Raw genomic sequence first — 144,179 nt, 5'->3', positions numbered from 1 at the left:
TTTCATATCAGCAGTATATAGCAGTCTTGTGACTTCTATCAGTGTCCAGCAGAGCACTAGTTACAGTTGTAGGAGGAGTTTTCATTATCCTGTAGGAGGATGCAGGACCCCTGACCTCTGTCTGGACAGTGCTGATTGGCCCTGTGCTAACCACATGCACTCTCCCAAGAAAAAAAACCTCTCTAGCATTACACAACAAACTGAGCATATGCAGCTTGCACCCGAGCCTTTGTTCTGTCAGGAGATATTTAGGATACACTGAAAGAAGGGGTGGATCAGAGAAGACAGGATCAACATCCTTTTTACACAATGTGGAGGATTAACCCCTTAGGTTCCACAGTGAGTATAACAAGCATGCTTTACTGCATACACAGACTGATTTTACTGTTGTGGGTTTAGTAACACTTTAAGCTGGCCATGTATTGATCAAAATTCAGCCACCCGCTTGACAGAAGTCATTTATTAAAATGACTTCTGTCAAAGGGACATGTTGTAAATATTTCAGATGATCAGCAGATGAAGCCACTGATCACCTTATTCTGACAGTGGCTGGTGCTGCTGTTCAATACAATGTTCTGGAGGGGATACAAGGTGGAGGGAGGCATTTGTTAACTCCTTTTTTAGTTAAGCCCCCTGGCTGAATGAAAAAATTAACTGTGCAAGATCTTTGTTTCTGTTTGTGACCCAATGGGGATATTTTCCCTCATTTCCAATCCTTGTAACACCAAAACAAGAAATGGGAGGAGATGGGTACTAGTGTAATTAGGACAGGAAGACACTTGCAGAATAAAGTCATTGTCATTGTATTTTTGTTTGTATCCCATGATAAAAATAGGTAGAAGTGGTCAGGTAATGGACACCATGCTCAGATAAGGGTCTGGTATGGATTTTGGGGGGAACTCCATGCCATTTTTAAAAAAAATTTTGGTGTGGGAGTGGGGCTTCCCCTCAAAATCCATACCAGAGCCAAAGAGCTTGGTATGGATGGGAGGGGGGACCACACGCCGTTTTTTTAAAAATATTTTTTAACTGCTGGCAATTCTTTCTTTTACATTCAGTTGTCAGTGGGAATCCCGCTGACAGCTGAAACATGATGCATGCTTTTCACTACTAAAATAGCGCATGACTTGATAAAATAACTTATGCGGTATTTTAGTAGCGTTTTTTTAGTGAATTTACTATTTGTCAGTGTATTCTGGGCATTATGGAGGGTCTCCTGAGGTTATCTTTTAAAAACGCTTCTAAACGCAAACATGCATAAACACGGCTAAACGCGGTATGCAAACGTGGCTAAACTGATGTTTCTTAACCTACGTTTTCCAGCAGTCAGTTTCCATCATTCAGAAGAGTTTTCCAAACGCCCCATGTGCATGAACCCTTAGATGGAGTCGGACTTTAAAGTGGTATTGAAGCCAACACCAAAAATGTATTATATTGCAGCTTAACAATCATTAGATGTGGTGGCTGCATTAGTTTTCTTTTTTTAGGCTTTTTCCCCTGTTTTCACCTGGTAACCTGACCAGTAACACACCTTATTATGTATTAGTGAGACACCACTTTAGAGGAATGAGCCAGGACACAGCCAACAGCAGCACTGTCAGTCTGGGGGGGATGGCAGTGTTAAATGTATTGAAGCCAAACTTCAGTTCAAACTTTATATTCAGTTACAGTAGGATTGCACCGATATTGGTATTGGTGGTGATACCGAGTACTTGCGCAAATGCTCCTGATACCCAAAACCGATACCTTTGCGGTGCGATTTGAGTCCATACAAAATGAATAGGCTCAAATTGCACCGCAAAGAATTGTATGCGGATTTGAACAGAAATGCAATGCGATTCCTGTCCAAACTGCATGTGGTTTCCCCCACCATTGCTGTGTGATCCCAGTATAGAAAAACAGGGAAGCACCATCAAAATAGTGCAGAAAGGGGCAAACAAAGTTTATTAATGTTATAACAACTCACATGTTAAAAGTACATGCAAGTCCAAAATCACGTCAAATCCAAAACCACGGTAACTTGCATATCTATATATTGCACTCTATATTGACAGAAGTCCCAAAACTTCCTACATCTCCTTCAGCCCAGTGAGCACTGCAAGCAGCTGTGGTTTTTGATTTCATATGCAAGATACACTATATTGCCAAAAATATTGGGGTGCCTGCCTTTACATACTGTACACATGAACTTTAATGGCATCCCAGTCTTAGTCTGTAGGGTTCAATATTGAGTTGGCCCACCCTTTGCAGCTATAACAGCTTCAACTCTTCTGGGAAGGCTGCCCACAAGGTTTAGGATGTGTCTATGGGAATGTTTGACCATTCTTCCAGAAGCACATGTGTGAGGTCAGGCACTGATATCAGACAACAAGGCCTGTCTAGCAGTCTCCACTCTAATTTATCCCAAAGCTGTTCTATCGGGTTGAGGTTAGGAGCATGAAATTGTCCAAAATGTCTTGGTATGCTGATGCCTTAAGAGTTCCCATCACTGAAACTAAGCGGCCAAGCCCAACCCCTGTAAAACAAGCCACACCATAATCCCCCCTCCACCAAACTTTACACTTGGCACAACGCAGTCAGGCAAGTACTGTTCTCCTGGCAACCACGTCCATCAGATTGCCAGGCACAAAAGTGTGATTCTTCACTCCAGAGAACACGTCTCCACTGCTCTAGAGTCCAGTGGCAGCGTGCTTTACACCACTACATCCGATGCTTTGCATTACACTTGGTGACGTAAGGATGGATGCAGCTGCTCAGCCATGGAAACCCATTCCATGAAGCTCTCCACGCACTGTTGTTGTAGTAACCTGAAGGCCACACAAACTTTGGAGGTCTTTAGCTATTCACTCTGCAGACAGTTGGCAACTTCTGCACACTGTGAAGCATGTGCTGAACCCACTCTGTCATTTTACATGGCCTGCCACTTGGTGGCTGAGTTGCTGTTGTTCCCAGTTGCTTCCACTTTGTTATAATACCACTAACAGTTGACCGTGGAATATTTAGTAGCAAGGAAATTTCACAGATGGATTTATTGCACAGGTGGCAACCTATCACGATACCACGCTTGAATTCACTGAGCGCCTGAGAGCGACCCATTCTTTCACAAATGTTTGTAGAAGCAGTCTGCATGCCTAGGTGCTTGATTTTATACACCTGTGGCCATGGAGGTGATTGGAACACCTGAATCTAATGATTTGGAGGGGTGTCCCAATACTCAATACTGGCAATATAGTGTATAATATGTACGTTTACCATGTGAGTTGTTATCACATTATTAAACTCTTTGTTTGCCCATCGCTTCACTTCTTAGATGCTGGTGCTTCCCTTTCTTTCTATACTGGGATCACATAGGAGCGGTGGGGAAAATCGCATGCAATTGGACAGGAATCGCACTGCATTCCTGTTCAAATCGCATGCAATTATTTGCAGTGTGATTTGAGCCCATTCATTTTATATGGGCTCAAATTGTACCGCAAAGGTATCAGTACTCAGTATCAACAAATTTGGCAGGTTCCACCACCTGAGAATTTCCCTTGGGATCCTAAGATTACCTTTACTAGGCTATAATACCTTTCTTGCTTAGCTTTATGCCATGGAATGTGATTACTTGTCTTTGAGGGATTCTTTACTGGATTGTATGGAGAAAACATGACTGTTGTTTATTGGAAGCTCATCTATATACTGGAACACTGTGCTGTTGCTCCCAGTCTTCCTTGGCAATAACATCACTGCTATCTGTGTTTTCTCTAGTGTTGGCCATATGTGCCATGATGGTGTATCCTATATACTACACAATGTTACAATAAAAGCTTTAATTTATGTTTCTTATTGAGGTGTTCTGACATCTTCATGTCCAACTTGTTTTCTGCACAGCTCACTTATATTTCCAATCTTGGTTGTCTGCCAATCCCGCAGATTCACCATATTAAATTCTACAGTGCACTTGGAATAACATGCGATTCCCTGTGGTGAGAATGTATGTGCGTTGGACGATGGGGCGACGGATGAGAGACTGGGGGTGGCTCTGCTGGGGGTATCTTTGTCTGGTTTCATTTCCTGGATGTGGTTTTGTATACCTCACACATAGATGGCGATGAGACATCCTAGAAAAACCTAAAAGAAAGGAAATGAGGAAGGAAGAGCATGTGTCACCAGAATGATACATTTATTTTTAGAATTAGCAAAATGTCTTTTATCTCACAGAAAACCTTGTTTTCCTTGCGTCATATTGGGGCTAGAAAGGAGAAGGGAAATGTGCTGAAACAGCACACTTTCTTTTAAATAGAACCTACCACAAAGAAAAGAGGAATTGGATGTGTACACATCCAGAAGGATACAGTAAATATACATTTCACATTGCACATGACCTAATCTGATTGTAACACCTTCATTAGTTCTGCAAACAATGTCCTTTAACCACTTGCCTGCTGGGCACTTATACCTCTTTCCTACCCAGGCCAATTTTCGGCTTTCAGCGCTGTTGCACTTTGAATGACAATTGCATGGACATGCAACATTGTACCCATATGAAATTTTATCATTTTTCATACAAACAGAGCTTGCTTTTGGTGGTATGTACTTGCTGGTGTTTTATTTTTTTTTGTGCTATAAACAAAAAAGTAGCAAAAATTTTGAAAAAAAAAAGTTCTATTATCAAATTTTGCAAACAGGTAATTTTTCTCCTTCACTGATGGGCATTGATTAGGGAGCATTGAGCGGCACTGATGAGGTGGCACGGATAGGCAGCACTAATAGGCGGCACTGATAGGCGGCACTAATATGCAACAATGATGGCCACTGATGGGCAGCACTGATGGGTGGCACTGACTGATGGCATTGACTGGTGGCACTGCTGGGTGGCACTGATGGGTGGCACTGCTGGGCACTGTTTGGTGGCACTGCTGGGCACTGGTGGGTGGCACTACTAGGCACTGCTGGGCACTTGTGGGTGGCACTGCTGGGCACTTGTAGGTGGCACTGCTGGGCACTTGTGGACGCACTGCTGGGCACAGGTGGGTAGCACTGGTGGGTGCCACTGCTGGGCACTGATCATCAGGGCACTGATGATCAGTGCCAATCCATCCTCTGACAATTGCCAGTTATCGGCAGTACTTTTCTCACGCTGTGACAGCGTGAGGAAAGTGCAGCCAATAACCAGCAACTGCATCTACCGGTGATCTGCTGTGTCATTGGACAAGGTTGATCACATGGTAAAAGGCCGCTGTGATTGGCCTTTTACCACATCACGTGATCAGCTGTGTCTGTAGGACACAGCGATCATGGAGAGAGCCGGGTGCGCACCCCCAGGGGTTCGTGGGAGGGCGCGTTCTGGGAGGACGTCATATGACGCCCTCCCAGAACTGGCCAGCCACGGTGAAGCCGTAATTCGGCTAGCTGCTGTCGGCAAGTGGTTGAGCTGGCCATACACAGAGAGAAATGGCTCATCTGGACTGACCAAAATTTGAACTGTGGGTGGCCCTGTCAACACCCTTCTGTCCAACATCCTTCAGCCCTGGTTCACACTGATGTAGTGAGCAATTCGCAAGCTCATCTGTTAGCAGGACACCAGGCGGGAATATGAATTGGAACCGGAGAGTCTGTGTGGAACCCCCATCTGCTGGAAAAGCCGGACCTCTACAAGCTTCCAAACCATATTGATAGGGTGAGAGAGTTCCAATTATCCACTAACCAAGTGAAAACTGACAGTTTCATCACCCCAGCTATCTACTTCCACATAGTTGTGAACATTCCATATAGTTGCCTCAGGTTGCAGCCTAGATCTCCCAGCCACTCCTTTTGGGAAACATCTGCATCAAAGTCTCATCATACAAGCTGACCGCAGGACATAAAGTTACAGGTCAGAACACAGCAGTGCCAACTGAAGCAACAAGTTCCCTTTTCCAGCAGAGAGCAGGATTCCTACTACTGTTTCCCTCAGTCTTTGACATCCAGAGAGAGTTATCATTGCCAATAGACATGTATGCCAATTGTTACCTTTCACCACTTAAAGCCTGCCTTTTATCTAGCACCTTAAAAGAGACCCTACACTAATCCACTACCAGCAAAAAAGCAAAAGTGTTAAATCCTCCTTATCTTCCTCATTTTTGTGTTACCATTTTGAGGGACTATCATCTATACCTTAATTCAACTTCACTCCAACTGGGCCCCAACAAGAGTGCAGAAGACTGTTTATAGTGATCTTAAAGGGACATTGATCAAATGTAAATGAGAGCTCAGACAGTGCACCGCTGGACCGTGGGGGTGTGCGGTTTTCCATAGGATCAGTGAGTCATGTGAGTATGAGCTTAGTCTGCACCCCAAGAAGAATGAGCAGCTGATTCATACAATGGGGGCACAGCCACAGAATGCATGGTAAAAAAATAAAATAACAAGTTCTGCTTCAAAGCAGTAGCAACAAGTAATAGCAGTAACAGCAGTAACGTGTTTAGAGCCCCAGAGCAGTGTCCCTTTAAAGTAGGCCTGGTGGCCTGGTGGCCAATGCTCTTTGGAACACAAGCCGGTGTTCTCTTTGCTTAACCTGCAGCTGACTTCCTAGCACCAGAGGGGCTTAAACAGCACACAGCCTCTAAAATCCTTAGGGATATCTGTACTCACAAGGCCCAAGAGCAGCTGAATGCCTTCCTCCATGATACTAGACCAGATCTTCAGGAGACAGCCCCTCAGTCAGCATAGCAGAACTTGGGTTTCAGTATTCAGGCCCTCAGGTCACCCACCTGAGGGCGCATGGCATTAGCTGACTGGGAGGACAACATGCCCTCTCCCAGGCTGGACCAATCCTATCCAGGAAAGACCCAGAGCCCTATGTGCTCACTGAATATATACAGTTACCCAGCTTGCCTTAAAGCCTCCCCTCTGGGATAGGCTGAGGTTCTATCCATATTCATGCTGTGATCTGCATAACTCCACACCTATCCAGAAACTTCTAAACTTTCCAGGATACAGAGGAAACTAGACTGACTAGCAGCAGCTAAGCACACAGAGCAGACCTAACTAAATGATTACTGTGCTTGATTGGCCAGCAAACTCGTCTGACCTGAACCCCATAGAGAATATATGGGGCATTGCCAAGAGAAAGATGAGAGACATGAGACCAAACAATGCAGAAGAGCTGAAGGCCGCTATTGAAGCATCCTGGTCTTCCATAACACCTCAGCAGTGCCACAGGCTGATAGCTTCCATGCCACGCCGCATTGAGGCAGTAATTGCTGCAAAAGGGGCCCAAACCAAGTACTGAGTACATATGCATGCTTATACTTTTCAGAGGTCCGATATTGTTCTATGTACAATCCTTGTTTTATTGATTGCATGTAATATTCTAATTTTCTGAGATTGTGGATTTGGGGTTTTCATGAGCTGTAAGCCATAATCATCACAATTATGACAAATCACGGATTGAACTATCTTGCTTTGCATGTAATGAGTCTCTCTCATATATTAGTTTCACCTTTTAAGTTGCATTACTGAAATAAATTAACTTTTGCACGATATTCTAATTTTTTGAGTTTCACCTGTAAGTATAGCTAGTGTTTAACTAAACTTCCATTTTAAACAGCCAGCACTTTCTAGTTTAGATAGAGTTAGGAATCACACCTTGCAGAAGTGTGTTGACATGGCAGGGCAGCTTTAAATAAATGTACAAATGAATGCAGCAAAAACCTTCGTTTTTAGTATGAGACTTTGAAACTATTTATTGAAGTTTTTTGGGCTCACTAGCTGGAATGTGTACTGGAGACCTTTTGTATTGCTTTGCATATTGCCCTGTCCATTCATACATTTTCCAGTTTTAAATCAATATGGGCTTTGATTTATTCTTTCATTGTTCTTTCCAACTTACTGTCAGGGTCACATTTTTAAATATATGGCAACAAAACCACTGATTTTTCATCTGCCGATTTATTGAGTAATGGATTATAAGGGGTCATTTTTGCAAGAAACATTATATTATGAGTACTGTATGTGGTTAGGGCATTTAATGATAGTACTGTATTTAGTATATGAAACTTTTTTTTCACATGCATTCACAATTTTCTCTACATTTACCTGCAACCAAGCTATCCAGCCAACATGACAGTGAAAGGTATTAGGACAAACTCTTACTGTAGACTGTCAGGTAATCCATTCATTGGAGGAACAGATAAAAAGAAAAAAAAAAGATTATTAAAGTGTTACTAAACCCAGGCCCCTGCAGTCACTATATCTGGTCTCCCACAGTACACAAAACATGGAAATGCAATTATTTTAGTAAATATAAACTGCTAAATACCTTTTCTCATCAGCAGTTAGAGCAGTCTTGTGACTTCAGCAGAGCACTGGTTAAAGCTTGTAGGAGGAGTTTTCTTTCTGCTCTAGGAGGATGTGAAACCTCTGACCCTCTGTCTGGACAGTGCTGATTGGCCCTGTGCTGATCACATGCACCCTCCCAAGGTAAAAAAAAAAAAACCTCTCTAGCAATACACACCAAACTGAGCTTGTGCTTGTGACCACGTGTTCAGTCTGTATCAGGTGGTCATTTCGACAAGAGGAGGGGCAGAGAGGGAAGGATCAAACAGCCTTTTTACACAATGCAGAGGATTACCCCCTTAGGTTCCACAGTGAGTATAACAAGCATGCTGTACTGCATATACAGACTGATTTTACTGTTGTGGGTTTAGTAACACTTTCAAAGATAATTGTTGCAAACACCTCTGTCTACCAGACTGGTGTTTCCTTTTTTTACCTAGGTCACCTAACTAGATCACTGGTTAATGGTTAGTGTTTTTTTTTGTTTTGACTTACAATCAGAGTGTGTTTCAAATGTAAGTCATTTTCAATTCACCTTTAACAGATTATAGTTAGGAAGCTGTGTTGCAATCTGCTTTGCATTTCTTTGGTCCTACTGAGATCCTCCTGTGTTGCAGGTCAGTTGTAGCCCCTGCACCCAAGCATGTGTTTAAGTAGTCCTACTTTCAAACACAAAACACTGTTTGGAAACAAAGTCCTAAAGAAAACATGTATTGTGTAAAATACAAAAAAGTGCCTTTGATGTACTAACTTCCCGGGATTCCCTTCCCTTGGATTAGCAGTTACCTAACCCATTTCACTTTTTGTCTGGAGCTACTCTTTAATGCAGTTAAAGAAGCTTCCTGACAACTCCAACAAACAAATCTTAGAACTTAGAATTATGTCATTTTGCAGCTCCAGCTTCCCTCTGCAAGGGAGCTGTGACGGACGTGTGGGTGGAACAAAACACATGCAGAGAGCAGGAGCGATCAAGGTGTTCTTTTTTGAGAGATTGGGACAACAGAGAGTTTAGCAAGAATAGGTTCACAAGGGGCCACCCAGACACAGACAGGAAATCAGGGCAATCTAGAAAGACAAGGGTTAGGTCCAATGTCACAGGGCAGTGATCCCCACAAAATAGTGATCCCCAGAAAGCAGCGATAGGCAGCAATATGGCACAGCAAGGGTTAAGTCCAGCACGCAGGGCAATAATCTGGGCACAGCAAGGGTAAGCAGCAATATGGCAAAGCAAGGGTTAAATCCAGCACACAGGGCAGTACACCGAGCACAGCAGGGATAGGGTGGCAATATCGCACTGCAAGGGCTAAGTGCAGCACACAGGGCAGTAATCCGGGCACAGCAAGGATTAGGTCAAGCCGGGGCGGACTGACCATTTGGAAACTCGAGCACTGCCCGAGGGCCTGGGGTCAGTAGGGGGCCCCATGAGATGCTCCTGGTACCCTTTTCATAGGCTTTTTTGAGTTTGGGCAAGGACACAGGGGCCCCATGATCCCCTATTGCCTGGGGGCCCCATGAGTTGTCAGTCCGCCCCTGGGTCAGGCACACAGGGCAGTAATCCGGGCACAGCAAGGATCAGGTGCAGCACGCAGGGCAGTAATCCGGGCACAGCAAGGATCAGGTTCAGCACGCAGGTCAGTAATCCGGGCACAGCAAGGATCAGGTTCAGCACGCAGGGCAATAATCCGAGCACAGCAAGGATCAGGTTCAGCACGCAGGGCAATAATCCGGTCACAGCAAGGATTAGGTTCAGCACGCAGGGCAGTAATCCGGGCACAGCAAGGATTAGGTTCAGCACGCAGGGCAATAATCCGAGCACAGCAAGGATCAGGTTCAGCACGCAGGGCAATAATCCGGGCACAGCAAGGATTAGGTTCAGCACGTAGGGCAGTAATCCGGGCACAGCAAGGATCAGGTTCAGCACACAGGGCAGTAATCCGGGCACAGCAAGGATCAGGTTCAGCACGCAGGGCAATAATCCGGGCACAGCAAGGATTAGGTTCAGCACGCAGGGCAGTAATCCGGGCACAGCAAGGATTAGGTTCAGCACGCAGGGCAGTAATCCGGGCACAGCAAGGATTAGGTCCAGCACACAGGGCAGTAATCCGGGCACAGCAAGGATTAGGTCCAGCACACAGGGCAGTAATCCGGGCACAGCAAGGACTCCTTAAACCAGGGCCCTGCTCTAGAATACACATCTGGAGCTGGCACATGATGTTTTTGTCCAGGCTGCCCGATGCTTGGTGTCAGATTACCTTGGCAACCATCTCCACCCCTTCCACTCCACCTGTACACAGGAGTGGGGCTTTGGTTTCCAGTGGGTACTACAGCACAGGAATAGTGGGTTTGCTCTCTGTGCCTATCGAGACAGTCAGGGCATGCAGGAGACAGGTATGTAGCCTGCATGTGGTGAATCTACATGCAAGCACAGCGGAGTGGTAGACTGCCCGATGCCCACCCGGGAAACAGGATGGTGATGTGGTGTGCATGCAGAAGCCGGGGCACAGAATGGCAGCAAGCTGAGCCATGTGAGGATGGCGGGGAAACATGTACTGGGCGGCAGAGGAATAATTGGGGCATGAGCAAGGTGACCTAGACAGGAGTGCTCAATAGCTGCTCTTTTCTGAGCCGAGACATCACCCCTAGGCTCCCATGGGCCAGCCATTGTTGGTGTTGCCTCCTCTCCCCTGCAGCAGCCACTTACTGACACAGGGGAGCTGGAGCTGCAGGATCACCTGAGTGGATTAAATGTAAGTATGTACACAGATCTTTTTTACACAGGGTATGCCAGATAGGTAGGAGGAGAGGGGAGGAAACATTTTTAAGAATAGTTATAGTTAGGCTTTTCTTCCACTTTAAAGAACATCAGTTCAAAAACTGTAGCTGCTGAGTTTTAAAAATCAGACACATACCAGTGCCTGGAGTCCAGCGCTGTCTTTCTGCAGCCAGTTCTTCTTACTGCTGCGGGTCCTCAGCACTGCTATCTTGGATGCAGGAACCAGCTGTGGTTTCTTAAGGAACCATAACCAGCTACCTACTGTGCATGCATGAGCTTGTGAGAATGGTGCTGTGTCCACCTGGGACTGAGGATGTGGAACAAACCAGCGGAGAAAGAGCAGGTGCACAAGATAGCTGAAACAGAGGCTGGAGATTCTATTGCAGGTCCTCGGGTACAACTTTCTCTCCAGTAAGGAAAACAGTGAACAGCACAGTAGTAACATCACTAAATCTCACTCAAAATCTCACAAGACTAACAGTAATAGGCAAATATCCAGCTATCAGACCTTTGGCATAGGAAGTGCACTGCTTGTTTACAGAAGGAATTTAGGTAAAAAGGTAAAGTTTTCAGAGTATTGCTTAGGCATGATTAATAACAGAGGAAATCTACATTTTTTGAGTTCGAATCACCCTAATGAGGCACAGTGGCTCTGGCCATGGTGCAATAACTCATAGCAACTAATAAAAAAAATCATCTTGTACATGTAACGCCCTCCAGGTTAGTTGCAGTTTTTGTTAGGTAGAGGCTAAGTAGCAGCCTGGGGAGTGAGGTAGTGAGGTCACCTCAGGACAGGTTGGGAGGCTCTAACAGATCAGGGCATCTGGAGCCCTCCCACCTTTCTAAAGAGTTGAGAACTTTCTGGAAGAGGGGAGGAGTAGGCCCAGATCTGCATGTTTGAGGGACCTTGGCCAGTCCCTTGGCAGGAGGCTGGGCATGGTGACCAAGACAACCTTCAACTATCAGAGAGCCTGTGGAGCAGGGTCAGTGTCAGCTGGAAGATGGATTTAGGAAGGCTCGAGTGTGTAGCCTGGGAGGGGGCCCCAGGGAGAGGGCACACCTACAGGCTGTTTGCTGGACATGAGGATCTCTACTGTCTCAATGTCTCCTGAGGAGGACAGCCTTGTAGCAAGGGAGGAGCCAGCCCAGCAAAAGGCTTGAAGGCAGCCACCAACCCACTAAGCTAACAGGAGAAGACTGAGTGAGTACTCTCACACTCCCTGAGCCAGATAACGGGAGAGGGCAGTAAGGTGCAAGACCCAACTAGCTTCTCATCCGGGACTGTTTTAAATGGGCAGCTCTTGGGCCCCCTTGCCCATTGTAACGGAACCAGCCAAGACTGCTCTTGAGTACTTCTGTTAGACTCCCGCTTCCCTGTCCGAACACCGACAACAGACACCACAGCCGACCATACAAGACTAGACGACACCAGTCCTGAAGTAAACCAGGAGGTAGACTAGTTTATTTGAACACAGATACAAGATATATACGCTCAGGGGGCAATCCCCCCTCCCTGCATGACACAGGGTGGGGCTATCTACATTTAGTAACAAGAGACACACAGGTATTCAAACTTCACACCAGCAGACAGTCCCGTTAGGAGGGAGGACTGCTGGAGACCCCCCCCCCCACTAAGCTAATACACATAAACACATACATCCCATAATAGTTTGCTCCCAAGCAAGACACACAATAGAACAACCACATGACCTTAAACAATCAACAACCCCCCCACCCCAATATTAGGACAGACCACCCTGTACCACTAACAGGCACAGGGTGATTTACACATAAAAGGGATATGGGGAGCTGAGACAGGTGTCTTCCCATCTCTCCAAAGTGAACTGGGTTCCATGGGCCCCCCACCCAAAGTGACTCCTGTTACACCCAGGGATACCCTAAAGGCAGCTGGGTGAAGAGGAGGAATCATCCAGGGTCTGAGGCAGTACACTGAAGGTGCTTTAGCCCTTAAATAGAGACTGTTGCTATCCGCATTTTTGTACATAGCTGCTAAGGAGTTTGTCCTTGGTTTCTGCAGTTCCTCATATATCCCTAGACCCCATCAAAGATTAAACCCCTTAATAAAATCACAACAAGCTCAAGGACTGTTCTTTCCCTCCAGTGTGCAAAGTATGAAAAATGCACGTTGCCTGGCCTAGCAGAGCTGAGGAGGGACCCAAAATAAACTCAGCGAATCCTGCGGGGGTAGTGCTACACACAGTAAACTGTAATATGAAAGTTCTCCTGCTGCACATTGCACAGAAGTCAATGTACACCATTACAGAAGACCAAAAATGGAGGATAACATGAATCCAAAAGTACTTATTCTTATATTTATTCCCAGAGACATTAAATTATACTGCAGTCTGGTTTATTTCCCTTCACTATTTTCCTATGCTAACTAATGTATCTCTGCAGAACAACCCCTGTAATCTGTATGTTCTGTTTTCACCATCTCTAATTATAATGTCTCTCCCTTAAATACTTTTCTTATGTTTCTCTGCTTCAAAGCTTCAGAGACTTCTTAACCTCACTACCTTGGACTCTCCCATAGTTTTCAGTGCCAAGTGCTTCCCTCCCATATGGAAGCCTGTAGTGCATCATATCTATACAGTATCACCACTCCTATCAGCCACAGTATTAGCTTGGTGTTCTTAGGTATGTCTGTAGTCTTTCATGGACCTCTCAGACTTTGATTAATACACCAGGTCATTTCAGGTTAGGTTACCGTGATTCTTTATTTTCTGTTTCAGTTGAATTTCGCTGACCAGAGAATGAATAGAAGATAGTCACTATCATACCTTGAACCCTGTGGGGAAGGTGTCTGCCACTGACATTTCAGGTTCCAAGTCACAGCTGATTGCTCTGCAGCCATCTAGTGAAAATCTGTTCACAGTGAAACCTTGGGTAAAATGACTGTCAATGTCTGCCAATAGGGCTCAATGAATCTTCTGTGCAAGCCTCAATGATCTCCATTATACCTTGTGTGAACAAAATCAACTCAGCCAGGACATACAAACATAAAATCCATTACACGAGTTCCTAGGTTGTCCAACTGCATAAAACTTTTGTTTTTAAAATTATTCTAAAATCCTCAAATATGCTCAATGCCTAAAATCTACTAAGAACCAGCAAACACAAATGCTCCTGCGCTTGGGGATGGACTCGATGCAGGCTACAACCACATTAGGAATGTCCTGGAACATGCACACCTTGCTGCCCTCAAATAGACCGGGGGAATCCAAATATACTGAATGAGGAAAGAACAAACAGAGGGCGCACAGGCCTAGTGCATTACCATAAAAAATGTTTAATAAGAAATAAAGTAGGTGTTGTACTCACAAACGACAATAAAGTCAAGGCACATCATAAAAGAACAGCTGGGTCAACACCGCGCTGAGTAACCGTCCGCAATAGGGAGTGTAGACATCCAATAGACTGACGCGTTTCGAGGACTTGCCTCTTCCTCAGAGCCCTCTGAGGAAGGGGGAAATCCTCAAAATGCGTCAGCCTATTGGATGTCTATACTCCCTATTGCGGACTGTTACTCAGCGCGGTGTTGACCCAGCTGTTCTTTTATGATGTGCCTTGACTTTATTGTTGTTTGTGAGTACAACACCTAAAATCTACTAGTCTGATCAGTTCGAAAGATAGTGGAGCTGTTAGTGTAGTTGCATTGTGTAGTTAGCTTTTTCAAATGAAGCTTTAAGGCCCCTTGCACATGCAGCCATCCAGGAGCAGTGTGTCCCTCCCAGAGTTTGAGTGCACAGGGACAGGTGCAGTGCCAGTCCCACTGCAGGCAGCCTGTCAAAGTCTTTGGCAGGCTGCATCTGGATGGGTTTGAGCTGTCTGGCTGTCAGCTCCAACCCAAGCTAATTTCATGAGTTTATGTGGGGGTGCACTCGCACTGCAGGGATTAACTGCTCGTTTGTGTCTAGGGGGACTGGATACAGCAGTTTTATCTACTTAATCCTCTGCTCCTGCAGACCCTTCTGCACTGCTAAACTGGTCTCTGCAGCCTCTAATCCCATACGCTCTGGTGGTCTAACATCTTCTGGTGTCATCATGACTGATGCAGGACCCATACTAATATTGCTACTAATATTATCACTACTGTTATCATTTGGTGGACAACCTATTGCTCCTTAACTGGAGAAAAGGTTATTTGGAGGGATTGAAGCTCTTGACGATTGTCTAATTGTTTTTTATTGCCGAGGTCAGCACAGAGATACATAAAAATTTACCTTTGTCTTCAAAATACAGATGTTTATGAGTGGACAAAGTTCTCCTGGGAATAAACAAATATAAGTCTTGATGGCAGATTATGGAATCTGATACCACTCTTCATGCAAAAATCATTCCAGTTCTCGCAAGATGCCGGAGGCGGAAACAAACCTTGTTCTCCAAAATTGACCATAGTGGTTCTATGGTATTGAGATCCAGAGACTGCGGCGCCAAGGGAAGGTGCAAGGCTTTGTCTGCATGCTCGTGAACCCACCATTTAAAAACAGCAGCTGTGATAATCAGAGCATTATTGTCTTGGTAAATAGCGCTGTCCTTGGGAAACAATGTCTGCACCATGGGGTGCACATGTTCGGCCAAAATTCATACATAGTCATTGGCAGTGACCCTGTCTTTCAAGGTGATGATGGGGCCTACAGAATACCAAGATATGGCTGCCCAAATCGTACCACAGTACAGTATTCTATTGACCGATACTCCACAATTTATGGGTGTTGCACCACTCTCTCCTCTTCTGAGCATTAATATCGGTCACTGGTGGTTTGGCAAATGCAAATTGCGTGTGAATATTTTGCTTATGGAGTTTTTGTGGACATGGGCTTTGGAAGACTAGGATTGAGCTCTGCGGTCACTTTTGCAGCAGTTGATTTCTTATTCCGGCTCACAATCCTGTGCAATTTTTCTTTTGTCTCTTTCCGTCAGTTGACCATGTTGACTGAGCTTATGCTTATCAGATGACACTTTCCTGGAAACTGTATATGCGTCATAATCTTTGATACTGTACCTCGTGATACTGCAAATAAATAGGCAACTTCAGTCACAGAAGCACCAGCTAAGCTGGCACCAACAATTTGCCCTCTTTGAAGCTCCGTAAGCACTGACATGACTCCGTATTACTAGCAGCGCACTCAGTGAATGACGAAAGTGAGGCTTCCCACCTGTTAGCTAGGTGTCTCATCATAAAGCGGAAGCAAAAGAATGTTACATCACTTCCGCTTTCAATGTGAAACACGTAATTTTTTCACCTGCAAATCATGTAGTGTTTCATTTTTTTGTCCAACCCCTTTGTCTGTCAATGAAGGAGAAAAAAATATTTTTTAAATGGTTAGTATGTGTGTTACCAACCAACCACTCCTTTGGGTCTTTTAGTACCTTTAGTTTCTATTTTACTTAGTTCTTTACCACTGAAGATATGTAAATCAGCAGTGGAGCTACTGTATCTCCATTGTTTGACTAATGGTCCTAAGAATCTACCAGCCCATCCTCCTAACAGTCTTAGCTTCTTCCCAGTCCTCTATGTGACCAATAAAGACCCTGCTTTTCATGACGATGGTAGTTATGGTGCATTAATTCCATCCCTCTGTGACACCACTGATCTAATAAGTATAGCTCCCTCTAGTGTGCAAAGTTACATAAATTTAGTTTGGCTCACAAATTAACTGAAGTGAGCATGTCTGTGTGGTTCAAGCTCAGGTCAGGCTGGAGGGCTCTGCAGGTCAGGCCTCTGTCCCCTCCCTCTGGTTCTGGAACTTTCCAGAAACCTCTAGAAGCTAGTAGGCAGGGAGTAAAGAGGCAGGGATCTGAATATTCATGGGAGTTTGACCAATCCCTAGGCAGGAGGGCAGACATGGTGGTAAGATCTGCCCATAAATATTGAATAGCCTGGCCAGTGTGGGTTCATTGATGGTTGAGAGGATGGAGTGCTGAGTCAAGGTTCGTGAGGCCTGGAGAGGACCCCAGGGCTGGGGGTTCTGCCTCCAGGCCAGAGCTGAGGAAGGAAGGAGAGGAGCAGTTTCATCAGAGAGATCTTCACCACCATTCAGTCTCATCCAAGAGACACCCAGTATTGCAAGGGAAGGACTTGCACAGCAGGAAGCCATAACAGTAGTCTGACCGAGCAGCATGATTTCAAGGGAAAGTATGAGCATCTCTACTTTCACCACCCAAAGCCTATAGGGGAGAGGCAGCTAGGTGCAATAACCAGCTAGCCATCCGGGAGAGACAGTTTCTGCAAACCTTCGCCCCTACTTGGGATAAGCTCGTGGTAATGTGCCAGTGCTGGGATCGGTATTGGAAGTACTTTGCCAGTCTGTTGGAAGTAATTTCCCCTGGAAACACAGTCTGGAGTTTGGAGCTAAGAAGAGAGTGTAGCCACAGTGGTCCTCAAAGTTTTCTACACTTTTCACTCCCCCAAAGCCTACAAGGGAGATTGCAGCCGAGTGCAATATTCAGCTAGCTTTCAGAGGGTCAGCATACTGTTATCCTTCAGTCTTGCTTGGGGAATTCTCAGTTGAAGCCAGGTGCACTCTACTAAGGGGACTTAGAGCCCCTGCATACAGTTGGGACTTTGCTATTTTCTACTAAGGGGACAGTAGCAACTGCTCCAAAAAGCAGATGGGATATTCCCTACTGATCCATTAAGGACTGACATTATTCCAGAGGGAGTACAGTCTAGGGTCCATTTTTGCTGCAAATTGTACATCGAAGAGCTGTCCTCGAAATCATCGTTGAATTCACTTTGGGCATCTCAGAACCCCTGATCCCTATCCAAGTTATATTCCCCAAATAAAGCATACAAAAGCCCAATAACTTGTTTTCTGACTATGTGTGCCTGCTGAAAATGCATGTTGCCTGGCTGTGCAGATAAAGGGGAATCCAAATTCCAGCGACTCCTTAGGGGGGTAGAGCTACATAAGGAAGTAGTATACTTTTTATGTTGCCATCCTAACAAAGACATAAGTTAGGGAGGGCCTGATTCCACTCAATTAATATTCCATATATTTTCTATATATCAATTAATGAAATATGCTTCTTATATCCTAGTTAGCTTTTCTACATGTACACCATCCTCTCACTCTGTTCTATTGGTGTGACTAATTTTAAGGTTAAAACCACCAGTATTGTTGAGCATTTTAATTAAAGTGCACTTATCCTTTAAAGCAGAACTTTGCCCACAACGGTTTGATAACAATTAATGTTCTTTAGAAAAGGACATACATTCCACATTGACAATTATGCTACCAAAATTAGTGTGTGCCCTGAGCAGTAACTTCCTTACTGAGAACTCTCCCCCTGTCTTTGGTCTCATAAACTAAATGCCACTTTCTGTAAATAAAACATGTACATTTCAAGCCTTCATTGTATGTTTGGGCTCAGCTAGAGAGGAAGGCTGATAGAAGCTTTACAGTGCTGTTGATCATGGAGAAAGGAGAGAGAATCAGGGAGATAAGATAATATATAGTACTTGTAAGTTTAAGTTGTTTGTGTCTCCCAGGCAGCAGAGTTTGTCCTGTCACCTCTACTGCTAATCTGCTGCTTTTCTCTCCCCCTAATCTGTGTTTCCTGGCACAGTCTGTGTCATTCCTGTTGTTTTCTTCCCCCTTCAGCAACAATAAATCTTAAAGCTGTCAGCTGATCAGCCTCTAGTGGCTCTGATTTTAGGCATAGAGAGCAACTGAGCATGCAATATAACTGGATACTAACATTTATAGGTAAAGTTGATCCAGGGAATATCCGATTGCCTCTCAAGGGATCAGGAGGTGCGGGGGACCCAGCAGGTGCAAATTGGATCATGCTTTGCTGGGTTTTTTTGCCTTTCTCTGGATCAACTGTGGGTATAGGATTTTAACTTTTTTTTTCTATGGTTGAACTGGATGGACTTTTGTCTTTTTTGAGCCAGACTAACTATGTGACTAACTATGTAACTATATGTAACTATGTGCAGAGCAGGGTGAGACAGTCCATTACTGGATTTTAAATGGTATAGGCACTTATTTTTAATAATTTACATAGCTATACCTGTGAAAGAATCAGCCTGAACTGATCAATTTTTTGACAAAACTTTAGCCTTTAACTCACGTATTTGATCATGACTACCAATGGTCAATGGGTGAGATAAAGATGCAATTTATTACCAGTGTAGCTGGATATTCTATTGTCTTGGGAACCACATGTAGGGATATCCACAGTTAGCCTTTTTTGTGTATTCTGCCTTGGATAATAGATGCAGATTTGCATAATGGAAGACAAAAATCTGTTTTCATCTAACTAAATAAATGTGTCATCACCACATTACTGCATGTACTAAATTGCTAAATTACTGTTTCTGCATTTCATCAGTCTTCATGGATTTAATGCCTGGTGGTTTGTATTCCCTCCCTACATCAACAGTTCTCTCCTGTCTTTATTTTTCTGCATCTATGGTTCTCCCCTTTCCATATATCCTGACTCCTCACCCCCCCCCCCCCCCTTGCCATATTTTCCCCATCATCCTCTTTGTTTTGTGATGCTGGAGTCACGAGTTTGGATAGTTCTGTTTCCATTTTCTGTGGAATGTTGGCAGCTTTTCTGATCACAGGACACAGACCCCTGGCCAGGAAAAGAAGAAGAGGGGAGGGGGGGATCGCAAGCTGAGGAGGAAGGCTGATGGGAGAAAGAAAGACAGGAAGACATCAATGAGCAAATGCAGCAAGAAATATATTTGTAGAGCAGAGAAAACAATAACACAGCTGAACAAATGTTTTATGTCTGATAGCACGTGACAGACTTCGGGGATACATTATACTGGTGTCATTTTAGTTCTAATTGGATTCAGTTTTTCTGTTTCATGCTTTAACGGTTTCATTACTATAGGATGCATGACATATTTTTGTAATAAGTCCTTTATTTCTTTTTACATGAGCATAAGTAGATAACACAGTCAGAAAAAATAGAATATGCCTACAGAAAGACTTTAGCTTCAACTTTGGGACAATCAAGCGATGCTAAGCCCTGGTTCACATATATGCGACCATGCGGGCCACATTTTGCACGGTCACAAGAGCCCATTCATTTGAATGGACTCCCATGCCCCATGACATGCAGGGAAGAAGTCCCTGCACTACTTCTGAAAACGCAGCCCGCACGGGAACCTCGGTTCCTAGTACGGTTGAGTTCTCCAGTGCAGGTGGCATGCCATTGGAGCTAATGGCACCCGCCCGTGGGTCAGCATTCCTCTGTGCGGGTGCTACGGCTACACGGATTTTCGTGCGGATACGCAGCGACACCACCCGCACAGATGTGAACCTAGCCTAAGACAGATATAAAAAAAACCTAGCAGAGACAAAGACCAGGCAGGCTAAAGAATGTGAAATACATGGCAGGGTTACAGAAACATTGTGAATGTGCCGTAAAAAGCCATCCCATACATTCAGGATACCTTTTGAAAAAAACAAAGTGGCATAGGAGAACGACATTACCAAATAAATTTTACGATTTTAACACTGGTAATGCACCACATGGTCACTTATGGATGACGTTACATGGTGGAGGCAAACTGGACATGGAAAAAGAGGCTAAAAACACAGGAAGAAAGTATAGGAAGCATAGAGTTTGGAGGATGCAGTCCAAAGAAAAAAGGGGAAGTGAGGCTGCGTTCAGGGGCAAAATAGAGAAGGATGAGCCATTGAGGGGGGATACCAACACCAGACAAGGTTCAAATACATATTTCTTACGTATTTTATGTATGCTACTCAAGTGAACCAAGACTTCCGCAGGTAACAAATGAGCACGTTATTCTGGGGAGTAAGTAAAATCATACCAATAGAACCAGGTTTTGCTACACTGTTCTTCTTTCCCAGTGGTGCACACCACGAGTTCTTCCATAAGCCTAATTTCATTAACCAGAGGCTAATTGGTGGAGCTACAGTTTGTTTTCAGAGCAACTGGATACATGTCTTTGCGGCATGTGTTACAAATTTTAAATCAGCGTAGCATATTTCCATTTTTATATATCTAATATACAGTGAAGGAAATAAGTATTTGATCCCCTGCTGATTTTGAATGTTTGCCCACTCACAAAGAAATGATCAGTCTAAAAATTGAATGGTAGGTGTATTGTAACACTGAGAGACAGAATAGCAACAAAAAATTCAAAAGAAATGCATGTCTAACAAATTATGCACTGATTTGCATGTTCATGAGGGAAATAAGTATTTGATCCCCTTCACAAAACATGACTTAGTACTTGGTGGCAAATCCCTTGCTGGCAATGACAGAGGTCAGAGGGTTCCTGTAGTTGGCCACCAAGCTTGCACACATCTCAGGAAGGATTTTGGCCCACTCCTCTTGGCAGATCCTCTCCAATTCCTTAAGGTTTGGTGGCTGACGTTTGGCAACTCGAACTTTCAGCTTCCTCCACAGATTTTCAATTGGATTAAGGTCTGGAGACTGGCTAGGCCACTCCAGGTTCTCACCCATATTTGATGGTATATTGCCCCGTCCATCATCCCTTTGATGTGGTGCAGTTGTCCTGTCCCCTTAACAGAAAAACACCCCCAAAGCAGAATGTTTCCACCACCATGTTTGACAGTTGGGATGGTGTTCTTGGAGTCATAGACAGCATTCCTCCTCCTAGAAACATGGCGAGTTGAGTTGATGCCTAAGAGCTTAATTTTGGTCTCATCTGACCACAACAATTTCAACCAGTCCTCCTCTGCATCATTCAGATGTTCAGTGGCAAACTTCAGATGGGCCTGGACATGTGCTTACTTGAGCAGAGGGACCTTGCAGGCACTGCAGGATTTCAATCCTTGTCGGCTTAGTGTGTTACCTCCCTTTAAGAGACTGCTTCTAATCTCAGCTTGTTACCTGTATGAAACACACCTGGTAGCCAGAAATCCTGCTGAATGATAGGAGATCAAATACTTATTTACCTCATGAACATGCAAATCGGTGCATAATTTGTTAGACATGCATTTCTTATAAATTTGTTGTTGCTATTCTGTCTCTCAGTGTTACAATACACCTACCATTCCATTTTTAGACTGATCATTTCTTTGTGAGTGGGCAAACATTCAAAATCAGCAGGGAATCAAATACTTATTTTCTTCACTGTATATGGCCAGTGCTTCAGAAGTGAGAAGACATTTGAACCTTTGTTTTGATAGTATACTGAAAGGGACAATGTGGAAAAATTGTAATTTTCACATTATCCCCTTTGCATCTTATAGAAAAAGCTTCCTTTGTTTATTCTGAAACCCCCTACAGTTTACAGGCATGCCAAAAATGTTAGCCATTTTATGGTTATTATAAACTAAGCCTACACAAGAAAACATACACGTTATTTTGCATTTATTTTAGGAGGACTTCATAAACAGACCTAAGGGACACATGAATGATCCTAATAATTTAGAACACAATGTATAACCCAGTAGGCACAATTTTGTACACCAGAGGGGTTTTGTTTATACAGTGTGCTGACTGAGTATATAAGGCCCATGGACTAGTCTACCCTGGGATTTGATCTTGGAAGGTTGGCAAGCATTGTTGATTCTGCAATAATTATATGAGGGGGCAACAACAGCATCAGCAGAGGTGCTGCAAAATAAGCACTGTTCCACTTGTCCATTTCCCAAAATGTACCATTCTGCTTTTAGCTAAATTTTTTGTCAAACACTTGAGATATATAACAGTGATGACTAGGCATAATGGCTCCTTTCTTGGCCTGCCATAGTGTGCACATTTCTATTTCATATTTAGTGCACATAGACAGTCCATATCTGTGTCCATGCACAGGGGGTCCACCTCACAGGACATTCATTATTTAGTGTACATTGAAAGATCCCACATTACTACCTGTAGGATAGTGCTACATGACAAAACCTTACCTCTTTTAACCCTTGTCGTTTCAGAAATAAAACAAAAAGCAAACAGAAATGTATTGGATCTTTTGAGAAGCTGATGTTTGTATCCTAATGCAAGTGTTCTTATCCATACTGTATATGATTCAATTGACATTGTGTTATATATACAGTATCTCACAGAAGTGAGCACATCCCTCACATTTTTGCAAATATTTTATTATATCTTTTCATGTGACAACACTGAATAAATGACACTTTGCTACAATGTAAAGTAGTGAGTGTACAGTTTGTATAACAGTGTAAATTTGCTGTCCCTTCAAAATAACTCAACACACAGCCATTAATGTCTAAACGGCTGGCAACAAAAGTGAGTACATCCCTAAGTGAAAATGTCCAAATTGGGCCCAATTATCCATTTTTCCTCCCCAGTGTCATGTGACTCATTAGTGTTGCAAGGTCTCAGGTGTGAATGGGGAGCAGGTGTGTTAAATTTGGTGATCACTCTCTGTTTCTCATACTGGTTACTGGAAGTTCAACATGGCACCTCATGGCAAAGAACTCTCTGAGGATCTGAAAAAACAAATTGTTGCTCTACATAAAGATGGCCTAGGCTATAAGAAGATTGCAAAGACCCTGAAACTGAGCTGCAGCACGGTGGCCAAGACCATACAGTGGTTTAACAGGACAGGTTCCACTCAGAACAGGCCTCGCCATGGTTGACCAAAGGAGTTGAGTGCATGTGCTCAGCGTCATATCCAGAGGTTGTCTTTGGGAAATAGACATATGAGTGCTGCCAGTATTGTTGCAGAGGTTAAAGGGGTGGGGAGCCAGCCTGTCAGTGCTCAGACCACATACGCCACACACTGCATCAAATTTGTCTGTATGGCTGTTGTCCCAGAAGGAAGCTTCTTCTAAAGATGATGCACAAGAAAGCCCGCAAACAGTTTGTAAGGACATGGATTACTGGAACCATGTCCTGTGGTCTGAAGAGACCAAGATAAACTTATTTGGTTCAGATGGGGTCAAGCGTGTGTGGCGGCAACCAGGTGAGGAGCAGAAAGACAAGTGTGTCTTGCCTACAGTCAAGCATGGTGGTGGGAGTGTCATGGTCTGGGGCTACACGAGTGCTGCCGGCACTGTGGAGCTACAGTTCATTGAGGGAACCATGAATGCCAACATGTACTGTGACATACTGAAGCAGAGCATGATCCCCTCCCTTTGGAGACTGGGCCGCAGGGCAGTATTCCAACATGATAATGAACCCAAACACACCTCAAAGATGACCACTGCCTTACTAAAGAAGCTGAGGGTAAAGGTGATGGACTGGCTCAAGCATGTCTCCAGACCTAAACCCTATTGAGCATCTCTGGGGCATCCTCAAATGGAAGGTGGAGGAGCGCAAGGTCTCTAACATCCACGAGTTCCGTGATGTCATCATGAAGGAGTGGAAGAGGACTCTATTGGCAACCTGTGAAGCTCTGGTGAACTCCATGCCCAAGGGGGTTAAGGCAGTGCTGGAAAATAATGGTGGCCACACAAAATATTGACACTTTGGGCCCAATTTGGACATTTTCACTTAGGGGTGTACTCATTCTTGTTGCCAGCTGTTTAGACATTAATGGCTGTGTGTTGAGTTGTTTTGAGGGGACAGCAAATTTACACTGGTATACAAGCTGTACACTCACTACTTTACATTGTAGCAAAGTGTCATTTCTTCAGTGTTGTCACATGAAAAGATATGTAATAGAATATTTACAAAAATGTGAGGGGTGACTTCTGTGAGATACTGTATATCAAATGAGCTCATTGTGATTTTGTGGGCCAGGAAGGAAGTTTCTTCCAATAATACCACCTCATGACAGGACATTAAGTCCTGGACTGCTCTACCTCCCCGTACCATATACATTACTGTAGGAGTAACCTATTAGCTATTCCCTTGTGGAGATGCGTATAACTTTAGATCGATGTAACCATGTGATGCCTTAAACCAACTGAGACCACTATATTAAGATCAGTGGAACATGGATGGACATGGATATCTTGCAACCCTTTGCTTTCCATGGAACAAGACACTCAGTATAGTGTATATACTGTATACATATAAGTTGCCTTTGTTGTTTTTCACAAAAAGAATTTTGTATTGGACATCATGTGACTCTTTCAATTTGTGTATGTTGTGATTAATATTTTGGAAATAATTTTTATACGTATGTGTTGAATCCGTTACCTTGTGTGTTGCCCTAGAAAACCTGTAGTAATCACTTACCATAAAGTAACCATGCATCCAAATTTTCTGGGGCTATCCTTTAGGAAACATGTTGTTGTCCTCAGTTGTTTTTTCCGAGCAAAGATCCCAAAAAAGGAAATCAACAAATTACTGGACATGTTTACAATCTTTCTAATCCCTAATTCTAATAACTTCCAAATCCCTATTCTGAGCAAAGATCCCAAAAGGAAGACTTGCTAAACTACTGTAGATCACACACAATCTTCCAGAGACTTTCACTAAGGCCTGGGAAGGACAAGGGAGCTGCATCACTCTCTCACAGCATAGATGTTTGGTGCCACCAGTCCAGCACATGACTCTTGACAACCTCATATTTGCATGCAACACTGAGTGGGATTTCTGTTTACCATCCTTAGTATGTTATGTACATTGAAAGCATATTAAAATTTTGGTAACCTTATTTTCCCATGTATGGTCACTATTAGATACTACAGACTATCATTATTTTATCCCTGATGGCCAATTTGACCCTTCATACAGAAGCTGGATTACACATTTTGTTGATTTTCTTCATGATAAGAAGTTATGACAACTTCTGCAGCTAAAAGTTTTTTTTAATTTTTTTTTATAGTGTAGGAAATGGTTACAACCTTTTAATGTGGTCTTGTACATCCTCACATCCTTGCTACCGGGGCAGGATGTGAGATGGAATCTTTCCATCAGAGACAGAAATAGCAATAATAACTGATTTTGTAGCAGTTTAAAGAATTGTTGAAACCTCTGTCAGGTCTTTCCTGCCATCTTTGTTCCCAATGAGAGCACTTTCTCTCCATGGCTAGTGTGTTTGTCAAAGGTTTAATATATGGGCCCATATTAAGCAATTACTAGGTATTTAGCTACATTAATACCCAAGTACTGAATGTATCATGATGACCAGCAGAATGGATAATCTGTACCTTAAGCAGGTTTCCAGTGGGCTTTGGAGCCCAGCTTCTTTTGACCCACTTCCTGTGAGGACAGGGCATCAAACTGGGCCCTCGCCCTGGACTCACAGAAGAATGCTGCAAAAAGCTACACTGTATCATTACATGGCACCGGCCTCTGCAGTATTTTTTCTTGATCATGTCTACTCTTCTTTGGTCTGCGATTGTAAACAAGATGTCTAACAGAGCATTCAAAATTGTTTATTTTTTTTTTTTTTTAGTATGCATGAATGCTAATATACTTATGTCACTTGCTTATTTATATATGTGACATGTCTTCTTATAATTGGTTTTAAAGCCTGCCATGGAAGGTTTATGTCATGCAACTGTTTGCCATTGCAGAAATATATTTTTCTTGTCTCGCTGCCACATGTATGAGATCTATGAACTATTTTGCAATGATGTTTCAGTCTGGAAAAGCAATACAAACCTTAAAGCAAAAGCCATATCTGGTAAAGAAGGTAGTAAATAATTTATTTTACAGCTGGCTGTGAAACTGAATGCGTCTCCGACCAGTAGAAGTGGTCCCTCAGAGTCACTGTAGGAGACATTAGTGGTGTGAGGGAGAAACCAATGGAAGATGTGGAGGACCCAGGAGATCAGCATTCCCTAAAGTATGGCTTTTATGGATCCTTTTTAAATGCCTGCTTTAATGTTCTCTTTTTTTTCAAGGCGTAAGGCGATTTTGTAGCATGATTTGAATAATTGTGTTGTTGAAATATCCACACTTTGCTGTGCCAATGATCATGCCACTAAGCACAATCTGGTAGCTGTCTTTACCTAAATTGGATTAACACCTAACAGGTCAATGATCTTGAACCTTGTTGGACAACTGGAAGGGTACCCAAAATGTTGCCACTCTTTTGTATTTTGTTATTCCCAGACTGTTAAAGGCACATAAATAACAAATATATTGTTTTAGTTAATCTCTAGAAGAAAAATTTCTTTCTTCAACTATGACAGGTAAAAAGCAACAGTTTTCCATGTATTCAGAAATGTATCTGATTTATTGCTACTTAATGGAGCCCAATGTTTTAGTTCTGACCAGGGGCGGACAGACCATTTGGTCCGCCCCTGGTTCTGACTGTGTATTCTCTTCAAACCTCAAAAGTATCAACACTGATTCCCATGGTTTGTGGAACATTTCATTGGTTGAGGCACAAATCGCTTCCACAAAGTCTTGTAAAAACATTCTAAACTTGTGTATTTTTAGGGAGAGGCCACTGTTATCCCTTTGAGTTGACAATCTCAAGAAAGAAAAAACATTACTTAAATCTGATTCGCATGTGTGGATTCATATTCTCAAGCATATAAACATGTTAAAATGATGCTGTTTATTAATCACACTGTGCAGAATATGTATTTATGTGAATATGAAAATGCAAAGCCGAGATGCATTGACCAAAATCTTCATTAAATTAATTGCAATCTTTACATCTAAGATTTACTGTACATCTTGTAAAAAGATATATATTCTTACACATCTCATGAGTGATTTGTAACAGATTCCGAAACTCTTTCCTTAGCTATTTTGTTGCTAGAAATAACTGAATCACAACCAATGAAAAATTTTTGTTACAGCGACTTTTAGCTCAGTCACTGAAAGATTTGACACTCTAATCTGTAAAAATCTTACAAATAAACACTGAATACATGTCAGTAGTATCTCAGAGCACCATTGGTTAGCTAAAGAGACAGCTCAGCAATAATGTTTTGCCTTAAAGCTTGCTTTACCTCATTGAATCCTTAAATGCAGATGAGTCATTCCTTTGATTCAGTACAAAAGAATACCCTATATCCCAACATACTTTCACTCCTCTGATTCACTTGTGTAGGTAAATTCCAAATTGAGCTACTGAGCTCTGTAAACAAGCAGCAAAGAATGACAGGGGGCACTGTGGAATAGAATTGAGATCAGCACCTTCTGTCTGAATTGAATAAATTTTTTCATATTTATCTAAGAAAGAAAAACATATTTAAAGGCCAAATTGAATTTTCATATTAAAGGGTAACTCCAGTTTCATGGAAGAGAAAGTAAAAAATAACATAGCAAATACAGTTGCTACACAAACTGTAAAATTAAATTCAATATGGAAACCTGGAGAACTTCTGTACACCTTTGATGTACAGAACGTCTCAAAAAATGCCCTTTCCAGCTTGGTTGAAGACTTCAGCATTGATACATGTCTTGTTTTAGGCATTCTCTGCAACAGAAATGTCATTTGTGTTGAGAGACTCCTTAAAGGTTAATTACTTCCAAAGGGCTGCAGACACTGCATCTTTTCTTATCAGAACTCTCAGGGTACATTCACACCAGGTGCGGTGGAACTGCAACTATTCCAGTGCAGTCCCACCAAACCCTCAATGCCAGACAAGGCAAAATGCATTGTCTCCAGTGTGGCTGATTCACACCACTGTGTTGCGGTGGTGTGTGGGCACTGTGCACTGAAAAAAAGTACTACGTGCAGTAATTTTTCCAGTGTAGTACAGTCACCACATGCTGGTCAACAGAACTTTATGAAAAGTAACTGTGTGGCATATCAATAAAGATAAAAAAAAAAAAGTGAACAGTGTGATGCACCAGTATCGGCACACCAGTACTACCTGCAATGCAACACACACCAGCTACTGTAATGCAGCAGCTAGTGTGAATGGACACTCAAAGTACATCAGCTGATTAACCCCTAGAAGCTGAGCGTACGCAAATATGTGGCCTCTCGGCGTCTGGGCCTTGATGCCAAGCGGCCGCATATTTATGTACCATCTTAAAAAACATATGTGCTGAAAACGCGTGCCCTGCGCACTTCCAGCACATATGTCCGTGACTCACGGAAAGGTCCCGATCTCCCCTTGCGATTGGAACCTTTTCTGATCATGTGACCGCTGCGACAGCAAATCACGGTGGTCACATGACCCTAAAACACCCTTCTGAAACTCTTAAAGGGCCGGGAGGCGACGGCGCAAAGGGGTTAAAATGAATTAGTCACTCCCATTCAGAATCACTATGCATAGGTCATTGTCTTACAAAAAAAAATATTTATTTAGAGTAGAAACAGGTAGGAATCTGCAACAATGTTTGTTAAAATCCCCTCAATGCACATTGATCATCCAGAGGGGATTGTTTTTTTCATTGTTGAATTGTAGGTAAGTGGGTGCACTAGGACACCCTGGCTACCATTGTGCTATATGCTGGGTGTCCAGTGCGCTCCTGTGCCTTTAAGAAGGGTGGGCTCCCTCAGGTCCACTTGCCCTTGATCTATCCATTAAATGCATGTGCCTCTACTATGGGGGCTCTCAAAATTTGCAGAGTTAGGACCACAGAATATCGGGGTGCCGTGATGTAGCTCTGTGGCTTATGTATGTATTTGCAAATGTGTGCTAGCTAAACCCCTGTTTTTAATGCATACTGTTAGACAAGTTAATTCAGTTGTTGGCAAGCTGGCTGGCAAGTTGACCAGGAACTTTCCTCTCTCTCTTTTTTCTTTTGTCTGTTTTTTTCCCCCTACAAAAGTGGATCTACTTTTAGATCATCTATATACATTCCAGGTGCATCAAAACAAGCTGTTCAAATTTTTGTTTTCTTTCCAAAGCTGTCTAAGTAGAAAGGCCTAACTCCTTTCATCAATCAGCAAACTTATACTGAATGCATTGGAGAGCTCTAGTTCTGACTCAACAGGGGGCAACTGGACCTCTGCAGAGAGACCACTTTCACACAGAGAGAACGGATTTTTATCTACAGCATGATAGTAGGGGACAGGCATTTCCACTCAGACTGTGACTGCTTTATAATAAAAATTAGCAATAGGGCATTGAATACATAAGGGTTTAATTATAAGAAAGCATTGCATAGCTATTGTTACAATGTGACTCTTGTTACCAATGTAACAATTCAAGATAGTGCTAGAGAGAATTTGAAAATATGTTACATTTACGTATTTACTAATTCCTGCTAGCAGTCTCTAGAATTGTTACATTGTATGTCTTGTATTGTTAATTTGTATGTACAATTGTATTGTATTGTATTGTTAATTTGTATGTATTTCCTACCATCCTCAGCACCATCTAGTGCCATAATGCAGTATTTTACTACTGCCTGTAAGAAACAGCCTTCATTCCGAGGAGAAAATAGTCTAAAGAACATTCATTTTTGCCCAATATGTACAGGATTAATGTACACGCAGATTTGCTGGACAAATGGCTATGAACTAAACAGACCCATAATGTTCTAATGCACTTGGAATGTATTTAGCTGATTTAAAATAGGGAATTACACTGTGTTCAAAACCTGTACAACTTGCTTTAACCACTTGCCCTCCAGAGGATTTACCCCCCTTCCTGACCAGGCCATTTTTTGCGTTATGTCACTGCAATACTTTAACTGATAATTGCTCGGTCATGCAACGCTGCACCAAAATGAAATGTATGTAATTTTTCCCCCCCACAAATTTAGCTTTCTTTCTGTGGTATTTGATCACTTGAGTGGTTTTTATTTTTTGCGCTAAAAAAAGTCCTACAATTTTGAGAAAAAAACAATATTTTTTACTTTTTGTTATAAAACATATTCAGTAAAAAAATTTTAAAAATCAAATTTCATCATTAATTTAGGCCAAAATGTATTCTGCTACGTCTTTGCTTAAAAAAATCCCAACACATGTAAATTAATTGGTTTTTGTGAAAGTTATAGCGTTTACAAATGGCGATATATATATACTGGGATTTTTTTTTTACTAGTAATGGCAGCGATTAGCGACTTATAGTGGGACTGCGGCGTGCATTCTAACACTGGGGGGAATTGACTTGGTGTTACTGACATACCCAGTGACACCAATACAATGATCAGTGCTAATAAAAAGCACTGACACTGTACTAATGGCACTAGGCAGGAAGGGGTTAACGTGTGGAGACGATCAAAGGGTTAACTGTGTGCTGTTTTACTGTGTGCTGTGTTAATGCTTTCAACTGTAAGCACACTGCTTTGTATGGCTGTGCTATGCAGGTGCTGTCAGGGGAGAGAACTGCATTGTTCTCCCTCTGTCAGTAATGCTCGGCGATAACCAGGTGCTGGCGAGTAATCACCGGCTGGCACCCAGTGATTGACAGCCGAGGTCGCGAATAGTGGCTCAGGTAGAGCGCGTGCACCCCCTACCTGGAAATGCAAAATCACATATATATATATATATATATATATATATATATATACACACACCTGATTTTGCACACCCCTGCCACCCTGTAGCAGTACATCTGCTATAAGGCAGCAGAAAAGCGGTTAACAGCAGACCTAAAATCAAAGGTTTGTGCAGTCCCAGAAGTGGTTCCACAACATAACCAAAAATGTATTTCACAGTGAGCTAGACGGCACTGCTTTCTAAATGCAGTTTGGGAGATTGATACTGTGTCGTATCCTCTCCCTAAACTGTACATCCTAATGTGGGATGTATTATTATAAAAAAAAATGATGGTGTCTAATCAAATACATTTCTGCTGCTTACTCGTAATTACTGAAAACTTTGTAACTCATTCTTGCTGATTTGTCCCACATTTGTAAGTGCAAACATCAGAGTGGATAAATGGCTGGAGGGAGCTAGGAGATGCAGAGTTTAATGAAAGCTGATGTACGGCTGTGCACGGTTTATTTTGGTCTTCAGGTCCGATGATGACCATGGCAAACTAGTGATTTGCGTCTGCATAGGCTAACTTTGCAGCCAACTACAGAAGCAGCTGTAGCCAGCTAAAAATCAAAGAGATTTGTAGCTACTTCTAATCATTGCTACAAAGTTAAAGCTAAATAAAAGACACAATTAAGGCGTTGCTGCTATTCATTCATATTGGCACCCCCACGCATCTAAAGACACAATGCTGTTTATTTACTAAAGCTAAAATCAGACTCCCTTCTGCATAGAAACCAATCATTTTCCAGGTGTCATTGCCAAAGCTTCATTGAACAAGCTGAGGTTAGAAGCTGATTGGTTTCTATGCAGAAGGGAGTCTGATTTTGGACTCTCCAGCATTAGTAAATAAACCCCAATGTATTTGCCAGTGTGGGAACCGCAGGGAAATCGCATGGTGCAAAAGCTGCCACTGCCGTTTGAAAATGGTCCAGGAACCCCTTTCCTGCATGAAAAGCAGGCACTGCAGCCCATTGAAATGCCCAAGCAAATGTTTCCCACAGAGTTGCATGTGTGTGAACCTACATCATTAAATATAGTTTTTGCAAGCAGTGCAAGTACATGAATTTGACTAAAGCTGGCCATTAACTGAAATACAACCAGTTCAGGAGGGACTGTTTGAATTTTAATCAGGGTGATAGTTTGACATCCTGGAAACCTTTTGTTGATGAGCGGCTGAACCCTGCAGCCACAGATCAGGGTATTCTGACAACTGTGGGTCCCAGAGGGAGGTATTCCTCCATCCATCTAATTTGTGTACATGAAGGAATTCTTTTTCTTTCTTTTTTAGCCCCCTGGATAAAAGATACCCATCTATGGTCAGCTTTAGTATCAGCCTCTTGCAGTGCCCTGTACGAGTTCAAAATGGAAAAGGGGGGAGAAGCTCAAACAGCCAGTCATTCATGCTGCAGGGCTTATGTGCTAACATCAAACACGCTGATAGGAGTGAGTAGAGTGACACAGACAGGGGTGGACTGACAACTCATGGGGCCCCCGGGCAATAGGGGATCATGGGGCCCCTGTGTCCTCGCCCACACTCAAACTACACCCAAAAAAACCTATGAAAGGTACCAGGGGCATCTCATGGGGCCCCCTACTGACCCCGGGCCCTCAGTCCTATTGGTCAGTCCGCCCCTGGGCACAGAGATAAACTCATCAGTGTGCTAATAATTCTTACACTGTCCAGTCACAAGCTGAGCATGCCACATGACCTGTAAAGTTGCTCATACATTAGTCAGTTTTTTCTTTGTTCAACCAGCAGGTTGAACAAAAAAAAACTGACTTAATTCCTCCATCCACACATTTGGGGTGAATCAGGGAAACCTCCTGCCGAGTTATTGTATTCTGACAGTAGGTTGACTTCCCTGCCATCAGAATATACTGATCAGTGCTGCAGGCTATAGCCTGCATTACTGATCATGTGGAAATTTTCCAATAAGCTGGTTAAAAAGAAGTCGGTACATTGACTTCACAGTGCCCATACATGGATCAAAATTCAGCCAGCCCTGCTTAACCAGAAAAATTTCAATCCATGTACGGCCAGCTTAAGTGTTAGTTAACTGTAATGGTTAATAAAATGGGTCTCCTGCATTGCCAGCCAACTCTGTGTTGTCTAGCAGAGCTGTGTAGAACTCAACAAAATGGACAGAAATGCAAATCCTGTGACAGGTAAAACAACTTCCATATCTGTATTTCATCTGTATTTTTAACTGTTTGCTAGTAGTTCAGCTCAAATGGTATGACATACTGGGTGTATTGTAAAGTTTTTAATGAAACTTTAAAATTACCTGTACAAAATACATTTGAAAAATGAGCAGTAATGCATTTATTTATCAGTGTTGCTCAATAATATTGGACCACATCATGTGGTTTCCCAATAAAAAAGCATCAGTGGCTATGGAAAATGTATCTGACTGTCATTAGTATTCAGTCTAACACAGTAAAATTTCACCACCCTAAATCCTTTATTTTATTAGCAAATATAGCTAAAATTATACTAAGTGCCCTGCTTTAGCTGTGTATTCCGTTGTGCTTTTGAAGTTTTGATGACAGGATGATACATACCATCTGAATGATATCACAAAAGATGAATGACCATTAATGATACAGCAAGGCTGAAAAAAAGACGGTGGGCAATCTGGATCAACCTAAAAGTGCAGGTATGAGCAATTTTAACAAATGCGCAATTATTAACATAATACATACAGTTATTTAAACAATATGGTTTTGTATCACACTGTAATGCTCTGAGACAATCAGTAAAAACGTTTCCTGGCAATAATTTGGCATGTGAACAATTCTTTTGACAAATATGTACCTAAGGAAGACAAAACAGCTAAAAAATATCCTTTCTGACCTCAGGGATTCCATGTATCAAATATTTTCATTAATGAATGTGTTGCTGGAGGCATTTTTTTTGTAAAGGTATTGTAACACTTTTCTTTCCATGGTGCTTTCCTCTTCTCCATTTCCTAGTCTTAGGTCCCTAGGTTCCCCTTACATGACTTGGTACAGTGGGGGAAATAATTATTTGATCCCCTGTAGATTTTGTAAGTTTGCCCACTTACAAAGAAATGAAGGGTCTATAATTTTTTATCATAGGTGTATTTTAAATGATAGAGGCAGAATATCAACCAAAAATCCAGAAACAACCACAAGTGGGCAAACTTAGAAAATCTGCAGGGGCTCAAATAATTATTTCCCCCGCTGTACCAAGTCATTTAAGGGGAACCTATTTAACCACTTGCCTATTGGGCACTGATACGCCTTCCTGCCCAGGCCAATTTTCAGCTTTCAGCGCTGTCGCACTTTGAATGGTAATTGTGCAGTCATGCAACACTGTACCCACATGAAATTTGTATAATTTTTTTCACACAAATAGAGCTTTCTTTTGGTGGTATTTAAAAACCACTGGGTATTTTATTTTTTGCGCTATAAACAAAAAGAAGCAAAAATTTTGAAAAAAAAAGTTTTTCGTTGTTTCAATTATAAAATTTTGCAAACAGGTAATTTTTCTCCTTCACTGATGTGCATTGATGAGGTAGCACTGATGGGCACTGATAGGCGGCACTGATGGGCACTAAATGGCAGCACTGATGAGGTGGCACGGATAGGCGGCACTGATGACCTAGCACTAATATGCATCAATGATGTGCATTGATGAGGTAGCACTGATGGGCACTGATAGGCGGCACTGATGGGCACTAAATGGCAGCACTGATGAGGTGGCACGGATAGGCGGCACTGATGAGCTAGCACTAATATGCATCAATGATGGGCATTGATGAGGTAGCACTGATGGGCACTGATAGGCGGCACTGATGGGCACTAAATGGCAGCACTGATGAGGTGGCACGGATAGGCGGCACTGATGAGCTAGCACTAATATGCATCAATGATGGGCATTGATAGGTAGCACTGATGGGCAGCACTGACTGGTGGCACTGCTGGGCTTGATGGGTGGCACTGCTGGGCAGCACTGCTGGGTGGCACTGCTGGGTGGCACTGCTGAGCACAGGTGGGTGGCACTGCTGGGCACAGGTGGGTGGCACTGCTAGGCACAGGTGGGTGGCACTGCTAGGCACAGGTGGGTGGCACTGCTTGGCACTGATCATCAGGTCACTGATGATCAGTGCCGATCTCTTTTCTGACAATTGCCGATTCTCTGCATTACTTTCGTAAGGAAAGTGCAGCTGACAACTGGCAACTGCATTTACCTGGTGATCTGCTGTGTTATTGGACACAGCTGATCATGTGGTAAAAGGCCACAGTGATTGGCCTTTTACCACATCACGTGATCAGCTGTGTCCGTAGGACACAGTGATCATGGAGATCATCGGGTACGCGCAGGAGGGCGCGTTCTGGGAGGACGCTGTAGCTGTCATTCGGCTATAGCCTGGTTGTCAAGTGGTTAAGAACTATCATGACAGAACATCACAGACCTGAAGGGTTGGTATGGATGGAATGGGGGACCCCACGCCATTTAAAAAAAATTTTTTTTGATTGTTGGGCAATACCAACAATCCTTTTGACATTCAGCTGTCAGCGAGGAACCCTACTGACAGCTAAAACATTCATGAATGTTTCAATGGTAAAATAACACATGACTTAATAAAATAACTCAGTAATGCGCTATTTTAGTAACTGAGCAGTATCTTACCGCATACTCAGATGCAGTAAGATACTGCTCAGTAAATTGTCCCTGTTTGAAGCTCGCAGTCAGACTTTTCGTAGGTTCAAATGTTTGACCGCAAACAAAACAGGGGGGTGTTCAGCCCATCACTACTAGAATGTTTGAAATTTTTATTGTCATTCAGAAATGCAGGAGATCAAATTTATTGTATTGGAAAATAAGATATTTTACATGGTGACAAAGCTATACTTACAGTCCCTTTTCAAAGGCCAATGATGATGTGTACCACCACAGCATCAGAACCACCCTGTAGATGTTATTGTAGTTATCATAATTAGTTTTTTTTTCCTTTTTTTTCTATCAGGCTATAGTAGCTGATCTTAATGTATCAGAGATGGACTGTTGAATGTTTAGCCATATTTTATTTCTTTATTTTAATATATATACATCCTTCTGTTACGTATCTAATGTTATACTCCTATTTCTTCATAATTGTAGCACTTTACAGTTATTGTCATTCGTGAACTAAAAAAAATATATAATCCATTCAGATATTTACCCAGAGCTGGTGTTAGGCTTACCAACCAACAAGCCTTGTGGCTCTATTTGCTGTATTTATCCAGTTGTCTTTCTATCCTAGGGAAGCTTCAAACCCTTGCGTATAGAAATACAGATAGATAAATAGAGACAAGCACCTAAATTTGTAGATTCCTAATATGTTTTAGAGTGCTGGGCCAATGGCCTGGCTGCTCCAACTAGCTTAAGCCAGCCATACATGGATCAAAACTCTGAACCCTGCTGAACCGGCCGAATTTTGATCCATGTATGGGCACTAAGGTCAACTTCTGTACAACCATCCTGTCAGATTTTTCCTGCTCGATCAACGCTGCAGGCCACAGCCTGCAATGCTGTTCAGTGTATTCTGATGGCAGCGAAGTCTTCCCATTGTCAGAATACAAAAGCTCAACAGGGAGGATTCCTCCATCCACATAGAGTGTATGGATGGGGGAATTGAGTCAGTTCTTTTCCTTCAACTCATTGCTTGAATAAAAAAAATACTGACTCATCTATGGGCTGCTTTAGTTTCTGGAAACGTGCATAAACGTTATACGTAAATAAGTACAACAGGCATCCAGACTGCAGTCACAAAATGGATGGACTGAACACTTTTCGGGTATACGAATATTCTCATACATTATGGCACTGAATAGTTTTAAACCCTGCAGGGGTTTTATAATAAGTGTGGGATCTGTCATCTGTAGTGCTATATATGTGTGCTTCCACGCTGTCCTCCTCTGCAGTCATTAAACACTTTCCTACTGAGCATTAACACAGTGGCATTTTACATTTTTAACCCATGATAAAGAGCCTGTGTACTTGCTTTTATAGTGTTTGGAAATAAAGTCATAATATGCATACTTAACCCCACATCCCTCATAAGTCCTTCTAAGGGCCTATTGACACTTGCAGATTAGTAATACAGTTTCCATGAATTATGAATGTGCAGGAACCATCTGAGATGGGCGATCAGCATGCTGCATCCTCCTCATGAAGTTATTCCTAACTTGTTTTACCCAAAACAATATTCTGCCTCAATCCTTAGTAGAACCGCTGCATATTATGTGGGTTTATAGCTTGTTTATTGTTGCAGCCTCCACACTGAGCTTGTAATTGCTAGTTTAATATGGGGGTGTGAATTGTAATTTGGGAACTAGTCTGCAACTGCCATGAAATGGGTTCTTCACAAAGGCCACTGCATACCGAAAATTAGAAAAGCAGCTCCACAATAAACTATTGCAGTGTCTTTCAGCTCAGTGTGATATTGCATACCAAAACTACAGAAAGTCAGTGCTATAACTTAAATGGATTTTCCATATAGTTCGGGGAAAAAAATTCCTGGAAAGATTGCTTTCTTCGCAACACTAAGCCAAAGTCTTAAGGTCTCAGAGGAGACTGACATCATTTTTAGACAGCATATTCATCTATTCGTTTTCTCTCTTCTACCTTCAGCACAGTTTTCAAGGTCAACCCCTGTGCCTATACAAAAGTACATTTTTGCATAGCTTTGAAACACAGCAGAATACAATACAAATGTCCTATTATGGTACAATGCACAAATAATTTTTTTTTCTGAATAAACCTGCCCAGAAAAAAATGTGCACTAGATGGCTTGGGGGAGTAAACAAATCTGATCCATTAGCGTATTTTAAGCCCATAGTTCCTTTCTACATTTCTAAAATGTGAATCACTTTATGATCACTTGCAGTAACAGTAACAAAAACACAAAAAACACAGTATTTTATATGCCAGTAAAAGGCCATCTGTGTATATGCTCTGTGAAACAAAATGAGGGAAATGTGTGGCATTACGATTAGAGTAGAAGATTACCAAAATTCATAAAGGAGTGAAGGAAACACAAAAAGCACCAAATTCAGGAAAATAAAAAAAATAAAGGAAGGAATGATGGTCACTCAACTAAATGTTCAAGCATAGGTTCCACAACTGGTTAAAATGTACTGCATAATGTATGTGTGATGAAAGAATACAGATGAAGCTCTGTTTTTATATTTTTTATATTTCTAATATTAAAAAACATAGGTCAATAACAAATAGTTTCTGGTAGATTTTTAAAAAAGACTTCAGGAAATAATAAAATAAAAAACACAACTTTGTCCACATGAGAGAAGCTTTAATTAATTCCATTTGGTTGATCTCCCACACCCCTCCACGCACATATTAAAATGAGGGAATGATGCACATTTTAGGTTTGAGGTTACTAGGTGATATAAGGCACTTGGGGGTTAGGTTAGAAAGGGCACATGCTTCTCTTTGCCCCCATAATTTTGTGCAAGCCCTGACCCCAAGCTCCATGCTTGGAGGGGAGGGGTGAAGAGGTCACCCACTCACTGCTAGAGGGACCAGTGGAACATGATTGATCCTTCTGGCAGTGGATAGGTGGGAGATGCAAAGCGGCCTGACCTGCAGGAGCTGCCTTATTATCAAATAATAATAATTATAATAATCAAATATAAACAAAAAATAAGAAGACGGGAAACAAGACAGGAAATGTGACCCCCACCCCCTGACCGTACCATGTGATTTGCCCTTCTTAACCTCACCCCGACAGAAACCTGCAGAGCTATGATTAACCCCTTCCCTGCGCATGAGACTCACAGAGCACTGATGTTTCTTTTTCAATTACAGGGGCACTAAACAACCATGATTAACCCCACCACAGCCAGAGACCTGCAGAGCAGTCTTTTAACATTTTTTTGGACTGAGACATTGTGAGCCCAGTCCTTTCTTTGTCAATAGAACTGCGAGAATCTTTCAGAGCAGTGATCAACCCCTTACATCACAGAAAGCCAACAATCTTCTGCCTCTGCCAGGACCTGAAAGTAGCGACTAAACCAAGTATATATAAGCATCTATCGACATCATCCAAGTCAGATACCAGGAGAGGACCCTGAGATTGAAACCTTTTCCTTCTATATCCATAAAAATACAGAGGGCGGTAGACCTTAGAGGCATCGTAGAAGTACAATGGATGGGTTTACAGGGCATTTTTCAAGGCACTCTTGGAGTTGGGTGGCACTGACCTTAAACTTGTCCCTCTTTTTCTCCAGGTACAGATTCCTGCTCTGCAAAAATACACTTACCTATCTCAGCTTCCTCTAGATCATCATATCACAGACAGTACTTGAAATTCCAAAGGACAAGACATTATTGTCCTTGTCACACACATTTGGTTACTATGAAAACATATTTTTTTCTTTTTTTCCAACTTAAATTGGACCTCAGGCCCTTATATTTTACCAAATTGTTATAAATGCTTTTGTCACAAAAGTCTGGAATATTGTACCCCATTACACAGCTGTGGCCCAGGTTCTATACAGAAGTCAATATCTTCTTACTGACTAATAACGTCCTTCTGTTGGCTCTTAGTAAATCTAGCTGTGCTATTGGCAGTATGGCACAGAGGAAACAACCTTTGGACAAAAGCTCACATGGCCAGACAAGTTGGTCTTCCCCCACTTGCAATTCCGTGTACCCCAGCCATGACTAAGGTTCAAGCTGGGTGCTCAGAATGTTCACTCTTAGTTAGCAAAAAACTATTCATCTTAGCAAGGGACTGTGGTGTTTTGCAAAGCATAAACACACATCTGTTAAAAACTTAAGGTAATGTCTCCAGACCCTTTAAAAGGGTGTCCATCTCTGCTCTGAGTCCTGCAAGTGGTGGCTATACTGAGAGCACTTCCAGACCAATAACTAATGAAAAACTACAACTTGTACCCGTGCAATAACCATTATGGAAGACATGGCTCCAGTCTGGCAATGGAGGGGTTAAATGCAATGATGTATGCCACATAAATAGCGGCAAAAGATGGTGCAAACTGCCTCTCTCCCTTCCTCCCTCCCCAGGAGGCTATTACTGCTCCCCATGAAATCTGTGTGAGGGAGGCATGGGAGGGCCAGAGAGACAGCAATGGGGGGGAGGGTCCAGGTATGTGATGTCTCACACTTTGTCCAGCAGGGATCGCTGCCAGTATAGAAGCCTTTTGGGAGTGCCATACTGCCTGAAGATAAAGACAGCCAGTCCAAGGAACAGGACGCAGAGCAAAAGGAGCACTGGAACTACAACAGCTGCCATGCTTATTCCTCCGCTGGCTTCATCAACTTCAATGATTACTACTTCTCTGTCATCATCAACATCATTATCTTCAGGTTGCTTGGTGGTCCTGCAACCCATCCAGTCTTGCAGAACAGACTTGGGAAAACCAGATTCTGTCTTCAACTGCTGGTTATTAAACTTCCAGTACTTGTTACCCTTGTAGAAATAGGTAAAGGCTGCAAAACATAAAAGGAAACAGAACCTAAGATTTTAGAAATGCTACGGTAAAAAAAAAGGTTAATGAAACCCCTATGACCCTTGCCCTATAGTCTTAAAGCATATCTAAACCCCTAAACAATTTAAAGTAGAAACCTACCTAATTTTAAAAATGCTCCTTCTTCCCTCTAGCCTCCTAACACCTATGCTGCCTAAACTGTGTAGAAAAGATGTATATATTTATCTATTATGAGCCTGCTTCAGTCCAGTCAGCTAATTCCCTTTGTCAGCCAGTGGCAGGTGCAGGGGAGATGAGAGAACATGCAACAATGGCTGGGAATGCCTGGGAGCAGTGATGTCACCCATAGAGTCCCATTGGCTATCTGTTGTCGGAGGTCCCTCCTCTCCCCTGCAGTTGATGTTTACTGACACAAGGGAGCCAGGTCATGTGACTGGACTGAAGCAGGCTTAAAATAGGTACAGTAAGTGTACGCATCTTTCTTACACAGGTTAGTAAGCATAGACTAGTTGGGTTCAGCCTGGAATTCAACTTTAATCAGTCCTTAGAAGTGTTGGCTACACACCTTGTCATGTTAATAAAATTTTCACAGAGTACAGAAAAAAAACCTGTTGATCTTGCCAAAAATGCACTGAACTTGTCACTTCCTGTGCACATAAAGGAAGTGCAGTTTTTGTGACAACTGTGGCCTCCTCTATACATACAGTGCAGAAATTGTTGTAGACATGAAGGGACAGGAACTAGAGGATTACCAGGTGAAAGCAATAGACAATAGGCCTAAACAGGAATGCAGCCACCACATATGAGGACTTGTATGTTGAAATATATTACATTTTTGTTTTAGATATGTTATAAACTAGCCAAAGATACTAGAGGGTGGTTGACTGTACAGGAAAAACCCAAAAAACATGGGCAACCAGCACTTCCCTAAACATAAATGGTCACATTGTTTGGGGCTGTTGAGAGACAAGGAAGGCAGGCACAGCAAGAACCTCTGGTTTGTTCCATGAGAGTCTTATCTAGTATTGGAATTGGCAGGTGCCAGTTTACATATAAGAAGCAACATACAATTATTTTAACTTTTTAAAAGTCTATTAAAACTAGTTCAGTAATGCTTTAAAAACACAATGTATACAAGCCTCTTAATAGCTGTTGATAATACAGTATTGCCTATCAACAATAAAGAGAAATATCAGACAACAGATACATCTTTTCCGTCATTTCCTTCACAACCTACCCCACTGACCCTCATCCTTCAGTAAGTGCCATGTGGTGCAGAAGACTGAAGACCAAAAATTTACCAATCTTACAGTATCCCGTGCGGTGGGCTTAATAAACAAGAATCTTTTGGAAACAACAAAAGGCATATGGTGCGTTACCCAGCTTTACGTTTTTACTTCAGGCACCTCTGATTTGGCCTATCAAGGAGTAAACAATATTCATAAGACAACATTTTCTTATCCTGTCTCAGCTACTAGTTGCAGTGACCCTGGAACTAGTTATAGAAATAAGTTTAAAAGTACTAACAGACGTGATCGGGACACAATATTATGTGTTGGACAGATGCTTTCCACTGCCAAGGGGCATGAGCAATCGGAAGGGTTTGAAAACTTGCCTCCAAATGCTGATGTCAGTTGTGTCCTGCAGCCAGTCTCCCTTGCAGCCAGATAAACCTGAGCTTACGAGTTTATGGAGTGCTCTGCAGATCCTGCCCTCTAAAGTCTATAGGCAGCTTCAGTGCCTTCAATACTGTCAAAAAGTTGGTCAGGGCTCTATGTACTTACATATGGGAGGATGTGGCATGTTCAAAACTATCAGAATAAACTATGCTAATTTTTATATGACCTTTTTAAAAGGCTTTGTACATGTGTGAATACATGACAAACCAGTCAGTTCTTCATAACTTGTAAAAATATGTGGTGCACAATATATCTTCCTTACCTCCATCACTTCCCATAAAAGCTCCTCGAACAGAGTCAGGGATACCATCCCATACTTTGACATTCTTTGGGTAATCAGAATCTACAGCCCTGATCTCTTCATTAAACCGATAATACCTGAAAGAAACAGAAAACAAGATATGTGAATAACCCCCCACCATATTTCTAAAAGCAAAGCTGTACTTTGCTTATGCAGTTTTAGTACCCCTCCACCAAAGCAGCATATTGTATATTCACCCTTCTTTCACTAATCCATTTCATCTTTCAACTGCTGGGGGAAAAAAACTAGCTGAAATGTCTGGGTATGGGGTACCATTTGACTAACTCTATGGGGGTTATTTACTAAAACTGCATGGTGTAAAATATGGTGCAGTTCTGCATAGAAACCAATTGGTTCCCAGGTTTTATTGTCAAAGCTTAATTAAACAAGCTAAAGTTAGAAACTGATTGGATACCATGCAAAGCTGCACCAGATTCTGAGTTCACAAGTTTTAGTAAATCCCCCCCTATGTGTCAGTTCTGGTGCTTGGTAATTTGGTCAGCACTGTCACATGGGAACAGGCAGAGTCCTCAGCCCTGTTGTAGTTCTAATTGCAGCAACATAGAGCTTACAAAGAGATGTCTTTCTTCTTCATTCACAGAAGCTGAACAGAAGGGTGGGGAAGTAAAAAAATTATTGTGCTGATGGCCAGAAGGGGCATTAAAACAAATTTATTGCTTTGCCCTGCATGGTTAAAGCACTCTTTTAACTTAAAGGGGAAGTCTGCAATAATTGAGTGATCATATGACCACTGATCACTCAGTTCATGGTCTTCTCGAAGCTTAGGGCTGTGGACGTCAGTCATCGCTCTTCACTCTGCAACTCCAGCATTCACTGGACTGCCGGGCAGGAGAGGGGGCAGGCGAGGCTGAGTTCTGAGAGCCTGAAACTTGCTGAGTGCCGGAGTCAGCTGTCAATCAGGCAGTTGGATAGATCCCAACAATATCCTTCAGGGCCTGCAGCAGCTCTGTGATGTCAGCTGACAGTGGGCTATAGCTCTGGGTCACAGGAGAGCAAAAGTAAGTGAACTCCTGTGACTAACAAGAGATGTATGACCAAAAAAGCTTTGGCCATACTTCTCTTTTAAATAATAACCCAAGGCAATAGTAAGTTAACCTACAAATACTGTAATTTAAAAATTTAGCTAGTGTGATTTCTTAAACTCTATCTTTATACGGAATTGTCAGCTAATAGTTGGTATGCAAGCTTACAGTGGGAATGCCTGCTGTGTAAGCTGATAAACAACAGTGTGACGTTCCTATGTGTACAGGTGAGAGTTAACTTAGGCTGGGCATCAACAACATAGTAGTATTCAGTAAATGTCAAAAGAACCCTAGACAGCTAAAGGCTCTAAAATATGCAGTTACCTTGAGTATGTTATCCAGCTGAGTAGCGCAGCAGTCATAACTAGTCACAAAATATGTTCATTCCTTTAGAAATCTTTTGGCAGGTAAAATAGCTTCTACACATTTTTTTCTATTGTGGATTTAGCTGTTTGGCAGGAGTTGTCATTTTAACTTAGTCATTAGATACAGAAATGTCCTATCTTCCACTCCCTTTCCAGTCCACAAAGTCACTTACTTGTTTCCTCTGAAGAAATAGGTCTTTCCATTTGGCATCCAGTACAGGGCAGCATCAATCCTATCAGTTGGTAATCCCCGACCCATTTCTTTTAATGTTCTGGGGTATCCAGGCTCAAGAATGGCTTCATCAAATACCCAGTATTGATTCCCTGAACAAACACAAAAAGATATAAAATATAATGATGAATACCAAAATCTGAAAAGGATTATAACAACATGATATAAGTCTTGTTTCAATTCAAACAAGTTATTAATTGATAGAATACTGAAAAATCCACACTGTTGACTAATTACCCTTGAAGAAGACAAATTTTCCATCTTTTCGTTCATATGCCGAATTTATTGAGTTTGGGAGCCCACGCCAGAAGTGTCCAATGGGCAGTGGGTAACCATCCATTACACGGTTATTGCGCACGCGCCAGAACCAGCGTTCCTGCAGAGATATTTAGTTTAAATCAAGAGATAGATGATAAACTACTCTTTAAAAGAAGAAAGATTGCTAACCACAAACCTTAAACACAAACATTTCTCCTCTCAACACAGCAATGGTGTCAAAATTGCCTTGGCAGACATCTGGTCCGTAAGGAGGAACATTTGGGTCATCTGGGACATCGGGACGGTATCGCGGAGTAGGCTGAGGAGCACGTGTGGGGATTGGTGATCCTTCTCCATGACCTAAGAGTAAGTTGTATGGTAAGTGGAATGTCAGTAAGCACGAGTTTCAAATACTTATGTTAGCATAAATAAGCAACAGCTCCATTATCCCCCAGTCACATATACATAAAGTGACTTTCTCTTAAGCTGGCCATAGACATCTTAAGCTGGCCAGGAGGAATTGGCCGAATTTCTATCAGTGTGTGGCCATCTTTGTTCTACAGAAGTCAATCAGTAGATTGACTTCTGTCAAATGGGCAAGCTGGAAAACATTTGTTGATCAGCGGCTACAGCTGCTGATCAGTGTATTCTGACAGCGCTGGGTTTTGCTGTCAGAATACAAAGTCTTGGGTAAGGGGGGCGGGGAGATTTCTCCATCCACCTTGTTTGCGTGGATAGAGGAATCTGCCCTTTTTTTTTGTCATTGAGCCCCCTGAGCTGTCTATGGCCACATTAACATTGAGACAAAATACAGGAGTAAACTATCTTTAAAATATGTACATGTTCTATAGATTTATGTGTACCTGTAAACATTCACATATTGCTTATACAATATACAGTATACAGTATATGGAGCCCTAAAGTGCTATTCAACTAATTTATCTGCTTTTGAAAAAGCTTGTAGTACTTCATTTCCCTGTGTTGTCTCCATCCTCTTACCACTTCCATATATCTGCTGAATTCCTCTACGGTCATCATCTGGAAGCTGAAAGTTCTGAGTGTCCATCCACTGATAAAATGGGGCCATGATTGCTGATGGATCATTGGAATGTTCTAAACCCAGTGCATGTCCCAGTTCATGAACGGCCACAAGAAACAGATCATTGCCTAAGTAAACAGAAGTATTAACGTATTTATTACTGATATCACCAATTCCTTTTTAATCTGTTTATCCTTCATATTGTATATACATTGCTCATTCTGAGTGTGACATTATCCTTACCATCTAAATCATCATTTCTGGAAGTCCATGGCTCTGCAGAATCAAAGTGAGTGTCTCCTCCAATACCTGGCCCAGGAAAGTATGCATGTGCCAGAAAGCCCCCTTCTCCATCAAAAGGGGTGCTGTCCCCATGGAACCCCTCAGCAAAGAAGATCATGATGTCAGCATGCTTTTCATGTCCATCTTTAATATCCACATATCGAATCTCACGGAAGTGCAGTGGAGTTACACTTTGCCAAACAGTAAAGGCTCTTCGGATGGCTTGATATGTCTCATATTCACCAACTTTAGGTGTGTAGTTCTGTATGCTGGGAGAACACAAGTGTTATACTAAAGGTAAGGCTGAAATGTAAACAAAAACAGATTCTTCTTTTAAATATATATTTTGATATACCAGAAAGTGATGTCCTTGTGCTGCCATTTTAGACCCTGGATGGCATATCTTTTCCTCCTCACGTTGGCTTTTATTTCAGTACCAAATTTATCTGGGACACCACAGCGTGGCCTTTTCATTGCCCTAAAAATAAGCAGGTATTAGTTGCTAAGAGTCAATATGACATTGTAAATAAATCTTTGTATAATTATGTGTTATTATGCACAATTGAACGGTTTTAGATGCTTGATATACACTGCCTTAATGTAAGAAGCACAAGACTGAATGTATGTTTGAGGCATACCAAAGGTGTCTCTGTAACAAATATACACACACCTACATTTGTATGATGTTTATATACTTTTAATTTATTATCAACCTCTAAAGCTAATCCAATGATCTGGACAATCTCACATTTGCAAATATACTACTAGTAAAAATAATATAAAGATAACAATACAGACCTGGCAAAAAGTTATGATGTTCCAGTAATCCTTTGTACCAGTCATATTTATACATTGATTAATGTATATGTTTTGCTTTTGGGAATCACTCCTCTAATGCTGGTACATGACTAATTTTTCATTATTGACAATATAAATTAGATAAATTAAATTGTTGCCTCAGAATCCCACTATATGTATGTTGGTTGTTAAAGCTAGGTACAGAAAATTGGGCGAACGATCGTCCAGTTTTCCTCGATGTTTTACAGCAAGTTAAACCCAAAGATGGTACTAACCATATGAAAATTCTCAAACAACAAAGGCTTTTTTTTGTTTGACATAAAAACGTTGTAGCATAGAATTTTGTTGTTTATTGTTTCTGATCATGTGCAGTCTTTCATTTTTTCATGTATGAAAACAGTACACATTAAACCAAAAATGTCACGTATGAAAAAAAACTTTAGAGTCTGCCTCTTTGGAAATTTTCATTTGGAAAGCCTGAATCGGATGTCAAAAGTTGAGTACACACTATTGTAGCATCCTCTATTGTACAAAGTTAGGTAAATTTAGTTTGGCTCACAAGTAGCTAAAGTAAGCATGTCTGTAAGGTTCAAGCTCAGCCAGGCTGGAGGGCTCTGCAGGTCAGCCCCCTGTCGCTTTCCCCTGGTTCTGGAAATTTCCAGAAACTTCTAGAAGCTACTGGGGCAGGGATCTGAATATTCATGGGAGATGTGTTCATAAATATTGAAGAACCTGACCAGTCGGGTTCATTGCAGGTAGGAGTATGGAGTGCTGAGTTGAGAATTGTGAGACCTGAAGGGGACCCTGGGGCTGGGAGCTCTGGGAAGGGATGAATGGAGCAATGTAATCAGAGGGATCTTCACCACCTTTCAATCTCATCCTGGAGACACCCTGTTGTTGCAAAGAAGGACCTGTACAGCAGGAGGCCTGAACAGTAGTCTTTGCCGAGCAGCAGGATTTCAAGGGACAACATAAGTACCTCTACTTACCACTCCCGGAGCCAACAAAGGGAGAAGTCAGCTCGATGTAATATTTAGCTAGCCTAAAAAGGGACAGTGCCACAAGTCACCTTAACCCCTGCCTTTCTCTGGGATTCACTCATAGAAGAGAGGGGTTCTGAGCAAACTGTTGGCGCTATATAAATCCTGTATAATAATAATAATAATATTTTCTATTAACCACTTGCCTACCAGGCACTTATACCCCCTTCCTTACCAGGCCAATTTTCAGCTTTCAGCGCTGCCGCACTTTGATTGACAATTGCGCCGTCATGCAACATTGTACCCATATGAAATTTTGATCATTTTTTTCTCACAAATAGAGCTTTCTTTTGGTGGTATTTAATCGCCACTGGACGCTTTACTTTTTGCGCTATAAATTAAAAAAAGTGCAAAAAATTTGAAAAAAAAAAAAAGTTTATTTGTTTCTTTTATAAAATTTTTCAAACAGGTATTTTTTCTTCTTCACTGATTTGCGTTGATGAGGCGGCACTGATGGGCACTGATAGGCGGCACTGATGGGCACTGATAGGCAGCACTAAAGGGCACTGATAGGCAGTACTAATGAGGTGGCACGGATAGGCGGCACTGATAGACAGCACTAATTAGGGGTCACGGATAGGCGGCACTGATATGCAGCACTGATAGGTGGCACTGATAGGTGACACTGATTATGGGTACTGATAGACGGCACTGACTGGCATCACTTCTGGGCACTGACTGGCGGCACTGACTGGCACAACCCCTGGGCACTGACTGGTGGCACTGACTGGCAGCACTGCTGGGCTGCACTGGTGGGCGGCACTGGTGGGCAGCACTGGTGGGTGGGCACAGGTGGGTGGCACTGGTGGGCACAGGTGGGTGGCACTGGTGGGCACAGGTGGGTGGGCACAGGTGGGTGGCACTGCTGGCACATGTAGGTGGCACTTCTGGGCACAGGTAGGTGGCACTGCAGAGTGGCACAGGTGGGGGCACTGCTGGGCACAGGTGGGGGCACTGCTGGGCACAGGTGGGGGCACTGCTGGGCATGGGTGGGCGGGACTAGTGGGCGCACTGCTGGGCGGAACTTGCGGGTGGCACTGCTGGGCACCGATCATCAGGGCACTGATCATCAGTGCCCTGATGATCGGTGCCGATCCCCGCTCTGACAACTGCCGGTTCATCGGCAGTACTTTCCTCACGATCTGACAGCGTGAGGAAAGTGCAGCCGAGAACCAGCACTTGCATTTTCCTGTGATCAGCGTGTCATTGGACACCGCTGATCACGTGGTAAAAGGCCGGTGGGATCGGCCTTTCACCACATCTCGTGATCAGCTGTGTCCGTAGGACACAGCGATCACGGAGATCGCCGGGTGCGCGCCCCCTGGGGCGCGCAGGAGAGCGCGTTCTGGGAGGACGTCATATGACGTCCACCCAGAACTAGCCGGCCGCGGTGAAGCCGTCATTCGGCTATGCGCGGTCGGCAAGTGGTTAAGGAGACTATAGGAAAGTCGAACAATTATTTTTTGTATGGAATTTTCTTCCAATGTTTTTTATAGTGTGTACCCAGCTTTACTCACCCAGATTTTTTTTTTTTAACAAAATGTACTATGTTATGCTGCTCCGATTACTGTTCAGAGCAAACAAATACATTTAGAGAAAGATACCATACCTCTCTGTTTCACTGTCCATCTTTCCAGTCACTGTCAATCCATAGAACCTTTGCATAGCAGAAATGGCTTCAGACATTGACTGTGGGGAACGTAATGTGTGAGTCCTGAGGTCACCTGGAGGCAGATAGCCATACTGCTGTAGCCAGCCCTATAAATACAGAAAAATAGGAATTTAAATCAGGACATGATGTCACACACTGAAATCTATATACAACATAAATAATTGTAATATTGTATTATTATGTAGCACTGAATTAAGCAAAGATTAGTACTACTATTATCTAACCAATGATATCTTGGCCAAAACATATTATTACGGGCAGTTATATAGTGCTGACAATGTATGCTGCACTTTACATACTGTGCATTCACATCAGACCTGCCCTCAATGAGCTTACAATCTAAGATCTCTATTTTACATGCACACACACATACCAAGGCCAATTTAGACAGGAGCTGATCAGTCTATCAGCATATTTTTGGAATGTAGGAGGTAACCAGCGTACCTGGAGGAAACACATGCAAGTACAGAGTGAACAGAAACCCCATGCAGATAGTGTCCTGACTGGGATTCAAACCAGGGACTGCAGTGCTGCAGGGCAGAAGGGCTAACCTCTAAACCACTGTGTTGACCAACATACACTCACAGGCCACTTTATTAGGTATACTTGTTCAATTGCTTGATAATACAAATTGCTAAGCAGCCAAACACATGGCAGCAACTCAATGCATGAAGTTTAAACTGAGCATCAGAATGGGGAAGAAAGGGGATTTAAGTGACAATGAACGTGGCATGTTTGTTGGGGCCAGGTGGGCTAAGTGGGCTAAGTATTTCAAATATTGCTGATCTCCTGGGATTTTCACACACAACCATCTCTAGGGTTTACAGAGAATGGTCTGAAAAAGAGAAACTATCCAGTGAGCGGCAGTTGTGTGGACGAAAATGCCTTGTTGATGTCAGAGGTCAGAGGAGAATGCGCAGACTGGTTGCTGCGACATTCAGATGGTAGGGTCAAACAGGGCCGTGGATAAGGGGGTACCACCAGTCCTCCTGTACAGGGCCCAGGCCAGCAGAGGGGACCAGGCAGCTGGATGAATCAAATGTGGGAAGGAAGGGTGATCGCCACGATGGGGGGGGGGGATTACTGGAACAGATCACCTGTATGGCTTTCTCAGCAGCAGCTGAAATCTGGCTTTCAGCTGCTGCAGAGAGCCATACAGGGTTTCCATTCTGTTTCCAGTAATTTCCCCCCTGCTGCACCCATAACCCTCTCTGTGCACCATACATTTCCCCCTGCTGCCCAGGTCCCCGTTTGTGCCCCCACAGTGCTGCTGGCTTACCTCCACTCCTTACCATCTACAGCTGCAAGCACACAATAGGATCCTACAGGACAGAGAATAGGGGAAGGGTCCGGTAAACATGTCACATTTACTAGCCCCTTCCTTTCCTGAATGAATGAGTGATCCGTACCAATCACTTACTGTGTCCATTCATAACTGAAGCATAGTAAACTGTGTTCTTTTTTTTGGGGGGGGGGTTGGTCAGGTTGGCTGTACAGGGCCCCGTGGTTTCTAACAGCAGCCCTGGGGTCAAAATTTGGGGTAAGCAACATGAAAGCATGGATCCATCCTACTTTGCATCATTGGCTCAGGCTGGAGGTGGTGGTGCAACTATGTGGATATTTTCTTGGCACTAGCAAAGTGTACCTAATAAAAGCAGCTAGTTAATGTATTTCTTTGTATGATTTCTTATCATTCACAAAAAAGGGATTAGGTTGTCTTCTGTAACATATTGGAAGATCTCTACAATAGATATCAAGCACTTTAAATCTGTTGTGTGTTTTGCATAAACAGTGCTGTGCATGGACATGCTTCTTTGTGTATCACAACCATGCATTTAAATCCAAGGTTACTAAAACCATGGGGCTTGAAGTGGATTCTCTTCGGTGCAGATATGCAGCAATGAAAGAATGGAACATTTTTTGGCAAGCCATAGGAAATTTTTTTCCTATTTGGCAGGGAGTGCTATATGGACTCCACAAGCAGGAAAAAAGACCTCTACGCAGCTGTGAATGTGAGGTCAGCGAGCTCACTCCCACCTTACACATCTGGAAGAGGGTGTGCATGAATAAGGAAATAGAACAGCACACCCAATCAGCTCCTGGTTCTTTGTTCTGTTTCTGATTTCCATCTAGTTCAACTAATTGGAAAAATTCCCACACAGCACATAAATGTAAACAAAGAGAACAGTGTATTTATTGGAAACATACTAAGAGATGACTACAGCATTTCAAACATCATCATTTTGCCAACTCCCTCTGTATAACCAACACATATTTTGCCACAAGACCAGCATGGTCAACCTGTAGCCAGTATTCCTATAGAGGAACAGCTTCAATTTACCGTGTCAGCTAGCATATCTCTGGATATTTATTTATTTATTACAGGTATTTATCTAGCACTGCCAATTTGCTCAGTGATTTATACACTATATTGCCAAAAGTATTGGGACACCCCTCCAAATCATTGGATTCAGGTGTTCCAATCACCTCCATGGTCACAGATGTATAAAATCAAGCACCTAGGCATGCAGACTGCTTCTACAAACATTTGTGAAAGAATGGGTCGCTCTCAGGAGCTCAGTGAATTCAAGCGTGGTACTGTGATAGGTTACCACCTGTGCAATAAGTCCATCTGTGAAATTTCCTTGTTACTAAATATTCCACGGTCAACTGTTAGTTGTATTAAAACAAAGTGGAAGCAACTGGGAACAACAGCAACTCAGCCATGAAGTGGTAGGCCATGTAAAATGACAGAGTGGGGTCAGCGCATGCGTGTGCAGAAGTCGTCAACTGGCGACAGAGTCAATAAACGTCCTCCAAACTTCATGTGGCCTTCAGATTAGCACAACAACAGTGCATAGAGAGCTTCATAGAATGGGTTTCCATGGCCGAGCAGCTACATCCAAGCCTTACATCACCAAGTACAATGCAAAGCGTCGGATGCAGTGGTGTAAAGCACGCACGTTTTGTGAATATCCAGCCCAGTTGAACATTTACTTGATTCATCTCATATTTATTCCCCTGGGGGTGCTGATTGCTCAGCCGGGCATTTGTTTTACATCATTTTATACTGTTTTTATTGATTTTCACACTTTATGCTTTATTTCAGCCGGGTATTTATTATAGCTCGGCCAGGTGTTTACTGCCATTGTGATCATGCTTTATTTCTGATATACATTTCACATATTTCACTGTTTTTGTTGTTTTTTACACTTTATTCTTCAGCTCAGATGGGTGTTTGTTATAGGCTGGCCAAGTGTGTATTGCTACTTGATTTTGGTTTATTTTGTATGTTCCACATATCATTTGGATTTAGTGGCTCAGCCAGTTTTTGTTTTATTATTTACTATTGACCTTGTTTCACAGATTTATTCTATTACACATTGGGTTTGATGCTCAGGAGGGTGTTTATTTATTATTAGTGTATTTTCTTGGGTTGCTAGGGGGCAGCGCAGCACTATTCTTGGGGTGTAAAGCATGTCATCACTGGGCTCTAGAGAAGTGGAGACGTGTTCTTTGGAGTGACGAATCATGCTTCTCTGTATGGCAATCCAACGGATGTGTCTACATTTGGCGGTTACCAGGAGAACGGTACTTGCCTGAATTCATTGTGCCAAGTGTAAAATTTGGTGGAGGGGTATTATGGTGTGGGGTTGTCTTGCAGGGGTTGGGCTTGGCCCCTTAGTTCCAGTGAAGGGAACTCTTATTATTGGCTATAATTGTAATATCTGTAAAAAGAAAGCATGGCTACTTATAAAGGTGATGATAAAAGGATGGCTAGTACAGAACATTGATGTGACAGATTGGCAGGAAAAAGGTTGAACAAAGGTTTTTGAAAGGGGATGATGGAAAGTAAGGGGGGGGGGTGATAAATTGCTTGAATATGGAAAAAAGGTGATAGATACAGTAGTTTGTGACTAATAGCTGCAAAGTGCAGAGTGTTGTTTGCCTACTTATGGCTACCAGTGACAAAGAGGGGAAAAGGTTGGTTTGGCTATGTTAAGGTGTGATGGATTGGCTGAAACATTAAATGATAAATTATTTATGGTTGTAAAAGATGTATTGTAATATGTACATTATAGTACATGGCTCCCATCCAGTACATGCTGGATTTTGCCCATTGTGTTATACTATGAATACTGGAACATCATCTTGCAGTGATTGAGTGTGGCCTCCAATTTATGTCAATTGATGGTTTCTTCATTATGTTGTATGCATTATGTTTTATAACCGAGAACTATAAATTCTGTTATTACATGCTGGACTACTGGTATCTAGAAGTGGTATATCAGTAAATTGCAGGGTTAAATACATTCATATTGATTGAATGAAGTCTAACTCACATGCTCATACCTCAGAGCTAAATGAGAGCGTTCATGATATGAATATAAAGAATTTAAGCACTGTCTCATTTCACTGATTTTAGGTTTGCATCAGTAACCATATGGTGGGTAGAAGGGAAAAGAAGAGTGTGCTCAATAATAGTTTTCCTGGGTATGAAGGAGAGCCATTACTCAGGATAGGTTATGGATATGATGACACTTGTAATTCTAATACAGCTTCTAGGCCCACTGGTAGTCTATCCCTGCTATAGAACAATGTTTTTGGAATTCTTTTATCTTGCACAGGAGCCTTCTAATGCCTTTGAAGGTCATGGAAACCTGGGCACAGTTTAACCACTCAGGATTATGTTTAAAAATCACTTCTCTAGTTCAGTTATCTTTGAAACATGATGTGCAAACCAAAAAAATAATCTGAAATTATTATTAACTTGGAGATCAGTGGGGAAGAGTATTGACAGCTGTGCATTTTGTGCAGTATAGTCATTAAAATAAAGCTGCCAAATTAAACCACGTTCCTCAGTCTTTAATCCACAAATAATGAGAAACATGAGATATTGAGGCTTTCCCTTATTTGAAGTGGGAACATTGACAATTCTAAAGGCACACACATTGCTGTATCTGCTGTTGTGATCATCTAATGTTCTGTCTGCAAAAAGAGCAGCTAAAAAGACATTAAACTTGAATGGGTTTAAAATACATTTATCATTCTTGATGGCTTCAATATCACTCTAAAAAAGGAGAAATTCTAAAAAAAACAACAACATGTAACAGTCCTAAAAAAAAATTAGCACAATAGTAACTGTCATTACAGACTTTAGTTCACCTTATTTGACATAGCATTGTACAGTACCGGAAGAGTGGAGAAAACAATCTGAAGATGTGAATGATGTCAGAGAAGGATGGGAAGTGCATGTCAGTTCCTTCTTGGCTCCACTTTAAGCCAGTGTTATTCTGTATATGTGAATTTTACTTGGCAAGTATGCCTGTAATATTCTTACTGTAAGCAGCATAATTATTAGTCATCTAATGGTGGCAGTCCTCATTCAACTACATTTCATAATAGGCTAATAAAGTTGCTAGGTGGAGCTACAAGATGAAACCATATTTATTTATTTATTCATTTTAAGCAAAGTGGGAGAGGCAGGGAGAAATTAACCAAATTGTAATACAGTGTGAGCACACAATTGAAAAAAATTAACTTGTAGCAGCTGTTATATATAATCCTGAGCATGCTTGTCATTATGTTGTTTTTTTTTTATTTTATTTTTTTATTTTAATGTTGGTCATTTTAATTCCCCTAATTTTACCCACAAAACAACAACAAGGACATACCTGTACAGTGTTTTTTTTGCATTTTGCATGAACGCAGTGCATGCCATTTATCATGATTTTGTATGGATCACGTTCACGTCTATGCAGTTTTTGTGTTTATTGGAAAGGGTCAGGGACTTTTTTTCCCGCAGCAGTTTGCATTTTTAGTCCAATAGACCTCAATGGAACCGCATATAAAATGCAAGTGCTGCATTTTGCGTGCGTTTTTGACGTATTTTTGTCATGTTTTTGATGTGTTTTGTGTTTTTAATCTTCTCAGCAACAAGTTGGCCAAGAATAAATGCATAAAAATGCAAACCACATCAAAAACGCATGTGCAAAACGCACGGCAAAAACGGATCAAACACAAACTGCATAGGTGTGAACCTATTTCAAAACATCTGCATGTTAATAACCAATGCAATGATGTTGCGTTTAACAATTATTGTTCATAGTACGATATTATCAATTGTGATTATCTGCTTTCCTAGGGAACAGACTCTAAAATACAACTGGATCCAAGAAAGGCAATATCTCTATATGAATCTCCAAGGAAATGTCAATAACAGAGGCCAGGTCACTTTAGGATCCATATTAGATATATTGGCTGTCATTGATGAATACCAATGTGTATAGCAATGTTGTAAAAAGCTTCTTACCAATACCCTGAACAACAATAAAGACCACTTTGACTAAAAGGTTGACATACATTTCAGCAGTTCACTGCATAAGAGTTAATGGATCTAGATTAATGAGTCTTTGTCATCTCTCTTCATTCCCCCAAGGCCAAGAGCTTCTTTTGGAAGGAAAATTACCACTAATATCCCTTGAAGCTTCATCTGCATACAAATTCTACAACACAACAGGAAAACCCCAACATTATCTAAGGATAATAACCATAAAGAAACACAGGTGCATAAGATGTTCATGGAGAAATATGAATCTCCTCTAATTGGGAAATATATGAAAAAAAATCTGAAAATATAATACATTTACAAAGTGAAAATGAGAACCAAAAAAACATGAAATTCTGCATATAAATATGTATGTGATGTACTTAATAGAGCTGCAGTCCTATTCTGGAAATACAAAAACACAAGATCACCACTCCCAGTAATAATTCTAGAGGTCAGGTAGAGGTCTGAATGATAGGTCCACAGGCAGGACATGGAAAACCATGACCTATATGGAAAACATACTCTTGGCAATTTTGTGCAAAGTAGAACTGGGCCCTCCCTGATAAGGCAGATGATTAGGTGATTCAAGAACCCTGGAGTTTTAAATAGTGGTAATAGAGAAACTAGTGTAAACCTGTTATAAGAAAACCATGGAGGATATTACTGCTGACCATACTTTAAAACATTAGCTCCATGGCTGTCTAGCTGACCTTCTAGATTTGATACTTTGACCTAGAAAATGTATGCAGATAAGAACAAGTATTAAAGCCCATCTTCAGTTTGAGCACTAAAGCCGACTATACATGGACTGAAACTCGGCCGGTTCAGTGGGGACCAAAGGAATTTCATTCCATGTATGGACACCCTGGTTGTACAGAAGTTGATCTAGCTTCTGTACAACCACCCTGTAGAGTTTTGCTGCTGGCTATAACCACAACACTGATCATTGTGCTCTGATGGCGGGGAGGGCTCCCTGTCTTGAGAACACAATACCTCAGCGGGAGTAATTTACCCATCCACCTTGATTTGTGCATGGAGGAATTGGCACATCTTTCTTTTGTTCAACCTACTGCTTGAACAAAAAAATGTATAATATATGGCCTGCCTTAATGTAAAAAACACTCCTTGGCAGCTTTAAAAAACAACAAAGCAACTACAGTTGCTATACTTACCTGCTCTTCAGTGCTGTCCCCGGTAGACTCACTGATCCAGCAATGCTGTGCCACTCCTCTTTCGGATTGAATGACACCCATCATCCTTTCTTGCCCTCTCCCTCTCTTTTTTTTTTCTCTCTCTTATCTCTCACTCTACTGGCTCTCCCGCAGGGACAATTTACGATTTGCCCCACGTATTTCTTGGTTCAATTATATACTTTGTGCATTTCATATGCTACTACTCCTCTCGCCAATGCCTGATTTCAGGCAATAGGTGTATGGATTCCTCACGCTGATTTATTGATACTATATGGTTAATGTATTTTTTGACATATCATCTACTTTGTCATTTGTTACAGGTATATTATTCTGTGCATGGCCGCTTTCGATCTGTTGGCTCTGGTTATATCTTTGTCTGTACACATGACAGTGGTTGCGATTGTATTTTCTAAAATAAAAAAAGTTTCAATAAAAATGTATTGAAAGGAATGACACCCATTATCATTCAACCCACTTTCCTTGACCCCAGCTTTTCAAGGCTCTGCCCACCAGCCTGGACTCCCAGAAAAATGCTGCATAGAGCAGGGTCATGTGATTACATAGCAGGACTCTCTGTAGCATGAAGGATGCGCCCACTCCCCAGAAAGAAAAGGACGAAGAGGCCCAATGACCAGACTTCAAACACCTGGAAAAAAGGTAGATGCGGTGCCACTTCTCTTTCAGGTTGAATGACACCCATGGTCATTCAACCCACTTCCTGTGATCCCAGGTGGTCAAGGCTCTGCCCATTGAGCAGTATCATGTCATTATGCAGCATAGCTCTCTGTAGCATTAAGGATGTGCTCACTGCCCAGGAGCAAAAGGGTGAGGAGGCCCAAAGACCAGACTGCAGACACCTGGAAAAAAGGCCAATAAAGAGAATGTTTTTAAAGGTTCTGGGGATGCTTCAACATGGGTGGGCAGACCTGGGGTTGGGCTTCAAAGTTAGGAAATTATTATTATTATCATCATAACAACCAATAAAATAGAATTTTCTACAGATGGTCAACAATGGCAGCCTTCATACTACTCTCATGTTTTTTTTTTTTACTTTAAACAGTCTATTAGAACTATCAAGGAAAACTTGAAACATTAAAAAATAAAACTTTGTCAGACCATTGTCTAAAGTGACTAGTTCTATTTAATTGCTGTTAGTTAAGCCACACTTCAACAAATGTGATATCACAAATGAAAACATAATGTCTAATGTGAAATTATTACAACTAGACTGGGAATAAGTACTATTGATATATGCTAGGCAACATATTATGATGTAAGTGTAAGTAGATGAATGCAAAGGCCTACATGTGAAGTATGGCAGTCCATTGGCAGGTTGGGAGTTAACAGCGAGATTATTGCCTCTTCAAAGAGATGTTGTTGGGGGATGATCCTGATGCTGTATATATCTCCCCAGAGGCTACATATAATGGATGTGAAACTTCAAAGTGTGTGTGGGGGAGGGATGGTTATGGTGCTGGGCATAAAGGAAGCCGTTTAAAGTTACAGGAAAACCTTATACAGATGCAGGACAGGCAAGAAGGGGCCAGTAGGAAAGGGAAGAGAGAAGATGTTGTTGAAACTAGTGAAGATACTGTCACATGATGAGTTGCACAAGCTGTACAATTTAAGTTTTGCGCAATCGCCCACTTTCATCCAGATACACTTCATTGTAAATAATAGTACAATGTGTACAGCGCTACAAGAAAACAGTTGTCTCTTTTTCCATCCCAACACATGTATTGGTTTTATTATATAGTGCCAATACATTATGTCATTCTTTAATGAGTGAATATAACTATTTAGACTCTGCCCCTAAAGAAAGTCATGATCTAATGTTCCTATTATGCACATAGACACTGTGGGACAAACTCCATCCAGATATTGTTCCTGAAGGAATACAAACACAATACCCAGGTCCCAGAACCAAAACAAAAAATGTCACTTAGCCGCTCTGCTAATGCACATCAGATGGTAGATCTGAAGAACTGGAAAGTAGGGCTCAAACTTTACCTTTAACCATTTTGACCTCCTGTACACTGCTGCTCCTAAACGTGAGTTTAGGAGCTTTTGGCATTTTTTTGCCAAAGCCACTGAACTCAACTCAGTAAAAGCCTGTGTGTCCATGTACAGATAAGCTTTTACCAGAGGTTAACAGCAGCAGAGTTTAAAGGCAGTTATTTATTAATTTCAGGTACTTATATAGCGCTGTCAATTTACGCAGCGCTTTACATACATATATTGTACATTCACATCAGTCCCTAACCCTCAAGGGGTGTACAATCTAAGGTCCCTAACTTACATTCATACATACATATACTAGGGACAATTTAGACAGGATCCAATTCACCTACCAGCATGTCTTTGGAGTGTGAGAGGAAACCAGAGTACCCGGAGGAAACCCTCGCAGGCACAGGGAGAACATGCAAACTCCACGGCACCACCTGTCTGGAGTTTGCATGTTCTCCCTGTGCCTGCGTGGGTTTCCTCCGGAGTTAAAAAGTTCCTCTCCTGAACACATACGATTTACATTCAGGAGAGCAACATTTTTCCCAAAAATTGCTAAGGGCTCATGGACACATGAACTCACATAGTCATTAAACTCTCCTGGCAGCAGAAAACCTCTAAACGCATCAAAAACACAGATAAACACGGTACCGCGTTTACCCGTGTTTAGCACTTGGATGTTTATTCATTTGCTTTGCCAGAGTATTTTCCATTGACTACTATATAAATATAAGTAAGAACATATAAACAATGCCAATATACTGTAACTTTTATGTGTACTTGCATATATTGTATCCCTGATGAAGAGGGAGAGTCCAAACCCCTGAAATGTGTTGTCTTTCTTTCTACTGATCATTTAATAAAACATTGCTTTGGACATTCAGGTGTGGCACTCCTGTTTTCTGTATAGATGAAGCAATAAAAAACAGACATTATTAAAAATGTTTTGTGGGTACTTGTATATGTTTGGGGAGGTGTATAATGGGATGGGTGCTTCTTCTTATAATGCTAATTGGATGCATTAGTGAGGCAATGAAGGTTGCAAATTCTGGAAAGCACGTGCAAGAAAATAAAATAATCATTAATTGATTAGTGGGTCCCTTCTAATTCTAACCCAAAAGTGTAAATGTGTCCTAAAGAAGGAGATCCTGTTGCTCATCAAACTATATTCGATTATGAACATATCTAAAAGACCTGAACATTTGTCACCAAGTCGAACATCCAACTTATTTACTATCCAGCATAAACGTTCTACAAGTTGTAAAGCAGTATCATGCACTGATACATTATAACAACCCATTGATTGTGGGGTTTTTCAGTGTACTGCATCTACCTCTACATTTTCTTTCCTACTTATACCTCTCATTGATTTTCCACTGCTGTCCATCACTGTCTTCATCCTGCTCCACTAATCCCCAACTATTAATTGCTGTGTGTCCCATGTGCTTTGTATTCATCTGCTTATGGATGAGAAGCCTTGTTTTCAGCTCATCCTTGGTGACTTCCTGACATAGAGCAACTATCATACTAAGCAGTTTTGTCAGGATAGGGGGGTTTAGTTTTGCATTGCATACCAGCACATTATGAAAGACTTACCTGAAAATTAAGCCTCCAGTGGAACGCTGTCTTCCTTCCGGGTTCGCGGACTGCGGCCGTTTGACTGGCTGAGCCGCAGTGACATCACTCCTATGCATGCATGCAGGAGCCTCGGCCGTGGCATGGCTCTTTCAATGGACGGCACACCGTCCATTGAGAGTGCAGCACGTATGCGCCAGTGACATCATTGGCACTGCTTAGTAAATATCTCCTAAACAGTGTATGTTTGGGAGATATTTACAGTACCTACAGGTAAGCCTTATTAAAGGCATAACTGTAGGTAAAACAAAGACTTTACTACCACTTTAACTGGCTTCTAGTTTGACCTTTGCTAGTTTCAGCTTGTATTAAGCTTCCACCACAGGTGCTTGTTTCCTCAGTCAACACAGTTAGTGTTGATGGGGGAATCCCTCCCACAGTGCCACTGTGGTCTGCCAGTGGGAAAAACACAATGATAACCGCCGGTGGCTAAAGCCACCAGCAGTGGTCGCATGATAAAAAGCCAACAGACTGGTTGTACTGAAGTCAACTGATGGAACAAATTCAGTACAGCAAAGCGAAATAAAAACGAGAAGCGCACAAACCTTGCGCATTACCTCAGTAAACAGAAGTTTATTAAAAAGAAAGGTACTCACAAACAGCAGCTCTGATGAAGAAGGTCTGGCCTTCGAAACGCGTCAGTGAACTGAGTGCTTACCCCCATGATGGGACTCTCACTGGCCCTCTATCTCTGAAGTCCCTGTGAGGACTTACATGCCTGATTTTATTCGCTGTTTGTGAGTACCTTTCTTTTTAATAAACTTCTGTTTACTGAGGTAATGCGCAAGGTTTGTGCGCTTCTCGTTTTTATTTCGCTTTGCAGTGTTGGTCGGGCTTCCCCAGCCTTGTTTGGAGCTGCACAACCTTTGAAGCACTGGTGGTCGCTGTTTTTCCAGTTCTGGTTCCATCTATTTGCCACCTGCCTGGGTCCTAGAGCGCAGAAGAATTCGTGTTTGGACAAATTCCGTACAACCAGATTCAGTCCAAGTATGGCCGGCTTTATGCTTCAGCCATTAAAGCTTATCAGCAGGTGGGATAAAGCTTAACACTCCCCTGGTCAGTCTCAGTTTTATTGTCTAACTGTCACCAGTGAGGGGACACATCCTGGGAATGTCATATTCAGAAATTCATCACCAGGAGCTCTGACAAAGACTAGATATTCTCATTTCCTGCCACCCCTACACTGAGGCCTTTTGTTGTGACATAACGTTCTTTCTTCCAGTCTCTATTTGTCTGATATTGTTGTCCTGCTAACATAGTTCTGAACCCTGCTCTCAGATGATTTCCTCCTCTGGTGTTTGACCCTTGGCATTTCCTAAGACTATCCGGTGTGTTTCCTTCCAGTCATCATTATATACAGTATAAGCTTTCCCTCACTCACACATTAGGAGTGTCCAGCTTTCCCAAACCCAACGAACAATCTCTTACTCACCATTATACATGTGATATAATCAAGTGATTGCATGTACCCTCCTCACTATTCATGTTTTATTATTCCTTATCAGATTATTCAGAGGTACAAGTCTATAATAGACTATTCATTTCTATGGTAGCAGTAGTATTTTCTGCATTTTTAATCCAACAATCTCTCTACCAACAATCAAACCACGTTAGTCATTACACTTGTATTAAAGAATTTATAGAAAACCCCATCTGAATCCCAGATAAAGACTATTAAAATTGTTATTATTCTGTGAACTGGCCATTTGCATAGCATAGTGTAAATTGTATATTAGCATACATTATATACTTAAAGTGGAACTTCACTCTCTCAATCAGCATTGACTTTTTTTAATCCTTATGCTGCTAGCATTAGTAAATGGATAGGAAAGTATAACATATTTACTTGTTTTAAACTGTTTTTGTTACATTCCTTCCTGCTTTCCATGCCTATGCAAATTATGTCATACATCCCAGGAGTCTTCAGGAGGGGAGGGTTCTCAGCTCAGCCAATACGTGAGCTAAGGGCAGATGGATTCCAGAAATTAAATACTACATGAATCATCTGCCCTTACTCAAGATGGCCACTGCCACAAATGCCAGGGGGTGTTTTTCAAAATGATTTCTCAGCAAAGTAAAACATGAAGACATGGATGGATGGGGGAGGTTGCTTTGAATATTAACAATTAATTAAATAGCATTTTTGGTTTGTGGTGCTTAGATGCAGTGCAGTTCCAATTTAAGCATTAGCAGTGCCTAGGTGCCATAGGGGCCAACCTATATATAACAAATGGTGACCGCCTGTAACTTTGCATTTATACAAACATTGTAGTAGTGTACAATATGCCACTGAGCCCCAGCTTCAGACCTACAGATGATTCATTTAGCAACAAAAAAATGGAAGCATATCAGAACTTCATTTAATATTCAAGTGGTAAATATAGTGGATAGAAAGCTTTGCTATCCCCATTTGTTCTATATATACATTTCGAATATGCATGTCTATTGAATTAAGTCTATTACCTATTATAATTGAGCTCTGAAAAAGAACCATTGGGTTTGAAAAAGTTGGTTACTGCATTGCTGTTCCTGTATTTGTGGACTATTTTTGTATTTGTGGATAGTTTCCAGGAGTTGTACACTCACATATTTGCACATGTACATGCTTATATACGTGTATGGCCACGCACAGCCATTGACTTATATGGGCAGCTGTATGCAGCACCTGTGGGATACCTGGCAGGGTAATATGCTGGAATTGAAGCTATGAGGTTTATTTACTAAAGATGGTTCACTCAGAATCTCATGCACCTATGCATAGAAACCAATCAGCTTACAGGTATTATTGGTAAAGCTTAATTGAACTGCTGAGGTTAGAAGCTGATTGGCTACCTTGCACAGGTGCACAAGTTTCTGAGTGTACCAGTTTTAGTAAAGGAACCCCTATACGACCACATATGGCTGTATATGTTCATAGATGCATGAGCATTCAAAGAAAATCAAATCCAAAGCAGAGCTCATATTATTTCCTCCCTAATGTGCCTTTTCTACTGATTTCTCTGGCAAAATCAACCGCTCAACCATCAACCCGTCTCCACATGCCAGAGTGCTAGGTGTAATCCTGGACTTTGAACTATCCTTGCCACCTCAACCTCCGCAACATTTCCAAGATACGCCCCTTCCTAACCAATGACACCACAAAACTTCTAACTCACTTCCTGATCATCTCCCGTCTTGACTACTGCAATTCCCTTTTCATTGGCTTGCCCTTGCATAGGCTACCCCCTTCCAGTCCATCATGAATACTGCTGCCAGACTCATCCACCTTGCCATCCGTTCAGTGTCCGCCACCCCCCTTCGCCAATACCTCCACTGGCTCCAGCTCACCCAACGAATAAAATTCAAGATACTTACAACAACTTATAAAGCCATCCACAACTCAGCCCCTAGTTACATCACTAGGCTGGGCTCAAAATACCAACCAAATCGTTCTCTTCATTCCTCTCAAGACCTCCTGCTCTCTAGCTCCCTTGTCACCTCCTCCCATGCTCGCCTCCAGGATTTCTCCAGAGCCGCTCCCAACCTCTGGAACTCCCTTCCCCAGTGTGTCCAGCTATCTCCATCTCTGTCCACTTTTAGGAGATCCCTGAAAGCTCTGCCCCCACCTAACAACTGTACATGTATTTTGTCCATCAGCCCATCCCCCACAGTTGTTACCTTTTGTATCTCTTGACCCTCCCTCTTAGATTATAAGCTTTAACGAGCAGGGCCCTCTGAATCCTTCTGTATTCATTTGTATTGTAATTGTACTGTCTGCCCTTATGTTGTAAAGCGCTGAGTAAACTGTTGGTGCTATATAAATCCTGAATAATAATAATAATATTAATAATAGAAATGGAGTGTGAATGATTGTATGGGCAGAATTTGAGAGACATGGTGCCTATATCACAAGGGATTTAGTATTCTGGAATGTTTTATTCATTTTTGCTCTTCTCTGCTCATAACCTAGGACTTTCTACTCCTACCTTAGGTTCTATGCACACTGGGCTTAAAAAAAATACCAGTTCCCTTGGGAGAAAAAAAACGCTGATATAGAGTGTTTTTGTACACAGTTTAGGCGAGTTTAGCAGAGTTTAGCTTTTTTTTTTTGCTCCAATAAAAAACGCAAATCAGAAGGGGTTTTCCTGCCTCCAAACTTGATCTTAAAATATGCCTCTAATCGTCCTAATGTGCATGGACACATAGGATAACACTGAGCTGCTTCTACAGGAAAAACACAAAACTCTTGCAGAAGCAGCATTTTTTAAGCCAGTGTGCACGGAGCCTTATAGTATTTGTTGCTGAAGAATAATTTATGCCCAGCCCAAACTCTCTAAGATTACCATCTTAAAGAAGCACACTATATTACTAATAATAAACAAGAAAGCACAAGCAAGCATAGTAATTGCATACGAATATAAAATTATTCCAGCACAATGGCTAAATAGTTAGCACTTCCGCAGTGCTAGGGTCGTTGGTTCAAATCCCAGCCATGGCACCACCTGCCTGGAGTTTGCATGTTCTCCCTGTGACTGCATGGGTTTCCTCCGGGTACTCCGGTTTCCTCCCACACTCCAAAGACATGCTGGTAGGTTAATTGGATCCTGTCTAAATTGGCCCTAGTATGTGTATGAATGTAAGTTAGGGACCTTAGATTGTACACCCCTTGAGGGTTAGGGACTAATGTGAATGTACAATATATATGTGTAAAGTGCTGCGTAAATTGACAGCGCTATATAAGTACCTGAAATAAATAAATAATAAATAAATTCCATGTCCACAGATCTGGCTGCATTGCCATGTATTAGCAAGTTGAACATCTGCATACTTTCCTGTAAAGATAGAAAGAAGCCCTAATGCTTAGAGAAAGCATTATATGCGTAGACATTTCCACATCTCTGCAGACATCCAGACACAATCCAAGAACTGACATAGCTAATTACGTACAGCCACAACACCACAGAACACTACCCAGTGCTCTGCTGAGATAATAGCTAAATAAAAGAAGAGGTTGCTGGCCCTTTAATGCTATTTCCATACTACTCCCCACCTTATCAATTCTTTTGCCTATCTCTGCAGTATGCTGTGTTCCAGCCAGCCTGTGTATAGTTATTTGAAACTGTAGCATCCTCTCCACGTTTATATGCAATGTATCCAAATTCAAAGGAATTAATCAATGGTATTTTTGACAATAAAGCCAAAGTGGGATCAAAAATAGTAGCTGATCCTAAAGTACCGGCATCATATTTTTCAAGTCCAAATCTGCCAACTCTGTTTTAAGGGTGGCACATGCATTTGTAAGATGTCTGGTACTTTACATTGTCTTATGAGCGTATTTATATTTTTTTTTTATTTTTCAGTAATGGAAGGAACTATTGAGTGCAGCGAGGGACACAGGAGATCAGCATTTTCGGAAGTGTCAGTTTCAAAGATACTTCAGTCACCGGTTTGTCTTCATCGCAGTGGCGTTTAGTGACAAGAGAGGTAAAAACATTTTTTCTTCCCAGGGACATTGGTTATCGAGCCTTTCATTTTTGAGTCCCTTTAAATTGTGATGGGAAGATTAGAACTTTTATCAAATTGGTCTTGCTGTCTGTGACCCCACTGGAAAGATTCTCTTCGAACATTACCTTTCTAACCTCAGGACAAGAAAAGAGGAAGAGGGGGTCACAGGGACAGGAGGGCACTGACAACAAAGACAGCCTCAAAGAGTTCCTAGCTAGGGATGAGCTTGGGTTTGGCCCAAACCTGTAGAGAAGCTGTAAGTTTTGGCTCAATGAGCTGTGGTGGAGGCATTCCCCATTCCTCAGCTGCACATACACTGAGGGGCAGGGGTATATGTGACATTATTGGCCTATTATGACCACATGGCCATATTAGGTCAATATCATTGACGTCGATATCATTGACCTAATATGGCCATGGGATCATATTAGGTGAACGATGTCATGAGCATCCCCACCCCTTTGTGCACATGCAACTGCGGAGCAGGGAATGCCTACAACAGCACCAATAGCTCCTTACAGGTTCAACCGAACATAAGTTTGGATTGAATGTAAGGTCATCCTTATTACTAGCCATTCCCCACTCTACTAAAAAAAAGTTTGTTTCCATTGGAAAGATTTCCTATTATTTTGTCCATTTGACCCTATGGGGGAGATTTACACAGCTATATCTGGTCGTATAGGGGTTTATTTGCTAAAATTTGTGCGCTCAGAATCTGGTGCAGCTGTGCATGGTACCCATTCAGCTTCTAACTTCAGCTTGTTCAATTACTAAAGTGTTACTAAACCCACAACAATGAAATCAATCTGTATATGCAGTAAACCATGCTAGTTATACTCACTGTGGAACCTAAGGGGTTAATCCTCCAAATTGTGTAAAAAGGCTGTTTGATCCTGTCTTGTCCGATCCTCTTCTTCTCTAGGAGTCACTCTGCACATGGTCAGTTTAGTGTGTATTGCTAGAGAGTTTTTTTTTTTTCTTTGGGAGGGTGCATGTGATCAGCACAGGGCCACTCAGCACTGTCCCGACAGAGAGTCGAGGGTCATGCAGCTTCATAGGACAGTCAGAGGAGAATGAAAACTCCTCCTACAGGACTATCTAGTGCTCAGCTTGACACTAATAGAATTCACAAGACTATATACAGTACTGCTCAAGAGAAAAGATATTTTGCAGTTTATAATTATAGAAATAATTGCAGTGAATGCAGGGTCACGGGTTTAGTCACACTTTAAGCTCTGGCAATAAAACCTGGAATCTGATTGGTTTCTATGCAGAGCTGCACCAGATTTTGCAGTATGCAGTTTTAGTAAATAACCCCCTATGCTGCATGACAGAAAACATGGATATAAGACCTTCTCATTTTTCTCCACTCATTTAAAAGTTTTGGCTTGGGTTGAGCTTTAATATTATTATTGTTATTATTATTATTAATATTATGCAGGATATATATAGCGCCAACAGTTTGCTCAGCGCTCCTTGGAGCTTACAATCTAAGAACTTTAGTCCTGGTTTTAGTCCTACTTGAAGCAGCGTGATTTGTACCTCCGATTTCACTGTGGCTTGCAATTTCATTTACCAGAAGTCAATGCAAGTCGCAATGAAATCGGAAAAAAGGTAGTGCAGGAACAATTTTTGAAATTGTGCTACTTCAAATCGCACTGATTAAGACAGTGCCTAGAAATACATTAGATGCAACTTCAGGTGCAATTTGTAAATCGCATGTCGAACCTGAAGTCGCAGTAGTGTGAACCAGGGCTTAAAGTGCATGTATAACCAAAACTTCGCCTGGACAGGAAGTGAAGGTAAATCTCCTCAACTGGACAAGGACATAAAAAAAAAAGTTTTGGCTATACATATACACAGCCTCAGTGTAAATACTGTAATTGCAGATATGTTGCTCAATTACAAACTGCCTCTATACATGGAAAAGGAGACATCTTTTTGCCTTTTGTAAGCTATTCCTGACAGAAAAAGACAACAATTTAGCGAGTACAAAATATAAAGAATAAATTATTGTTACATCCAGTGCTTCCTTCAAGACAGTGGCTAACGAAAACCAGACTGTCAATCTGCTTTCTATGCATGTGTGTTTTTACTACCCTCAGTAATTCTGATTCCACCCAGCTCTTCATGTTTTATGCTGGCTCACAATGAAGTGCAGGCTTCGACCTGCAGGAATACAGATCCTGACAAGCCACAAATAATAAGCGGAGTCTGAGTTTAAACTACAAAAACTACACAACCAGCCAGAGACCTGTCTTGTCATATAATCTTTCTTATCTTTCATCTACCCTGCAGCAGTATTGCTACACACTACTGTCCTATCACCTTACAGTCCATCAGCATTTTTGTTCTGTTTATTTATTATTATTATTATTATTATTATACAAGATTTATATAGCACCAACAGTTTGCGCAGTGCTTTACAAAATGAAGGCAGACATTACAGTTACAATTTGGTACAAGAGGAATCAGAGGGCACTGCTCGTTAGAGCTTACAATCTAAGGAGGGTCAAGTGATACAAAAGGGTAATAACTGTGGGGGATTGAGCTGATGGAGAAAGACAAAACACAGTGATTGCTTCAGAACTTTTGTTCTTGAACTATTAGAAAACTTTACATTGCAGGCCTTATTAAGCTGCTCATACATGGGTCAATATTTGTCCAGTTCAGCAGGGATCAGATACATTTCAATCCATTTATCTACAATTCGACTTCTGTTCAAAGTTGGGAAGATTGCTCGATCAGCGCTGCTATCACAATCAAACACAACTTAAGCTGTCCATACACCATAGCTCCCAACTCTCTCTGATTTGGAAGGACTATCCCTCTTTCGAAACCAAATCGTTTTGTCCATTTTTCCTCCTCAAATGTTGCTCTTTTTTGTTTGATTTATAAACCTCCATAATAATAATGCGCTATTTAAATTATACGTAAATAAGACAGTGGCTAAGCGGTTAGCACTTCTGCCTGGCAGTACTGGGATCATTGGTTTGAATACCAACCATGGCACTACCTGCATGGAGTTTGCATGTTCCCCCTGTGCCTGCATGGGTTTCCTCCCACACTCCAAAGACATGCTGGTAAGTTAATTGGCTCCAGTATGTGTATGCGTGTGAGTTAGGGAGTTAGGGACCTTAGATTGTACGCTCTTTGAATGTTAGGGACTGATGTGAATGAACAATATATATGTAAATTTATGGTGCTATATAAGTACCTGTAATAATATTAAAATACAAACTGCACTTATCTTTTATGCCCCGACCTAACCAAACCCACCCTCCCCCTCCACAGATGCATACTTAGCTCAATCTGACAACCATGGCCTCTGGTGTTTTCTTACATGTTGACCGCGGCTCGAATTTCAGACGATTCCTGCTGAATTTTCCAAATCTCAAACTGTGGTTGGCCCTGTCGGCATCACCCGGCTCAACAAAAGTACATTTTTTATTTGACTTTTATCAAAGGAGCCTTGTGGAAAATTGTTAGCGAAACAGTGAACGCATCCCATCAGATACAGTCACTCTTAGGGTTTTTCAGCAGCCGCAGCCAGCTAGAGAGATTCCTTCATGCAAGCTATTTAGCATAGAAGGAGGAATCTATCAGATTGTTACTATTCAGCCAGCAAGTAACACAAAAGAAATCTTTGCAAGTACTAAAGCTGGCCATAGATGGGTAGAAAACCACTTGAAAATTAGTTCACATTTTATAAAGATCAGAGCATGTGATTATGTCATCATTTATACAATTTTTTTCCCTTACTTGATGATATATTGTCGTTAGTTTACATCAGTGGTCTCCAAACTTTAGCCGGGGGGACCTTTGCTTGCCTTTATCCGGCCCTTGGGGCACTTTTTCTCCCACTGATACAAGACACTGACACCAACAGGTGGGCATAATTCCTGCAACTGACATCAACAACAGGCACTATTCCTCTCATTGACACCTACGATGGGGCACTATTCCTCCCATTTACACCAACAATTGGGCACTATTCCTCTCACTGAAACAAACCATGAGGCACTATTCCTCCCACTGACACTAATAACGGCGGCACCATACTTCCCACTGACACCAACGAAGGGCACTATTTCTCCAACTTACACCAAGAATAGGGCACTAGTCCTCCTCCTAATGCCAAAGATGCATTGTTTACTCCCAATGACGTAGGACAATTTCTACTTCCAATGGCCAGAAAGTGAAAGAGGAAAAATATGCATTGTGATGTAATTGCTGATATGTATACTCTGTGAAATGCTTTTCAAGACACTTAGCTTGCTGACATGAGTCCTTGCTAGGTCACTCAGCGCTGATTAATAAAAGGTTTGTTTTCCTCAAGTTACCTGGTGTTCCCAAAGTTGCTACTACAACACAGCAATGCATGTTAGTATGTTGCTGTGCCTTTTTCTGTTACAACACAAATGCATTTAGAAAGAATTTTGGAGTTCCATTCAGAGAATTAATGGCACTACATCGTACTAACATGCATAATGCGTTACTGCAGTGGAACAATGTGAATGGGGTCCTAATCACTCCCTACTCCACCCAAAATGAAAAGAAAGGGTTTTGCTTTAGATATACTCTAGAGAATATGTCATCTGTAATTTTTAAATACTAGAACAGAGAAATTTCTAGGAACAAATCTCCAAGAAGGACAGTTAGTGATGACAAAGAACAGGCCATGCAGCCATTGGTATCTATGTAATGTAATTTTTCTTGTTTATTATCATTACTTGAGATTGAGCCTTGTGAGCTCTGATGAAATAAAGACTACTGTTTAGTACTCACCATGATACCGTATATTTCAGTTGTGGCTCCCACACATTTTAGCTTAAGGCAAGGCCTGAATTCCCCTACTACTGTACAATGAGTAGAAATACAGTGCACACAGCAGAGTGGGAGTGAGAGAAGTGGGCTACTAGTGCTTGGAAAGTACCTTTCTTGTGTTTTCCAGATTTTAGATCTCACCACTAATACTTCCAACACCATCATTTCCAAAGAGGGACACCTTCAAACACAATCTGGGAAATTCATAAAGAGTATCGTACACACCCTTTAGAATTACTTCCGGGCCCTGCACCGAAAGTGTTGATGCTTGTGCCCGATTCAAGTGTCTGTCAGAGACAGGTATATGAATATGTCTGGAAGGAACGCCTAATACTGTACATTCATTCCACACTGCGCTCCGTCCCCAGTCACTTTATCTGTCACACTGATAGTCACATGGCCATGTTACTCTGAGGAAAGGGATTGATCCCCATAACGTGTCACATTGACAGTTGGAACACCCTGCCCTTTGTTGTGCCCATCTCCATTATTATACTAAACTTTACACACATGCCATGGCTGTGAGTGTGTTTTCGTCTTTTCTACAAACCTTGGATATTGCACTATTTGTTTGCGCCACTTGTTATCTCTTTTTCCAGTTGTTGATTTCCCCATCTGAGGAGGGCTGCATCCCCGACACACTATCCATAGGCCACCTTTTTCCCTTTTCCCCCTGGCCTTCCTTTGGCTAATGACTCCTTGGGCGCTGAAGAGTACATACTGTTATCCGGTTTAGTCACATGGCCAAGGAGCTTTGTAGAAGGGGTGGGCAGAGGCTGATGGGGAACTGAGAGACTATTTCCCCATCAGGTCCTCCTTTTTGACAGCAGATGACAGTGGGTGGTTCTATAGCCAATATTGAGTCTATTGAGATCTTAAACTAGTCTGAGTTCCCCATCAGGCTCCACAGTCTTCAGAATTTGAGCTGTTGGTTGGGTGGAGCCTGATGGGGAACTCTTGTCTGTATTCCCATCACACACGTTCCTGGACACAGGGCTCATCAGTAGCGGATTCGACAGCCACTACCAGCTGGATATTGGAAACATCACAGATAAATGGACATATTCGCCAGCACATCAAGTATCTCCAAATGTACTCCAAAGGCTTTTTTTGCAGAAAGGTCACATCACAAAAGAACAAGTGCAATGTTTCGGAGCTGCGCAGGACCTCTTTGTCATTCCTGAGGAAGTGGTCCTGTGCGGCTCCCAAACATTGCACTTGTTCTTTTGTGATGTGATCTTTCTGCAATAAAAGCTTTTAGATTACATTTGGAGATCCTTGGTATGCTGGAGAACATGTGCATTTATACGTGATGGGGAACTCTAGAGATTAGGTCCTCCTCGCATGTGATTGACAGTGGATGGCAGCAGGCAGATTACAAAGCTTCTATTAAACTGAATAGCAGCTATGGAATGTACACACTTCCATCCGCTGTCAATGACAGGCAAAACAGACCTGATGGTGAACTGGTCTCTCAGAGTTCCCCATCAGACTCCAGCCACTATCAGCTCAGTTTGATTCATTAGTTGCTAAGGAGCATGTGACCTTCATCCTAGCATACAACAATGTAAATGTAAAACACATTCAAACATATAACTAAAGTAATTTACACACAACACCCCCACCCACCCATTCATACCTGTACATCAACTTTGATTTTGTCTTAAGTACTGTAAGTGTGCTTATTTGTGAACTGGTGGTAATTCTTTTAGAATATGTCACTGCCATTGTGACAGATTCTATAAGTGGCTGTAGTAAGAACTACCTGAATATAGTGCACGTGTCAGTACTTGTGCCAAAAGGTAGCACAAGGCTTTTATGAATTAGACACAAGCCATGTTAAAGGGGCCATACCGCCAGAAAAGTGGCATTGCGTGGGTTTCCTTCGGGTACTCCGGTTCCTCCCACACTCCAAAGACATGCTGGTAGGTTAACTGGATCCTGTCTAAATTGGCCCTAGTATGTGTATGTATGAATGTGTGTTAGGGACCTTAGTGGTTACCCTCCTCAATGACAATATTACAGTCTTTAAAGGGCTGTACATACTGTATGGCTGAAACAATTGAACTTGGTTGCAGAGGTTGATTGTTGCAGGCACTGACTGTCAAACTCACCCACTGAGATCAATGGGGCCACCCCACAACTGCAATTTGGCAATTTAAAAAAAGTAAGAAAAAGGCAGTAGCATCTCCTGAATGCCTGCTAGCTGCTTCTATACCGTCCTCTAAAAAGTAATCCTTTCTGGATTGTTTTATGAGGGCAGTAAGCATTGCCACCAGTGTGAAAGAGATCTTAGTTCAGTAATACATTTCTTTTAGACCAAAAAGAGGGACAATTGAGAAGGAAAGAGGGACAGAGAGATTGGGTTCCAAAAAAGGAACAGTCCCTCCAAAGGAGAGATAGTTGGGAGACATGCCTTCACTTGTCCAATACCTCTAATAATTCCATCTCTTTATGGTAAAGGGACAGTCTATATGATATAACAAATGCTACAGATGATTTCAGAAGTGGATAACAAATGTTCCAGAAAAGCAATACTGAGAGAACTATGGAGACTGCATTTTTTATCTGAAAATCATAGCTGATACGGATGTCTCTATCTTAGGGACTTTTTAAATGACTGGAACAAGCAAGCAAATGATAAAAGTCAGCAATTACTCACAAATTCTAATCAATATACTTGTTCCAGGTCAATCACTTAGAATGTACTAATGCCACTGGATCTGCATTACAGGTAGGAAAGTAATATCTTCAGGAGAGGACGTGGTGCTGTGATATTAAACAGTGTTCTGTACAATAGTTTGTAGAGGTCATATAAATATGCCATAGAAAGCTGAGTTATATCCTATAACAACTATTCACTCCCTTGTTATCTTTCGCCTTGACTATTGCAACTCCCTTCTCATAGGTCTACCTCTCTGTAGGCTATCCTCTCTTCAGTCTATCATGAATGCTGCTGCCAGAATTATCTATTTTACCAACTTCTCAGTGTCCACTGCCCTTCTCTGCCAATCCCTCCACTGGCTTCCGATGGCCCAGCAAATTAAATTCAAAATGCTAACAACGACATACAAAGCTATTCACAACTCTGCCCAGAGCTACATCACCAATCTTGTCTCCAAATATCGCCCAAACCATCCTCTCTGCTCCTCTCATGATCTCCTGCTCTCATGCTCATCTTCACGACTTCACCAGAGCCTCTCCCATCCTCTGGAAACCTCTACCTCAGTCTGTCCAGTTATCCCCTACTCTGGCAGCCTTTGGTGATCCCTGAAAATGTATTTCTTCAGGGAAGCCTATCATGCCTCCATATAAACATTTAGCACATCCATCAGCTCATCCCCCACAGTTATAACCTTTTGTACCACTTGCCCCACCCTATTAGATTGTAAACTTTTATGAGCAGCACCCTCTTAATCCTCTTATTTTTTATTGTATTGTAACTGTACAGACTGTCTCCCTTTTATATTGTAAAGTGCTGCACTTACTGTTAGCGCTATATAAATCCTGAACAATAATCTTTTGATGTACATGAACAGGCAAATTTTACCATCAAACTCCTTATAAATAGATTTGTTATCACAGTAATTTTACAACATGCATTCTAGTAGATAGAAGTGAAAAGGTGTGTCAGTGAAGATATGTTCTAGTCTCCAGTGAGTAACTATCCCAGTATTTTATCTTTCTCATGATGATATAAGGTGGGGCTGTGCTATCAGCTGTCAGAGCAGATGCTAACTATTCCTATTTGCATCCCACTGGAGTTACACCAGAAGCATATAAAGATAAGAAAAAGTTTTATCAACATTACATGGAGAAAAAAGCCAAACAAAACTGTATTTTATGCGGAAAAACATCCAGGGATCATTTTTCTAGTACAGTTTATAAAAAGAAAAGTAATAACAAATTGGTTGCTATGAGGATTTTTGACCTACGTATACATTGTTAGGTAGCTGATGGCCTGACATAGTAGAAACGTGCCAACTCGTACATAGTATTCTGATAAGTATCTCCCTTAAATCCCTAAACTCCAGCTAAAATGTTTTGTTCTGGATAAAATAGGGAGGTTTAGAACCTCTCCTGGGTTTTTATTGCTGTCTTGGTCACCTTTCAAGGAGATTTTTGTAAAGGCACCATAGACAGCAGGTGATCAGAGGGTAGGCAGAGCTCAATGCAGCATAATGACACTCTTGGGTCAGTGCTTAGGGCAACAAGGTTAAAGACGACAGCCCCGATCTTCAAAACTAACAAATTGAGATTACATTTTTATTCATCTTCTGTCCACTTTCTTAGACAGTCTTATTATTCAGGTACTTATATAGCGCCGTCAATTTACATATATATAATATATATATATATAGTACATTCACATCAGTCCCTAACCCTCAAGGGGTGTACAATCTAAGGTCCCTAACTTACATTCATACATACACATGCTAGGGCCAATTTAGACAGGACCCAATTACCTACCAGCATGTCTTTGGAGTGTGGGAGTAAGCTGGAGTACTCGGAGGAAACCCACGCAGGCACAGGGAGAACATGCAAACTCCACGCAGGTGGTTGGGATTCGAACCAATGACCCTAGTACTGCCAGGCGAAAGTGTTAACCATTTAGCCACTGTGCTGCCCACTTAAGGTTGCAGGAGTTATGAAGAGAATTCAGTAGGCTTTTATAGTTCAAAAAACATGAACCCATCTCACCTCTCCCTTGTTTGGTGGCCTCTACACTTAAAGAGTAGTTCTGCATATAAAGCAGACCACATGCTGTCTCTGATGACACAATCTATTGTAGCACTCCTTCTCTCTGGAAGGTTGAACATGAAAACCCAAAGCATGTTGTTGCATTCTAGCGTTTAACCTCTCAGGGCAGAATCCTTGACATACTGTGGGGTAAAAAGAATGTTGGACAGAAGGTACTTTAGTCCTTTCAAGGTTTATTTAGATCAATAAACTCTGGAAAGAAGGTTAGAGTACAGGATACCCAAAAAATGTAGCTCATCCTTTGAGAGCAGCCACACAAATCAGTGACTCTATGAGAGCAGTCAATGTCTGTTGTTAAAGGTCAGTTTGGATGTTCCTCTTTCTCTAAGCAAATTTTAGGCCTTTCACCCTAAGGGGTTTATTTACTAAAGCTGGAGAGTCCAAAATCAGACTCCCTTCTGCATAGAAACCAATCAGCTTCCAGGTTTCATTGCCAAAGCTTCATTGAACAAGCTGAGGTTAGAAGCTGATTGGTTTCTATGCAGAAGGGAGTCTGATTTTGGACTCTCCAGCTTCAGTAAATAAACCCCTAAATGTCACATTCAAAGTCACTTAAATCCTCTTTCTTCCCTATTCTGATGCTCGGTTTGAACTTCAGCAAGTCGTCTTCACCATGTCTAGATGCCTACATGCATTGAGTTTCTGCCATGTGATTGGCTGACTATCAATTTGTGCTACCAAGCAATTGAACAGGTGTATCTAATAATGTGGACAGTGAGTGTATGTTTTCTGCGGGATAGCATTGTGCGAAGCAAGAAAAATGCCAGGTCAAGGGACATTTCAAAGTCTATAAAATATTATGTGATTACTTCTTGAGTCTGCCGGGTTTTAAAAGCCAGATAATTTCTGCATAAAGCGCTTATAAAATAAACGCATGTAAACCACCACAGATGCAATTATCAAAATTCAGCTGCCACTAAGAAAAAAAACTTACAAATCAAACAATATTTAATAACAAGCTTTCAATCACAAGCTGATATCACTAGGTAGAAATTATTATTATAAAAAGTATAGAAGAAAACGTATAACCATGCTTATGCATATTTTTATCATTTATTGATATTGTAAAGAACAGCGAAAAAGTCACAAAGGCAGGGATATACTATGAAACAGGGAAGTAAATAAAAAGGATACATGTAGCTTTTGAGCTATTCCTTGAGCTACTAATTGTCAAGTTCTTCCTGTATATGTAATCCAGTGAGGATCATGCTTGAAAGCAGACTATTTGCATCTTACCTTTCCACCATCTGATGTACGCATATAAGCAAGGCAGATATTTTCTGAGTGGTTTGTAGATTTATAAAGGATTTCCCAGCAACACTTACCAGCCAGCCTGCAAAACAACCAATTTGGCCCTAACAATCTGCGTTTAAAAACAGAGGGTTTTGTTTGCACACATTTGCAAATACATTCGTAAACCATGGTCCTGCCAACTGGTAAGTGTTGCTAGGGAATCCTTTGTTTGTTTGTGATGTGCATTGCCCTACCATGTGCACCCTTCTGCTAAGGCTGGTTTAGGTTGGGACGGTTGCCATTTTTTATGTAGTTGGATAATTTAGATGCAGGGGTGCACTAGATGCCATTGCTGCCATTTTGGTATAGCTGGGCATCACGTGTGTCCCTGTACCTTTAAGGAGGGATGGGCTCCTCTAAGCACACCTGCCCTTAACCTATCCATTGATATACAGTATGTGCTCATACTATGGAGGCAAACTGTTAGATAGGGCCAAATTGGTTGTTTTGCAGGCTGGCTGGTAAGTGTTGCTGGGGAATCCTTTTGTTTTGTTTGTGATGTGCATTGCGCTTCCATGTGCACCTTACTACTAAGGCTGGTTATAGGTTAGGATGGTTGCCATTTTTTGTGTAGTTGGCTAATATAGATGCAGGGACGCACTGAATGCCTTTGCTGTCATTTGGTATAGCTGGGCATCCCTGTACCCTGAAGGAGGGATGGGCTCCTCCAGGCACACCTGCCCTTAACCTATCCATTGATATACGTGCTCCTACTATGGAGGCTCTGGAAATTTCAGAGTTAGGTCCACAGTATACAGAGGGCCCATGATATGGGACTGTGGCTTACACATGTATTTGCAAATGTGTGCCAACAAAACCCTCTGTTTTTAACACAAACATTTAGACAGGGCCAAATTGGTTGATTTGCAGGCTGGCTAGTAATTGTTGCTGGGAAATCCTTTTTCCCTTTTGTTTACTTGCGATGTGCATTGCCCTTCCATGTGCACCTTACTGCTAAGGCTGTTTATAGGTTGGGACGTTTGCCATTTTTTGTGTAGTTGGCTAATTTGTAGATTTAACTAGAGAAAGCAAAAAGGCCAAAAATAGACCACTGCAAGTTTTTAATTGTTATTAATATTGTTAAAATTATTTGCCATTGTACAGAAAGGGAGAAGGAAAAAGTTTTCAATGACCCTTACACCACTAAGATCTTGCTTACAGAGCTCCAATAAGATAATGACTTATGTGGTGAAATAAATAAATAAATAAATGTGGTGGAAGTACCAGTGTTCATTTGAACACTGAGGAAGAAGCAATTTGACATGTGCCATGCTTATATATTGTCTTACTGGGAAGAGGTATGCAAATATCAAAGTACAGTACTTGGATTTATAGTGACTAAAGGGCATTCCTATGCAAATACCATGTGCATGCAGACTGCTCTAAATAGTGCCCACTCGTGATGCTGAGCTTGATTGAAAGATCTGAAATCCAATGAAAGAAAGTTGTGGACCATGAAAAGTAAAGCTGGGAAAGAAAGAACTAGATGATGGTGAATGTCCAGCCAGGAATGGCTCTATCTAACTTGCTTCAGTGTCAAATACAAACTGTGAGAAGCTCACTGTGTGCAGTAAAATCAGATTAAGAAATTCAGTGCAGGAAAGGAAACACAACTGCACAAGGCTAAAGGTAAATGCTGAAGGTCAATGTTAACAGTTTCATGACATTCATTCAGTCATACTATATATTAAACACTACTCCATCTCTAAATATTAAAGCCTAAACCCATGTAAGCAGTTACATAAGAAGATCTGGTATAGTTGCCTTTGGAGTTTTGGAGTTCTGTTCTTAGGATAGCTAAATAACCGTCCATCCTGCTTATTGGACAATGAAGGAGCAGCAGAACACTGATAAGGTAACCCCTCTGCTCCCATTGGTTTCTCACCTTTGAGTATGTTTACTGTAAGATCATGTGCATGCAGTAGAGCCTGAATGGCTCCTGGTGCTGCTTCTCCTAATCACCAACTTCATGTAAGAAACAAAGGAATCCCACAATAATTGTTTCTTGCTATTTTGAAAATATTTAATCACATCTATATTTGAACACACTGCATTTGGCAAATGTGCTTTATGTTAACTGATTTTTACAACTGTAATGTTTGCATTCTATTTAAGGTACTTTAAAGGTAAACAATAGGATTTACCTGTTATGTACAGAATAAAAGAGAGACAGCCTTAACTTGGCTATACATGTATAGACTCCAAACAGATTCTTCTGTCCATGCTAACAGAATACTATAGGCCATTGTCCATCTGCACTGACAGCTTGCACCACCAACTGTCCGAATATCCAAACAGTGCCTGCATCTGATCATCTGCACTGACCTGAACAACCTTAGACCCATCTCCTTGCTACCATTCACTTCCAAGCTCCTTGAGCGCCTGGCCTACAATCGCCTAAGCGCCCACCTCACTGATAACAACCTCCTTGATCCTCTACTATCTGGCTTCCGTCCCCTACACTCCACCGAAACCGCCCTACGTAAAATCACCATCGACCTGCTAATGGCCATTACTCTGTCCTCCTGCTCCTTGACCTCTCCGCGGCCTTCGACACTGTCGACCACCCTCTCCTCCTTAGTAAACTGCACTCCCTTGGCATCAGGGACGCTGCTCTCTCCTTGTTCTCCTCCTACCTATCCCAACGCTCCTTCAGCGTCACCTATAACACTGCCACCTCCCCCTCCCTCCCCCTCTCTGTCAGAGTCCCCCAAGGCTCTGTCCTTGGGCCCCTTCTCTTCTCCATATACACCTCCTCCCTTGGCAAACTAATACACTCCCACGGCTTCAATTACCACCTCTATGCCGAAGACACACAAATTTACCTCTCCACCCCCCATCTCACCCCCTCTCTCTCTGCCCGCATCGCCCACCTCCTGAACGACATATCAGACTGGATGTCGCTCCATTTCCCAAAATTAAACCTGTCCAAAACTGAGCTCCTGGTCTTCCCCCCACCCCGCGCCCCCCCCATCCTCTCCATCACTAATAACAACGCCACCATCACTCCCACCCCACATGCCAAAGTCCTGGGTGTCACCCTGGACTTGAACCTTTCCTTCCTACCTCACATCCAATTACTATCAAGATCATGCAGGCTCCACCTCCGCAACATCTCCAAGATACGTACATTCCTCACCCCAGACACTACTAAACAGCTCGTTCACTCCCTCATCATCTCACGCCTGGACTCCTGCAACTCCCTTCTCACTGGCCTACCCAAACAAATGCTATCCCCACTCCAGTCTATCCTGAACTCAGCGGCTAGACTCATCCACCTCACCAACCGCTCCACATCTGCCACCCCCCTCTGCCAATCCCTTCACTGGCTCCCAATTGCCCAGCGCATCAAATTCAAATTACTAACTCTGACCTACAAAGCCATTCACAACGCCGCCCCAAACTACCTAACTGACCTGATACCCAAATACTACCCTACCTGTGCCCTTCGCTCCTCACAGGACCTCCTACTCTCTAGCTCCCTGATCTCCTCCTCCCACGCCCGATTGCAGGATTTCTCCAGGTCTTCCCCCATCCTCTGGAACTCCCTACCCCAATCCATCAGACTGTCACCTACGCTCCTCACCTTCAGGCGCACCCTGAAAACCCACCTCTTCAGGGAAGCCTACCCTACCCTCACCTAACAACTGACCTCCTCCACTCCTCCCACCACTCCATCCCCCACAGCCATTTCCTCCTGTACCACTTTCCCCTCCCTCCTAGATTGTAAGCTCGAAAGAGCAGGGCCCTCGAACCCCTCGTGTATTGTATTGTTTCTGTCTTGTCACATGTTCTGTCCCCCTTGCTATTGTACAGCGCTGAGCAAACCCTTTGGCGCTATATAAATACTGTATAATAATAATAATAATAATCTGACAAGTTTACACCCAGCTCCTTTTATAAGTCAATTGAAAAAATCAAATTTTGGCAATCTGGGTGTGATGGGCTCTACTGTGCTTAGGTGGGCTGCTCAGATTTAAACAGAACTTTTATTATTTTTTTTTATAGCAACCAGCCTTACATAAAAATGTCTAAAATGCTATATACTGTACTTCAGGTATATGTTTCAAGACATGCATAGCATTTGCACCATTACATTGAGTCCCTGTGATATACAAATGCACATTTTTATTTAGGTATTAAACTTCATTATATAGAACTGGGAAGATTAGATATTAAGGCTGTACAAAGAAATCCGAAAGCACGCTTTATACAGAAGGTAATAAAAAGGGACCTTTGTAATGTAAATAATGTGTGCACTACCATTCACTGAACCTTTTAAAGTGTATGACTCAGTGAAAAGATATTTCTCAGTGTATTACGGCCATCAAGTCTATAAAAAAAGAAAATGGGGATCAAGACTCAACATGACGGAGAATTATGCACAGGTCACTTGTGGTAAAAAGAACAAAGCTATGTGCGTACATGGTCAGATTCTGCTATCTGTTGAAAGTGACTCATTCTGCACTACTAATCTGGTGCCAAGGATAAATATGTGCATGGACCTAAAGGTGCTGTTAGAGGCAAGCCAGGCATCTAGATCATTGACCACCCAGGATCCTTTAATCTGCTTTTTTCTCTAATAAAGCATGACCAATTCTCCTTTTGCCACGTTATGCCATAGATCAAAAGGAGTTGGAGAAACCATTAAAGAAAGAAAAATACCTCCTTGTTGTAACACACAGTAGTCCCACCAGACCTATAAAGAAACATTATTGTAACTAGATTGTAAGCTCGAAAGAGCAGAGCCCTCGAACCCTTCGTGTATTGTACTGTTGCTGTATTGTCTCATGTTCTGTCCCCCTTGCTATTGTACAGCGCTGAGCAAACCCTTTGGCGCTATATAAATACTGTATTATAATAATAATAATAATATTTAATTGACTGAATTATAGCAAAGAAATATATTTTCTTATGGACAAACACTGAGTTTTTCAATGTCTAATAGTAAAATACAGTAAGACAATTAGCAGCTGTAGTTTTTGACAAAAGTTCAGCTCTGAGAGTGACCCAGGCTGTCCTGCAAATCAGTCAATAAGAAGATCTACTTCTATGCAGAAGGAGTTTGGGTAGTTGGCCTGTATGGGGCCAGCACAACAGCTGAGCTGAACTCCAGGCAAGTATCAAAACCCCACCCAATCAAACCCTTTACATTCATTTTTAAAAACCTAGCTAGTATAAAAACCAGAATCTGCTTTCCCCTTAGCATCGTAAAACTCCCTGCACAGCAAACCTCAGATGAAGAAGACGAAAAGCCAATGCTTTGGCCAGCACCATACTATGTCTGTAGATAGCTTTAGGCTAGCCTTGTATGGGTTGATTTTGACTAGATTCAAAAAGGATGTGATGTTCTAATATCATTTGAATGATCATAAGTAGAGAATTAAGCAAACAATTATTTTGAGATGGTTTTACACGTATTAGTCATTTCCAATCATTAGAACTCCAAGGAGCCCCAGACACTTGAATTTACAATATATCTTAAAAATGAACGGAAATGATTTTGCAACTAGCTGTAAATTAATATTGAGTAATATCTTAGTCATTATAAGTGATCATATTTGCACCTGGAAATTTACAATTGCATTTGTGTTTGTTGAAGGCTTCCAGATTATATTAAAAACTCATAGCCACAGACATGAAATTAGCAAAGTCAATGAGCAACTGTCTAGCCAGATTACATGAGTAGATCATCTGGTAATATTAATATGATTTCAGTCTACATAAATGGGTCAGGTAAGGTCACTACCAGACCCATTCTACCTGAACTACTTTTGATTGCTAAGAGAGGCCACTCACCACACTGTTGGGCCAGTTATGAGTGAATAAAGATAAAAAAAGATGAGGCCGAGTTGTTAATACAACTTTAAGACTGCTCTTGGCTTTGTGGATGTCAAAATGATTGAGAATCTAACTAGGCCAGATGCAGTCACCTGGCATTGCCTGCTATACTAATACACAGGCATTTCCAGAAACTGGCAAGGCTAGTGGCAAATTTGACCAAGATGTAACCTGTCAAAAGTTCACTGGGGGGTGTTTAACCAATGATCAGGCCATTTTTAGCAATATGGCGCTGTGTTATTATAACTGAAAATTGCATGGTCATGCAATGCTGTACATACATGAAATTTATGTCATTTTCTCCCTAAAAATAGAGCTTTCCTTTGGTGGTATTTGATCATCTCTGCATAATTATTTTTTTGCGCTAAAAACAAAAAAAAGGGAGAGAAGATCCAGCTAGACTCTGTGCCTGTATTTACAGCTCTGCAGGAGATCAGCAAAGTCCTGGCAAAAGATCATTGGCCAGGACCTGCTAACAAACATGTCCTGCAGCGAATGACGGTGGGGTCAGCGGGAAGGGCGCTCAAAACCCAGAAAAACACAATGACATACATGTACGTTGCTGGTCCTGTAGCTGCGTCCCGTCCGCAGTACATTGCGTGGATAAACTACAATTGCGAAAGAGTGGTCTAACAATATGCCCCATTTCACACATGACAACTGGATCCATGGTCCTTTCCAATATCCCTTTATCATGACAGATCCAAAGAGCAGTAATGCTAGAGCTAGGGCACACCTCTGATTAAAAGGCAGCTGCAGAATTTGTTGGTGGGAAGACTACACTGCACTTGATAAAGGTGGATGGAAAACATTTAATAATAATACTGTGACTGTCATTAAAAAAAATAACCTTTAGCAATGTATTTGGATTGATTGTGTTGAATCAGCAAGTTTTACATCACATGGTAGAACATGGCAGTGTAGATAGAAATTTTGAACTATTAAAGCAGAGGATTGTTATGACTCACCCAAAATGGCATGGTGACCCAATTTCTAGACCACAAGCCATAAAGTAAAAACATCTGGTCTACTATATTCAATGGGCAAAATACTGATACTCCTATTCTTCTAGGGCAGAGGGGGAGAACCTTGTGAGTTATCAAAGGTAGATCACAAGCAGATCTCTCAGGCAGTAGCAAATGAGTTGTTCCCTTTTCTTTTGAGAGATGGAAACAATCCTCTGTCATGTGCAGAGATTTCCATGAAGCTAGAATGCTTGCTGCCTTTGAAATTCTGCTGCTGAAATCCCCTCCCTTTACATGAAGCCTTTTTTATTCTCATCACAGAGACTGCAGGGAGAAGTGGGAGACTTCCCTTGCTGCAGTCTCTCTGAACATTAAAAAAGTTCTAGAAAGACTTCCTAGAAATAGGCATAGCCAGTGGGTAGACCTAGAGAGATCTCCTCCTACTAACAGATAAAATGTTGACTGAAGCTAGCCATACATGTATAGAATTCTCTATCCATGTTGAGTATGTTGGATGAAGAAACCTCCCTTGCTGGCTTTTGATTTACTGACAGATAAATTGTTGACTGAAGCTAGCCATACATGTATAGAATTCTCTATCCATGCTGAACGTATTGGATGAAGGAACCTCCCTTGCTGGCTTTTGATTTGGATTGGATGCAGTCACTGTTCAGGTGACAATTTTCCACCTAGTTTCTTCTACAAAAGTCAAATAAAAAAACTTTCCTTTGTTGTACCAACTGGTGCCAGCACGGCCACCCATGGCATGTTTTTCAGCCAATTCAGCAGGAATTGGACAGAATTTAAGCCAAGTATCACAGAAATGACTTTTGGATGGACTAATCCTTTAAGTTTATTACATTATTATTATTATTATTCTACAGTATTTATAAAGCGCCAATAGTTCGCTCAGCGCTGTACATTAGAAAGAGGGACAGAACATGTGACAGAACAATACCAATACAATGCAAAACATGAAGGGATTGAGGGCCCTGCTCTTTCGAGCTTACAATCTAGGACTGGCAAAACTGGTGCATCTTTACAGATGAATTCTCCAGTCAGTTGCTGCCAGTATCATAATTTTAGCATTTATCTAGAGTCTGCATTGACCACTATGGTGTACAAAATCTATAAAACACAAAGGTGATTGTAGCATTACATATTATGCAAAGTCTGCACAAACCTACATTTTTGTTCTCAAGGAGTGGTTCCGTCACCTTACCCGCACTCTCATACCCATAGAAGTAAATACAGGCCATTTTGCAGTCAGCAGCATCAAGCGGCAACTGAGCAGTAGAGATGGCAGCATGCCTTTCTGTGTATTACTGCTACATTTGGTAATATCCTTATCAGTTGCGGACTGACAACTCATGAGGCCCCCGGACAATAGGGGATCACAGGGCACACTCAAACCACTCCCAAAAAAGCCTATGAAAGGTACCAGGGGCATCGCATTGGGCCCCGTACTGACCCCGGGCAGTGCCCGAGTGTCCGAATGGTGCCCCTGGTCCTTATGAGAAGGCTCAAGCAGTTTAGCACAGGTTAAACTCCCTTTAATTCTAAATGTATTACACCCTTGTACATTGTATCACCCTGGTTTAATTAACTGGCAGTGTTTATTTATAATTAGTGCAGCAAATTGGTTGGCTTTAAGTTATATGGGCTTAACTTAAAAATGTGTAAAGTGAACTTGAACTTTATGCTTTTACATATCCCTCACAAGCAGTAAAAGAGTTTTAATACTAATATCTGTAGTTGTAGGCACTGTAGAGTAATTCAACCTCAAAGTTTACAGAAAAAGCTTTAAAGCATATCTATGGTCAATATTTTAAATCATATTTTAAATTCCACATTGAATTTCAATTATTTCTAGCTTACTCGTGTTACTTTGAATGGTCTTGAAGTTTGTAAATATGCATGTCCTGTGAGTAGACAATGCTGTATCAAAGAACTCTCAGAACCTGTTATCTGAACTACAGAGATACTGAAAAGATGAGTTTCAAAGAGCACAGTCAGTTCAGGAATCACCGCTTGCAGGCAGCAAGGTACCATGGGATGTGTAGTCCTTGGAAAATGAAAATAAGCAGCAACTGAGAACTGCAAAGCATGCAAGGAAACCAGGAAGCTGTGGAAGGAGATTGCCAGCAGACAGGCAGAACTCACAACATGAAAGGTAAAGTTATGTTGGATTGTCATAAAACAATTGTTTGTATTGCTGTTTCAATGCTCATGTTATAAAATTAAGGTTTATGTTTTGACTATAGAACTATTGTAAATATGTTGTAAGTCGTGTCCCCCCTAATCCCCTTCCCAGAGATCCTGATCTGTTTATATTAGAGATTAGAAGGCTGGCAAAACATTGCTGGAAGGGCTAGCAGGATAAACTAAGCTGTTGTGAAAACAACTTGGATTGCATTGTTTCTGCTGTGAATTTTGAGGATGAATTGCCTCACAGTGTCTGCAGCTACATAGGTCAGTAAGGGATTGTTTTGAAGCTCATTTACTGCTTGTTAAGCATAATAAAATACTTGACTGTCCCCGCCTTCCCCCTTCTTCAGGTAAAGAGGCCTGATCCCTTAGAATCGTATTTTATGGTAGGGTGGGAAAGTGGCAACCTTTATCAATAATTCCTTCTTGCCTATGGTGGGAAGTAGAATAAGAAGTACACTGCATGTAACTGGATTCTGGCAATCATAAGCTAGCTCTATGCAGTACACTACATTTTATGTGTAATACTTTTGAGAAAGCTGTGAGAACGATGGTTGCTTGACCATCCCATGCAAAGCAAGGCTAAGGGGTGGTGCTTTTAAAAAATTTATGCATTAAAAGAGGGATGGGGGTGACAGATAGACAGATTTATCATAGAAGAAAAAAAAAGCCTGGCTAGTAGCATCTTATAGTACAATGAATTCCAGCTAAACTGAAGCCCTTTTTAGGATGCTTTCCTGTGCCGACGTTGCACATAGCTAAGAACAGTTATGGTTGCAAACTGATCGGGTGGTTAGAACATACAAATTGAATTTATTACACTGCCTTTTGCCAGGAGTGTCTGGTCCAGGAAAATACAGAAGTTCAGTAGATACCGCAAAAACAATGTATAATGCTGACTGCAACCAAATTAGGTAAGGACAATGTTAAAATTAAATGTTTTCAGGCCAGAACTATGGAATAAAGAAAATGGAAAAGAATTAACAATCATATGTGTTCTTTATCCAATAACTTGTAATGCAAGAGATGTTTATATAAGCATTTTCAAAGCACAGACTGCAACTGCACACTGAATTTCAAATTATTACTGGAACAATTTAAACCAGACATTCAGCTGTGAGTGACTTGGCCAAATACCTGGACCAGCAATGAAACCATGGAGCTAACTCTTGCTGCAAAATTATAAAACATCAATGAAATGAGTATAAAATGAATTACATTATGCACTGAATAACTACGTAAATAGAGACGCCATGCAGCATTCACAAGACACATAGCCCTGTTGTTGAGCCTCATGTCTCTGGTTAGCAAGGACAAGGAGACCAAAGAAAAGCTGCCTGCCCAAATGGAAGATCCTCCAAGTGGCCTCTCTCTCCTCCTTTTCCTCCCACAATGGCTCTCCTCATTCCCTCTTCTCTGCACCCTTTCTTCCCTGGTAAACCTCTCTGTAGTATTTTTTTATTCTGCCCTTTGACATCAAGGCCACGGCCATAAAATGATACTGTAGATCATAAAGCAGAAAAGAAACAGTTATAAAATACACTTGGAATAGCATTGAGGCTTTGACAGGATGCTTCTTTTCACCAAAGCCTTTCACTGTAGCGCCTGCCCGTTATCCCTCCCCTCTCTCTACCCTTCTGTCACCCTCTACTTGGACTGGACTCTACTATATGACATCAACTGCTCTCAAAGTACGTTACATCCAGAAAAATAGTTCTCAGTATTTCATTATGAAAGCCAAACTGGATATTGGCTGCAGTGATCTCATCTACAGATGTTAACATCCAATACATTCAGATTTATCTACAGTTTCATGATTTTCACTTTCAGGATCAGTTATAACATTGACACTATCAAATGTATTGTTGCACGTGCACTAATAAGATAAGAAAAATGGGTCTGTGGGCTCCTGCACTCAAATCAAATCTATCCTTACCTTCCATTCTCTAATTTGTGCTGTAAAATGAACAAAGTCATTTAAAAATTTGCAGTTGGCATTAGCTGATCTCCTTTTTATAAAGGAGTCCCAATTTTGCCTTGCATACCGAGTCTCCCTCTCTATTTTTTTTTTAACTCTTTTCTTCCTGTTAAAAAATCTTCAAGTGTGCTTTCACAATACTGTGAGCGCCTAACCCAACCCCTCCTCCCCAACACACTTTCTTGCTGGAGCCTTTCCTTCTTCGCTCACTCTAAACACTGAATCTTTTCCAGAAAGCACAATTCCAGATTTTAACAGGATTCATGTGTGACCTCAGATTCCAGGGAGAGCCCAGAACGGCTTCTCCAGGAAAAAAAGGAAGGGAGGGAAAGGAGCAAAGGGTTTCAAGGGGAAAAAGAGTGCATGAAAATATTGATACATTTGGACTTACTCAATAATCTGGACAGAGAGCAAATCAGAAAAAGTGGTAAAATATAGCACTGGATTTCAGTTTCGTGAAGTTAGACCACAGGGAGAGATTTTTGGTTGCTATAGGTCACGGTGTGACTGGGATAATGTAATAAAGGGTTCCTACACACAAAGACCAACCAATAGAAGGATAGACAGACACACAAGTAAGGTCACTTACCTCTGGGCTGAATTTGGCCATACTGGATTTGTATACCATGCAGAGCAGGAGCCATATCCAGACAGTTCTCAGAGAGTCCATCCTGAGGGTCAGGGACTGCACACAAGTCTTTGAGACTATTGGAGGTGGGGAGTTGAAAAACCTTAAAAACTTATGGACCTTTAGTCCAATGCTCTCCCACCTCCACCCTTTTCAGCTACCGTCTCCTGACCCTCTTCCTTCTTTAACTATTGTGTGCTAGGTCTACTTTAACTGTCATTTACTTTTCTTCTGCCCCTCCATCCACTCTTTGTTACCCTTCTCTATCACACACTCTCTCCAAAGCTTCTGTGTATCTCTCTAATTTTTTTTTTCACTCCCTCCTAACTCCCACTTTCCAAGCCTCCTGTGTGCCCTCCCCTCTGCTCCTATCCAGACTGCAGACGTGGTCTGTTCAACCACTGGAGATTGAAGGGTTTTCTTCAATGCTTTCATTATGCCCTCTAGAGGGGAACGCAAAAAGCAAGCTATTCAGCAAACTACAGACCTTTCCCACCTACATCCATCAAAAGAAAACCAAAGAACAAAGAAAGACTAAAGAAAGATTTCATGGTCTTTTGTACTGTAGGTTTTAAACTACTACGTAAGTATATCTGATATTGTATAATGTAAATTAATCACACCTATTATTTTTTAAATATAAAAAAAAAATTAAAACTGAAAAAAAGCATTGTTAAAACTTAAATAAAATATCTAACTATGCCCAGAAAAAGATGCTAAACTAATGGTCAAGTTAAGGGGGAACTCTCCTCAAACTGCACATTGTAGCATGTCCTACCTCCAAGAAGTGTTACTGCGATTAGTGGGCAAAATGGACCCACTGACTAATAAGCATCTGTAAAGCAGACTTTCAGTCCCAAAAGGTATTTTCTCCCTGCAGTCTAATCTTCTGCAATATTATCAGGCTTATTTACATGTTTTAGTTTTTTTTTGTACTGGCGCCCTGCCACCATTGTCCTAGGTTTCATATCATTATACTGTATATTCCAGGAGGCTGCACCAGAAGTAACAAGTAAGCAGGTATGGCGCATTTAATCAGGGGTTGGCCTCCTGAACACGGAAGGGGCAGCTGCGCTCCCGATGATGTCAGATTGAAAGATGGTGGCACAGGACCCAGGCTGCGGATAACAGCAGGACAATGCTGAATTTGTTGGGCATATGAATTGAAGACAGCCCTTGATAACAGTTTAAAGGGGAGATAAAAAAAGGGAGGGAGGAGGGAATGAAGTTCAGTACAAAGTGATGTCCCTACTTTGTCAATATGCTCAACTAACATTATTTATCTTTATTTTGTTCAACCAGTGGGTTGAACGATAAAAAAGAAACGATTTTCCTATCCACACATTCAATGGATGGGGAATCACTCCAGCTGAGCTATTGTATTATGCTGGTGGGGAGCCTTCTGGCTATAGTTGGCGACACTGATTGTTCAAGAAAAGTCCAACAGGCTGGTTGTTCTGTACACATGTTGACTGATAGATTGACTTGTGTACAACAAACCAGCCCTTACATGGATCGAAATTCACCAAGTCCCTGCTGAACCGGAAGAATTTAGATCGATGTATGGCTGGGCTTAACATACTTAGAAGTAAATGGTCTCATTGGTAAGAATCTAAATAAAGGACTTCCCCCATCCCTCCTGTGTTTCTTTTTTTAAAATGCTCTCTCACCTTGTTCACTGGGTTATCCTCAGAATACATACAGTACTCTACCATCCTATGAACCCAGCATTGTCCTGCTGCAATCTGCTGATCTGCTGTCTCATGTCTCCATCTTCTTTACCTATGTCATCAGGGGGCCACTGTCTCTTTTGTGCTTTTGTAGCCGCCCTGCACTGCTAATGTGCGTGCACCAGCTACAAGTGTCATTAGGTGTCAACCAAAAAAAACCAGGAAGAGACATTTCCTTTAATCTCAGTTTGCTATAAACCACCATAGACAGAATTTAGTGAACATCTTACAAAGTCACTTGAAGTATACTTCCTGAAGCTTTTGCTTTATACTCTCCTTCCTGTCTCTGCTTTTAATTTCATCATCAAACAGGTTTATCTCATGGCTGTTATGCTGCCCATACACAGAACAGTAAGTTGGTGCACTGCAATCAACATTCTTCGATACAAAAATTGTCAGTGGATAATTCTTGGGCAATCACTGTTTGCTGCTGCCCACTGTATTCTGATGGCCTCTGTCACTGTTTTATGTGCATTGCCTTAAAGTGGAACTGAACTCAAACAGTAAAGATTTGCTATGTTATAGGGAAAATCTAGAAATATTAATTGTGCCTTAGCAGTACCCTGAAAACTGTACCTTTTGTTTGCTTGCTTACAAAATATAGCATTGCCCTTCTTGGCATATGAGAGTGCCTACAGCTTTAACCCTGGTTCACATATATGTGGCCATGCGGGCCGCGTTTTGCATGGGCACGAGAACCCATTAATTTGACTGGACTCCCGTGCCCCGTGACATGCAGAAAAGAAGTCCCTGCACTTCTTAAAAAACGCAGCCCGCACGGGAACCTCGGTTCCGTATGCGGGTCCGCATTCCTCTGTGCAGGTGGTGCGGCTGCACAGATTTTTGTGCGGATCCGCAGTGGTACCACCTGCACAGATGTGAACCTAGCCTTATAGATGTATAACAGAGGTGTGAGATCTAGGGCACTGCTGCCTCTGACTGCTAGTCTCATGAGATCTGGAGTAAGATTTGAGGATATTACTGCTGTGCTGCTTACAGTACTTTGTGCTTGCTATAGAGGCTCTACATGTCGAAGAAAAACCTTTCCTCTACCAAGATGGCCACCTTCACACACAGACACAGTGCAGAACAAGGTATGGTAAGTCAGTAATGGAGAGGTCTGCTGCAGGTAGTCCACAGGCTATGTTGGTGGCTTGTTTGCTCTTTAGCTATCATTTTTTGGTACAGGTTCCAACATTTAGTTCTTCATAAAAAATTTGTAGTGTTGGCGGACTCATGCATACATGTAGTAGCAGGACGGTGGAATCACTGTGCTGCCACAAACATGTGTACAACCAGTATCGTTGTATTCTGCAGAGAGCTCACTTGCTTGGCGCCTCCAGTACTATGACAGCGCTGTCACTGACAGCTCCCGATCACTGATTATGATTGGGAACCTATAGAATGGGGAGTCACGATCACATGATCACTGTCACAGACAGTCATAGTGATCATGTGATCATTCATCACATAAGCAGGAAGCCCATGTAATAACAGATGTTAGAAACCCTTAACATGCAAGCTTCTGGAGTGCATAGGTTCGCTTATAGAGGAACCAAACACTTTTAGCATTAGGTCAGGTTTTTATGGAAATCTGTTTTCCTGTTGTGAAATTTTCTGCACACTTCCTCAACAAGGGCACAGGTACAACTATAATCCTGACACAAGTGTAAAACCATCCACACACTATTATAAAAAAAATATGCATTAATTGCTGTCTGTATCTCTATTGAAGAGATCTGCTTTACTTCCTCTGTACTTTCAGAAATCATTTAGTACATAAAAAAAGAAAAGAGAAACAATTTTATACCATTTCCAGTCCATCCAAAATGTTTTGACTGGAGTTCCAATTTAATAAATTACACTGGCTCATATAATATGCATCTCATAAAAAGTTTATTTGATAGGACTTTTAAAACCCAGCTCTAGAGCTCTCTTCATCTCTCCCTAGAAATAGCAAGCATTTACCCCCTTGCAGTAAGGAGAGAGGTAGGGCTCATTGCATGGTTGATTTTTATTCATTTTCCCAGAGTTGGGCTTTAACCATTTGACACCCGGCCAATAGCCGTATGGCGTCCGGAAAAATGCACTAGCTTTCCGGGACGCCTCGATTTGGCATACTCCCGCACATGTGCAGTTCACACGCTTGCAGAGCCGCGTAGCAGCGCGATCTGTCACCGGCCGTGTACCTCAGACACAGCCGATGACAGATCTGAGTATTGGCCCCGTTGCCGGTACCATGTGACCTTCTGTGACCAATCACAGCAGGTCACATGACAGTTGTATACAATGGATGGCTTCATTCATGCCATCCATTGTATACTAGTGTCTAGCTGTGAATGGTCACAGCTAATCACATGCACATGTCATGTGATTAGCTGTGGCCAAATCACAGCTAAGCACAGAAAAAAAAACCCTGAATGAATCGATGTCATTCAGGTAAATGCTTGCTTATAGCAAAGTCATTCTTTGCTATAAGCAAATTGTGTAAAAAAAAAAAAATACTGATCACTTCCCTAAAGTAACATTGTACTACTTTGGTCATAGTGAAATATGAAAAAAAAAATCTTAAAAAAAAAGAAAAAAAATGTAATAAAAAATTTAAAATAATAAAAAAAATATTTTTTTTTTTTTTCACACTGTCACCAGTCAGTGTCACTGATCACCGCCATGCCAGTTATATGATGACGCTGTATGGCACCGGTGACAGTATGTAAAAAAAAATAGTGAAAATAATTTTTTTAATTTTTTCATTTTCCAAAAAATTATGACAAAAATAATACAACTTCAAAAAACTTGCCATGCCTCTTATGAAGTACGTCGGACTGTCTACTCTGCAAAAAGGGGTAATTTGGGGGATATCTGTACTGTTCTGACATTCTTGGACCTCAAGAAATTAGATTGGCTGTCAGTACTTCAGGATTGATCAATATGCAGATCTATACCATAGTTTGTGAACTCTATAACTTTCCTACAAACTAAATAATACATCCTAATTTGGGTTATTTTCACCAAAGACATGTAGCAGAATACATCTCGGCCTAAATTTATGAAGAACAATTATTTATTTGCAAACTTTTATAACAGAAACAAAGAAAAACGTGGGTTTTTTTCAGAATTTTCTGTCTTTTTTTGTTAATTTAGCAAAAAATAAAAACCCCAGCAGTGATTAAATACCACCAAAAGAAAGTTCTAGTTATGAGAAGAAAATGATAAAATTTTAGTTTGGGTACAATGTTGTATGATCGCGCAATTGTCATTCAAAGTGTGAGAGCGCTGAAACCTGAAAAATGGCCTGGGCAGGAAGGTGTAAAATTGCCCGGTATTGAATTGGTTAAAGTCCCTTTCTGGGATAAAACTCCATCCCTCTAACTGATTGCTATATTAAAAAAAAAAATAATAGCTAAATGCCCCTTTTAACTTACCTGAAGTCATGATCACATGACACAGCCAGCCTGAGTCTTCTGCTTTTCTGTTTACAGCCTGGAAGGGTCCTTCATTGAGTGTGGAGAAATAAAATGGCTGCCAGCAGGGTCCTCTCAGAAGAAGGGAAATGGCAGGGGACTGGTTATGGGGGACCATCAGAGCCCTGAATCATTGGTTCCCTGCACTTGAAACCAACAGCAGTGGGGGACCTGGATCGGGGACCTAGGTGAGTATCTTATCTTATCTTTCCTTCACCAGGTTAGGGGGGAACAAGACTAAGAGGATTAGGTTTTTTTGGCCCTACTTCTCCTATGGATCATAGAAGTATACTTCGTTCTGCACTCCTGTGCCCTGTTTTCAGTCGACAGCAGGCTAAAGTCCACTGTCAGCTGATGTCACTGGGCCTGTCCAGGCTCTAGAGAGATCCCGACTTTAATGTTAGGATCCACCAAAATGTCTTTACCAGCCGCTCTTGCCCCCTGCACAGCTAAAAAGCTCCAGTGAGCTTTAGAGAGGAAGAGCAAAGAGCCGGTGCTCTGCTTACTGAAGACCAATGTATCAGGGCATCTTATCTGCCTGCCCACTTTGCAAATTTACTGTGTAAACAGCCAGCTGTACTGTAACAAGGGAGAGGTATCAGCAGTAAGGAGGAGAGAACAAGATGTTTCTACAAAAAGGAATCTTGTCAGAATGTGACAGGAGAGTGATATGACAGGAGTGTGACAGGATTGTGTCAAATAAACTCCACCTTAGAGGGTAAGAGCCTGGTCAGCAGAACCCACAGCCATGTGAGGGACAACCAGAGGGTAGGGGTGTATTTACTACAAGGCAAAGAAGGCATTTGCCTAGGGCGGCATTTTTCAGGGGGGGCAGCACTGCCCCTTGGAAGAAGGGATGGAAGAAGGGACACACACGGCATGGGGACCTGGTGGGTTCCGAGAGATGCTGCAGGTTTCATGTCGGTGTATGCACAGCCAGACTCTCGTTCCTAGGGATTTCCGGAGCTGTGAAGGTGAGTGTCTCTCGCTCATCATTGGGGATGGTGGCTGGTGTGGGGGGGGGCAGTGGTAGTGGAAGGCTTGGCTGGAGGGCAGGGGTGTTTTTGGTCAATGTCAGTTCTGTGGGGGGGCACCCATTTTTGTGTTGCCTAGGGCAGCACAAAACCTAAATACACCACTGCCAGAGGGTGCAGACTGTAATCCAATGATGGGCGCAAGGCGGTTCTCTCGTTCTGGGAGGACGTCATATGATGTCCTCCCATTCTAACCCCGCATGCGCGGCTCCGGGAGCATGCAGCGTGGTGATCGGCGGTGCGTTGTGTCCCTCGGATCACTGATCAACGGAAAGAGCCGAAGATGTCAGCTCGGTCATGTGATCAGCTGTGTCCAATCACAGCTGATCACACATAAACAGGGAAATGCCGGTTATCAGCATTATTCTCCTCACGAGCTGTCACGCTGACAGCTCCAGAGGAGAGCTGGTAATCGGCATTCCTCGGAGGGGACATGTACACAGATCATCAGAGCACTGATGATCAGTGTGCCCTGATGATCTGTGTAGCCCCAGCAGTGCCACCTGTTAGTGTCCATCAGTGCCATGTGTCAGTGCTCATCCATGCCACCTGCCAGTGCCCATCAGTGCCACATCAGTGCCACATTTCAGTGCCTACCAGTGCACATCAATGCCACACATCAGTGCCCATCTGAGCTGCCTTTCAGTGTCACCCATCAGTGCCAGTCAGTGCCACCTATCAATGCCAGTCAGTGCCACCTATCAGTGCTGCCAATCAGTGCCGCCTATCAGTGCCAGTCAGTGCTCCCTATCAGTGCCAGTCAGTGGCGCCTATCAGCGCCCATCAGTGCTGCCTATCAGTGCTGCCTAACAGTGCCAGTCAGTGCCACCTAACAGTGTCAGTCAGTCCTGCCTATCAGTGCCGTATATGAGTGCTACCTTTCAGTGCCCATCAGTGATGCCTGTCAATGCCCATCAGTGCCACCTACCAGTGCTTCCTCATTAGTGCCCATCAGTGCCACCTATCAGTGTCCATCAGTGCAGCCTATCAGTGCCCATCACTACAGCCTCATTAGCGCACATCAGTGAAGGAGAAAAATCACTTATTTACAAAATTTTTAGTGGCTTTTGGTTTGTTTAAGAAAAAAACCCCCCAGAGGTGATTAAATACCACCAAAATAAAGCTCTGTCACAAAAAAAATGATAAAAATTTCATGTGGGTACAGTGTTGCATGATCGCGCAATGGTCATTCAAAGTGTGACAGCACTGAAAGCTGGAAATTGGCCTGGGCAGGAAGGGGGTATAAGTGCCCTGTAGGCATGTGGTTAATCTGGGCGCTAATAAATAGTTTTATAAATAGAGAATACTATGGTTCCACTATTCTGTTTTCCATAATACATATTATATGAGCGTGTCAGCTGAAGGAGTGTATACTGTGGCGGTGCCGGGAGAGAAGCTGGAGGAAGACCAAAGAGAGTGTACACAAGTCTGTCCACATGTTGAGCGCATAATGACCTATTGATGAGGTCATAAAGTGAGGTGAGCAGGTTTTTAACATAATGGTGGTGGCACAGTGGTATACTGTGGTGGTGCTAGGAGACAAGCTGGAGGAAGACCACATAGGGTGTAAACAAGTCTGTCCACATGTTGAGCGCATAATGACCTATTGGTGAGGTTATAAAGTGAGGTGAGCAGGTTTTTAACGTAATGGTGGTGGCACGGTGGTATACTATGGCGGTGCTGGGAGAGAAGCTGGAGGAAGACCACAGAGAGTGTACACAAGTCTGTCCACATGTTGAGCGCATAATGACCTATTAATGAGGTCATAAAGTGAGGTGAGCAGGTTTTTAACGTAATGGTGGTGGCACGGTGGTATACTATGGCGGTGCTGGGAGAGAAGCTGGAGGAAGACCACAGAGAGTGTACACAAGTCTGTCCACATGTTGAGCGCATAATGACCTATTGATGAGGTCATAAAGTGAGGTGAGCAGGTTTTTCACCTAATGGTGGTGGCACGGTGGTATACTGTGGTGGTGCCAGGAGAGGAGCTGGAGGAAGACCACATAGGATGTACACAAGTCTGTCCACATGTTGAGCACATAATGACCTATTGGTGAGGTCATTAAGTGAGGTGAGGCGGTTTTTCATCTAATGGTGGTGGCACGGTGGTATACTGTGGCGGTGCCAGGAGAGGAGCTGGAGGAAGACCACAGAGGGTGTACACAAGTCTGTCCACATGTTGAGCACATAATGACCTATTGATGAGGTCATAAAGTGAGGTGAGCAGGTTTTTCATCTAATGGTGGTGGCATGGTGGTATACTGTGGCGATGCTAGGAGACAAGCTGGAGGAAGACCACATAGGGTGTACACAAGTCTGTCCACTTGTTGAGCACATAATGACCTATTGATGAGGTCATAAAGTGAGGAGAGCAGGTTTTTCACCTAATGGTGGTGGCACGGTGGTATACTGTGGCGGTGCCAGGAGAGGAGCTGGAGGAAGACCACAGAGGGTGTACACAAGTCTGTCCACATGTTGAGCGCATAATGACCTATTGATGAGGTCATAAAGTGAGGTGAGCAGGTTTTTCATCTAATGGTGGTGGCACGGTGGCATACTGTGGCGATGCTAGGAGACAAGCTGGAGGAAGACCACATAGGGTGTACACAAGTCTGTCCACATGTTGAGCACATAATGACCTATTGGTGAGGTCATAAAGTGAGGTGAGCAGTTTTTCATCTAATGGTGGTGGCACGTTTGGCACTGAAGAAGACAGAAGATGTATCTTATACACGTTACACAGTGGTGTTATAAGAGACTTTTCATGGGACTTCAATTATTGTTTAATATTTCTTTTTATATGAGATATCAGTCTGTTGCGCTACACTTTATTGGTACTCATTTTGGTACAGGTGTTGTAAGGTCGCTAACAGTGTTTTAGCAGCAGCTATTTAGAGCACTATCATATTATTTTGGGGTGTGTTGTGCTGATTGAATAGGGGTTTAGTTAAAAAAAAGCCTAAACTCCTGCAAAGCCCTAGCTGTTCCTTGTGCTACCAAAAGTTTAATTTTTGTCGGTACCCTTGTTGGAGAGATTTCCGATCCTGACAGGGAGTGATGGTTAATTTCTCCAACAGGGACACAGACAGCAATAAAAACCTGACAGAGGCTCCCTGATCTATTCAAAACTAAAGAGTTTTGGCTGGGGTTGTTTTTTTTGTTTTAGAGTGCCTGGTTTACGATACAGGACAAAAAAAGATCTGTTGATTATTATTCAACACACAGAACATATTGTAATCGGTAATGGATCATGACCCTGTCACGGCGAAATATTTTTATGGGACAAACAGCACATAGGAAATGAGGGTCAGCTGCCAGTAATGCTGAACTGAGAGATTCCTATTTTCCTGTACTCAGCAACACGCCAAATACACCTATGGAGTTAATAGTAATACAATAACATATGACACATAAAGAAATATTTTACAGGGTCACACAAGGGCACAGACAGGAGGCAGTCCAAAATATAAAATCTCTGCGCTAAGCATGCCTGTGTGGCAAACTAAAGTTGGAAAAGTGCTTTGTAGACAGCAGTGGTCATTTAAAAATCCCTCCTCTCAGCAGCTCTGACCAACAGACCTTCAGGGAATGAGAGGGGGAATAAAATGTGCATTTCACCTTTCGGTAGAGAAGAGGTTACACAACAAAGTCGTCGTCCCCCCCCTGTTTCTTCTCCACAGCATCCCATGATATGTTAGCCCCCACTGAGCACTTGGCAAGGTGCCTTCCCCACACCGCTCAACCCCAGAAATCCTGTCTCAGCACAAACTCTGGGTGTGTTTCTTGCTGAGCCTTGATTTCTGCTCCCCCCACCTTTCTTCCTTATGATCCCCATTTCCTGAAACTCCGGCCTACTTTTCCTCCCACACCCCTCCTCACTTTCATCCCCCTTTTCATTTTCTTTGTGTCTCCTTCTTTGCCCTTTCTATAGCCTCTCTCTCCCGTCTTCTATGCACATCTATGCTGACCGCATATTGTACATTTCAAGATGAGGAAGGCCTGATGCCAGACTTTTCCTTCGAAGCAAATCGCAAGGAAATGCAGCTGATGGACTCAGATGGCGAGACGTGAAAGGGCCCAGCTTAGCTGATGCCTATTGTAATTACAGAGCCATCGTTTGCCATATTTGGCGAATTGCGAGTTCAGCTAAGTCATGTGATGCACTTTGAAAGCATTCCATGAGGAAATTCATAACAAGGAAAAGAAGTAAAGGCCTGGTCTATGCTATCTGTAGTGACCTGTGTTTTTCCACACTAGATAAATGCAGGTAACCACTAGGGCACTTAGAAGAAAATAGTTCTTCATGTGCCCCATTCACTCAACAACTCTGGTGTGATGTGTGGTGCATTGCAGTGTGAAAAAATGCAGCATGTCTTTTCCACACCACACTAGATGGTATCACATGTCAACGCACATCTGCGCAACACACTGCCCCACTATGCAGTAATATGAATGAAGTATCACTATGGGACACTTCAAATAAAGTTGGAAAGAAAAAAAAAAAAAAACCGTGATGCACTGAAACGTACCTTGCACTGCTCCGTGCTAAAGTAAACGGTGCCCTGACCTGCACAGTAAGACACTGCATTTTACTGTAAAGGCTAATGTAAACCAAGTCTAAGCCCCCGGTCACATCTCACCCGACTTTGAAATCGTGCGACTTCACTGTAAGTCGCACGATTTCAAAGTCGGGTGAGATGCCGATTTCAGGTGCGATTTGCAAGATATCTGACACAGATGTCTATGCAAATCACACCAAAAGTAGTACATGTACTACTTTAGAAATGTGTGGATCCGACCAAGTCAGAACCAAACCGATTTTGACCAAACTAATTGCGGACAATGCCATGCGACTTGGCATACGCTTTGCAAGTCGCATGGCATTCAAATCGAATGCCTAGTCACACCCTATGTGACCGGGGGTGTTAGGGTCCTTTCACTGCACATAAAAATGCACTGAAATGCATGTTCAGTAACATTGCTTTTCATTTATATGTATTAACCACTTACCCACCGCCGTATGGCAAATATATCGCTACACGGCAGCACGGGTGCTCAAAATCACGTATATTCACGTGATTTTGCATTTCTGGGTAGGGGTCCCGGCCGGTGATTGCTGAAGATCTCCGTCGGGGAGGAGAACTGTTTGTAAACAATCACTGTATTGGTGTCACTGGGGATGTCAGTGACACCAAGTCAGTTTCCCCCAGTGTCAGAATGCCCACCGCAGACCCGCTATAAGTTGCTGATCACCATTATTAGTAAAAAAGAAAAAACATTCCAGTATCTATACCGCCATTTGTAAACACTGTAACTTTCACATAAACCAATTAATTTACAGATCCATTCATGGCTGCGGATGTCAGTCACTGAGTCCCAGCTGGTGATTACCCGCTGGCGCCTGGTGATTACCGACAATCACCAAAGGGGAGGAAGACTGTTTTGTTTACAAACAGTCTTCCTCCCTGCCAGTTTGGGCACACTGTTTAGGATGGCTGTGCACAGGACAGCCATCCCGATCAGTGGGCTTACAGTGAAGTAGCCCCCTAGTAAAACACTCCCTACATACAGTTAACCCTTTGATTGTCCCTCACATTAACCCCTTCCTGCCCAGTGTCATTAATACAGTGTCAGTGCTGTTTTTTAGCACTGATCACTGTATTGGTTTCACTGGGGATGTCAGTGACACCAAGTTAGTCTCCCCTCCAGTATCAGAATGCCCTCTGCAGTCCTGCAGTTCCACAAAAAGTCGCTGATTGCTGCCATTAATAGCAGGGGAAAGAGAAAAATCCTAGTATCTATACCACCATTTGTAAATAGCTTTCCCATAAACCAATCAATTTACACGTATTGGGATTTTTTTAGCAAAGACATTTTTGCCTAAATTTGATTTTTTTAATTTTTTTACTGGACATGTTTAATAGCAAAAAGTCCAAAATATAGTTTTGTTTTTAACAATTGTTGGTCTTTTTTTGCTTATAGCACAAAAAATAAAAACCGCACAGGCGATCAAATACCACCAAAAGAAAATTCAATTTGTGGGAAAAAAAGCATGTAAATTTAAATTTGTGTGCAGCGTTGCATGACCGCGCAAATGTCAGTTAAAATAACACAGCGCTATAATGCAAAAAATGGCCCGGTCAGGAAGGGGGGTAAATTCTCAGGAGGGCAAGTGGTTAATGTGTGTTGCAGTATGAATGAGGCCTTAGTTTTCTATGTGTCCATGCAATGAACTGCATTTATCAAGTGCAAAAAAACTGCAGGTCACTCAGCATGATGTGAATGAATACTAAGGGCTCTTGCCCACAGGTAAAAAAAAAGGCACGTTCGTAGCCATGCTGAATTTTTTTTCTCATGTCTTTATTTTTTTTATAATTCTTTATTTTGAAAAAATAGCTTGACAAAACTTTCCAGCAAATATACAACTGGATGGAATGTAGGTAAACCGAAAAATACACAAACAAATTTCTGTACATGAAAAGTGCTGGGCTCTGGTGTAAACAGTACAGTATTTATATAGGCAGCAGAACTACTTATCTACATCCCTAAAACATACCATTTCTTCTATTATTTTTACTCTGTGGGCTGGTTCACACTATAGAAATGCAGTCCAGATGCGTTGCGGATGTGTTTCTGCATGCGCATTTTTTACACATTTTTAGTGCGTTCCTGTGTGTGTTTAACATGTTCCAGTGTGTTTTTTATGCATTCCAGTTCATTTTTTCCCTCTCTTTCTTCAATTTAAACAGGGGCATGTGCATTTCAAGTGCGTTGTTGGTGTGTTTTGGTGCATTCCAGTGCGTTTTTGATGCATTTTATTGCGCTCCAGTACAGCTCTGTGCAAAAAAAAAAAAATGCAACATGTTCTACTTTTTTTTTTCCAAAACTTGAACGCACTGGAACTGCAAGCACTGATATAAAATATGACATTGACAACCATACTTTCTGTGGATGCAGATAAAAAGCAAGTGAAACGCATGTAGTGGGAACTGGCCCTTATGCAGGCCATAGATGGGGCGAAAATTGGCCGATTTTCACGGCAATAATGGGCAAATGGGTCGATCTTTTTACTGATTAAAAAAAAAAAATGGAAGGAGGAAGGAAGAAGGAGGAAGGAGGAAGGAAGAAGGAGGAAGGAAGGAGGAAGGAAGGAAGGAGGAAGAAAGAAGAAGGAAGGAAGGAGAAAGAAAGAAGAAGGAAGGAAGGAAGGAAGGAAGAAGAAGGAAGGAAGGAAGGAAGAAGGAAGAAGGAAGGAAGAAGGAAGGAAGGAAGGAAGGAAGGAAGGAAGAAAGAAGAAGGAAGGAAGGAAGGAAGAAGAAAGGAAGGAAGAAAGGAGAAAGAAAGAAGAAGGAAGGAAGAAAGGAGAAAGAAAGAAGAAGGAAGGAAGAAAGAAGAAAGAAAGAAAGAAGGAAGGAAGAAAGAAGAAGGAAGGAAGGAAGAAAGGAGAAAGAAAGAAAGAAGGAAGGAAGAAAGAAGAAAGAAAGAAGGAAGAAAGAAGAAGGAAGGAAGGAAGGAAGGAAGGAAGGAAGGAAGAAGGAAGAAAGAAGGAAGAAAGAAGAAGGAAGGAAGGAAGGAAGGAAGGAAGAAAGGAGAAAGAAAGAAGAAGGAAGGAAGGAAGGAAGAAGGAAGAAGAAGGAGGAAGAAGGAAGAGGAAAGAAGGAGGAAGAAGAAGGAAGAAGAAGAAGGAAGAAGGAAGAAGGAAGAAGAAAGAAGAAGAAGAAAGAATTCCAGTCTGGCAAAAAGTGTCCCTGCAGAGAGCTCCGCTATTTCTTTGACAGTTCTTTGACATTTATAGCGGCTGCAACAATGTATCTATTTGTTTCCAAATAAAACCATCTGTATCCGAAATGGATACAAATAGATACAATGTTGCAGCCGCTATAAATGACAAAGAAATAAAAAAGCGAAATCAAAGAAATAGCGGAGCTCTCTGCAGAGACACTTTTTGCCGACTGTAGATGGGATGAAAAAATCGGCCGATTTTTTTTACCGCTCCTGGTAACGTCGGCCGATTGAACAACTGATTTTTCTTTTTTTTAAGAAAAATCGGCCGGTTTTCTCCCCATCTATGGCCTGCATTAGAGTGGAAATCAACATTTAGCCCCAGTAGGGAAAGTTAAATGTGGGGAGGGAATAGACAACAAGAGGGCTGGAGAGAGAAGGGGGTGGTTGGGGAAGGAGAGGGATTAGCAGAAGAAGGGATGGGAGTAGTAGCAGACAAACAGATAGGGTGGGGGAGTAAGAAAAACCCACCTACCATCCTGGTCCTGTGCCCCGATCAATCCCACTGTCCCAGCAGGAATCATGAGGAGTACTGCGATTGCTCTCTTCAATTCATGGTTGGGAGGCCAGCACGGTTTGGTCTTTGTAAAAGAAATAGGAGGTCCAGATACTTTTTTCTTGCTCCTTGAGCATCATAGTCAGGTTTTCCATCTCTTGAAACTCATTGATTTGGGCAAGCCAGTGTGTTTTTTTAGGGGGCTTTTTTTTGGTTCTGAACACAAGTGCAGCAGGACAAACAGAGCGGATGAATTTCCCCATCAGTGACACAGATAGCAATAAACATCTGACAGAGGTTCTAACCCTTGCCTACCCTAAAATCTCATTTTTGGTTTTTAGATATGCTTTCAGTGCAGACAGCACAAGAAGCCTGCTGTTACCTTCATCTCCTGGAAAATCCTTGTTTTCCATTTTTACTTTAGTTTCACTTCATTAGTGCATCCTGGCTTTCCCTGGTTTCATGGCTGGAAACTGAGGCACTTTCATTGGAATGTAGAAAGACATTTGGTAGGGCTGAATCATAAAATCAAGGAAAGTAAGGCTCCATTCACAAAGTGAAACTAAAGCCGGTCATACATGGATTTAAATTTGGCCGGTTCAGCAGGGACCGGCTGAGATTCGATCCATGTGCAGGCAGGCTGATTGTACTCAAGTCAATCCATCGATCATTCAACTTGCGTACAACCAGCCTGTCAGGTTTTTCTACATGTGATTACTGCCTGCGGCTATAGCCGCTAACGGTAATCATTGTGTTCTCCCTGCCAGGAAGGCTCCCTCCCCCTGCTGGCAGAACACAATAGTGCTGAGAGAGGTATTCTCCAATCAACAATGACTGTGTTGTTAGAGGAATAGAGCAATTTATTTTCTCTCTTTCTTTCTTTTGTGAAGGGAACGAAAATAGAATTCTCTATGGGTGGTTTAAACCAGAGAGGGACAAAGAAGAGGCTTTTCTGGATTACAAAGGTAACAGTTGGCATTGTGTTGGGTCTGACCCATATCACAAGGTTTGGTTGTATCATTTTAAAGTTAAGCCCTGGAGAATAAAAAGATTGTTTTTCTCCAGAGTTCAGCTTTAAAATGATAAAACTAAACCTCCTAACTGCACGTTTTGCCTGGGGGATGATGAGAAAGGTTGATTTAGCTACCATATTCCTCACTCGCTCCCTACTTTGGTATTCCGGTGCTCTTCCTTACTACTGTCTGACTCTTTGGAATGTGGGTGGGCACTTGCCATCCCCTCATTCAGTGCCGGACTGCTAGTCACAAGAAGCAGAAGAAGCCTGTGGGTGCAAGAAACAACATGAGTATATGACCTTACTGATCCTAACCCAGGCAAAACAAGCATTTGACCCTTGATTTGGGGAGGAGGACCCACAGAGAGGGTAAATCCTTTTCTCCCCTGTAGGTCAGCTTTAAAATTGAGTACATTCACCTTAAAACACATGTAAATTATGGTGCTCCCATATACAGTTGTGTTCAAAATAAAAGCAGTCAGACATCACTAACCTGATGAATCACTGTTTTTGGTAGAAATGATATTTCTACATGGCAAATAATTTATTAGCAGGTGTAGTAGAGTAATAGAAATCCAACAGACCCAACAGTCATGACATGCATGCTGCTGATTCTGTGTAATTGAATCACTAATTGAAAGGGGCATGTTCAAAATAATAGCAGTGTGGAGTTCTATTAGTGAGGTCATTCATTCTTTGAAAAACAGGTGGCAATTATTGCCCTTATTTAAGGAAGGAAGGCAGAAAATGTTGTACATGCTGGTTACAGTGCAATTCTGAAGAAAATGGGTCGTTCCAGACATTGTTCAGAAGAACAGCGTACCTTGACTAAAAAGTTGATTGGAGAGGGGAAAACATATAAAGAAGTGCAGAAAATGATAGGCTGCTCAGCTAAAATGATCGCAAATGCTTTAAAATGGCAACCAAAACCTGAAAGGTGTGGAAGAAAGCGAAAAACTACCATTAGAATGGATAGAAGAATAGCCAAAATGGCAAGGACTCAGCCAACAATCAGCTCCAGGAAGATCAAAGAAGGTGTAAAGTTACCTGTGAGTACTGTTACAATTAGAAGACGCCTATGTGAAGCCAAGCTATCTGCAAGAAGCCCCCGCAAAGTCCCACTGTTGAAAAAAAGACATGTGCTGAAGAGGTTACAATTTGCCAAAGAGCACATTGACTGGCCTAAAGAGAAATGGTGCAACATTTTGTGGACTGATGAAAGTAAGATTGTTCTTTTTGGGTCTAGTGGCCGGAGACAGTTCGTCAGACGACCCCCAAACACTGAATTCAAGCCACAGTACACTGTGAAGACAGTGAAGCATGGTTGTGCAAGCTTCATGATATGGGGATGTTTCTCATACTACAGTGTTGGGCCTATTTATCGCATACCAGGGATCATGGATCAGTTTGAATACATCAGAATACTTGAAGAGGTCATGCTGCCTTATGCTGAAGAGGAAATGCCCTTGAAATGGGTGTTCCAACAAGACAACGACCCCAAAAACACCAGTAAATGTACAACATCTTGGTTCCAGGCCAACAAGATTGACGTTATGGAGTGGCCAGCCTAATCCCCGGATCTTACCAATAAGATACTTGTGGGGTGACATCCAAAATGCAGTTTCTGAGGCAAAACCAAGAAATAGAGAAGAACTGTGGAATGTAGTCCAATCATCCTGGGCTGGAATACCTGTTCACAGGTGCCAGAAGTTGGTTGACTCCATGCAACACAGATGTACAGCAGTTCTCAAAAACAGTGGTTATACAACTAAATATTAATTAAGTCATTCAAAGGAAAGCAAAATCTTCAAACATTTTTCAGTTTATATAGTGAATGTTTGAGTTTGTAAAGAAGAATACAAACACTGCTATTTTTTGAACAGTCTAATATTCACTTTTCTTCAATTTTGTTTAGAGCAACAACACAAATTTGATATATTTGTCTTCATGTTTTGATTTGGAATAGAATGTGTAGTGTTCCCAATGCATTTGTGTGTATGGAAATAAAAGCTATTAGAAGGATTTTGAGCTTTATTCACTTTTTTCAATACACTGCTATTATTTTGAACACAACTGTACATACATGCACAAGACTATAGGTTTTCTATATTTTGGGGGCACCAGAGGATACAAAATTACATAGGTTCACAAAAGACACTAGTCTATCTAGTTCAACCAATAAAAAAAAACAAAAAAAACGACAAAATAGAGAACCTCCATATACACTATCCTTTACCCACAGTTGATCCAGAGGAAAGCAAAAAAAAACAAAACAATAAAAGCATGATACAATTTGCTCCAGGGGGGAAAAATGCCTTCCTGGCTTCCTGAACCCCCAAGAGGCAATCAGATATTCCCTGGATCAACTACCCCTGTTATTATTTCTAAAGATTAGTATCCAGTTATGTTTTGTGCATTAAGGAATGTATCCAGCACTTTTTTTAAATCTACGGAGCTTTCCAGAACTAGTTCTTGAGGGAGATGTAAAATTTAAAATAAACCTGTACCCCCCAGATCATCTAAAGTCCTGTACATGGCCACTGCCCAATATGAATCAGACCTTTATAGGCTCATTATTATTATTACTATTTTACATTTTAGGCCTGGCTCTGCCCACCTGCCACCATTTTTGTTCTAGGCAAGAATGACCTTGATATGCCTTGGCCTCCTGGGATTTCATGCCACATATCCCAGGAGACTGCAGGAATAAGGAAAAAAACAGCAGCATGTAGGTGGAGCTTTGGTCTTCATTGACCCCAGCTGCCTTGAATCCAGGAGAGGCAGCTGGCTGGTGAAGATCAAGATGGCAGTGCAGGACCTGGTCTGCTGCACCTGATTAGGGGATCACAGCAGGACAACACTGGATCCGCTGGGCAGGTGAGTATCTGAATCCATGACAATGCTGCATGACAGGTAAATGGAGCTTAAAAAAAAAAAATCAGAGGAGCGACTAAAGTTTCTCTTTATTATTATTGTATTTCAGGTACTTATATAGCGCCATCAATTTACACAGCACTTTACATATATATTGTACATTCACATCAGTCCCTAACCCTCAAGGGGCGTACAATCTAAGGTCCCTAACTCACATTCATACATACACATACTAGGGCCAATTTAGACAGGAGCCAATTAACCTACCAGCATGTCTTTGGAGTGTGGGAGGAAACCAGAAACCCATGCAGGCACAGGGAGAACATGCAAACTCCAGGCACGTGATGCTGTGGTTGGGATTCGAACCAACTAACCTAGTACTGCCAGGAGGAAGTGCTAACCATCTAGCCACTGTGCTGCTCTTTAACTAGAGACAGATTTAAAATACCACGGAATCCAGTTATGCATTAAAGAAAAAAAAAATCATTAAACACACAGGTATCTTATGCACAATTATTACACATACCCAGAGCTGTCTTGACATCAGAAATCTTATAAAAGTGTTGCACTGCTCAAATCAAGAAATAACAATAACCAGATATAAAAATACTACCAAACATATATCATAACATGTGAGAACACGTAATCAGTGTTGTAAATCAAATCAGGATCAATACTCCACCTCAAACTGAAATGTTGCATATTGCTCCACCTCAAACTGAAATATTGCATCACACATATGGGATAACATGTATACATTACAATCAGTCAAATTAAAATCAGTGCTCCACTCCAAACTGAAATATTACATAGTGCTCCACCCCAAATTGAAGTACTGCAGCGCACACATATATCAACACAATTTAGTGATAAAGGTAACGATCCACTATAAAAATAGTGTAAAAAAATCTTCCTGAAATGGAAAAAAATATATATGTGCTCCACCTAAAACTGAAATGGTCCACCAAAAATAACAAAACTATTCCAAGTCCAAGGTAAAGAAAACAAATATTTATATATGGTCCTTGTGAAGATGACAAATTCCATGCTCCACCCATAAACTGAAGGTGATCCACTATAAATTGGATGTGCTCAACCATAAATAGAAATGCTTGCTCACCTGACCCGTGGATCTATATACATGTGCAGGTCACAAAGGATCTTTAAACCACATCAGCAGATGGATCCATCCACAGCTCTCCAAGGATGAAGGTGAGACAGGTACTCTTCACACCACCAGGTCCCCTTTAAATGGCAGGCATCACCGCTTTACTATCCTTATATCTCACGAATAAAGGAAGAGAGGAAGATAGTGTAAGAATTTGTATTGCACTTAAAACATGCCAAAACAGCTTTTAAAATGTACTCACATTAGGTATATATAGCCAGGTGCCGGTATATCAATATGCCTGTCGGGGACATTTACAGATTAGAATATGATTGACCTCTTCGCTCCCAGAGTACGCAAATATGCAGCCTACTGGTAGGTGGGTCTTGCTGCTGAGAGGACATATACTGTATTTGCTTACCAAAATGTAAACAAAACCTGTGCCAATCAGGAGCTTTCTGATCATGTAACCACTGTGACAGCCAAAATTAGCGGTCACATGATCATAAACCCCACCCCGCTTCCAGAAACATCTTAAAGGGCTGGTAGGTGCTGGCATTAAGGGGTTAATCCTTTTCCCCCTAGTGCCCAGTACTGGAACTGCTACATCACTTCCTGTTAGCAGAGTGGATTACATTTTTCTGACAGTAGAGGATCTTGGGACCTGTAGTCCTGTAGCCAATACATCCTGAGTGCTGATTGAACTACAACTATAAAAGAGTTGGGGAATGAGAAGGATGCTAGGAAAGCAGATATATTCTACAGCAAGAGACTGCCTCTCTTGACACGGGATTCAGAGCGAAACACAGGGGGACTGCCGTTCTCCTCCAAAGACAGATTGTTGGCTTACTGCTGTAGGACTATGCACATCAGTTCAGCACAGCGATGACACTGATTGCCACACCAGGATCACATCAGCTTCCCTGCATCGGGACCATCACTGTCCAGTCTTCACACATACAGTAGATCTCTGCTCACTGTGCTGACAGGCCAGCTGGCGGCAACTCTACACATCCCTGCAAACCAAAAGTCTGTGCAAGTACTCTGTTCTTAAGGAGGCTGTGCTATCAGCAGGATTGGTGAGCGGGAAGATGCCCAGCCTCTTTCTGTTATCATTCTAGAGACACTACATGCAGACACCTTTATACATCAGCAGTTCTTTGCTTTGAGCTTTTCCACTTGCCTACTTGACTAACTGGTTAACATCATTGAATTATCAGTATTCACTAATATTTATGGGCCCCACCATTGCTAGCAGAAGACAACAGACACCACAGGAGCTTTTAAACATCACAGAACTCAAATTGCAATCTCTAGTTAAAGGGACTCCCTCTCTTTTAAGGCAATTGTTATTCAAATTAGGATACTCTATGGATATATAGTTGCATAATCTTCTGCATCCCCCATTGCAGTGCTGGTGGCCTAGAGGGAGCTGATAAGTCAACAAGCCTTTTCTCCCCCTCTTACTGCTGGTGTTGCAGTTTAATAGTTGAACCCTACTACTCATGACTGTATAATTTGTTAAACATTGCTAATTGAATATTTCTGTTTTACCAGTGTTCTATTTTTATATGTTATCTTGGGTTGTATATCGTAAACCTATTATTCTTGTGGTCTACTCTTTTGAACAAGTCTAATGTAGAGGTGTTACTAAAGAATTGTGTATCTTGCATTATTATCCTATACTGTTGAAATATGACTGAACCCAGAGTGTCAGAGGTGTCGGGAGGCTTGCAAGGTCAGGGCAACCACTGGGGACAAGCATTATGACGCGGCCCCTGCAGGGATAGCGCTACATACAGTACATGAGCCACAGACTCACTGCTCACATTGAATGCATAGACTTTCTGCAATCATCTCCAGACTGAAAGTGACATCACTTTGCTCCGCCCCCATGTGTATTCCCCACTCACGTACATGGCTTCATCAGAGGAAGCCTTCTGTAACCCTTGCACAACAAGACTCAGACTGGATTGCAGTATATGAAAAAACAAAAACAAGATTTATTGATAAAAAGTAAAATACTCACAAAGGAATAAAATCAAATGAAGGGCATGTCAGGAGAAATGCAGTGTGGTCCAATCACCCTGAGGAAGAGGCACAGCCTCAAAACTCATCAGCCAACAGCCACCTAGAGGTTTACAGTCCCCCACCAGACATCCATCAGGGTGATTGGACCACGCTGCATTTCTTGTGACATGCCCTTCATTTGATTTATTCCTTTGTGAGTATTTTACTTTTTAACAATAAATCTTGTTTTTAAAGGTAATGCACTAGGCCCGTGAGCCCTCTTTTTGTTTCTTCATATACAGTTCCTTTTGGATTTCCCTGGTCCATTGAGAGCAGCAAAGCTTGCATTCCTTCTATACTCCATGTGGGGATACAGACATTGTGGAGTCCACTGTACAGCATAGGAGTTCCAGCATTCGGTTGCTTTTTTTCTTCCTATCATTATGCTGCATTGCACTCCATTACCCTTCTAACATTGGAAGCTTTCTTACAGGAGGAAAGTGCAGACCTCATTATTGTGCTTCTTGTCTAATTACAAGCTCTGATAGATCTTGGCCAGACTATTTTGCTCAAATACAATAAAGTTTGAAGAGATGCCAAACCATTGGCTGTGCTGTATATCAAGGGTTGTCCAGATCACACGTCCAATAGAAATATAAGTCCTTTGGCAGGTGAGACAGTTCACATATAAATGTTTTTGTTCAGCTGTTTGCCTGGAATTCATCTTAAAATTATGAAAAGGCATTGTAAATTATTTAGAGGGTGGAAACAGGACGTCTGCCCTAGAAAAGGTTGGCCCCAACCTCATTAAAAAGGATAATGAAAAATGGCTGTGTGATACCCAGCTGTACTAGGGGAAGGTAGGAGCAGACAAAACACTGATGTCATTCACAACAGTGCTGAGCTATTTTCCATTTGTTTGACCCTTTCTATTCTTTCTCTATCATCAACATATCTTTACCATTTGAGATGAATTTTGTCTACATTTATAAATGTCCTGTGTACTTTGGCTGCGTTCCTTAAGAACCTCTAACCTGCATTTTTTTACAATTTGGCTGTTAAAACTGTGCCATGATGATTGAAATTAGTTGTTGAATTTCACTAAGTTGGCTTATTTTAATATTTCCTTTCCTAAGCCTCTTACTGACCAGACATGTTGACAAATAGATTTCACACCTTTTTTGAGTTTTTTCCTCTAGTGCGTAAGTCCAGTTTCCAAAGGAATTTCCTATTTCCATTTAACCCAATGAGGAAGTGTAGCATAACCATGTCCTGTCTAATCACTTCCTTTCTCATGGTTAAGTGGTTGCTGAACCTCAGCTGAGTCACAGGAGTGCCCCTTGGTAATTAGAAATAAGCTTTCATTTCCTACAGAATATGCTGGTCTTACTTTGCTTTTGATGGTGGCTTTTCATCTGTGATCTGTGCACCATTCATCAATTCGTCTATGACTCCTGTGCCACTGCATGAGTTCAGGATGTAACCGAAATAGCAACACCTGGATGAACAAGGAATAAAATGTTTGATGAAAGGAAGGTTTTCCATTTTTTCCATGTTTTTTTAGCATATGCTATGCATGTCATTTATGCAGCTTTTTTATTTGGTTTTAAAAGAGAAGTATGGCCAAAGGGTTTAGAGCCAGCAGTGAACAATTGCAGCATCTACCCTATGCTGCAGCCGTATAAGTGCGCATATATGTATGGTTTTTTTTTTCCCAAACTTTTCTTTAAAAAGCTGTGTTGTATCCTCTTTGAAATACTGTACACTCTGAAGTGTCCTCAGTTGCTCTTCCTTTAGTATAACATGAGGATATTTTCCAAAAACGAATATAAAGAGCAATGAGGATGTGGATAAGGAAAAAAAAAAAGTAAGAGTGGATACACACCTATGCGCTTGCATTAATATGTGCTAAAACATGTTTTTTAACTAACTACTGCAATGCATTGTGAAACATCTTAAAGGGCTGGTAGGTGCTGGCATTAAGGGGTTAATCCTTTTCCCCTAGTGCCCAGTACTGGTTTCCAGTACTCTTTCCTGGTTTTCTTCTTATCTATCTCAGCGCACTTTTAGTGTCACATACAATACAATCTCCTCCTCTCCCTCTTTCTTTTGGGGTACCCCAAGGCTCTATCCTTGGGCCCCTCTTCTTCTCTCTTTATACCTCTTCCCTGGGCAGTTGATAACCTCCCATGGCTTCCAATACCACCTTTATGCTGATGACACCCAGATCTATCTCTCAACTCCTCAACTCACCCCCACTGAGTGACATATCTGTATGCATGCCATACCACTTCCTCAAACTCAATCTTTCAAAAACTGAGCTTGTAATATTTTATCCTCTCCGATCCGCTCCCCATGACTTTACCATTGAGATCAATGGCACAACCATTGGTCTCTCCCCACATGCCAGGGTGCTAGGTGTAATCCTAGACTCTGACCTCTCCTTCAGCTCCCACATCCAATCACTGGCTAAATCTTGCCATCTCAACCTCCGCAACATTTCCAGAATTTGCCCGTTTCTGACTAACGACACCACAAAACAGCTTATTCACTCCTTGGTTATTTCCTGCTTTGACTACTGCAACTCCCTCCTCACTGGCCTACCCCTACACAAGCTATGTCCCCTTCAATCTATTATGAATGCTGCTGCTAGACTAACACATCTTACTAACTGATCTATGCCTGCTGCCCCTCTCTGCCAATCTCTTCACTGACCTCCACTAGCCCAACGTATAAACTAAAAATACTAACCGCAATATACAAAGCCATCCACAACATCACCAACCTCATCTGCAGATATCACCCAAAGTGTCCTCTCCGCTCCTCCCAAGACTTCCTGCTCTCCAGTTCCCTTGTTACCTCTTCACAGGCTTGCCTCCAGGACTTCTCTAGAGCCTCCTCAATCCTCTGGAGCTCCCTGCCCCAGTATATCCGGTTAGCTCCTACCCTGTCCGCCTCTAGACAATCCTTGACAACTCATTTATTCAGGGAAGCCTACCCCACCTCCACCTAAGAACTGTACTTGAGTCGCCTCAATCAGATCGTCCCCTGCAGTTATTAACTTTTGTACCACTTCCCCCTCCTTTTAGATTATAAGCTCAATGAGCAGAGCCCTCCAATTCCTTATGTATAGAACTGTATTGTAATTGTACTGTCCCCCTTATATTGTAAAGCACTGCGTAAACTGTTGGTGCTATATAAATCCTGTATAATTATTATTATTATTATACAGGACTTATATAGCGCCAACAGTTTGCACAGTGCTTTACAAAATGAAGGCAGACATTACAGTTACAATACAATTTGGTACAAGAGGAAACAGAGGGCCCTGCTCATTAGAGCTTACAATCTAGGAGGAAGGTAATAGCTCTGGGGGGATGAGCTGATGGAGGAAATAAATGGTGGTTTACTAGGTAGAAGCAGGATATACTTCTTTAAAGAGAAAGGTTTTCAGGGATTGTCTAAAGGTGGATAGATTAGGAGACAGCCGAACAGATTGGGGTAGGGAGTTCCATAAGATGGGAGAAGCTCGGGAGAAGTCCTGGAGGCGAGCATGGAAGGAGGTGACACGGGAACTAGAGAGCAGAAGGTCTTGAGAGGATCGAAGAGAGCGGTTTCGTTGATATTTTGAGACCAGGTTAGTGATGTAGCTGGGGGCAGAGTTGTGGATGGCTTTGTAAGTTGTTGTTAGTATTTTGAATTTTATTCGTTAAGCGAGTGGAAGCCAGTGGAGGGATTGGCAGAGAGGGGTAGCAGACACTGAATGATTGGTAAGGTGGATGAGCCTGGCAGCAGTATTCATGATGGACTGGAGAGGGGATAGCCTATGTAAAGGTAAGCCAATGAAGAGGGAGTTGCAGTAGTCGAGGTGAGAGATAATCAGGGTGTGAATTAGGAGCTTTGTGGTATGAATGATTAAAAAGGGGCGTATTCTGGAGATGTTGTGGAAGTTGAGGCAGCATGATTTGGACAGAGATTGGATGTGGGCCTGAAAGGATAGTTCGGTATCCAGGGTTACACCTAGCACCCTGGCATGCACGGATGGGTTGATAGTGGTGCTATTAATCCTGACTGAGAAATCAGGGGAAGAGGCATGTGGGGGAGGAAATATTATGAGCTCAGTTTTGGATAGATTGAGTTATAGGAAGTGGTGTGACATCCAGTCTGATTTGTCTGTTAGTAAATCGGTGATACGTGTGGAAACTGATGGGGTGAGCTGAGGAGTAGAGAGATAGATTTGTGTGTCATCAGCATAGAAATGGTATTTTAAACCATGGGAAGCCATCAGCTGACCCAAGGAGAAAGTGTAGATTGAGAATAGGAGAGGTCCAAGGACAGAACCTTGGGGGACCCAGACAGGAAGAGGAGTAGGAGAGGAAGAAGTAGAGTTGTAAGTGACACTGAAGGTGCGGTGAGATAGGTAAGATTCAAACCAATGGAGAGTATAGTCATGGAGACCAAGTAAATAGAGTTTTTTGAGGAGGAGGGGGTGGTCAACTGTGTCAAAGGCAACAGAAAGGTCCAAGAGCAAGAGTACGGAATAGTGACCATTGGTTTTCGCATTTAGTAAGTCATTGTGAGCTTTAGGAGAGCAGTTTCTGTGGAATGTTGTGGGCGAAATCCAGACTGAAGGGGATCAAGAAGATTATTTTCAATAAGGTGGCAGCTCAGCCAGTTGTAGACTAGACGTTCAAGGAGTTTGGAGGCAAAAGGGAGTAAGGAGATGGGTCTTAGGTTGCCAAGATTGGTGGGGTCCAGTGAGGCTTTTTAAAGTATGGGGGTGACTAGCGCATGTTTTAGAAAGTTGGGGAAGATGCAAGTAGAAAGGGAGAGATTGAAGAAATTAGTTAAAGAATGAAGGATAAAGCCAGAGGGTGACCGTAGTATTTACAAGTGAACAGGGTCCAGGGGGCAGGTGGTTAGGTGGGCTTTAGAAAACAGTTTACCAACCTCCTCTATAGTAGCTGGGTTAAACAAGGGAAGTATAGATTGTGCAAGTGGACAAGGAGTGTAGGGTGAGGGAGATATCTGTACAGTGGAGATCTCATCACGAGTTGTATCAATCTTATTTTTGAAGTGATTATCGATCTCCTGGGCAGTGAGTGAGTTAGTGCGTGGAGGTAGAGAAGGATAGTAGTAGAAGGACAAGTAGAGAGTTAAAGGTAGAAAAGAGTTGACAGGGATTGCGTGAGAGGGTGTTCATGAGAGTGATAAAATAGGTCTGTTTGGTAGTGTGGAGACAAGAATTGTATTTTTGAAGGGCAGATTTATATTGGTCGAAGTCTTGCTGGGTCTTAGACTTATGCCATAAATGCTCAAGAGCACGGCTACGTTTTTTGAGGCATCTGGTATTGTCTGTGTATAGTGAGGGGGGCCAATGTGTCCAGGGTGGATGACAGTGAACTATTGTAGACAGAATTGGCTAGGTTTGGGCAGGACAGGGCTGAGATTTTGTCATAGAGACAATCAGTTGCCGAAAAATGAAGAAAAGGGTTAAGATAACAAATGTTTCTACGGATAACTGTTTGGTAGTTGGAAGACAAGGAGGATGAAGCCAAGGAGAGAGTGAAGCTAATAAGGGAGTGATCAGAGAGAGGAAGAGGAAAGTTGGTGAGGTTGCAAGGAGTACATAGGTAGGAGAATACGAGGTTGAGGCAGTTACCATTCAAGTGAGTAGAAGCATGCGTCCATTGTTTTAGGTCAAAAGAAGTGGTTAGGCTCAGTTTAGAGGGAGCAGGAGTGTTAAGATTAACAGGAATGTTGAAGTCATCAAGAATGATAGTGGGAATTTCAGAAGAGAGAAAGTAAGGCAGCCAGGCAGAGAAGTCATCAAAGAAGCTTGATACCGGTCCAGGAGGATGATAAATCACAGCAATTCTTAAAGAAACTGGAGAGAACAGACGAATACAGTGAACTTCAAATGAGGAGAGGGACAGAGTGGGAGGTGAATGAAGGACCTGAAAGTGCTTTATGGAGACAGGAGGATTCCTACTCTACCTCCTTTCTGTCCACTAGGCCTGGGAGAGTGAGTCCAGAGGAGACCATCATGGGAGAGGGCAGAAGGAGAGGGAGAGTCAGATTCATGAAGCCAGGTTTCTGTAAATGCAAGCAAGTTAAAGGAGTTTGTGATAAAAAGGTCATGGACAGAGGTGAGTTTGTTACAGACAGAGCGGGCATTCCAGGGGGCACAGGAAAAGGGGAGGCTGGTTCTAGGAAGAAGAGGAATAGTCACTAGATTGTGTGGATTGCGGCTGCTGTTGGAGGATAGGGGGTGCAGGTGTGTTGATCAAAGGAAAAAGATGGCAACCCAAGATTTGGGGAAATGTCTCCAGATGTTAGGAGGAGCAGAAGGGTGAGGGAGGTAATATGGGAGTATGACTTATATGGAGGGACAGGTTCCAGTGTCCTGGAGGTTTTATTAGTGTGTGGGTTCAGAATTAGCAGGAGTTGATGAGTACAGTAATAAGGTGAAGAAAGGATTGAGGGTGATATATATAAGCTATGGGGTGGAGAAGAGGGGTGAAGGAGAGAGAGTTTGAAGAGAGAGGATACAACTGTGAGAAGGAGTAGGGAGTGCATGTTACAGAGTGGAGATGAAGCAGACTGATAAGAGCTGAAAGAGCTGCATGGAGAAACAGGTCACCTGTAGTCTGATTAGTATTTGAAGTTGTCTGCTGTTGTTTCTCGCTTTGTGCATTCGCCGAAGTGTAATACTTAATCCAAGATCAATACTTTATCCATGATGATAGTTGCCAATGCTACCCCTGGCTGTGCCTCCCCTAAGGAAGGCCTAAATTTATACTGAGTTGGTTGGGGGTATTGCCAATGAATCAATTAGGAATGCCTAGCAGAGACACATGGCTAGCAGGGCAAACTTCTCACACCAAAAGAGGACTACAAGAAACAAGAGAGCAGGAGGGTAGAGTTGTAAGATTAGGATCAGCTCATAAATTTGGGTTAGACAATAAGAGCAAAATAAACACCACAATAATATGGGCCAGAGTTAGAAATTTTGGATACAGTAAGAATGCCCAATAAGAACATTGATAGTTCAGTTAGAAGTGGATTTTAAAAGCAGTATAGATTACCATATAGCAGTGCGGGGTGAATTAGCATTCATAAATGCCATGGGAGATAGTACAGATGGATATTGCTGGCAGACAATTACCATATAGCAGTGCGGGGTGAATTAGCATTCATACATGGCATGGGCGATATTACAGATGGATATTGCTCGCAGACAATTACCTGTGATGGGATAGAGATATAATCATAATTTTCTTTTATTTGTAATTATAAATTTGGCCATACACTGAACAAAATTCACCCAGTTCAGCAGGGATCAAACAAATTTTGATCAGTGTATGGTCATCCCTGCTCAACAAAAGTCAACCATTTGATAGACTTCTGTCATAGGAACAGGTTGGAACATTTTGTCAGTCAGCAATTGCAGCTGTTGATCCTGGTCCTGGTGTTGGGAGTTTTCTGCCTCCACCTTGTTTGTGTGGATGAAGGAATCTGTATATTGTATTTATACAGTATAACTACAGTTGTGTTGGCCAAAAAGAGTGCAGGTATGTTTTTTCATGCATTGGGGCCAATTCAAAGTGAATGGACTGCTTTAGCACAGTGCGCATCAATGCTAGAAAATGCATTAACTTGTGAATACAGCCTCAAGATTAGCAGCTTGATTGCGTAACTGAAAACTAGTCGCTGTTAGTTACTGCACTTTGCAATCCTGGCTGCTTTGTGTGCCACATTGATAACTCTGTTTCTCCTAATTGTTACAGCCAGGGAAAAATTGATAGCAAGAATAGTATTCAGGAAAATGGAAATCTGTCCACGCAATTAAAGATTTTATTGGTTCAGCGTGGATGGAGGAATTTTCTGCTTTTGCATCTGTAGCTGTCAGAATACCAGAAGAGTGACTGCAGCTGAGGGGCTGCAGTCACTATTTGGCTGAGTTTTTACCACCTGACTCCTTTGATTTCTCAGCCAAAGTTTCGTTGAGCTGGGTAGTGTTGGCCAGGCCACACATGGATTGAATTGTGTCCAGTTCACAAGCATCAACCAAAATTCAAGCCATTTTTGTCCAGCTTTAGTGCATTCATTGAACTTGCTCTGAAAGCCTCCTGCCTTCCACACATTCCTTTTGGCCTGTTAGACAGCCCATAGTAATAGTGATAGCCCAACAAGATTCTATGAGCAGGGATAAGAGGGAGGGCAAGCTCCAACACTACTAGAAAGAGTCTTAGATTTGTTTGATTGGAATGGCCTGGCATTCAGTCGGAGCCGAGGCTAAAGGATAGTACATGCAGGTACTTTTAGGTGCCAACACAATATACCCATCAGCAGCTTTGCAGTGCTTAGATGAGGTGGATGGAGATACCTCCATCAGCACAGATAGACAAATCTCTTACTGCTACTACTGTATTCTGACAGCTGGCATGCGTGTGTGTATGTATATAATTTTTATAGATCACTGATTTCCCAGGAACAGAACCCCTCTATTCACAGAGGACCTGCTAAAGTTATTATCAATTCCACTCTTCCAGTTAGCGATGCTTCCAGTAATCCTAATTACATACAGGTTGAGCAACACAACCTGTTTTGAGAGTGTCATTTTCCATTACCCCCTTCCCCCCAACAGAGGTCTACATTAGCGAAGGTTCTAGTTATCCTAATTATGTACAGCTTTAGCACCAGAACCTGTTTGGAGGGGGGCTATTTTCCATTACCCCCTTCGCCCTAAAGAGGGGTACATTACATTTTTTTGAGGGGTTTAGATACTCTTCAGGGTTAGTCTGCAGCTTTTGGCATAATATGCACATGTATATACATAGTAGGTACATCCCAAACACCCACGTACACAAGTGTTAAGGGCCGGTTCTCATATGCCCGTTCTGGTGTGGTCCCTAGCATTCTGGTTTTGACAGCCCATTTATTTGAATGAAACATGCAAACAGTAGTGTAAGCATTAATTTTGCAAACTGCACCGCATCAAACCATGTTACTGTGGTACCATGTGCTTTGGTGGCCACAAGCCCGCTGCATTTGGGGTGCCATTACCAAAAAATTGGCACCCACACGCGTCTCGCAAGGGCAGCGTCTTCACATGCAGAATGGAAAATGAGCATGGAATGCGTTCCAGTGCGAACAGGCTCCTATAACATTTTAGCAATTTATAGAAAGCTTAGCAAAGCAGTTAAAAATGTATTCACTGTAACATTCTTTGTTACCATACACTATTATTGTTACATATTTTAACAGGTAAGATTATTGTTACATTACTAATATCGTTAAACCAGATTATCCAGAAAGCCGTCACATGGCTTCACTACCCTAATAACCATTTGAGGTAAAGTGCAGGACTCGTGATACTGGTCTGCATGTTCCTACATGCGTTTTAACTGTGTTTACTTTTTTCTGCCAAGGCCTGTCTTTTATACCTTTCTTGAATGGTACATAAACTGTAAGTCTTTGTAATCAGACCAGGGCCCTGCGTGTTGGCATATAGCTTTCCAATGTCTGTGAATGATGGGAGGAAATAGGGTCATACTGAGCTGATTATGATTTCTTTTGTCCTTGTACACTCATTCTTTAACATCTGTTAAATAACATTTCACCGCAAATTACCGCAGATCTCATATTGAAAAAATTGGTTGTATATACAGTGTTGGTAAACAACACAGATCTCCCTACTAACGGTGGGGATGTGCCGCGTTTTGTCTTTGTGCAAAGCAGGGAGACAAAAACGGGCACATCCCTTAGTAAGATAGCACATATTGCACACATTACACAAAGGTTGTGCACACAGTTAACCCTTTGATTGGCCCAGATGTTAACCCCTTCCTGCCCAGTGTCATTAGTACAGTGTCAGTGCATTTTATTAGCACCAGTCATTGCATTAGTGTCACTGGTGATGCCAGTGTCAGTTAGCCAGTGTCAGAATGCCCACCATACTATCACAGTCCCACTGATCGCTGCTATTATTAGTATGAAAACAAATTCCAGCATATACTACTGTAATTTGTAGATGCTATAACTTTTACGCAAATTAATTAACATACACTTATTGGGATTTTTTTTTTACTAAAGACATGTAGCAGAATACATTTTGGCCAAAATTTATAAAGACATTTTAAATTTTTATTGGATATGTTTTATAGCAAAAAGTAGAAAATATAGTTTTTTTCTCAAAATGTTTGGGCTTTTTCATTTATAGGGCAAAAAATAAAAACCCCAGTGGTGATCATATACCACCAAAAAAAAGCGCTATTTCTGTGATAAAAATTATATAAATTTCATTTGTGTAGAGTGATGCATGACCACACAATTATTATTATTATACAGGATTTATATAGCGCCAACAGTTTGCGCAGCGCTTTACAATATAAGAGAAACAGTACAATTACAATACATATCAGTACAGAAGGAATGTGAGGGCACAATTGTTAGTTAAAGTACCCCAGCGCCATATAGCAAAAAATGGCCTGGTCATAAAGGAGGTGTAAATTTTCCAGAGGGCAAGTGAATATATTCGGTGAGTACACTAAGCTTGGGGTCTTTTCCTGGAGAGGATTAGTCTAGCCTTCTAGGCAATGCTGCTATGCCTGCTGTTTTTAGGCCTCGGGTGGGCAGCCTGAGGGCCCATCTGCTGAAGTTATGCTCTGCTGTCCTTGGCCCTTGTAAATAGAGACACTTCTGAAGGATCTTAGAGACCTTTGGGCTACTATTACCCCCTGGTGCTAGAGAGTCAGCTGTGGGTTTAGTTAAGGGGGATGCCGGCTGGTATCCTGAAGAGCTTTGTCCATCTAATCTTTTACCTAAAAGGTCTCTGCTCTTGTGGCTCTAAGAAAGAGATTTAAGGTTAAAGTGTTACTTAACCACTTGCCCTCTAGAGGATTTACCCCCCTTAATGACCAGGCCTCTTTTTGCTACTCGGCGCTCCACTAATTCAATTGATATTGCAAGGTCATGCAATGCTGCACAAAAAACTAAATTTACGTCATTTTTTTCACACAAATAGAGCTTTCTTTCGGTGGTATTTGATCACCTGTGTGCTTTTTATTTTTTGCGCTATAAACAAAAAAATACCAAAAATTTTGAAAAAAATTATATTTTTCATTTTTGGCTATAAAAAATATATAGTAAACTCAAAGTTAGTTATAAATTTACACCAAAATGTATTCTGCTACATGTTTTTGGTAAAAAATCCCAATAAGTGTATATTGATTGCTTTGTGTGAAAGTTATAGCGTGTACAAACTATGGTATAGGTACTGCAATTTACACCATTTTTTTGCTATACAGCGCTGCACTAGTTTGACTGACAATTGCGCGGTCATGCAACACAGTACATAAATGAAATGGAGCTTTATTTTGGTGGTATTTTATCACCTGTACGCTTTTTATTTTTGGCGCTATAAACAAAAAAGGTTTTGAGAAAAAAAAATGTTTTTTTGAAAAAAACAATATTTTCTCATTTCTGTCATAAAAAATATCCAAAAAAACTAAAATTTCATCATAACTTTAGGCCAAAATGTATTCTGCTACATGTTTTTGGTTAAAAAAATCCCAATAAGTGTATATTGATTGCTTTGTGTAAAAGTTATAGCGTCTACAAACTATGGTATAGATAATGGAATTTACACAGCTTTTACTTTCTGACTGCCCATCACATTTCTTGAGGTGCTAAAATACCAGGATAGTACAAACACCCCCAAATGACCCCTTTTCAGAAAGTAGACACCCTAATCGATCTGCTGAGAGGCATATTGAGTCCATGGAAGATTTATTTTTTTTCCACAAGTTTCTGGAAAATGACAAAAACATTTTTTTTTTTTACACAAAGTTGTCATTTAAATGATATAATACATTCTGCTACTTCTACTGAGTATGGGGATACCACATGTGTGAGACTTTTTGGGAGCCTAGCCACATACAGGAGCCTGAAATCCAATGACTACTTTGAAAGCCTGAAGGTGCGTAACTTCCTCATTTCACTTCCTCACTGCCTATCACAGTTTTGAAGGCCCTGAAATGCCAGGATAGCACCAAACCTCCCCAAATGACCCATTTTTGGAAATTAGACACCCCAAGGAATTTAAAAAGAGGTATGGTGAGTATTTTTCAGATCTCATTTTTTCTCACAAGGTTTTGAAATATAAAAAGAGAAAAAATAAGTTTTTGTTTTTTTTCTTCATTGTTCAAAATCTTGTGACAACAAATGAGATCTGTAAAATACTCACCATGCTTCTTATCAAATTCCTTGGGGTGTCTACTTTCCAAAAAGTGGTCATGGGGGGGGAGGGGGTGATGCTATCCTGGCATTTTAGGGCCTCCGAAACTGTGATAGGTAGTCAGGAAGTGTAATGAGGAAATAAAGCCCTTTAGATGCCTGATGGTGCTTATTGGATTTTGGGGTCCTGTACTTGGGTAGACTGCCAAAACGCCTCTCACATGTGGTACCCCCATACTCAAGAGAAGTAGCAGAATGTATTTTGGGGAGTAATTCCACATATACCCATGGCATGTGTGAGCAGTAAATCATTTAAGTGACAATTTTATGTAAAAAAAAAAAAAAAGTTTGTCATTTTACAAAAACTTGTGGTAAAAAAATAAATTCTTCTATTAATTCAACATGCCTCTCAGCAAATAGTTTGGGGTGTCTACTTTCCAACAAGGGGTTGTTTTGGGGGGTGGGGGCATTTTACGTCCAGCATTAAAAGTTTATCCCACACATCATTCACTCTTCTAACCACATGAACAAGCCTTTTCTGACACTTTTTGTTCACATGAAATAAATCTGTAGTTTTTGCTAGGAAATAATTTAAACCCCAAACATTATATATTTTCTTAAAGCAAACACCCTAGTGAATAAAATGGTGGGTGCTGCAATTTTTTCATGTCACATAGTACTCACGCAGCAATTTTTCAAACGCAATTTTTAAAACAAAATACACTTTTTTACTTTTAATGCACAAAAACATAATATATTGGCCAATTATTTGGTAAAATATAAAAGATGATGGTATGCTGAGTAAATAGATACCAAACATGACATGCTTTAAAACTGCGCATGCCCCGTGCAATGGCGACAAACTGCATACGTTTTTAATTTAAAAGCAACGTTTTAAAAGCCTTTACAAGCTACCATTTTAGATGTACAGAGGAGGTCTAGTTTTAGAATGATTGCCCTTGATCTGACGTTCGTGGCGATACCTCACATGCATGGTGCAACTGCTGTTTCCATACTGGCACAGGTTCAACGCTCACGAACGCAGGTGACCGCGTGCGCGGGGAGGCGAGGGTACTTTTTTTAAAGTTATTTTGATTTTTTTAATTATTTTTACACTGTCCCTTTAATTTTTTTTTTTTATCACTTTTAATGCTATCACAGGGAATGCAAATATCCCCTATAACTTCAATGGGCATTGTCATATATTGTTTTTTGAGAAATCTGGGGTCTATCAGACTCTGGATATCTCCTCTGCTCTTACATTATCTAATCAAATCAAGATCGGTGTGATCAGATGCTTTCCCAATTTACAAATGGCGCTGTTTATATCCTGCGAAACTGAAGTGATGAAATGTCCGTAGCTTCTGATTTCTTATGCTACAGAGATGATTGGCACCATTCTGGTCTCCAATCAGCTCTATGGTCAGCTGGCAGAAACACCGGCTGCATTCTCAGGTTCCCCCGATGGCACGGGACTGCCCGAGAAGGCTGTGGAAGGCAGAGGGGGAAGGGAGGGGTATTGTCTCCTGCTGCTTGTAAAAGCAATCCTGCAGCTAATTAGCCACTAGGATTGCTTTTACATGAAAGCCGATCGCCAGCTGAAAAAATTGATACCAGGATGATGCCTGCAGCTGTAGGCATCCTGGACTCATAAATGCACATATTGATCCATTAAGACACTATACTAGCAATGGTTTATTGTGTATGAGCGTGTTCCTGGCAATCAAGGGGTTAAATGTGATTACTGGTGTACTGACTGGCAATCTGACGCCATCTGGGAGGGGTGTGAAAACCACTGGAGCGCGAATCACGTATATATACAGTTGTGTTCAAAATAATAGCAGTCAGACATCACTAACCTGATCAATCACTGTTTTTGGTAGAAATGATATTTCTACATGGCAAATAATTTATTAACAGGTGTAGTAGAGTAATAGAAATCCAACAGACCCAACAGTCATGACATGCATGCTGCTGATTCTGTGTAATTGAATCACTAATTGAAAGGGGCATGTTCAAAATAATAGCAGTGTGGAGTTCTATTAGTGAGGTCATTCATTCTTTGAAAAACAGGTGGCAATTATTGCCCTTATTTAAGGAAGGAAGGCAGCAAATGTTGTACATGCTGGTTACAGTGCATTTCTCTCTGAAATTCTGAGGAAAATGGGTCGTTCCAGACATTGTTCAGAAGAACAGCGTACCTTGATTAAAAAGTTGATTGGAGAGGGGAAAACATAAAGAAGTGCAGAAAATGATAGCCTGCTCAGTTAAAATGATCGCAAATGCTTTAAAAAGGCAACCAAAACTTGAAAGACGTGGAAGAAACTACCATTCGAATGGATAGAAGAATAGCCAAAGTAGCAAGGACTCAGCCAACAATCAGCTCCAGGAAGATCAAAGAAGGTCTAAAGTTACCTGTGAGTACTGTTACAATTAGAAGACGCCTATGTGAAACCTTTTGCTATAAAACATGTCCAGTAAAAAAATTTAAAAATCAAATTTCGTCATAAATTTCAGCCAAAATATATTCTGCGACATGTCTTTGCTAAAAAAAAATCCCAATACGTGTAAATTAATTAGTTTACATGTTATAGCATTTACAAATGGCGGTATAGATACTGGATTTTTTTTTATACTAATAATAGTGGCGATCAGCGACTTATGGCGGCAATCAGTGACTTATGGCAGGACTGCGGGACTGTGGCGGACATTCTGACACAGGGGGGAACTGACTTACTGCTCTGTTACACACTGTTCCGGAAGGCTGTGTCCAGTGATCTCGGAACAGTGTGCTGAAAGCTGAGAGAGAGGAAAGCTCCACTGAAAACAATGCAGCCTTCCTCCCTATCTGTGTTTGCCAGCAACCGCCGGGCTCCGGCAGGTAATCACTGGCCAAGATCAAGTGATTGACACCCTCAGCCGTGATCGGTGCCGCGGGTAGGGTGGGCGCGTGCCCCCTACCATGGAATGCAGGATCACGCTTATATACGTGATCCTGCGCACAGGGGCCACCTTGTAACAGTATATGTACTGTGGGCGGTCCCCTAGTGGTTAACCCACAACAGTAAAATCAATCTATATATACAGTAAAGCATGCTAATATACTCACTGTGAAACCTAAGGGGCTAATCCTCTGCATTGTGTAAAAATGCTGTTTAATCCTGACTTCTCTAATCCTCCTCTTCTCCCAGTGTCCCCCTCTTTTCTCCTGATAAGACATATCGTGTGGAGACACTGTGCACATGCTCAGTTTTGTGTGTATTGCTAAAAAGTTTTTTCTTCTTGGGAGAGTGCATGTGATCAGCACAGGACCAATCAGCACTGTCCAAACAGAGGGTCAGGGGTTCTGCATCTTCCTATAGCAAAATGAAAACTCCTCTTACAAGCTTTAACCAGTGCTCAGCTGGACACTGATAGAAGTCACAAGACTGCTCTAACTGCTGATGAGAAAAGGTATTTAGCAGTTTATATTTAAAAATATAATAATTAATATATCTAAAATAATTGAACTTCCATATTCTGCGTACTGTGGGAAACCAGATAGAGTGAATGCAGGGTTTAGTAACACTTTAACTACTACTACTTCTACCTTAAAGTTGAAGTCTACTGTTTGTTAAAAGTACAGACTTTATTATAGCTTGTCCTGAAGGATACCCAAGTCCTCAAGTTGTACATAGTTCTTGTTTTTGGAGCACCCCAACTTATTTCCTCATCCCTATCCAAGTTCTCCAAAAATAAAAACAACAAAAACACCACCCCTAGACTGATCATTGAAGAAATGTGTGAATGAGCCTGTGTGGCTGTGGGGCAATGCTTGTGGGAAGACCTGGACAGTATTTCTGCAGTTCCAATGGGAGTAGCACTACATAAAAATTCTAGTAGTATTTAGCCATCTTAAATATTAATAAGTCCCCAGGCTATGGTTAGGGTGGTGAAAAACTAGCATATGTGTTCCATAAAAAGGTTCAAAATGTCTGTTGGGTATTTTTTGCCGTCTGTGACTCTACTGAGTTTTATTCAGTTGTGATCGCTGTGGCAAGAGAACAAGAAATTAGGGGAAAAGGAATCACCAGTAATAACAATACATAATTTCTAACTTCTCACTGCTGTAACAAAGCTTTAGGCTAGGTTCACATCTAAACGGGTGGGGGAAAGCATATAATTGCACGCCTTCCGACACCCAACAGAGAGCACTGTTGCTTAGGAGATGCATGGGGGTATTGTCACCCAATATGGCTGTCAACTAGGCAAGCATAAAAATAGAATTACAATGGTAATAACACAATTTAGCATGCAAAGAGGAGGGTAGTGAAGGGGGCAGGGGTACAAAGGGGCTTGCAAAATAATTATTATGGGAGGGGCAGTCCTTTGAGATGTTCTTCTGACAGCTATTGTTGGGGCCCTTTAAGAGTGTTGGTGCACTTAACAACAGTCCTAGTAGTGTGGTGTGGGAAGTGCTGCACTGCCCCTGGGTGTCCTCCCTCCCAGTCTCAGATCTCCACTGGTATGGCCTCCAGCTGGAAGGCAAATATTTAGACAGATGTGTTCTCTATCTAACTCCATTGGTGCCAAGAGGGAGAACTTTCCCAAGGAGCTTAATAAAGTTCATCTCTTTACTCCTCCTACTGCACAGTGCATATTGGGATCTTTAGTGTAACCATTATAGTGTAGCCATGATATGGCTACCATCTCAAACTACAACTCCCAGGATTCTCACCACTGTCTATGGGCTTGCATGGCTTTAGCTCTCTACCTACTGGCTGAAGGAGGATGGTGCAGCATAACATCAGTATCTCAGTAGAAAGAGAGAAGAATAAAGGGTGATGTCTCCATGTCCATATTGCTGTAGCCCAGCACCTGGCTACAAACACAAAGTCCTATTCCAATATTCCTACCTGAAGTATTTATTTACTTTACAATGACAGTGTCACGTAAAATAACATGGTAATCAAGAGAATATCTACAAAAAGAAGGTTAAGAGTCTATTAACACTGACAACTGTGGGTTAAGGGCACATCAATGCACGTGTTGATATGCATTTGCATGCTGAGTTACATTTTAAAATGTGCTACATTACTTTTTTCAAAGTTTTTCAAGTGCACTAAGCTTTATAGGAAACTTTAACTGACTGTTTTGACCTTTGCATTCATGTGTGATACACTTATACGTGCTTACATAAATTGCTCTGAAAGTATTGCATGTTCTATTTTTTCAATGCAGGGCAGCGTACATCAGCACAACACATTGCTGTGTATTGCTCTTATTAAAATACATTGATTTTTCAATGTTTATGGACTGGCATGTACTGATCAGTGCATGTCACCGCATCTAGTGTGAATAGACCATTATACTTACCTAAGCGCTTTTAAGATTTTCTACTTTGCCAAAACATACCTGTTGTCTCTACCATACAGAAAGCATTAGCCATTTACTTATTTCATTTGTTGCCTGAAATAGCTCATTAAATGTTACAATTATTTTTGGCATCCAATGCCAGAAAGCATGTTCTTACTAGTAATCAGTGTAAACTTGTTTGCATGGGTGTAGCTGTGGATTTATGGATGGAGCATGAAATACACCATACTTATTTTATGCCAGTAAAGACACGTCCTGAACTATGGCACATAGCTTCTAAAATATCTTGGATATATAGCTAATGTAAGGAAATCTATAGGAAATACCTTACTTCACAACATCTTAGTACAAGTAATAGGCCTCCTTCACAGGGGTGATTGTAGCAAGTGTGCACACAGAGATGGATACGAACCTCCATCTTGGCAAAGGATCGTCCATCTTATACAACTATATCTTTCCTCATCCCCCTCCCTTGCTGTGGGGTGACGTGGCTGGTGTGTGTTGGCAGAGGTCACAGGCAGCCAAAGCACAGCAGGGAGCTCTGAGCTATAAAACCCCCAAGGGAGCTGGGGCCTAACTGTCTAAGAAACTGTGCAATCTGGCATATTGTAAAAGTATAAACCAAGTCCCTCACTGAACTTCAAAAGACCTTCCAAGGAGTCGTAAAAACAGACTTACTTTTAAAAACTCACTTTTCATATAAGTTGATATCTTCACGTAGGACATAATTACCTAAACATGGAGCCTATATTCGGAAGACTCAGTTTGAGGCCATTCTCCTGGTATGTTACACTCCTTAGCTGGCATACATAGAAAAGCAGAAAAGTATATCTCTTGAACCATTCAAGTGTATATTTCCATATTTCATATCTAACTGTTCCGCAGATGCGTCTGCATATTAATCTACCCGCGGGTGGAATGTTACATGTGCCTAGGAAAAGTTATGAATCTTAATAGCAGCTACGAGAGTATCTGGTCATAACTTAAGTCTCCACCTTACACTTCCCTCCCCAAATAAGGCAATTAGGTATTTGTTGTAAGGAAACACCCTGCTGAGATTCTAGAAAAAGGCTGTTATGCTTTGTGTGGCGTGAGAGAGAAAGCAGAGTCTCCTGCTTTTAACATCGAAACTAGCAGTAGAGACAAGAGATCCTTTTGCCTTATGACACTTGAAGCTGCTTAAACCAAGGCGGACTGGCAAGTACTTTAACCCTCTAAATTCCTTTCTGTTATCTCTTTGCTGTAATATTGCTCTCTGTAAATTTATAAATCATACTTTCTGAAAGTGTTGAACTGTTTCTAAAGCTCTTTAATGCAATTTACGAATTCCTGCCGCTGAAAAGCGCTACTATGTGTGTTTAACCCTCTGTATAACCTGCCTGCAGTGACAGTGGTATACAGACGATTATCCAACCATCCTAGTGTTATTGCTGATATTGCCAAGTTTCCTCTTTCTCTGTACAAAAAGGAGGTGTTGGCAGTGTGAAGGGTTAATTGCGTAATTAACCTGACCCAGTAACAATCGCTCCCAGGCTGCCGGCACATCGATTGTGGTCCAGTGAGCTGGAAAATCTTTGTGCAGAGTGCAGCTGGGCGTGGCATTGTTACGCACATGACATTGCGGTTTTAGATTGGCTAGTCCTTCGGTCACAAGTTTGGTGAGAAGGGCGGGGATCTGACGTCGCGATCGTCACAGTGATTACCAGCAGACACTGGATTTCAGTGACAACAATAAGAAGATTCTTGCAGCTGGAATGACGGGTGTGTGCACTGACTAAGCCAGGTTATGGGTGGGGTCACTCACCCATGCACATGGGTTACCTTTGGTTTCTGTGAGTGTGCTCATCAATGCCCAGGAACCTGATGTGGCCACGTTCAAGTGAAATCAACCTTATGGTGACACTCCAACTTAGAGATGAGCCATGCACTGTGTGTAGCTGTAGGATCCACAGAGTTTCCCTGTGTATGCACTGTCCCATGTCACTGGAGACCTAGTCTGTGAGTTGTTGCATTAGGGGGGACACCCCTGAGCCCATGCATGCTCCATCAGTCCAGTGTGCCTCTGTCACACATGCTCGTATTAACTACTTTACTTCCATACTATGCGGGGAGGCCATTGTCTCCATAACACAGGTTCGGTTCCAGAAGCTCTGGGAAATCAATCGCTGGGGGAGGGAGTCAGCTCACCGACCCCCTCGCTACCAGACACCTCAGCCAATCCAGGTATCACGCTTCACGACAGGCTGCTTATTCAGTTTACACAAGTCCTTATTTACCCAATGCAGCTGCTCCTTCCTCTACACCTTCTGCCGAGTTAACCATTTATAACAGATTTGCTTCATCTCCCATATGTGCTTCACCAATCCAAGCTCTTTTATACGCCAGGAACCATCATGTACCCCTTTACAGTAACTTCAGACCAGGCTTAGAACAGTTGATGCAACTTTTACTAACGACTTTGCAACAGAGTCCAACATGATTAATACAACATAATGTTCCCTAATTAATTCAACTAGGTGGCCCAGGCATACCTTAAGAAGGTGTTACTCTATCTCTGCCATTTTCCATCACTCGGATGACTTGGCAGTTCTCCGGTATCTTACAGCAGACTGCAGGGTGCAGCAGTCCCCCTATGTAGCTCCACAGCTTCACAGCATCTTGTTCTTGAGTTGGGGAAGAGCCCCTGGACACAGCCCTCCCCCCTATATATATAGTATTTATCACAGGGCGAGTTGGCTGGGCCCATAAAGCTCGGGAACAGAGGCATAAACCATTAACCCCTTTCCCAGCCAACTGTCTAGCTAACAGAGTGTAGGCAACCTACCTACAGGTGTATGCGAATAACGACTGCCGCTCAGCATGTGCAACATATAGACAGGCTGACAGCAGCCATCACTGTTCACATGTAGCTGCACACCAAGTGGCTACTTGCGGTTAGGGATAGATGTCTAAGCCTGGATGCAGTCAGATGTGTCCAGGCTTGGACATTCATCCCTCACCACAGGTAACTGTTTGATGTGAACACGAGTGGCCGCTACTATTCACATACACCTGTCTTTCCAACTGTAAGAATTCACTGGATTCTTGCCGCTGGAATCCAATGTCTGCAGCTAAATGTGATGGAGGTCTTACAGTATTGTTATCTTAGATCTACATGAACAAAAATTGTAATAGACAGGACTTTTGAAACACCACATCTTATTTCCATAAAAAAGTATACCTTAATTAGTACAAAATGTAAAAGAATTATATAAAAAAAGTTCTGAGCTAAAACAACAAGAGCAATGTTATTAAGACCCCAAACATATTGTAACTCTATTACCCACAGAACTGGAGCATACTGTACATAAGTAACCTAGGGGGAAACTCGTCTACTGTAACAATTACAATTTAGTCCTATAGTGGTTGTAATAGATGATTAAAGCTCAACACATTTTCCAGATTTGAGCGAAAAAGGGTCAGTTTGCTCTAAAATAACCAAAATCAACATGTTAGAAATCATACACATTTAATTTTTTTTGCATACGTTAGCTGTGTGTTGTCAGAATCAATCCCTCACCTTACACTAGTAAATAACAAAGGGTGTTAGTCCCCCACTGAGGCACAGAGGGGGATCAATACAGAGGGGATCAATACGAATTTAAAGGGGAGTTCCACCCAAAAGGGGAAGTTCTGCTTTAATGCTCTGTCCCTGAATTTGACAGGTACCCGCTCCACTTCCGCTGTGATCACCTAGGTAATCAGAAGCCGAAGTTGTCCTCCCTCCCTGTAGTCGTCTGGGACACGTGACAGGTCCCAGATAACGACAGACCATTCACAAAGCGCAGCGCTTCTCGCGCATGCGCAGTGGGAACCTGGCTGTGAAGCTGCAAGCTGTCATAGCCGGATGCCCACACTAAAGATGCCGGGGAGAGAAGACGGCTGGTGAAAACAGCGGTGGTGAGGACACCGCTGGACCGAGGGACAGGTAAGTGGCTGTATTTTAAAAGTCAGCAGCTACATTTTTTGTAGCTGCTAACTTTTTTTTTTTCAGCTGGAACTCCACTTTAAGGTGAGGGATGCATATCAAGATAAGGTGAAACCTGAAATACACCTGGGTAAATTTATATCTAAGTTATGGAAATTACTCTTTAAGAAATCTGAACTATACTGGAACATTCAATTTTTTCACAAATATTTGAAAGAGCAAATTTGCCCTAGAGGACTCAGGATACAAATCTTTCCAAATATACCAGCAATTTCGTCCTAACTTAAGTTACAGTGGGAAGAGATCCTAAAAAAAAACTCCCAAGCAATATTGAAATTTTTTATTTCACACTATGAACGTGAATTGGAAACTAGAATAAACACAATATACACAAACAAGAATATACACAATATAATAATGTTCTGATAGGTCAGGCATATTCCTACAAAACTTAAAGTGATACTAAAGCTAAAAACTTATTTACCTTAATGCAGTGCTTGCGTTGAGGTAAAAAAAGGTTTTATACTTATTTTACCCCTGTGTGAAGGGGAAGGAGGGGAGAAGAAATTCAGCGCTGTGCATGGCTGCATCTATTCTCCCCTCTGTTCCTTTCACACAGCACTCGAGGAGCAGAAGGAAGGGGGGCTAAGTCCCACTGTGTAAGTCCATGGAGCGTGGCTCTATAGACACGTAGCTCGGGAACGTGCAGACACTGTGTGCCTCCATAGCAAACGGCTTGTTATGGGGACACACAAAGAAGAAGGGGATCCAGGATCACCAGCGGGGGACCCGAGAACAGGAGCATGGGACCGCTCCGTGCAATAGCACTGCACAGAGCAGGTGAGTATAACATGTTTGTTATTTTAATTAAAAAACATATTTGACGTTAGTAACACTTTAAGAGTCAAATGATTGAATGTAAGTGGTGTAAACTATCACACGATCTAATGGCCTTCAGTGAAGGCTTTGCATATGATTGGGATATAGATAGGTTACCTAGAAGACAATGTAGGAAGAAACATACACACAACGAAAATTCAGCAATGGAAACAGAAATAGAATCTGATTCATCTGCTTCTTCCTCTTCTGTTTTGCAGCATGTGAAGAACTCGACACGCAATATTGGTGAAGAGTATACAAATGTGCATGGACGTAATAATCATGGTGGTGGGTTATTCCAGGAAACGTCAACTTCCAGTGAAACTGGCACACACCACAGATGTGGTCACTAGACACAAAAACCATATAACGTGCAAAAGATAGTTCAAGGTATGATTCACAGACTACATAATCTTCAGGACAGGGAGAAGTCAGTGGAGCATCAGGTACATCTTACGCACAAGTGCAGCAAGAAGCCAAAGACAGTAGAGCAGTGCCAAAAACCTTGGGGAACAAAGGAGGACCCCAGTTCTTTAGGCCAAAGCACGATGCATCCGACAAGAGCACAGGGCACATTGGACCCCTTTCTTATCCGGACGCCATTGAGTCAAAACAATTAGATGTAGTTAATCCTTCATCCCACATACTCAGATATTCAGAAATTGAGGTATTGAGCTTAGGCTTAAACTTTTGCCCGGATCAATTTGTAGATACATTTGAAGTAATCAAACATTTGTATCTTTTCACCCTTACTTTTAAATATATTTTTGATAAAGAAAAAACACATCAACAGAAGATAATAGATATGGATGAGTTCAAGAGTTACATTATAGCAGATTTACAAGCTCTAAAAGACCCGATCTCGTTATTAAATGAAACTCAACCAACTGTTTTAGGTGTGGAAGATGATAAACAGTTGAGATCATAAGAAAAAACGAAATATAAATGCAGGTCTGGTACATCCCCATTGAGGCAAGTAGGGTTCAGACTTTAAACGACGACAGCTTACAATGAAGCATTAGAACATTTGATTACCTTACAGTTAAATTTTTCCCTGGGCATCCAATCATTTTGATGTCCAGAACCAGCCAGACGGTTTATTGGCTTTCACTTAATACCTCATGTTACATGACTTCTGTCCTATATGAAAGATACTCCTGACTTGCTTCACATAATGGAGAGATTGACCATCACTGGGGGATCGCTTTTGGTGGCAATTAATGTGGAGGCTTTTTACGCCAGCATTCCGCCGCATGAATGCTACCTCCAGGTGGTAGCATCTTTCCTTTGCGAGCAGGATACATCCACTTGGCAGTTGAACAAGTGTATCTTGAGTCTTCTCAGGCATGTTCTACATTTTAATGTCCACCTCTACTTGGACTCCCACTTCCTCCAAGTGCAGGGCGATGTGATGATGTGCCCCATCATACGCCAATTTTTATCTGGGGGGGGGGGGAGACGACCACATCAGCAGGGACTTATCTATGTACCTGTGCCATGTGTTATTGCTGCATAAACGGCATGTCCTTGGCCGCCATGTTTGTGTATTCCGCTGCCAAACTGTCCTGGCCAATGATGGCCAGGTGCGGCCAATTCTTGGAGGTGGGGGGGTAGATATATACGAGCATTGAGATCTCCTCCCCCCTCCATGGATTGTCGGTTGTATCCTGGGCATGAAACCAGCTGATTGTATTAAGAAGACATTCCCCCTGAAAAGGTATACAGTATGTGCTTACGGCAACCTTTTTTTGCACTAATTTGTACACAATTTATCTAATTAATTTGCCAGCTGCTTGATTTGAATTATACCAATGCGATTTATACCGGCGTTAGATACAGTATGTACTTTGCTTACATTTTCTTCTTTCAGCTTTGAATTGTTAATCATGAGGCATTTGGCCTATATGCCTTTAATATTATTCACATAAAAGTGATTTCTTTCGGAATGAAAATGGCCTCAGCTAATACAGTAACGTAATTATTTACATCTATTTTTTTATATATTTATAACATCATATAAATCCACATTATAATGGGTGCCTTTGGTTAGAACTCTTTTGCACTAAATGGTTAAATGTTCTTATTCAGACATATATGAGTATCCTTCAATGGGAAGCAATGATAAAGCTTACACCTGGGATGCCCTGTGTGCTAGATTTGATGTTGGGGTAATGCGTCTTCTCCCCCTCCACCTGTGCCTCTATGGGGGACTGACACCTGGTATTTAAAAGTATTTAAGGTGAGGGATTGATCCTGACAACACACAGCTAACAGATGCCAAAATTGATAAGTGTATGTTTTCTAACATGTTGAGTTTGGATATTTTAGAGCAAATTGACCCTCTAGCTCCAGAAATGGACTGTCTCAAATCCGGGAACCAGGTTGAGCTGAATCATCTTACTTATCAGGTTACTTATATATGCTCCAGTTATGTGGGTGATAGAGTTACAATAAGTTTGGGGTCTTTATAACATTGCTCTTGTTATTTTATCTCAGACCTTTTTTATGTCATTGTTCTTTTACATTTTGTGCAAATAAAACCAAACTGTTAATATGGAAGTAGAATTATAATTTTGTGATGCCACAAAAGTCCTGCCTCCTTAAAGTTTTGCTCATATAGATCTATTAATATTAGGGATGTGGCTCCGTTGAGGGAGCTGACTTAATTAATCACTTGCTGTCTTGCCCACAGTACTTTTACTGCTGGTAGGCATCGTGTACAGGCACAGCAACGTACCTGCACTTCATATGGGGTATGCGCACTAGCGCAGCCCCTGGGGAGCACAAGGGCATGATCCCATGACCACTGTGTCCACCGGACACAGCAGCTCACAGTGTTCCTTACAGTTAAAAGGATTGTTTATAGCAGTGATCATCACTGCCTCAAGCAATCAATCAGTGTAGATAAAAAAAATCCCTGATCACCCCCCAAAATAGTACATTTTCACTATGGTGACACTGAAATACTCTGATGAAATTATGTAAAAAATAAGAAAAAAAACGTAAAAAAGAGAAAGGAAAAAAATGTTGTAAAAATTGAATAGAAAATATATTTTTTTATGTTTTGTTTTTTTTTACATACGTCACAAGTCAGTATCCCCACACCATTTATATGATGACAATGTTTGCACTGGTTACAGTATGAAAATAAAAACACATTTTATTAAATTCACTCAAAAATTACAACTTAAAAAAAACTCACCATGCCTCTTACTAAATACCTTGGACTGTCCAAAAAGGGGTCATTTAGGGGATATTTGTTCTCGCATTTTAGGACCTCAAAAATGAAATAGGCACTACATCAGGATTGACCGATTTTCAAATATATATACCAAAATTTGTATACTCTATGACTTTCACACAGACTAAATAATATATACTGATTTAGGTTATTTTTTTACCAAAGAGATGTAGCAGAATAAATTTTGGTGTAAATTTATGAAGAAAGATAGTTTGCAAAGTTGTCTAACAGAAACGAAGAAAATGTTTTTTTTTGCAAAATGTTCATTTTTTTGTTCTTTGCATAGCAAAAAAATTTAAAAAAACCCAGTGGTGATTAAATACCACCAAAAGAAAGCTCTATTTGTGTGCAAAACAGAAAAAGATAAACATGGGTACAGTGTTGCATGACCGAGCAATTGCCAGTAAAGTAGCACAGTGCTGAATGTAAAAAAAAAAATGCCCTGGTCATGAAGGGGATAAAACCTTCTGGAGGCCAAATGGTCAATGGTTATTTTTATCCTAACCCAAACCTTTTTGGCAGGGCTTCGAATGCCAAAGAATGTAATCAGACTGAACAGTAAGTTCGGTGTCAACTCTTAGTGAAAAAATATTATATTCTTATTATTATATTTATTATTATACAGGATTTATATAGCGCCAACAGTTTGTGCAGTGCTTTACAAAATGAAGGTAGATATTACAGTTACAATACAATTTGGTACAAGAGGAAACAGAGGGCCCTGATCCTGTGAGCTGACAATCCAGGAGGGTTGAGTGATACAAAAGGTGATAGCTGTGGGGGGACGAGCTGATGGAGGAAATAAATGGTGGTTTACTAGGTAGAAGCAGGATAGACTGACCCAAGCAAGAAGTGTAGATCGAGAATAGGAGAGGTCCAAGGACAGAACCTTGGGGGACCCCGACAGTAAGAGAAAGAGGAGAGGAGGAAGTAGAATTATAAGTGACACTGAAGGTGCGGTGAGATAGGTAAGATTCAAACCAACGGAGAGTATAGTCACGGAGACCCAGTAAATAGAGTTTTTTGAGGAGGAGGGGGTGGTCAACTGTGTCAAAGGCAGAGGAGAGGTCCAAGAGCAAGAGTACGGAATAGTGACCATTGGTTTAGCGGTTAATAAGTCGTTTGTGAGTTTTAGGAGAGCAATGCAAGCTCCTTCATAGAGCATACTGCATGCCTCATAGACTCAACAAGCTGAACCCTATAGTTCGATCTACTTGCTGGCACTGCCGTCAAGTGGATCAAGATTTGATCCACATCCTTTTGACTTACCCTAAGATTGCAAACTTTAAAGGATAGGTTCACCTTTGAAACATGTTACATGTTCCACCTGTTTTTAGGGTGGAACATGTAAAATGTTCCCATAGCTGCAGCCGTGCCCACCGCCCCCCCTTCCTCTAACAAATAGTACGAGGAGAAGTTCCCGTGTGGTGTCAGATTTTAAAACCGCGTGGCCATGCGGGGCTCCACCCACATGGCTGTGTCACTCATTCACAGTGTTCTGTGAATGAGTGCCTACAAGTCCCGACAGCCTTAACGTTTTCAATGAAGTACCATGGCGCTGTGAAGAACCGTGGTAGTTCATTGACGCTTCCTATCATTATATCTGCTTAACCGTACATCCCTTACCAGGGCTGCTGATAGAAATCGCAGGACCCCGCAAAGCCTACCTGACAGGCCGCCCCCCCATAGAAAATATCAATGTAATATTTTGCTAAAACTACACTAAAATCATTAGCTGACACAAACACAACATACCATAAAAAATTTCTGCTAAATCCAAAATATAAAACTGCATTAAAGTAATAAGTCCTGTGTGTAAATGAGGTGTTGAGGCTCATTCACATGGGCCATGTGGCTTGTACAGTATGAATCAGTGGATATCACATGAGGATGGGGTCACCTGTAACTGTGTGCAGGAAGCCTATGTTACACTATGGAACACAGTGGCTGTATGAACACATCTGCAGGTCCTAAATTTAAAGGTGTGTGGGTGCAGGTGTATGGTCCCAAACATGAACAGTGGGCATTTGGGGCAACTCACCCACACCTGCACACCTGTCAGATTAAAACCTGCAGCTGTGTTCATAACAACTGCTGTGTCCCTATAGAGTAACATGTGGCTCCATCCACATGAAAAAGTCACTTTTTATTTATTTAATTTATTTTTACAATTATTTTTATTAACTACTACTTTTAAACATGTTTTTAACAACCCTGTTGGGCATATGAATGAACTGCAAGTGCTCTGTACCGAGGTTGTCTGTTCATTCACAAACTGAAGAATAGTAAACACAGTTTACTATGCTTCAGTTATGAATGAACATGGCTTGTGATCGGTACCGATCACTCACTATGTTCATGGAGGAAAGAGAAAAGGAAGGGGTTGGCAAATATGACATATTTACCACCCCCCCATCCTGAAATGATCCCGGTGTGCTTGCAGCAGCTGACAGCCAGCAGGAGGGAGAGGAGAAGAAGCCGCTGATGTGTGTGTGTGGGGGGGGGGGGAATCTGGGCTGTGGGAGGGAGGAGCTGAATTCTGCACAGGGAGAATGATCAGAACTCATCCCCCTGCCGCAGCTGAAAGCTGGCAGAAGAGAAAGGAGAAGGCAGCTGTGCTGCAGGGGAAACTGTTTGGTGATTGGTTTCAGGGACCCCTCCCCCCACCACCAATTAATAATTAAGCGTTTCCCAACCTCCCTGTAGCAGAACTACCGTGCAAAATACCGTATATATACGTGATTTTGTATTTACGTGTAGGGGGTGCATGCCCTACCTGCGCCGCCATTGGCAGCTACAGCTGTCGATTACCGGGTCCCGGCTAGAGATTCTCCACTGGTGTCCAACGATAGCCAACGAACGCTAACGGGGGAGAGGTCTGTATGTAAACAATACAGATCTCTGCCGTCAGCACCAGCGTGCTGCTTTGTATTGCTCTGCATAGCAGAGCAGTACAAAGCAGCATGCTTACACAGTAAAACACAGCACACAGTAAAAACACACAGTAAACCCTTTGATTGCCCCAGAGTTAACCCCTTCCTGCCCAGTGTCAGTGCTTTTTATTAACACTGATCAGTGTATTAGTGTCACTGGGGATGTCAGTGACAGTTAGTTACCCCCCAGTGTCAGAATGCCCACCACAGTCTCTCTATAAGTCGCTGATCGCCGCCATTACTAGTATAAAAAAAACCCAGTATATATACCGCCACTTGTAGACGCTATAACTTTCAGGCAAACCAATCAATTTACACGTATTGTGATTTTTTTTTTGAAAAGACATGTAGTAGAATACATTTTGGCCAAAATTTATAACAAAATTTGATTTTTTTTAAAAAAATTTTACTGGATATTTTTCATAGCAAAAAGTAAAAAATTTTGTTTTTTTCAAAATTGTCAGTCTTTTTTTGTTTATAGTGCAAAAAATAGAAAACACAGGGGTGATCAAATACCACATAAAGAAAGTTCCATTTGTGGGAAAAAAAGAACGTACATTTCATTTGGGTGCAGCATTGCAGGACCACGCAATTGTCAGTTAAAGTAACGCAGCGCCGTATCGCAAAAAATGGCCTGGTCAGGAAAGAGGGGTAAATCCTCTGGAGGGCAAGTGGTTAATAAATATCCATTAAAAAAAAATAAAAACTAATGAAAAAATCTTAAAAAAATAGTTGCACTGGATAGGGGAATGAGAGATTTGTAGCAGTGAGCTGAGGGGGATCCAGGAGAAAGGAGTGGGAAGCCCAGCTACATAAACATTGCTATATAAGATAAAAGACATCTATGGCTTTGACTGTGTCAGGGAGGGGGGAGAGCAGAAAAGAATATACAGGCTAATACACAGGCTGGGCAGTTGGAGGAACAGGATCGACAGTGAGACAGGATAGATCAGATGGGAGGAGTACACGAGAGAAGGACTAATGAAATGAAAAACAACCGAAAATCGTCCGAAAAAAAAAAATCAGACGATTTTTGGATCGTTAGTGCGGTAATCGGTCGACTGTTTTTTGTGATTTTTGACCTTTTAGATTATCGGTCCTGCTGGAAAATAATCAGCCAAATTTAGTCGTTCTGCCAATTTTCGCGGCAATGATGGACAAATTTGACGATCTTTTTCCGATATTTAAAAATGCGCATGAGCAGTGACATGAAAGAAGAAGGAAAAGAAGAAAAGGAAAAAAATTGAATATGAATGAAAAGAAGAAATAGAATATGAAGAAGAAGAGAAAAAGAAGAAATAGAATATGAAGAAGAGGAAAAAAAAAGAATTCAGTCTGATATTATATTTGACATTTAAAAGTATAGCAACATTGTATCTAATTGTATCCGAATAGAAACATCTGTATCCGAAATGGATACAAATAGATACAATGTTGCAACTTTATCTTCTTCTGCATATTCTATTTCTTCTTCTTCTGCATATTCTATTTCTTCTTCTTCTGCATATATTCTATATAATTGCCGGCCGTAGACGGGACGAAAATCAGCCAACCTTTTTTTTACCAATAGTGGTAATGTCGGCTGATTGAACGACCGATTTTTTTGTTTTAAAAAAAAAAAATACGTCCGGTTTTCTTCCGTCTAACAACACTTTAAATTGTATCCAATTATGCAGGCTCTAGCACTACATAATTGAAGGTACATCTAAAGGAAATTGGGCAGAAATTGGTCAGAAAATTGTATAGTGTATGGCCAGCCTAAGGCTAGGTTCACACAAACTTACCGAGATAAATAGAAGGGAATGGGGGAAGCAGAGCTAACATAAGAGCACTGAGCCAAGCTGCAAGAGAATGACAGGAGGCTGTGGATCGGGTGCAAATGTAGCAGAAAGGCAGAGTGAGAGAGCCACTTGGCAGCTGCCTGGGCCCCTTGCTGAACTGATAGGGCCCAGGCCCGGTACTGGAGGACCGGTGGTACCTCCTTATCAGCGGCTCTGTCCCTTACGGCAAGCAGATATACTGACGGGTCTGCATGAGATCTGCATGGCATCAGCAATCTACTGACCGCTGGTGCAATGCTTTCCAGGCTCTTTTGGGCAGAAATAATGAATGCACATTTTTTTTACCTGCAAAAAAGGTGCATTTATTATTTTTGTCCAAAGGGTGAACCTATCCTTTAAGCAGGAGGTGATTGATTGTATTATGACTATCACTGATAATACTCTCTCAACACCTCCTAAGACCTGCATGCTTGGTCTAGCCTCAACCACGATTGAATGGACATTACTTGGCCTACTGCATTTCTACATTTGTAAAGCCATTGCAATGTCATGGCTAAAAACAAACCCACCCCCCATCTCTGCTGCTTTGGAAAAGGTAGTGAACTCTAAGTTGTAACTTTACCAAGACACGCACACTAATGGTCGTCTATGCTCATACAGTTAGGTCCATATATATTTGGACACAGGCACAATTTTAGTTTTTTGCAGGTATTTACCAAAACACATTCAAGCTATAGTTCTATAATAGATATGGGCTGAAAGTGCACACTGTCAGGTTTAAATTTGAGGGTATGTACATCCAAATTGGAGGAAGGGTTTAGGAATTACAGCTCTTAAGAGTAGCCACCCCCCCCCCTTTTTCAAGGGACCAAAAGTAATTGGACAATTGAATCAAAAGCTGTTTCATGGCCAGGTGTGGGCTACTCCTTCGTTATTTCATCAATTAATCAGGTAAAAGGTCTGGAGTTGATTCTAAGTGTGGTATTTGCATTTGGAATCTATTGCTGTGAACCTACATCATGTGTTCAAAGGAGCTGTCCATGCAAGTGAAACATGTCATTGTAAGGCTTCCAAAATGAAACAAATCCATTAGAGAGAGTGGCCAAATCAACAATTTGGTACATTCTGAGGAAAGAAGAATGCACTGGAGAGCTCAGCAACATAAAAAGGCATGGACAACAGTGGTGGATGATCGCAGGATCCTCTCTATGGTATGGAAAAACCCATTCACAACATCCAAACAAGTGAAGGACACTCTCCAGGAGGAGGGTGTATCATTGTTAAAGTCTACAATCAAGAGGAGACTTCATGAGAGCAAATACAGAGGACTCACCACAAGTAGCAAACCATTCATAAGCCTGAAGAATAGAAAAGCCAGATTAGACTTTGCCAAAAAACATCTAAAAAAGTCAGATCAGTTCTGGAAAAGCATTCTTTGGACGGATGAAACTAAGATGAATCTATACCAGAATGACGGGAAGAAAAAAGTGTGGAGAAGGCTTGGAACAGCTCATGATCCAAAGCACACAATGTCATCTGTAAAACATGGTGGAGGCAGTGTGATGGCATGGGCATGCATGGCTTCCAGTGGCACTGGGTCATTGGTGTTTATTGATGATGTGACAGAAGACAGAAGCAGCCGGATGAATTCTGCAGTGTTTAGAGATATACTGTCAGCCCAGTTTCAGCCAAATGAAGCAAAGTTGATTGGACGGCGCATCACAGTAAATGTAAAAAATGGAAGGACCGTGTATAAAAATGATGGCAGTTCCTAAAATTTTTATTTGAGATTTACGTTCAATCCCTTGAATTAAAGATGAAAATCTGCACTTCAAATTCATTTAGAATATTTAATTTTAATTTGCTCTGGTGGCATACAGAGGCAAAAGTATGAAAACAGAGCCTGAGTCCAAATATATATGGACCTAACTGTATGTGTGTGTGTATATACAGTATATATATATATATATATATATATATATATATATATATATATATACAGTGGGGATCGAAAGTTTGGGCACCCCAGCTAAAAATTTGTATTAATGTGCATAAAGAAGCCAAGGAAAGATTGAAAAATCTCCAAAAGGCATCAAATTACAGATTAGACATTCTTATAATATGTCAACAAAAGTTAGATTTTATTTCCATTATTTACACTTTCAAAATAACAGAAAACAAAAAAAATGGTGTCTGCAAAAGTTTGGGCACCCTGCAGAATTTATAGCATGCACTGCCCCCTTTGCAAAGCTGAGACCTGCCAGTGTCATGGATTGTTCTCAATCATTGTCTGGGAAGACCAGGTTATGTCAATCTCAAAGGTTTTAAATGCCCAAACTCATCTGACCTTGCCCCAACAATCAGCACCATGGGTTCTTCTAAGCAGTTGTCTAGAAAACTGAAACTGAAAATTGTTGACGCTCACAAAGCTGGAGAAGGCTATAAGAAGATAGCCAAGCGTTTTCAGATGTCAATATCCTCTGTTCGGAATGTAATTAAAAAATGGCAGTCATCAGGAACAGTGGAAGTTAAAGCAACATCTGGAAGACCAAGAAAAATATCAGACAGAACAGCTCGCAGGATTGTGAGAAAAACAATTCAAAACCCACGTTTGACTGCACGATCCCTCCAGAAAGATCTGGCAGACACTGGAGTTGTGGTACACTATTCCACTATAAAGAGATACTTGTACAAATATGGTCTTCATGGAAGAGTCATCAGAAGAAAACCTCTTCTACATCCTCACCACAAAAATCATCGTTTGAACTTTGCAAATGAACATATAGACAAGCCTGATGCATTTTGGTGGACCGATGAGGTTAAAATTGAACTTTCTGGCCGGAATGAGCAAAGGTACGTTTGGAGAAGAAGGGGCACAGAATTTAATGAAAAGAACCTCTGTCCAACTGTTAAGCATGGGGTTGGATCAATCATGCTTTGGGGCTGTGTTGCAGCCAGTGGCACAGGGAACATCTCAGGAGTAGAAGGAAAAATGGATTCAATAAAATTTCAGCAAATTTTGGATGGTAACTTGATGCCATCTGTGAAAAAGCTGAAGTTAAAGAGAGGATGGCTTCTACAAATGGATAATGATCCTAAACACACCTCGAAATCCACGGGGGATTACATCAAGAGGCGTAAACTGAAGGTTTTGCCATGGCCTTCACAATCTCCTGACCTCAACATAATTGAAAATCTATGGATAGACCTTAAAAGAGCAGTGCGTGACAGACAGCCCAGAAATCTCAAAGAACTGGAAGACTTTTGTAAGGAAGAATGGGCAAAGATACCTCAAACAAGAATTGAAAGACTCTTGGCTGGCTACAAAAAGCATTTACAAGCTGTGATACTTGCCAAAGGGGGCAGTACAAGTTATTAACTCTGCAGGGTGCCCAAACTTTTGCAGACGCCATTTTTTTGTTTTCTGTTATTTTGAAAGTGTAAATGATGGAAATAAAATCTAACTTTTGTTGACATATTATAAGAATGTCTAATCTGTAATTTGATGCCTTTTGGAGATTTTTCCATCTTTCCTTGGCTTCTTTATGCACATTAATACAAATTTTTAGCTGGGGTGCCCAAACTTTCGATCCCCACTGTATATATATATATATATA

The 144,179-nt window shown here is 41.7% G+C and overlaps 1 protein-coding gene across 1 annotated transcript; it reads right to left on the bottom strand.

The window, feature by feature from the left end:
- Positions 1-38,504: 38,504 nt before the first annotated feature.
- MMP14 (matrix metallopeptidase 14) lies at positions 38,505-89,013 on the bottom strand. The gene is made up of 10 exons (XM_089678186.1): positions 88,615-89,013; positions 49,443-49,591; positions 46,351-46,473; positions 45,957-46,264; positions 45,674-45,841; positions 44,871-45,034; positions 44,654-44,792; positions 44,358-44,508; positions 42,738-42,853; positions 38,505-40,797 (listed from the first exon to the last, which is right to left on the bottom strand). The coding sequence occupies exons 1-10, from the start codon at positions 88,693-88,695 to the stop codon at positions 40,466-40,468; spliced, it is 1,731 nt and encodes a 576-aa protein (XP_089534312.1). The 5' UTR covers positions 88,696-89,013; the 3' UTR covers positions 38,505-40,465.
- Positions 89,014-144,179: the final 55,166 nt, after the last annotated feature.

This window comes from Staurois parvus, unplaced genomic scaffold (genome assembly GCF_062004578.1).
Source record: "Staurois parvus isolate SC_StPar_1 unplaced genomic scaffold, SC_StPar_1.0 ptg000199l, whole genome shotgun sequence".
Lineage (NCBI taxonomy): Eukaryota > Metazoa > Chordata > Amphibia > Anura > Ranidae > Staurois > Staurois parvus.
This window is presented reverse-complemented; position numbering and strand designations above follow the sequence as displayed.

Coding starts and splice junctions, on each gene's coding strand:
- MMP14 (XM_089678186.1), bottom strand. CDS start 88,695: ATGGACTCTCTGAGAACTGTCTGGATATGGCTCCTGCTCTGCATGGTA. Junction 44,509..44,653: donor AAAATTTGTCTTCTTCAAGG/GTAATTAGTCAA, acceptor GTGTTTGTTCAG/GGAATCAATACTGGGTATTT. Junction 42,854..44,357: donor TATTTCTTCAGAGGAAACAA/GTAAGTGACTTT, acceptor TGTTTCTTTCAG/GTATTATCGGTTTAATGAAG.